Consider the following 144,179-nt stretch of genomic DNA (forward strand, 5'->3'; position numbering starts at 1 on the left):
TGTTTTTCATTTATCTGTTCATTCTATTGTCATTTTTTATTTATTTATTTGCACAGTTAAAGTTACATAAAAAAAAATAGCAAAGATAACAAATAATGTAAAGTGCAGGGAGAGGCAGAAAACCCAAATGGGCTGATTTGAAGCCTCCGCCTTCAAATTTCAAATTACATAATTATAAGGAATAGAAAATTAACATATAAAGAATATTATAACTACATAAAGTAATAACAAATTGATAATAGAAAAAAACAAAAACATATGTATAACATCAACAACAAGTTATAACAACAATAGCAATGTAAAACAAGAAATATAAACATGATATAAAAGTGTGTTCCATGTATGACATAGAATTTAACAACAGTTAAATTGGTTTTTAAACATCTTTTGAAACATTTGATAGATAAGCAGTTCTTTGCCAGGTGGGAAAAGCCATTCCATCATTTAGAACCCCTATATTTGATAGCAAATTGACCTCTGCACGTAAGAAATTTTGGAGGATGAAGATCTAAAGATTGTCTGGTTGAATAAGAATGGATCTGTGAATTCAATTTAAAATAAGTCTTAAAATACACTGGAAAGTTTTCATGACTTGAATATACCTTATAAATAAAAACACATATTTGAGATATATTGATATCATGAATAGTAAGTATCTGCAGTTTCTGAAAAGAGGTACAGATGAGGCATGTGACTCAGTTCGGGTTGCCATCCTAACAAAACATTTCTGTAGGACTAAAATTCTGTGGAGTGTAGTAGGAAAAGTACTTGCCCAAACTATATTACAATATGAAGGATTTGGATCAATTAAACTATAATAAAGTGTAAGAAGATAATTTATGGTAACAAGATTACTAATCCTCCTAATTATACCGATAGATTTATGTATCTTTTTGCTAACCCAGTCAATTTGTGCTTTCCAACTCAAACTCTCATCAACAAAAATTCCCAGGAATCTTGTTGTTGAGACTTGAGGCATCTCAACAGACTGAATTGTAACATTACAAATGATCCTTAGAATAAGATTTTTTTAACCACAAAAAAAAAAAATCACATGGTTAGATTTTTGTATATTCAGAGATAACTTATTTAATCTGAACCAAGCACAGAACCCTGAGGACTTACTCTGGTGTGTGAGGAAGATTCTTCATTTACAATAACAAACTGGAATCTATGTTAGAAAAATTAACTAACAGACAACGGTATGAAACCAAGAAATCCCTCAGAGGCCTCAGAATTTTACTTGCAAGGGGAGAACAACACACGAACCTTCTCTCTGCAGATTCACAAGAGTTCTCCATTGAGTGGTTGCCTCCCTTGCTCTTTTATTAGGTGACACACACACACATTCATACAATCCTCTATATGCCCAGGTCTGGTATATCTCCTTAGTTTGGAGGAATCTCCTTATTTGGGGAGCTATAAAGATAACGATCAGTGGGGAGACAACATTCCTTCTTCGAACACAGTTCTCTTTGTCTCCCAACTTCTCCTTGTGAAGTTTTGATATGAAATGGCCTCTTTGGCTGTGACTTTTATTTAATGATAATAAGCAAACTTTTCTGACATTTCCCTCCTGTTTATCATTAATAAATGTCAACCTTCACATCAGTATCTTACAAGTCCTTTTAGCTTTCTGTAAGAACTTAATTTGTATTACAACCTTATCAATTTACACTCAAAAGGTTCTTCATTTTATTTCATCTAAACACAATTGTTGTCAGCTTCTTGGACAATGTGCGACATTGGATATAGGTCCGGATGATATTCTTCATCTTCTTCGTCCTCCTGGAGAAGCAACGCTCTGAACTCAGAAGGGTGTCCCTCTATGGTCTGGACCACCAACCTGGTACATAGAGAACGGAGACAAGGCACACAACAACACCCGCACAATACCAATATTGCAGTAAATACTGCTGCAGTCATCATAAGTGATAGAATCATGGCACGATATCTTCCAAACATATTCATCATGTTAGACCATATAGAAGTGTCAACTCCTGAATGCTCCTTCAATTCTTCAGATAGGACACTTTCGTTAAAGATCCGCCTGGTACTGTGTTCTTAGGTATCAGACGTTAGAACACGCTCCTCCTTTTTCAGCCAGGAAAGAAGGACTCAGACAGTTGAAAAGTTATATATTCTCCTGATTCTCCTGATGACACACATTCCATTTAGTTCCGAAGGTATGCACCTTCCCTGCTTCAGCAATATCCTTTGCTGCTTAACAGTGCCCTGATGGACCTGTTTTGTTTTCCCATTTCCCATAAGTCTCCCAACCTAAAATAGGTAGAACCACAAAGAGACTTATGACCAGTCCTGTTACCAACAACCACTTTGAACCTTTCTTTTTTTCTTCTTTTCCTCTCTTCTCTGGTGCTCTCTGCCTCTTGCCCTGCTAAGTGCTAGAGAGATGTCCCTGCTTCACCAGCGTTGAGTTTACCAGGATCTATACACCTGGTCCACTTTGTAGCTGGACTTCCCTCTCTAGCAGTCAGGGGAAGGCAAAGAGTACCTCTTGTGTATCCAAGTATCACGTCTCTCGACCTTGACAGCGGTTGAGGTGTTTGGATCTGGAATGGACCTTCCCAGCTCGGTTTGTTCCACACCTTCCTCTTTATCACCTTCGTGAAGACCCAGTCTCCGATATTAAGCTCTGCTCCAACCTGTAATGGCAAAGTCTCATTCGGAACATTATTATATTGACTTATATCTTCCGTTTCAAACATCCTTTTCAGATAACTTGCTAGAGTGTTGTTGGGGAAATTTAGTAATGCAGAGAGTCAGTTTATTCTCTTCTGAGGAGATAAGAGGCTTTTATAATAATATCTTGCAAAAGAGAACAACACAGTACAAAATACAGAGTTGCTCTGATTACTGAGGCAAAAACACAGTTATATTGCCCTCTTATCACGTCGTCTCTCTTTGGGTATAGTTGATTGTTCTTCTATCTTCCCTCCCCAACCATCAGTTGAGGTTACCCAGACACAGTCGTAAATACCAGCCTAACCCTGTCCCCCCTAAAGTGCAGCTATGCCATGATAACAAGCCCACCATTGTAAAGAGACATTTAAGAAAAACAAGGCAGGGTGGTACCTTGTAACTCGGTCATTTGCAGTTCATGCACAGTAACACTCAATACAATGCATATAAGAACTAATTTTCCATTGCAGTGTCATCATCCTCCTACTGGTGGCATGCAATTTAGCTAGGTATGGGATATAATATGGTCTTCCATACATTATTTCGAGTTAAAGATTGACCTTGTGTGGGAGTTATCCGCATGCTTAGCTGAACTAAGTCTATGCAATCAGTCCAGTTTCTCCCTGTTTCTTCCATTGCTTTCCTCAGTTTCAGCTTAATTGTTCCATTAGTTCTTTCCACTAGCCCTGATAACCACAATGGGTTTTTAAATTCATGCAGAAGTGATCCCCTAACTTTTGTATCACCGTATTCACAAAATGACTTCCATTATCACTCCTGATCCTTTGTGGAATCCCAAAAGTAGGTATTATTCTTTTGCATAAGGCTTTTGCTACTGTCAGGGCATCTGCTGAATAACATGGAAATATTTCTACCCATTTAGAAAATGCATCAATTATTACCAAACAGTACTTCTGGTTGTTACATTTGTTTAGTTCGATAAAATCCACGTGTATTTGTTGGAAAGGATACTCTGGTTTAGGGAATCGACCTCTTCGTGGTCTCATGTTTCCCTGTGTATTATGTTTCATGCAAATCTGACATTGTGCACAAAAGTTTTTTTGAATAAGTAGTAAAACCATTATGAGTATAATATTGTTCTATTATACTGTTCATCCCTCCTGTTGACACATGGCAAGGCCCATGTGCCACAATTGCTGCCCATTTATACATGGATTTTAGCAAGATTGGTTTTCCATCAACGGTCAGGTGTAGATGTCATCTTTCAAAATTGCTCCTTCATTGCACCACAGAGTTCTTTTGCTGTCTGGTGCTTGTTGTTGCATGTCTTTTAAAACATAATTTTCCATAGTCATAGTTAAAACGTCATTGCAGCTTCTTTTGCAGCTTTATCTACAAAATCATTTCCTTTGCTTATAAAGTCTGTTCCTTTTGCATGTGTTGCACATTTGCAAACCACAATAGCTTTTGGTAGTAATATTGCGTCCAGCAAATCTTGCAGCAGTTCTTTATGAGTTACTGGCTTTCAAGTGGAGCTTTGGTAGCCTCTGCTTCTGCTTGTACGCAGTGGGGTGTGGCCACCGGATCCAGTCTTTTAGAGAAATAAGCTATCGGCTTACTTTTGCTCACTTTATTTCCTGTGTCTGCTACATAATGTAATCTTGTTTGCATTTCTGTTGTGACTTTCCTGCCACTAGGTTGTCATCCACATACGCCAGTATCTAGCTACCTTGGGAGAGGAACAAATTCGGCTTAACAATTTGCTATAGCCTCTGCAAAGATAGTTGGTAAGTCCAAGGACCAGTGATAGTGTGGTTCCCCAGAGCCTTGTATAACAAGGGTCTCTGCATATTGACGTGCCAACATCTGCTGGGTATATGGCAATTTTCATTTTTGCCATAAAATCTCGTCCCAGTAGATTAAAGGGGCAGGCTGGGGAAAGCACCACTTGTCCCCAGGAACTTCCACCTTTTTCTGGAAAGTCTAACTTTATTTTGGTGGACATAGGTTTCTTTTGCACCGCTCCACCTGCTGATCTTACTAAAATGCTATCTTTAGATGTGGGGAACTAGTGGCAATCATCTCTCATCACAGTGCGGCATGCTCCTGAATTACATAAAAACACATATGATTTCCCTTGTACAAGTAAAGTAATTTGAGGCATGCTATCAGCCATTGTGCAGATATCCACTAAATCCAACATCTCATCCACCACTAGTGGTTCTTCCTTTCCATTTTCTGCACTCGGCTGCCCTCTGTCTAGTCATTGTTGTTTCTTTTTTTTCTTTTTTTATTAGGACAATCTCTGCTAAGATGTCCTAGCTTGCCACACAACCAACACTCTATATCTGAAAACCTTCCTCTTCCCCTTCCTCTGGTGAAACCTCGACCTCTTCCTCTTTCTCTGTCGTCCCAGCTTGGACCTTCCATATAAATGACATCTGCATCTCCTCCCAAATAATTATCACAGCTGTCTGCCACAAACACATCAGCTTTCTTTTCTCTATTCTTCTGCCCACTGCTCCAGTGTATATCTCCATGCATTTGTCTCTATGAGTGTGTGTGCATGTTAATGTGTGTGTTCATCCAGGTTGGCACCTGTTGAACATGCGGTTAATTGTGGAGGAGAGATTTCATGTATTTCCCTATACATGACAATAAATAAATCTAAATCTGGTCCTTTGACACCGACTCAGTTCATAAACTTTACAGACAGGATTTGTAGGCACAGGCAATAATCTGAGGGTTTCCAGTTTGGTAGATTTAGGAATATGTTTTCTTTTCTTTCTTGTTGGCTCAATCAAGCAAAATCCTCCAGCAGGTCCTGTAGTGGTTTGCAGCAGAGTGTAAAGCAGCGGGATAAGAATTAGAATCTCATCGCCTGAATTAGCATCTCATGGTCCTCAGTCGGAAAAGGGTAGATTTCCCATTCCTTGTTGGGAATGAGTCGCTGCTTCCTCTAAAGAGTGGCTGGGCTTAATCTTAGGGATAGTGTGAGGAGGTCTTTCGGGGAGCAGTAAAGGGGTTTCAGAAATGTCTTACTGGGATGAAGCATAAGGATAGAACCTGGCTATGCTTGATTATATATTTCATCTGATTTGGGAACATCTCTGTGTCTCCCCAAAGGAATTGGAGGAGATGGCTTGGGGGACCTCAGTAGACTGAGGACCTTGTGACTCGGACTCTGATAAGTGTCATATGGCTGAAAGGATTAAATGTTAAAGGCTACCAAGATGCAACTCAAAATCTGACTTCTTAGGAGCAGTGCAGGAGCAGTCATCGTATCCATTTAAATAAATAGCTGAATATTAGACTATAAAGCACCATTACCCTGATCACAGACGCAGTACTACAAAGGTGATGTCAAGAGGTAAAACAACGCTCTAAATTTATTACAAATCAAGCTTGACCAACACCTCTCCTAATGATTTTGAACAACAATATCTCAATATCTGAGAACACTTGGAAATTCAGAATATGGGTTCTGTCAGTAAAAAAACCCAATGAAAACTGTTAAACATGGATTAAACTTTTCCAACAGTTTTTACTCTGCATTTACCATCAACTGGGGATGTAACGTAAATAAAAAAATGCAAAGCTAAATTTGGAAATTTCCTATAATATTTAGGCTCAACGAAGAAAATGTGTTTGTATATTGTAGAACTAGAAGAGCAATTGGAGAGTGCAACCTTTGTTAAGATAATTGATGTGTCCTGCAGTTTTAATTCATGTCTGCAAAAGATTAATGCAATGAGTGCTTCACTAAACACTAATGTGAAGTCTTGAGCATACACATTTTGTAGTGCAATCAACAACTGTAATTTCAAGCTGTCCATGTGAAAATATATTTTTTCTTCTTTGCTCCAAAATAAAACATCAATTCAACCACCTGCTAAACACAATTTTCTTCACACATTGTTTCTCCTACTTTCCACCATTATTGTATTTGACATGCTGCTATGCTATTGATCTGATGAGATATTAATCCTTCTCACATTCAGCTCTGCAGCAAATCCTCTTGCCTTCTGGTAAAAAAAGAGGGAGAGCTCCCGATCTTTGAAGAAGTTGTGGTAAATGGTGGCAAGGCGAGTGCATAGCAGCAGCTGAGACCTCTTGTTGCCAAGATCCATGGCTGCAGCTAGAGCTAGGTGGTAGTATCCAGCAGCATCGAATGGGTCCTGTCGAGAACAACGCAAAATGTACTCTCCCTTCAAAAGACATTTTCTTCAGTCACTTTACATTGTATTGGAAGATTATTTTTACTATAATGATTGCATTTATGTTTCTGTTTGTGGTGTGTGTTGCTACTCACCACCATAAACACAAGATTTCAGTTATTTGAAACATAGAAAATAAAAATCCCTGTCTGTCATCTAATTCCTTACCTTCAGATCACAGAATACGATGTCTCCCAGTGTTTGGTACACCCTCAAATAGTACACTGTTTCCTCATCAAACTCCATAGGAGCTGGACAGTGGCTCAAAGTCTTCAGGTAATAATGCTCAGCCAGTTCATACCGTTCCATACAATGGTACAGCAAGGCCAGGCGGTGGTAGGCAACTCGTTCATTCAGATGCTCACCTGTATGTACAAACAAACACAAAAGTATTTCAAGCTGTCACTGGATCAGTAAGTTTCAGATTCAGTACAACATTAAGTAATTTTTCTATTTTTAGGGAAGACTGGCACATGTGTTTGTCTATTTTGGACATTAGTCCACATGTTTACAACGTTGGCTCACTGCAGCATCTACTGCTGGATTTAATATAAAGGAAAACATTAAAAGCATGTGATCATACTCATGTATCTAAAAAAAACAAGTAAATGAGTAAAAGTTTTAATTTGCTTTGCTGAACACATTCATGATTCCCTGAGCATGAAATTTCCTCTTGAAGAAAAAATGTCAGGGATATAAGGCTATTTCCTGGGGAACAACAAGAGAGATAAAGAGAGAGAGAGAGACAGAATGACATGAGAGAGGGGTGGGAGTCTTCAGGAAAGAAGAAGCTATTTCTGAGCCTGGTGGTCTTGCTCTGAATGCTCCTGAGCCGCCTGCCTGAGGGGAGGGGCTAAAACAGTCTGTGTGTGGGATGGGTGGAGTCCTTCACAATGCGGAGGGCCCTCCCCCTGCATCGTGATGTGTAGAGGTCCGAGGTGGTGGGAAGGCTGCTCCCCACACTCCTCTGTACAGCCTTTACCACCTTCTGCAGAGCCTTCCTCTCAGCAGCAATGCAGCTGCCGTGCCACACAGTGATGCAGGTGCAGAAGACACTTTCCACCACAAAGTGGTAGAAGCTCCTCAGAACTGAGCTCCCAAGTCCAGCCCTCTGCCGCTTCCTGAGGAAGTAGAGACGCTGGGCCTTCCTGACCAGACGGGAAGTGTTGACACTCCAGGTGACATCGCTGGATATATACACACCAAGGTACCTGAAGCTGGAGACCACTTTCACAGCTGCTCCTCCGATGCGCAGGGGAGGGAGAGGGTGCTTGTCCCTTCTGAAATCCACCACCATCTCCTTGGTCCTCTTCACATTGTTGCAGAGGTTGCTTTCTCTGCACCACTGCACCAGGTGTTCCACCTCCTCTCTTGGACTCATCATTGTTCATGATGCGTCCCACTACTGCTGTGTCATCCGCAAACTTCACAATATGACAGCTGGGATGTGTGAACAGGAGGGTGCTCAACACACAGCCCTGGGGCAAGCCAGTGCTGAGGGTGATGGAGGAGGAGATGGTGTTGTGGATCCTGACAGTCTGAGGTCTGTTGGTGAGGAAGTCCAGGACCCAGTTCCCCAGAGCTTCTGCACCAAGGTCCGTGGGATGATGGTGTTGAAGGCTGAGGAGAAATCCAGGAAGAGCAGGCGAACATAGGAGTTTCTGCTCTCCAGATGGGTGAGGGCTGTGTGGACCACCGATGAGATGGCATCATCAGTGGAGCGGTTCTTCCTGTAGGTGCAGTGATAGGGTCCACAGTGACGTCAATGGAGTCCTTGATGTGGGTCATGACCAGCCTCTCGAAGCACTTCATGACTACCAGGGTTAGGGCTACAGATCGGTAGTCATTTAGGCCTGTCACTGTGGAGCTCATGGGGACAGGGACAATACAATTGTGGCAGTCTTTAAGGAGGTGGGGACAGATGCCAGTGACAGTGAGGTGTTAAAGATGTCCGCCAACACCTCAGACAGCTGGTGTGCACAGTCCCTCAGTACCTGCCCTGGGATATTGTCGGGGCCTGGAGCTTTGTGGGGGTTGATTCCCTGGAGGGTCTTCCTCACATCTGCTGTGGTCACACTGAGGGGTGTGTCATGTAGCTCCTTCAATGCTTCGTTAGCATTAACACCCAGCAGGATGTAAAAAATGGTGACAATCACAGCGGTAAACTCCCGTGGCCGACATTTCACAGTCATAAGTTCTATTGCCTCAGAGCAGTTGCTTTTAACCAGTCCACAGTTTGTACACCAACTCTTATTCACGTACACACAGAGTCCTCCTCCCCGTGTTTTACACGACCAGTGGTCACGGTCCGCTCGGAAAAGTTGTAGTCCTTCATGCTTATGAATATGTTTTTCTCAGTTTTCAGTGTGTCTGTCAGGCTGTTTGTGTTTTGATATTTTCTTGTCTTGTGAACAAATGCAGTTTAATTAAGCTATATTTTGCATAGCATTTGAACACTTCCCAATAAGGTAGTAGAATAAGAGTGATCAGATTAAATAAAATATACATAAATAAAGGGGTTTGGCTGCCCTCTCGGTCTATATCCCATACCCCTCTCCCTTCTGGCTCCTGTACACAGCACACACTCACACATGAAGGGTTTTGGGGGCGTGTGTGTTCTGTGGGGTGTAGTGGATGGGGCCACGTAGGTGGTCTCATTGGCTTCACTCTGCAGTCCCCCGCCCCTGTTTTAATTACACCTTAGACATAACTACTTATCAAACACACACACACACACATTAGGTCTTGGGGGGTGGTTGCATGGAGTGGCATCTGGCGGGCGGGGCTCTTTGGCCCCAGAGGGCCGCGCTCCCAGTTCTACAAGGTTGGCAGCCCCTCAATTTTAATCGCTCACTATTAGAAAATATTGAAGAGCCGGAAGGGTGAGGTGGGGGGGGGGGTCTTCCCACACCACTGTTTCCTGGTTGCTGCCCAGGGCAGGAGGAGCCAGGAGGATGAATTATTCTGCTGGTTCGGGGTCTGTGGTGACTGGGGGCTGCTAGCCTCCTGGTGTGCCCGCTGCGCCACACCCCAGCGGAGTCGAGGGAGGGAGGACGTATGGATGTATGGGACGTGAAAGTGTGTGTGGTGATGACTGGGCCTGGGTCTGGGACTTGCTGCCATCTGGCCTGCTTGTGCTTCTCCCGATGGGGGGGCCGCGTTGCTTCTCCCCGCTGCTCGCGACTTCACCCACCTGTGGGCACGTCTTGACTCCCGGGACACTTGGCCAGGGGCGCTGGGGCAGGTGCTGGCCGACTGTGTGGCTGTCTGGGGCGCTTGGCCCTCCCTGGTATTGGGTGGGGCCTCTGCCGGGGGGTTTGGGGGCGCTCGGGCTCCTGGGGCCCGGGTCCGGTGCACGGCCCATGTCTGGGCGGCTGGGGCCTGGCGGGGTCGGTGGTCCTCTGCAGTCTTCTGGGTGGATGCGTGGTCGTCCCTGCGGTGGGCTTCCTGGGTTCTGTGCTCCATGGGGGCTGCTGGTGGCCTGGGTCTTGTGGCCCTCTCTGCCTGCTTCTGATTGCTGGTGGGGGGTGGGGGGCTGTGGATTGTGGCCCTGTACACTTATACACTCATAACTAAGCAGGGTTATCATGTAGGTCCTGTGCCATGGGTGTTGCATGTTCTCACACACACACACGCACACACACACACACACACACACACAACACACATTCATTAGCCCAGTAGCGTGCTCGCTAAGCAGTTGATGTCTTATACTGTGGTTTCAGGTCATCTATATCCACAGTTGTGTTGTATGTGATTGCTGCTACTTGTGCTTGTTTTTGTTTGTTTGTGTGTTTGTTTTTTCTCTGCTTGTCTGCTTTCAGGTGCTCCTGCAGGCTCTAAGGCTGGATTCCCAACAGAGGCTGTAAGAGCAGGTTGTCTGGTTTTTGTTTCTATTTTTGTCCTGTTTCCTCTTCTTTCCTCTTCTTCTTTCCTTGTCCCCCGGTCCGGTTCAGTTCTATTACATGTTATATATTGTATACAAAAATAAATAAATGGGCATCAAGGGGAGCTTTACATTTATTAAACTTCCCTTGGCAAAGCAAATCTGTTTGGCATAAAAGGTATTCAGACTACAATTCTGCTGCCATAATGCTGGACAGGACAAGGGGGAAAATATATATATATATTTTTAAATAATCTAAAAAAAACAATTAAAAAAATAAAGGGGTTTGTGTAATTTCATAGAATTTTACTGTAAAATAGTAGTGGTTTACCCAGAAAAAGTAACCAAATGACAAGAATGCGCAAAGCGTAGCAGAATTGCATACCCAGAGAGACACTGATGTCCACTGCAGTCTGAGCAAACTCTACCGCTTCTGCATACAACTTGAGACAGAGCATCACTTCAGTCAGCTTATTACACAACCTTAGCCTGGTACGAGTACTGTTGCTCTTCACCGCAATTGGCAGAGCACGGTCCTGCATGATGAAAAACAGAGATAAAAAGCACAATACATATTATTATTACAACACATTATAGAATTATTGCAACTCAGTTTACTTCACAGTTAAAAACAATAATATTCATTTTAACAAAACTGTCAGCAAATAGAGTCTCAGAGTCTTATTTTGGTCAGACAACCCTGTAGAAGGTGATAGCCTTGTCTCGGTCCTGGCAGCTGTTGAAGAATATGTCTCCTGCAGCTTCCAGAAGCTTTAGAATGAAGCTGGTATCTCCAGTGCTGAGAGCAACATCCTGGGCTGCCTAAAACACAAAACAGACTTTCAATGTAAATATTTGAATAAAAATGGGTTTTGGTTGGCTGCACGGTGGTTAGCACCGTCGTCTCACAGCAAGAGGGTTCCGGGTTCGAATCCCAGCTGGGAACTTACTGTGTGGAGTCTGCATGTTTTCCCTGTGTATGCGTGGGTGTCCAGGTAGTCCAGCTTCCTCCCACCACCCAAAAACATGCATGTAAGGTTAATTAGTGACTCTAAATTGTCCCTAGGAGTGAGTATGGATGGTTGTGTGTCTCGTTTGTCTCTGTGTGGTCCTGTGATGTTCTGGTGACCTGTCCAGGGTGTACCCTGCCTCTCGCCCATTGACAGCTGGGATAGGCTCCAGGCCCCCCGCGACCCTAAATTGGATTAAGCGGGTATAGAAAATGGATGGTTTTTGGTTGGTAATATTAGGTAGAATAAGTGACCACTGCTGTATGTTTGTCCATTAGAAAATTATGTAAAAAAAAGAAACATCCCAGATCAAGACAAGTGCAAACAAAATAAAACTGTGCATTACTGCATTACGTTTGGATGATAGAGGAGGCTTAACATGCAGCGTGGTCTGGGTGTATCTGAGGGATCCTGCTTTTGTTGTTGGCGAGTGCGCCTGCAGTTATAAAACGAATAAACGATTATTAGACTAAAATATTTAAATATATTTAATATGATATTAATAGCCTATAACATTGAAATATTACCGTTTGTAGATGATACGCCATGTTTGTAGTCGAGCTGTGATATGCAAACTGTTGTTTGCAAATTTTGCATTCGACTTTTTTCCCGCCATCTATTTCAATTAAAATTAAAATTCTGCCACACTGCCGATGTTTTTGACATGGATGGTAGAGGAGGACTCACTGTAAATGCTCAAAATAAAAATAACCACCGGATGTTGAAGAACTACCTGTCTCCAGTGGGTTGGGCTAATCCAAAATAGTGAAAACAAGGGGGGTGTTCTCTGAAGACAGACTGTTACCTTTGAAACAGAGGTGCTCTGAAAACACCCCCATTAGCACTTGGTACTTTCCTCCTGATGAAATTAACCATAGACTGTATGAAATTAACATGGCAAAAAATTGACCAATCAGAATTGTGGTCAACCCAGAATGTATCGACCAATAAGTTGACCAGACGACTAGGACTTTACAGCCCTAGATGAAAGGCAGGGTGAAAACTGAGGGAGTTAGCTAGTTTTGAAGGGGGGTTCCATGTCTCCATGAATAACTATCAAAAAGTGAGATCAAGTGAGAATCTGAACTTTTAAGGTTTCAGATTACAAAGAATAACCTCTATTCAATGGACATTAGTTAGGAGACAGCGAGATCATTTTCTGGGCTAGCAGAGTTGTGAAAGCTAAATCCTGCCAAGCTGCAACAAGTTAACATAAGGGGGCGGTCAAAAATATCTAAAAACAAATTGGGAAGAATGTTGACAACTGGGTGTAGGAACAAAACTAATGACTGGTAAGAGACTGAATTAATTCATTGCTGGTATTACTAACCATAAGTTCAATTCGGGCTAGATCTTGCATTCATATTGTGAATTCTGGCAGCTCTCTGCATTGACTTAAGCTATGGCATGTAGAGAACAAATTCATCTAATTTAAGTCCGTTATCGATTGCAAACTAAGTTTTTTTTCATGTTCAGGTCACATTTCCATGTTGTCTTTATGAGCGTGAGAGATACATATAAAACTGGTTTCTAGGACTGCCTTCTTGCACCTTCATAATATTGTTAAAATCAGGAACATCCTGTCTCAGGGTGATGCAGAGAAACTAGTTCATGCATTTGTTACTTCAAGATTGGACTACTGTAATTCCTTATTATTGGGCTGTCCCACATATTCTCTGAAAAGCCTCCAGCTGATCCAAAATGCTGCAGCCAGAGTTCTGATGAGAACTAACAGGAGAGATCATGTTTCTCCAGTTTTAGCTTCTCTTCATTGGCTCCCTGTTAAATTCAGAATTCTTCTCCTCACATATAAAGCTCTTAATGACCGAGCTCCATCATATCTTAAAGATCTCATTGTAAGATATTTTCCTAACAGAGCACTTCGCTCCCAAACTGCAGGTTTACTTGTTGTTCCCAGAGTTTCTAAAAGTAGAATGGGAGGCAGAGCCTTCAGTTATCAGGCCCCTCTCTTGTGGAACAAACTGCCAGTAAATGTCCAGGAAGCAGACACACTTTCCACTTTTAAGATTAGGCTTAAAACTTTCCTTTTTAATAAAGCTTATAGTTAGGGATGGCTCAGATGATCCTGAAACATCCCATAGTTAAGCTGCTATAGGCTTAGACTGCTGGGGGACCTCGTCTGTCACACCTTTCCTCACTTTGCTCTCTTTTTCCCCCTGTTTAATTTCTCAAATGATATTATGTATATGTGACATTATTGTGGTGTTTCCCTGTTCCAACAGGTATCCTTTGAATGGTGTTCCAGTGTTTGTCGTCCTCTCTTTTTTGTCCTCTCAACCCCCAGCTGGTCGAGGCGGACAGCCAACCTTCCTGAGTCTGGTTCTGCCAGAGGTTTCTTCCTGTTAAAAGGGAGTAATTTCTCTCCACAGTCGCCTTCGGCACGCTCAGGATGTGAGATTGGATTGAAGATAAGTTTCTGCTGGTTTCCTTAGCTCAGATATTGTTTTTGAATTGGCTCTATATGAATGAATTGGACTGTTTTGAAATTAATTAATTGGATTTGATTGGATTATGATTACAATGAATTGAACTCCAATTGGCTTGAATAGGACTATATTATTTAAGTGCCGTGAGATGGCATTTGTCATAAAACTGAATTTAATTGAATATCAGATATTTATCTGTTGAAACATCCAGGCATCAGAAAGTCAGAGAGAATAAAAAAAGAGAATCTTGACTAACAGAATCAGCAGATAAATCTGCTTTGCTTTTAACAAGTGGTGCTGTAATCCAGGACGTTGGCTTATTAGCTGTAAATTTACGTCTAAATCATCTACAGAGAGAGTTCACCTGTGTTATTCTTTTTTTAATATTATCTGACACTGTCTGCGATGGCATTGCAGACACATCCCAACTCATTCATGGTAATTTCTAGAGATTTCAACAACCTTTCCTCTCTGTTACACTTTCAACATTTCAAGAGTTTGTCCACTGCTCCACCAGAGAAAAAAAATCTATGCAAATGTAAGAGATGGATACCACCACTTTGCCCATCATCTATTAAGAAATTCAGACCACAATCTGATTACACCCCCCCGGACATTTTTAGAGACCACGTGGATTCCAATTCGATTCATACACAGAAGTACAGATTCGTAGGATCCCACACAGAGGACCCCACCTGGTCAGCCAATACAACAGTCGTAGTAAAGAAGGCCCAGCAGTGACTCCACTTCGAGAGTGTGCCGGCATACTCTTAATACAGTAAGTATACCAGCTGCTCTTCTGGTGACAGGAAAAAGCTGAAAAGAGGGGCAAGTTTAGCAGCCTTTCTTGTATGACAACAACAGCTATCGATGCCTTTCTAGAGCAAAAAAGATCATCAATGACCATCCTAGACACCAGTTCAGCTTGCTGCCCTATGATAGGGAGGATATAGAAGTATTCAAGCAAGAACTAAGAGACTAAATAGCATCTTGTTGCCGTGGGCTATCAGATCCCTCAATCCCCACACAAGACAATAAAAACCTGACACAATCACTCAGTGCAATATTATAATGTGCAATATCCTGTTGTTGTATTGTCCATATTGTTCTACTGTTGATGTTTACAACCACTCCATATTCGTTTTGTTTTTACTGATTATTTATTAAATCTGTTTTACACATTGATGATGCCAGATGATGGTGAAATCAATGCCATGGCTAAGTGTGTGACAGACTACCTAAGCTTCAGTGTAGACAATATTATCCTCACAAGGACAGTCATGTGCTTCCCCAATAACAAACCCTGGATCACCATACATCAATTATCTTCTGCTTATCTGAGGTTGGGTCGCAGATGCAACAGGTTGAGGAAGGTTACATTCTCCAGCTCCTATTGGGGGATCCCAAGGTGTTCTGAGGGCAGATGGGCTAAATAATCTCGTCAGCGTATTCTGAGTTTACCCAAGGACCCTCTTGGGTGGATGTGCCCAAAAAAACCTCCAAAGAGGCGAATCGGGAGGCATCCTAATCAGATGCCTGCTGACTCAGCTGACTCCTTTCAATGCAGAGGAGCATCTTGGAGTTCTACTCCTAGGCTACCTCCAGATGGTCACACTCATCACCCTATCTCTAAGGTTAAGCCCAGCCACCCTCCGAAGGAAGCTCGAATTACGTTATAAATATACAAGTGGCGAGCCTGCTGAGGTCTCTTCTACGTTGTGCTCTCCAGTCACCTCACCACCTCCTTGTCTCCTCGTTGCCTTCATTAAAGCCATCATCTCGGAAAAGACACTCCAGAGGCAAGGTTTCCAAAGCTGTCCAATCTCCTGTCCCTCCAGCCTACAGATCTTCAATCTCCTGTCCTCCCGGCCTACATATTTCCAATCTCTTGTGCCACGGCCTACAGAGCTCTAATCTTCAGATCACCAAATTCTGCCACGTTCTTCTCCTGGGTACCAGTCCTTAGCGCTTCAGTCTCCAGATTACCTGTCTTTAGAACTTCAGTCTCTGTGTGTGGCCGCCCTCAGAGCTTCAGTCCATGCTGCCTGTATTGGCAGATGCTGCGTCTCTACCGTATTAGTCCCAGCTTCTCCATCGTTGGACGTCTTGCAGTCCCTGAGAGGTGGCCTGCCCTTTCACTGATTCCGCCTGTCCTGGTGGTTTTGCCTTCCCTTTTATTTGGTCTTGTCTGTTCTGCCGGCCACCACCTCTCCGGTTCTGTCTCCCCAGTCCCCACGGAGGCTCTCTGTCTCACTGGTTCTTCCGGCCTACTGACTTTGACCTGAGTACCTGTTTATGTTTATGTATTTAGCGTCTGCTAAGGGGTCTTGCCTAAGGACCCCTACTGGAGATAGTACCTTTCATACAGGGGATTTGAACCCAGATCTCCCACAGGAAAGGTGGCAATCATACCACTACACAAACTTTTGTTAACCCTTTAAGCGCCACGGTCGATTTAAGTCGACAAGGTGGCGCCTTGAATAAAATGGCCCATTGTGGCAAAAATAACGTCATATTTTGTTCCTACTCTCCACTTCTGGTTATCAGACATGTCACGCTTCACCTCTAACGCAAAAAACGTCATCCTTCTATCTAAAATTTTTGCGCTACAACAAGTTGAATCAGTACGAGTTCTTCACCAAGCGAGTACACCATTGAGCAACAGCAGCAGAGCAATATAGTCAGCATATAGTCAGTATTTATTTCCAATAATCGCACAATGTCCACAAAAAAGTTTACCTGCAAATAAGCGCTGGATCTTCTATTCGTTAATCCTGATTCTGAAAGGAAAATCTACCTTCAGAAGATGACAGTCAGCTGTTATCTAGTCCCGGCGCTAGTTCCCGCCCCGCGTCCCTGCCTCATCAGCAGTCGAACAAAGTGTTTCCCTACACCAAACACTAACTTCAGATCCTTTGCCCAACAATGTTGAAGTGGTCGAAGTGTCAGTGGGAGAGCTGTGGGAAAACGTAGCGGTGCAGTTCATGCAGACGCAGCCATGCTGTCTGTTCACTGACCAGAGCGTGTTGGCGCACTTGGTGGAGACATGACAGGAGCGCATTTAGAGGCAGACGCGCTGTCTCACAGTGCAGAGCCAAGTCAGCCAACATGCGTCTCACTAAGCCAGGTTATGGACATGCAGGCTTTGAGTATTTGACTGATGGGGTGGGGTACCAAAATTGGATAAGGCCATTTGATGAAACAGTTGGATATCAGGGGGACAGAGAATTATCCAATGCTGATTCGACCCTAGATTTTTTGTCACTTTTTCTCAATAATGATTTCTGGAATTTGACTGTAGAAACAAATCGGTTTTCAGCCTCCCATGAAATCAAGCCACATTCAATCAGGCCAAAACACACTACCAGTGGATACAGATGAATAAATACACCTGTGTGTGTTGATGATTATAATTCATTCATGGGGTGCGTTGACACTGCAGATCAAAGAATGAAGATCTAACTCTTTCCCCACAGATCAAGAAAGTGGTATAACAGAATTTTCCATGCTATTCCTAGCATAAGTATGGTGAATGCTCACATAATTTACTGAAGCTGTATTCCGGCTCCTCACAAGTCTCTGAAGGTCTTTGTGCAAGACGTGGTAACTGGTTTACTGGAAGGCTACTCCAGGAAAGAGAGCCATAAAAGGAGGAAGAAGTCATCTGGAGAAATTCCACAGAGACTCACAGAACATCACTTTCTGTATCAGGCTGATGACCACCCAGATTGTGTCGTATGTTCTGATCAAACCCGGCCTAAAGGCCGCCGTCAGACAAAATACAGGTGTAGGCAGTGTGGGGTGAGTCTTTGTGTGGTACCATACAATGAGAGGTATCACACCATAAAAAACTACAAACAGTGTCACCTGGATGGATAAGCATAGGCCAATGTTGACCTCTGCAGGCAAACGTGAGGTTATCGCTCATGTGCATCTTTTCAGCCATTTATTAGAAAAAAATTACAGTTTTGGTTAGACTCTTTGCTATTTCCCTGAACATTTTGCATTGTTTAGCACATTGAATATAGAATATTGACTATAGCACAGAGATTAATAGGGACATATTTGGGGAAAAAGGCTGCATTTCATCATTGAAACATGAAAATTTCATAAAAATTCTATAATCCAAGATGGTCGCCACCCCGTGACGTCATAATATTCAAAATAGATGTGTAAATTTGCTTCCTACATAACCTTTGGGTCGTCCTTAACATTTATCTAATTTACAGAAAGTCTCTATCTCCTATCAGTTTTAAGATATAGCCTTTTGAAATGTATTTGTCAAAATCAAGGATTTTAGAAAAAAAAACTCTGGCGCCTAAAGGGTTCAAGTCCTAGCTCAAAAAGATCAAAAAGACTTCCCTCATATTTAAAGATGAAACTGATAAAACTGGTCTCTGACCTGAACATAGATATCCACAAGTTCAGTTTGGCCGAGTAGATGGTAGATCTTCCCCGCTTTGAGCCAGCCGTATGCTTCCTTTTCTTTGCAGCCCAGGTCAATGAAGATACCTAGACTACACTTTGTGAAGTCAAGAGCAGCCCGGTATGCCCTAAAAAAACATTTAGACACTTTATGACTGTAGCTTGTTAAATAATCTCTGCACAGAAAAACACAAGAGGTCAAAGCTAAAGCTGTAAATTATTATTATATTCGAGTCAGTTGGGTCAAAAACTGCTTTTTTTCCTCATTGATTACTGTGCCTTATGTGGTTTGCTTTAATATTTGTCTAAACATGTGTTTACTTTTTTATTTCTGTTGGACTCCCTTGGATATCCATTAATCAGTGGATCAGGAGAAAGTTTATACAAAGCTTAGTGAAAAAGAGTTGCCTTTAATGCTTACATTTGTGCCGATTATGCACTGAGACAAATCTAAATATTATTTTGCTAATGTAAATGAAAAGACAATCTAATTGTATATCAAACATATTCCAGCTCCACATGCACACACCTTTGTGTGCTCAGACTAAGGTAGAGCTGGCTGATGGCTTCCAGTGTGTCTCCCTCCTGCCTTCTGTCTCCTGTGCATCTCAACAAGTGAACCTGGTGCTGGCTGTAAATGATGCACTGTGCCTGGTCTGGACTCTCATGCCCATATAGATGACACAGGTGTCTGGTTGCACTAAGCTGGCCTGGACGAAAATCACATAGCAAAAACAAAAACACTATGTTAATACTGAATGTAAGGGCAAACACAAGCAACAGCTTGACTTACACACTTACTATCTAACAGGTTTGCTTTGGTAGCTAGCAGCAGAGCCCACTCGTAGCATCCTTTCCCATAGTCCAACTGCTGCTGCTTCACATAGTGCTGTCCCAGCTTTAGCAGCACTGTGATGAAGTTTGCCTCATGGCCTTCTTCACTGATCGCAGAGAAGAGCTGCACAGCCTGAAGCAGGTGCCTCTGTGCCTCTAATCTTTTAGCTCCAGCCTTCAGACACAGCAGCCCTTTGTAAAGATGAAAAGCCATAGTCGCATCACAATATTTCAACTAAACAATGCCGTAGTGAAGGATATATAATCTTACCAAGGTTAGCTTGAGCTACAGCCCTGTTTGGCATGTCTTCATAATCTTGGCAAATGTCAGCAGCAGCCTGGTAGCTCTCTGCTGCCCCCTGGTGGTCACCCATGCATCGAAGCGCCACACCGCGCATGTTGAGTACCACCCCTTTGTATTAAATTCAACACATTTACTTCAAAAGTGAAAGTGAAATCACTTCATCTTAACTTAGGTGTCCGTTTATATCTATGAAATAAGTCAGCTTTGTGGTTTCAAGAGTTCAAACATACAACTACAGCCCTCATTAATACCAAGTTGTTGTCACAGTCTTAACACTAGCTTTGTTGTTTAATTAACTAGCTGCTGTCTGCAAATACACAGATAGATAGATAGATACATATATAGATAGAGAGATGGATACCCACTAACCTTCCTGAACGGATGTGCAGTGCTTCAGCATGGAAGCTTGGACTGTGTCCAGTATATCCAAAGCAGTATGGGGCTGGTTGTTGTAAATGTTGAGCCATGCCAACCAGATGAGTGCACTGTTTTTTTCTGGAACTGAGACAGGTACTTGCTCTGAAGATGAATTGTTGCTGATGAGAGAATACATATAGTGGATGGCATGTTTAACCATTTTGTACTTGTAAAAGAGTTGGCATAGACTAAGTGTGAGCTGATGCCTCAACACAGGGTAACGGGCACCTCCTTCTCCTTGGACCTTGGTAAAAGACAGGGCTTGCTGTAAATATGGAGCAACTACAGGCAGAATAGAGGTCTCCTCATCTGTGCTCCCATCATGTTTGTTGACATTGTCCAAAACTAAGAGCATACTGCCAAGGCTGTCAGACAGAGTGGCAGATGGCTGCAGAGAAGCTCTCTTAGCAGAACTTACACTGAGATGGGGAAGTTGGAGTTTGCTGTAAAGCTCTCCCAAAGTCAGGTATACATAACTGGGAGAGATGCTCCATCTTCTTTGTGCCTCTTCACAAACAACAAGTAGTCTTTCAAGATAAGGAACAACTAGACCCCTCTCTGCACGGATCCAGTGGTGTTTTGCCAATAGGTAACAAGCCCGGGCCTCTGCTCTTTTGTTGTGTGAGAGAACAGCTTTCTTGAGGATGTATTTAAGAACAGAGTTGTCCTCCAAGCTTTTAAAGCAATCTGGAATTCCAAGTAGCAAGGCAACAAGCCGATCTCTAATATTAAAGAAACTTTCTTTGTTTTTCTGCAAAACGTATATGGCTGCCAGGTTGGAGTAGATACTGGCCAACAACCTGAGATCTGTGAAGCCCTCCCGTGGAACGCAGAGGGACTCTTCAAAGTAAACTCGGGCTTGGCTGAACTTTGACTTTCCAGCACAGAGTTTACCCAACAAGAAGCACAAACGAGTCTGTGTCCAAAAGAGACGTCTTTTCCTAGCTGTTTCCCTGGCAGCGCTAAGAAAGGCAATCAGCTCATCCTCATCAGAGTGACCTGCAAACATGGGGCAGGTGAGTAGTTCAGAACTCTGTCCGTACAGAATGCCAAAGTCTGCATTGTAGTCTTGTCCTTCGAAGAAAGAGAGGAGGGGAATGAAATTCTCTGAGCTGTCCTTTCCCTCGACAAGTGGTCGGACAGTGAAACAGGGCAAACTTTGACATTTTGAGTCCTCAGAAGTCTCATTCTTGGTCACGATGGAATTAGGTGATGTATATTTTTCTTGAGCAAGAATCCTCTGGATATTTTTTTTCAGTTCAGTCTGATGAGCATCGCTAGAAGAGCTGACTGCAAAAGAAAAATGAGAGAATAAATATATGCTGACATACAGAGGGGACAAGATACACTCACACACTCATAAAACAACGGACATGATACATCGGGAGCAAATACTTACCCATAGCTGATGTATTCTTTTCAGAGTCCTGGCACGCAATCATATCTAATATTAGACAGGAAAAGGTACAAGAGAGTAAAATGAGACATCATTTAGTAAGCTCATTAAATCTGTGAAGAGAAAACTCCAATCCAATGGCTCCTATGAAATATCATGAAACACATTTTACAGCTATAGAGTATTATGTAGTTAAAGCTAATAGCTATAACCTGAAGAATAACACGCAGGCTTTATTGCTTCCCCTTGGTGGCAAATCACAAGGGGGAATATTCCCTGAGAAGTGATATGAATAGACCCATCAAAACACAAAATCAACTACTGTGCCTGGAATTTGAGTCTTACAATGATGGAAACAGTTTTTGCTTTGTTAAAGTGAAGTGACTTTGTCAGGTAGGATAGTTATCCCAACAACTTGCACTGCAGTAGACTTCGGTGGGTCGTACAATACTTTGTAACTGTTTTGGATGGCACTGGCCAACAATGTTCCCAGAACACTGTTCCAATGCTCTGGAACTCCCCCCACCCACACATAAGACAGTCAGACTCCATCACATAGTTCAAGCCTCAACTCAAACTCACCCGTTCAAACTGGAATACTCTCTGTAACTGGACCCAGTGCACTTTACTTGTTTTTATGTTGATGATCTCTTTTAATGTTGTTTCTATCGTTCATGCTTTTATCTTTTATCTTTTTTGTAAGGTGACCTTGGGTGACTTGAAAGGCACCTCCAAATAAAATGTATCATTAATGATACATTTTATAAAATGGGAGGTAGAGCCTTCAGTTATCAGGCCCCTCTCTTGTGGAATAAGCTGCCAGTAAATGTCCGGGAAGCAGACACCCTTTCCACTTTTAAGATTAGGCTTAAAACTTTCCTTTTTGATAAAGCTTATAGTTATGGATGGCTCAAGGTGATCCTGAAACATCCCATAGTTAAGCTGCTATAGGCTTAGACTGCTGGGGGACCTCATCTGTCACACCTTTCCTCACTTTTCTCTTTTTTTCCCCCTGTTTAATTTCTCAAATGATTTTATGTACATGTGACATAATTGTGGTCATTAACTTGTGTTTCCCTGTTCCAACAGATATCCTTTGAATGGCGTTATGGTGGTTTTCCCCCCTCTTTTCTGTCTTCTCAAACCCCAGCTGGTGGAGGCGGATGGCCACCCTTCCTGAGTCTGGTTCTGCCAGAGGTTTCTTCCTGTTAAATGGGAGTCGTTCCTTTCCACAGTCGCCACAGGCTCGCTCAGGACGGGAGATTGGACTGAAGACAAGTTTCAGTGCAATCTGTTGGTTTCCTTAGCTAGGATATTAATTTTTGAATTGGCTCTATATGAATTAATTGGATTATGATTACAATGAATTGAATTCCAATTGGTTTGAATTGGACTATATTACTTAAGTGCCTTGAGATGACAATTGTTGTAATCTGGCGCTATATAAATAAAATTGAATTGAATGATATTATCTCTCTAATATGAACGAGAATCTTCTGTTTTCAAATCAATGACACACAACATATTTTGTCATTTAGTATGGATAGCTTGCCAAATGTATTTGTATATGTAATCTCAAGTTTAATTATCTGTCAGAAAACATAATTCAATTCAATTCAGTTCAATGCAATTACACTCAATTCAACTTTATCAGTCACTGAAGGCAAATTATAACTATCATCATTGCTGCTGTATCAATAATTGTTCTCAATATGTTGTTATAGATAGATAAGAAATGCAATTTTTTTTAACTTTCGGAAAGTTGAAGTGTAGCAGAGAGAAGTGTGGTTGACGTTTTCAGACAACATCACGGATGGATTGGGGTGTCGTTTTTGCAGCTTGGCAACTACTTAGCTGATGATGTCACACAGTGTTTTCTTGTAACACAGGTTAAATTTCATACAGAATACAGAAACACAGTCAACAGCCATCACTCCAGCAGAAATAAAAAAAATCTGTTTTTCACAGAAAAAAAGGCTCATTAAAAATTCTCAAGAAGATACAAAGAAAAACACAGACTGCACTAGTGCAGTGCATGTCATTTCAACTTGTAATAAAATAACTTGTAGACTAAATGAAGATGGAAAATCTCCATCTATATAGTAACTATGTGACCAGTGAGACATCGTGCCTGTCTGTCTTACCCAGTTTGTAGTTATGACCGACATCAATTTGCGATTTCTTCTTCAACTTATCAATTGATTCTTCGATGAATTTGTCTTCTTGACAGATGGAGAACATCCATTCCTCTTCATCCAAAATGATATCTGTTGAGCTAGAACGATGGCAGAGAATAAAACATTTTTAAAAAATCAATTCATGCTTAATTTGTTAAAATGGCTAACAATGTACTTGGTGATATACTCACTCCCAAATTTCAGCAGATGGTTTTACCAAGCTTGTTTTAACAAGACCCACTTCTCCTGTTGTCTCCTTCTGCCCAGTGAACCAATCAAAACAAGGCACCAGAAGTCCCATAATAATGATGCGATCACCAGTTGCCACACTCAGCTCATCTGGGCCCTCAGCATCGTACTCCACTGTGGCCAGACAGATTCCTCTGGCTGAACATAGGAGGAGATCAAATGAATGCAGATATTCCTTAAACTTTCACAGAGGCTTCAAATATTCTGTATCTGATCACCAGAACTTTGCCCAAGGTCAAGGCTCTTTTTCGTGGTCCAAGTCCTTGAACATATGCATTTTGGTGGCAAAAATCATAGGCTGCCAAAAGTTTTCACCACCGAAATTGGTGCTGATTGATAGGTAGACACCGGTCAGCGCTGCCCTTATGTAGTTAATTTCCCGTCTATTTTATCATCCAATAATACAAAATATATTGTGGAACGCCATGGTTCTACTTGTATAGTGGTAATCTGAAGATTGGCAGTTTCATCCCCAGCACCCTCCTGCACCCAGATATCCTTGCTCAAGGTGTTGAACCCCACCCCCAATGTGTTTGTGTACATTGAATAAGTGCTGTATGAATGGTAAATGGACTGTACTTGTATAGCACTTTTCTAGTCTAGTCTGACCACTCAAAGCACTTCTAACACTCACTCACTCACACCCATTCACTCACACTCATACAGCACATCTTTACATCTATACATAACTAAATGCTTTCTAACCATTCATACACTGATGGATTCAGTGTCGGGGAAGCTTTGGGGAAGCCGGAGTCGAACCACCGACCTTCCGATTGATGGGCTCTTCCTTCTGAGCTACAGCCGCCCCTGAATGTATGTGTGTATGAGTGAAAAACCAAGCCAAGGTGATATATAAGAAAACGTTTGATTAAAATGGGCCTACTCATAGCGGTCAAATGGACAACAGTTGCAGTAGTGACCTCCAGCCTCTGCTGAAAGACAGTGACATTTTAAAATATTACTGCAAAGACAGGACTCGTTACAGGTGCTTACCAAACTGCAGAGGGAAATCACAAGCAGGTTTCCCATCGCCAATTAAAATGCTCTCTGGACAGGATTTGAGAAACCATCTGTGGAAACATGGGGTCATGTGACAACAGTGAAAACAGTTTGAGCTTTATTCAAGTCCACAGAGACCTTTGTGTATGGGACTCACTGATGAAAGGGGATGAGTGGATCCAGAACAGGTTTAGGTGCAGTGCCCCGGGCCCCATTAGCAAGGCAGAGGACAGTCCACCCTGAGCCAAGGAAGGGAGGCTCAAACTGGGCTATGTCTCCCTGCTCTAGGTACAGGTCTCCTCCAGATGTTGAGCTATCAAACATCTGGTTGGCACTACAACTTGCAAACAATGAACCTGAGGACAGAGACAAATGTGCATATGAAATGCCTCTGTACAAGTTTTTTAGCTTTTATCAATATGCATTTTAATTTAATTTTTAGAACAACAAAATAGCAAAAATAAATATAATGATTAGTTGATCTTTGGTGGAAAAGATCTGAATAAATTAACCCTGGCATATGTGACTAAATATCTCAGTGCCTTAGAACTAACATTTGAACATTTAACATACACCTTCTCTCTTTGTTTTCACTGAGGAAGATAAACTTCTCTCACTTCACTGTGTCTCCCGTGTTTGAACTATTCACCATTTACCTTCCTGCATGAGAATGCCTTTGTAGAAAAAGTTAAGAGTTTCCTCCTGAATGGAGACCTCCACAGTGATGTCCTCCTCCAAAAAACTCAGCCAAACTGTCGGGTCTAACAACATATTCTCCATACAGTGACCGAGGAAACCTGGAGAGAAGAAGGATGAGCAGAGAAATTATGTGAAGCATGAATATTTCTATTCTAAGACAGTCTAAGACAGGCCAGGTTGCTTTTCTTTAACATATATAGATATAGAGTTAATGTAAGTTAACTCAGATATTCTGTGCACCACTGTACCAATGTTTAAGGTCCATCCAGTCTTAAGATTCTATACTTCCCACAGATCAATAATCTCAACTGTGATCTTTCTGTTTGTTTGTTTTTGTCTTTTTTTTTTAAGTCAAACTAACTGACATATACTATTCATGCCATTATTTTTAAATAACCTTTATAACCAATTTACTGCCACTACCAAGAACATTTGAGCAGTACTCTATATAATGTTATGCACATCTGGACAAATATACAATACAAGTAGAGATCACTACCTCATACAGATTATCTGAGCTAGAAGCACACGTCAGCTAAACTGTTGATTTGTTATGGAACATTTGCGAGGTTGTATTGACTTAATTAACTCCATACCTATCATATAATATGTGGTGAATTTCCATATTTCCTCAAATGTTTTGAATGTCACATGAATGGCTTTTTCTTCACTATTGATAGACACAAGATGAGTGGACAACTCCTACAGAAAGAGAGAAAGGTTTCAGTTTTGTGTGGTTACATGCAAATGTTCTTCTCATTCATTTACATACCACAGTGTGTTGTTGCCTTCCATCAATAGATAAATGGTAAATGGACTGTTCTAGTCCAGCTAACCACTCAAAATGCTTTTACACTACAAGCCACATTACACACACTCATACAGCACGTTCTCATCTATCCAGTCCAACAGGCTACACAGTGCTTTTTTCTCGGATGCGTCGGCAGGTAAGATGGGGAGCTGGGAGCTGGGAGTTGGGAAACCACCGACCCTCTGATTTCCTTCTGTGCTGCCTGTAGAACTTTTCCATCTCTTTTTCCAGCAGAAAAATGAGTGAAAGAAGGCTAAGCATATTTTTGTATCATGGATAAGATAATTAGGCTTCTTGTAGATATTTGTACAGCAATATTTTGTCTTTTAAAGCCTGACAATCAGGGCTTTTGTGTAGAATTCAAGATAATACTAATTAAACTAGAACTGCTTTACTTTACTCTGATATTCATTCATGGAGCTAACTTAAAGATGAAGTGGATGTTTTTACAGTTTGAAATCTCTGATATATAGATCTGGCCAAGTGTGTGTGCACGTGTCAAAAACGATACCATGAACAGATTGTTGACTTCAGTGCTGTCAGCCTGTAGAAGGCGCAGCTTCCCTTTCAACATTTCCTGTAACTCCTCATCAGCAGGAAGGCGATCGGGACCCGTGACCACATTCAGCAGCACAGGCAGAACTAAACACACAAAATACTTTGAGGTTAGTGACAGGATCCCTTGTCAGTCTGTGTTTAAGGATTCTCATTCATTATTTTTGTACTGATCGAAGAAAAAAATCCATTTATTTTGCTATCATCAGAAAATAAATTGGAAGTAAAAAAAAAAAACACCATGCAGTATGTAGTATTTAATAGGGAACTTTTTTCTGTGAAATGTACTTCAGTAGCAGTAATGGGATGTTTTTGTGATCTTACTTGTGTCTGCCTCTCTTGTTAATGTTTCCTGTAAAAGCTGACTTCAGCAGGTTCTGCTGCAGAAGTCCTAACAAGTATAATAAAGGTTGGTTTTCAGACATGTCCCTTACATAGAAAGGTTTCCTTCTCTGAAAAATGTAATTGATTAAATTTTCTATTTGTGATTTTTATACTGACAAATGTTAAATTCATGCATTGATTTTATTCTGGTTGTCTCCACAGTTTTTACCTCTGAAAGACTAATGAATCTATTTAGTTGTGATGTGTTTAAGCTGTTTTCAGCATTATACAACACACTCGCTAACAAACCAAGATTTGCTTTTGAGGTTGATCCTTTTCTAATGATATATAAAGGATCTCTAAATAAATCTCAGGTGCACATCTCTAAATAACTTTAGAATCCCAATCAAGTTTTTGCTTATTTTGAATGTGTAAAGTCACTTGCATGCACCCTGCCTTACTGACAACTGTTGCTGTCATGATATACTGTAACAATTGGAAAACCCCTTTGTAAGTTGACTTACATTTTGAAAGGCATTTGTAACAATAGATAGATAGAACACTACATAGCAAGACTTGCACTTGGTAAAATGTTTTGCTCATCCGTTTCAGGAAACATTGACAAGGAAGGCAGTCTCAAGTATCTGACTTTGAGGTAACAAAAATATTTTATTGGAAGAAATGGAGCAAAGAGCAAAAGCAGCATCCAGCCTGCTGTCAGCAACCAGTCCCTGCAGCCAGGCTCTGTGATGGTATGGGGTTGGATCAGGGCCCTCGGCAAAGCTCATTTCCACTTCTGTGATGGCAGCATTAATGCAGAAAAGTTCACTGAGATTTTACAGCAACATATGCTGCCTTCAAGGCCACATCTTTTCCAGGGACGTCCAAGCATTGTTCAAGCAGAAAACCACATTCTGACACATTCCAAAGGCCTGGCTGAGGAAGAAGAGGGTACGGGTGCTGGACTGGCTGCCTGCAGTCCTGACCTGTCCCCAACAGAGAAACCCCCCCCCCGCACTGCTGCACACCTTAAGACGTGTTTGCAGGAAGAATGGAACAAAATAACAGCTGGAACTCTTCATCACTTGGTTTCCTCAGAGTCAGAATGTCTTTAAGTGTTGGCAGAAGGAAACGTTACAAAGTTTGTAATTGGTGTAAGGCAGTTAAATGGAGCGAAAGTGTCAACATATATATATATATATATATTTGGTTCATACAGTCAGCAATGATATAAGAGTCATTGCATATTTAATTAAATTTGCATTTTTTCATACCGTCTCAGCTGTTTCTGATTTTGCGTTATACATTCATTTGTTGAACAGGCACATATTACAATATGAGACCATTAAAAAATATCTGGAGTCAGAACATAGCTGAAAAACTCTTTTGGGGGGGTTATCTGAATGTCAATGCATGAAAAACAACCAAGCAGATGTGTCACAAGAAAATTGGGTCACGAATTTCAGGGTTAACTCGGTTTTGTCTGCATATATCAATACAAGCCTATGTTGAATGAGCAGAAACCGTCAAATTAAACGGAGGCCATAGTTTATAAAAGTGACTCAGTGAGAGATGCTGACCAGCCATATGGAATCATCAACTTTTAACATCAAGTTTCACCTGTGCTAACATCGAGATCACATACTTTAACATTTGACCTCAAAGTTAAGACCGTATCCCTACCAGTCACTTTGTGACTGACTGTGACAAACTGTGTCATGGTTTAATAGGTGACTTCAAGAATTTATGGGTTCAAGGTATAAACTCCATTAAGTTCTCTCACATGATTTTCTTATGACTATCTGTGCTTGTCAGATGTTTGTTTGCTGACGCTTTGCAGTAAGACGTATTGCATCACTTCCTGTTACCTTGATTGTGTTCTGTGGAATATCTTGCTCCTCTTGGACTATTAAATATCACCAAATTTCTCCTTTTAAGTTACACAGTTTTGCATTGTTAACTCTATTGCATACTTGTTCTATTCTAACACTCATTCCTTTGGTGTTTATTTTCACTTTTTAACGGTGTGTCTAGTTCTGTAGCTAGCTACCAGTTCTCTTCCTCCATCTCTTACTTTCACCTGCTGTAGTTTGGGAGGCGAGGTTATCTGAATCAGAAACGTGGCATTAGCGACACCAGCGACCATAGTCAAATGTATTCCAGGGGCCAGAGCGGGCGACATAGAATACTATTTAAAACTGCTGGCTAAGGATAAGCGTAAATACGATAAAATAGTTATTCACGTCAGTGTTAATGACACCCGGTTACGCCAATCGGAGGTCACTAAAATTAATATTGCATCGGTGTGCCAATGTTTGCCAAAACAATGTGGGACTCCGTAGTTTTCTCTGGACCCCTGCCAAATCTGACCAGTGATGACATGTTTAGCCGTATGTCCTCATTCAATCGCTGGTTGTCTAGATGGTGTCCAGCAAACAACGTGGATACATAGATAATTGGCAATCTTTCTGGAGAAAACCTGGTCTGATGAGGAGAGACGGCATCCATCCCACTTTTGAAATATTCTAGAAATATGGACGAATTTATTAGTCATCCAAAAACATGACAACCCAGGGTTGAGACCAGGATGCAGAATCTCTGATTCTCAGTTTTTCCCAAAGTGGAAATCCCAAAAAACTCTTCTATTTGTTGTTGTGTATAGTCCACCTGGCTCTTATTCTGAGTTTCTGTCGGATTCTGATTTTTCTCAAAGTGTTCACAGACCTACTCACTGCCTTAATCATACCCTTGACCTTGTGCTGACTTATGGTATTGAGAGTGAACAGTTAACAGTGTTCCCTCATAACCCTGTCTTGTCTGACCATTTTCTAATAACTTTTGAATTTACATTACTTGACTACACGGTTTCTGAGAAGAATTCTACATATAGAAGGTGTCTATCAGAGAATGCTGTAACCAGATTTAAAGAGTTGATTTCATCATCCTTTTCTTCACTGCCATGTGCAAATATGACAAGAGGACGGCTACCTAAATTTTACTCCAGTAGAACTTGACTCTCTTGTTGACAGCACTATAGTTTCAATGCGTACAACACTGGACAATGTTGCCCCTCTGAAAAGGAAGGTAATCAGTCAGAAGAGGTTGGCTCCTTGGTATAATTCACAGCTGCATGCGTTAAAGCAGACTGCAAGAAAGCTGGAGAGACAGTGGCGTTTCTCTAATTTAGAAGAGTCTCAATTAGTCTGGAAAGATAGTTTAATAACGTATAAGAAAGCACTTCGTAAAGCTAGAACTGCTTATTATTCATTATTGATAGAAGAGAATAAGAATAATCCCAGGTTTCTTTTCAGCACTGTAGCCGGCTGACAAAGAGTCCAAGCCCTTTTGAGCCCAGTGTTGTTTTCGTCAACGATGACGAAATCATTTCGTTGATGCCACTTTTTTTCATGACGATAACGAGACGATGACAAGATAAACATGGCTCTTTGATGACCAAAACATGATGAGACTGAGTTTTTGTTGACTAGACGAAAATGAACGTAAATGTTAGTGGGTTGTCTGTCAGACGTTTAAATGCATGAAATTTCTGCTTATTATGCGTGTAATCTGTCAATCAAAACATAAATAGTATCTGCTGCTGCATCCTTTCTTTGTTTGGCCACGCCCACCGCCTGGCATGCAGCGCACAATGTGTTCAAAGCGTCACACTGTTGTCACTCATCACAGACACTGGACCATGATGGCAGCAGTTTCAACATAGGGGCTAGGTGGTCGCAAACGTAGAGATGACATATGGGTGTATTTTAAATATAACCCAGCAGATAATAAAACAGAGTGTATTGTGACAGGAGACGGTGGCAAATGTGCTCACAAAGTAGGTGGAAAAAATAAGACCAAATACGATATTAAGTAGTAAGCTTATAAATGTTTTCCACATACTCCTGGCACAAATGGGTTGCTAACTTCAGGCTAAGATTAGCTTTGTTATGCTAACATCAATTCATTAGCTTATGTGTGTGTTACTTTAGCAGCATGTTTAGCCATGTTTACATTCAGTGACAGTGACAGTGACAGTCAGCGTGGTCATCTCTTTGTGTGTTTATCTTCTGTCAGCACGTAACTTGCATTATGTTAAACAGGTCAAGTTATTGTATTGTCGTACAGTCTACTAGCTTTATCCATAAAGCCACAACTGCCGAAGTAGAATGTTTTTGTTTTTGGCTTTTTTGGAGTAATGAACATTGAATCCACTGTTACCACTTTATCTGTGTGTAATGCACAATCCTTAGATTAGAAAGTATTTGCCGTTGGGTGGAAACCTAATATGTCTAAAACTATTCCTTTATTATTGTAAATTGTTGAAAATAGCCCATCTGTGTTGCAATGTGTTGAACTTATAGATCTGCTATTTTCACAACTTATGTGTGACACTGGCCAACAGCAATCTCCAATACTTACTGACCTAAATAAATTTGTAAAAAGACTATACTTCTTCTTTTTTTTTTTTTTACTAAAACTGACTAAAACCTTTTTGACTTTTCTTCGACTAAAACTAGAATAAAAAGTGACTAAAACTGACAAGTATTTTAGTCCAAAAGACTAAGACTAAATCTAAGATGGTTGTCAAAAACAACACTGGTTGAGCCATGTATTCCTTTAACTGTCAGCAGTGATGATTTCATGAGTTTCTTTATCAATAAAATTATTAGAAGTATCTTTAGAACCTGATTTGTATTTAGACGGCTTCTGTCCAGCTGATCTCTCTGAACTAACAACAGCAATAGTCTCTTCTAAACCATCAAGATTCCCCCCTTAATCAATACTTCCATATTGGATTTGATCAATCAGTCTTTGTTGACAGGATATGTACCTCAGACTTTTAAGGTTGCTGTAATTAAACTTTGTGATCATTTACATAGATCATTTACATAGAAATAATCTGTTTGAAGAGTTTCAGTCAGGATTCAGAGTGCATCATAGCACAGAAACAGCACTGGTGAAAGTTACCAATGACCTCCTCTTAGCCTCTGATAGCGGACTTGTTTCTGTACTTGTCCTGTTGGATCTCAGTGCTGCATTTGATACGATCGATCACAGCATTCTGTTACAGAGACTTGAACATGTTATTGGGATTAAAGGAACTGCATTAGGCCGGTTTAAGTCATATTTATCTGATAGATTCCAGTTTGTTCTTGTAAATGAAGAATGTTCCTCACACACTAGAGTAAGTCATGGAGTTCCTCAGGGTTCTGTGCTTGGACCAATTCTTTTTACTTTATACATGCTTCCATTAAGTAACATTATTAGACAGCATGGCATAAATTTTCATTGTTATGCTGATGATACTCAGCTGTACTTATCTATGAAACCAGATGAAACCAATAGGTTGGTCAGACTACAAGCCTGTCTTAAAGACATAAAGACCTGGATGACTCAGAACTGTCTGCTTTAAATTCAGACAAAACTGAAGTTGTTCTCTTTGGACCTGAGCGCTTCAGGGAGAAATTGTCTAGTTATATAGTTACTCTAGATGGTATTTCCTTGGCTTCTAGTTCTACAGTGAGGAACCTTGGAGTTATTTTTGACCAGAATTTATCATTTGACGCACATATAAAAGTGGTTTCTAGGACTGCCTTCTTTCACCTTCGTAATATTGCTAAAAATCAGGAACATTCTGTCAGGGTGATGCAGAGAAACTAGTTCATGCATTTGTTACTTCAAGATTGGACTACTGTAATTCCTTATTATTGGGCTGTCCCACATATTCTCTGAAAAGCCTCCAGCTGATCCAAAATGCTGCAGCCAGAGTTCTGATGAGAACTAACAGGAGAGATCATGTTTCTCCAGTTTTAGCTTCTCTTCATTGGCTCCCTGTTAAATTCAGAATAGAATTTAAGATTCTTCTCCTCACATATAAAGCTCTTAATGACGGAGCTCCATCATATCTTAAAGATGTCATCGTTAGATATTTTCGCAACAGAGCACTTTGCTCTCAGACTGTCTCTCCTTATATTTAAATAATAACTGATGCTGTTGTCAAAGCAACCCTTTCCAACATCACTAAGGCTCCAGAGTCAGTCAAGAGTCAGTCTGCTGTCAAGTATGAGCGTTTAGGGTAAGTCACCTGTGGCTTACCTGTCACATTTTTATTAAATCAGCCTAATAAAAAATACAAAGTGAAAAAAAAAGATAGCAAATAGCTTAGAAGAACTTCAATATCTATTCAAAGGTAACAGTGATCTGAAGGTGAACTGTGGTTAACAAGCATAACATACAGGAAAAATCAGTACAAATGGATCAAAATGAGGTGAAAATTATTAAAGAAACATCTCAAAGATCTCTTAACATCTTTTATGAATTTTGATACTCATGCAGTTTTACCAGTCCGATCTGGACCTAATTGTATAAAACTTTTACCCATGCTGCTCTGCCAGCTGCTCCGGAGCTGCTGGCCGTCCGCAGACATCTCTCTCCGATAGCCGTGGCTTCCGGCGCCTCGGTAGGACCTGCCTGACATATCCCCACACCACTACATCACATGCCACTGCACGGAGAGTTTATCGAAACTTTCCTTAAGGACCAAAAACAGCAGTTTCCGACAGCTTCTTTCCTTTCAAAGTAAGTGTCTTTGAAAAAGGTTACAGCCTGGAGTGACCCATGAGTTCTTCTTCCACAGCTTACTCTTTGAATCATATCAGTGCCATAGTTGCCAAGTCCGCTTATTATAAGCAACTTAGGGCTTGTTTTTCTGAAAAGTCCTTGTAAATATCGTCAGTCACGGGTTTTTGGGCTTGTTTTCTAAAGTGTAGTGGCTCATTTGGGATTGCTTTGCTGCCTATCTCCCAGCTCTCCAGTCTCCAAAACAACGAGACATGCGACAATGCGATCGGGGTTTGTCCTATTCCATGACCCATCCACAACCAAGAGCATAGACATTATAAAGAGTAGATGCCGCATCGACCACAGGGGCGCGAGAAATACGGCCGCCATCTTGGACCGGTCAACCTACCCATAGACAGCAGAGTATTTAATATGCCAGAGCACTGTATTCTTGTGCAAATCGGCGGACGATTACGATCAGGGGTCGGGAATTACTTTTCACAAGTAAGATTCAACATTATTATTGGTTGTATTTTGTGAATAGAATATTATTGTACTGTATTTATGTCCGCTATCGAAACCGTAGCCAGCAAACGTTAAGCTAGGCTATGTTTATAGCCGGTGTTCACCCGGCTATTAGGCCAACTGAGACTTTATGAATCATATATTCCATAACACAGGCTTAGATTACAACTGACACAAGAATGCAATTGTACAAATAATGCAAATATTGTTTATATAACAGTGAGCAGCAAATTTTACACAGGTGACACAGGCTGTATTATTCTGTATGCTGTATACTTTCATCCTAAAAAAGTAAAATATCTCTCCTGTCTCATACCCACCCACTTACTGAAAAATACAGACAACAGAGCATCTGACTGAAGAATAGTTTGCAACCTAGTTTACTTACAATTTCAGCAGCTTTGGTTTATCATCAACAGATATGCCTCAAAATGGGAGTTTTGTTGACCCGAACCCTCTTAAGAAAGAAGGAAGAAAATAAGAAAAAGAAGGAAGAAAATAAGCTTGACCTCCTTTTTAAAATGTTTTTGTGTTGACTTTCTCGAATCTCCCGTTTTTATTTTTTCTTTGTTTCCCAAAGAAAGATATGAGGAAGAAGTGGGAAGTTGCTCTGAGGAGGGAAGGATTCCCTGTAAGCGAGTCATAAGGCTGCACCACATTGCCAAACTCACCTCTGTTGACCTGCAGAAAGGGAGCACGAGAAAGAAGCTCTGCACACAGTCCTCTTTCAGTGCTTTTAGCTCATTTAAACTTTCATGAGCACGTTGTGTAATTATGGTTTGGTGTCATGTTCTTTTGTTTAACTTGAAAATTTACATTTGATTTCTCCATCTGTCTGTCTTAATTTTTTCTGATATATATAGATTTTCATTTATTTGAGAGAGAGAGACAGATCTAGAGAGAGAGTAATTAAATAATATTTAATGTAAATTATTCAGGGTAATTGTATTATAATTTAATTGTATTTTGGTACGTTTTGCTTTCGGCAACAATGGTTGATACCATTCCTGCCAATAAAGCCAATTTGAATCAATCTTGATATAGATTTTTATTTTTTCCAATATATGTAGATGTAGATTTTCATTTTTTTCTGATATATAACTTCTCTCTATTGTGTTTTATCTTATATATGGATGTATAATGTATTATTTCTTCATTTTTCAACTTATTAAAATAGCTGAGTAGTACACAGTCTGCTTCTGCTTCTCTATCTTATATTAGTATTTTTGTATTTGTGTGTACGCATATTATATTTCGTGTCTTTTGCAAAAAAAATAGCCTACCTATCATACATAACATATCACATACCAGAATATTCTATTACTGTTAAGGCTACTCTGAAAATTAAAATATGCCGAATCATGTGACCGGTATCATGTCTACATATATGACATTTGGAGAAAAAAAAAGTGAAAATTAGTTTTATATTCAGCGAGTTATGATTGATTATATATGCTGACACTTCATTGTGCCTGCCAGACAGATTACACTGAATGGAGCGGGTGACCGGTCCAAGATGGCGGCCCCACAGCTCGTCAGCGCCAATAGGCCACAGCGGTTGATGCAGCGTCTATTGTTTATACTGCATGAGTCTATTGTTTGCCCAAGAGTGATCTCCGGTGTGAGGCTGCTTCCGTGGCAGGCTCCAAGTGTAATCTGTGGATTCAGGGTGTTGAGAGATGCACAAAAAGTTATTTCCAGTCCTGACACTGGAGGTCTGCAGCCAGACCCCTCTCTCCACACCCCTTTTTCCTTGTAACCACCCACACGCACTCTCTCATGCAGACAGAGAGAGTCAGACAGAGACAGAGTGAGTGACGATGAGCAGGAAAAAGTGGGCAAAATATGGAAAGAAATACAGTAAAAAGTGTGAGAAAGAGAGTGGATTGAAAGACTGGATACGACCTCAGGTGGGAGATAGCACAAAGGCGTTCTGTCGATTCTGTAAATGTGAGATACGTGCTCACCAGGCTGATTTAATACTGCTGGCAGAGAAAAGCACAAAAAAATTTTGCCCCTTCCTGTCCATGAGGCTTACAGAGATTGGTTTCACATCCTCAAAACCAAATGAGACAAGACAAGCAAATTAGTTAAAGATAGCCACTTACGTAGCCTGCCACACATCAATCAGTGCTGTGGATCATCTAGGTGAACTAATTGGATCTACCTTGACTGACAAAGAAATCAAAATGCACTGGACCAAATGCTGTGCATTAATATATCATGCCATTGCCCCATGCATGTCATTCAAAGTTTTTATGTTTATTGTCAATTTGCTTTTATTTATGCCTAATACATATGTACTTTTCTTTTTTTTTTATCAAAGTTTAAAAAATGAAGTTATTCAAAGTGTTTATTAGGACTGTGTTTACTGTTAATTCACTGAAAACTAAAATAAATGTTTGTATTTATACAGTTATCAAGAGGTCTCTCTTTACACCTGTTGGCTTGTTTTAGGCTTGTTTTCTTCAAAGATTTTCTTCAAAGGGTTGAAACTTTCATTGCAGTTTTCTATATTTCTTGTATTCATGTATTTTTCTTTTTGTTTATCAGTCACTTCTTTCTTCCATGGTACAATTGATCAATTCTGATATACACCACAGATGGTCATTAACAACATAACTTATATTTGAAGTTAATTTGATTTAGCTACTGTGCTACTCTTGTAAACTTGACTCAAACGAGACAGAACTTGCTTCCTTGACCGCCATAAAAGATTACTACCCTAAAACTATCTGTATTATTCTTCCCTTTTCTTTTTTTGTTATGTTATTCATGTTGCAGGTTTCCTTCCTGCACACCAGTTCAAATTACCTTTGATATAATAAAAGTTATTACAGTCTCTCCTTTAAAGTCAAGTGTATAGTTTTCAGGTTAATAATCATTCACTGAACAAATAAAGCAACTCCGTTTACCAAATCAGTAGATAAGGTGAAGGGTATGAGACACAGTATTTTATTGGTCCTTTTACACGGGGAACAGCCAAGCTCACTTTATTAAATACAGCCAAAGAACACTGCAATTCTTTCAGACACATCATTTTGTGTCTAAAACTTTCCAGCTTATTTTCCCTCTGTGTTTGCATATAGGTAGGTTTGGCTCAGTATACAATCTAAAGTTTTTGCTTTCCCTCAAATAATGCAGGAACAGACTCAGCATTTCCTTTTCTTTGGTCAGTTCCTCTGTGAGCTCAAAGTTCCAGCCAAGCAGCATTGGTGTTGATCTAAAACTGAGCAACACAAAGGAATTTATGACCCAGCCAAATCACGAGATACATGATGACACTACAGTTATACAGATTGTGGAAAAACTACAAGAATATGATACTGAGCACATACAAAGGAAATGTCATTGATAACTTAAAATAACTCAAGACCTTAAAGATGCAAATTTACCACAAAACATGCACAATGATCACGAAGAAAAAGAAAAATACCTCAAAGACATAAAATAACCAAAGCAACATGTCATCACTGTAAAGGCACAAACAGAGTCTATAAACTAATTCATAACTTTTACAAAACAAACAACAGAGGGGTTTTCCAAGGAGAGAAAATGAACATAGACACAGAAAAAGGCCACATACTGCTACAACCATGTTTCCAACTCTTAAAATGTACATAACAACAGAAATGAGTGATTTTAAACAACTTGGAACAGAAATGTATACATCAGAGCTTTTTTCTTCCGCAGAAAGAAAATGTAAACATTTCTCTGGTTTGGACACTGGACAATTTATACTCGTACTTATGTCACTTTTTAAGATGTTATGTTGTGTAAAAATGCCAGTGGGAAAGTTGTTTACATATGGAAGCTGCTGACTGAGCTTTTTTACAGGCTGCATCGTCTAAGCCCCGTTCACTCCGTTATATGGATCTCGAGGGAATCTAAATATCTTCTGAAGAACACCGACTTTCACCAAACTGTTCTCGGTGAGTAGATGAACGTATTTCATGCCAGAAATAAGGTCTAGGTTTAAAAATACTGGAGTTCCCCTTTAAGACTGTTATGTTAAAATGCGCTATGACCTATGGATCAGTAATCCATTGCTTTTGGGTCAAAGAGGCTAAAAAGATTAGAAGGATAAAAAGACGATCTGTGTTTAGAACGCTATCTTCTTTAACTTCTATAAAGTTTTGGGGAAATGCACCTTAAATTAAAATATGCCATGTTTGTTTGTTTACACGCTTTTGACGTAAGGTTTGAGTACCAATTCACCAGTTTGTGATCGGAGGATCTGTTCATGATTGCTAATGCCTCGTGCATGTACGGAACAAGTTTTGAGTACCAATTCACCAGTTTGTGATCAGAGGATCTGTTCATGATTGCTAATGCCTTGTTCAGCATGTACGGAACATGTGGCTTACGTTTGTCCATTACAACAATGGACTTGTCTAAAGTGTCGTATTTTCTATTACCCATTTTACAGGTAAGAATGAGGGTTGTATTATGTTCGAATTATTTATATATGTGTTTAACACTATAAGGAACGTGTAGGGAGTAAATATTAATGACTGTAGTCATTTCTGTATGCGTGTTAAGCGGGCTAAATGTGACATTTTGCTCCAGTGTAGCCTGTATGCTAACTGTGTCATGCGGACCCAGGTTAAAGCGTGGTTGTCATGTGATGCCGCCGCCATTTTCTCTGTGTATTCGTTTCACATAATAGGGATAAGCTAAAAGTGCTATTGTTGCAGGTTAAGAAAAAATAGTTTTTAAAGATACTTTATATGTTTAAGTGCAACACCACTACTGAGGTTAAAATGTTAAGTGTATTCTGAATTAATAATAACTATAAAATAGCAGTATTTAGCATTACAGAATATTTCCTAATCGTGCAGTTTCTTAGAGGGACATTATCATGTAGTGCAAAGGGAAAATGACATGTTTAATTGTGATATTATATAAACATGTTATTATGCTGTTGTTGGTAAATACATTACAACATTGGACTTGACTGAAGCTATGTTGAGTCGTATTTTCTATTTCCCCTTTTACAGGGGCGTAACACTGGCGCCGGGAGCCGCTGCTGGCTGTCATCGGAGCTTCTGGGCTCGTGCCGGGAGCAGCTTCTGGCTGACACCGGGAGCTACTGGGCTAGCGCTGGGACCTGCTGCTTCTGGTTGCCATCTGGACCTACCCCTTGGCTGCAGTCATGGTGTTTTTATTCCTTGGCTCTTTGCCTTGCCATGGCATGGCATTTTGGCGGCTCTGTGGTCGGGAATGCAGACGCTTTATGCCAGCGGCTGATCATCAAAAGCTCTCAACGAAGGCAGACACATCTCTCTTCTCTCCCCTATCTTCCTTGCTTGTTTCTCACATCTTGTCCTGTCTTGTCTCAAACTTTTGCTGCCTCTCTCCATATTCCTCTCAAAATTTAAATCATGGAATTGGTCAACTGGTCTCTCAACACAACTGACAGAATTTTCTCGACGTGTTCGGGGGAACCTGCCTGCCCCGATGGAACGTTCACTGCTGGTTACATGAGGGACTCCTGGGAGAAGTGGAGGGAAGTGCGCCTGGCAATTCTTTCCATTGAGGACATCGAGAATCTTTACATATTCGGAACCATGATAACGGGCTATCTGCTGGATGGATTAGGCATTGCCCTGGTGTATCGGAAAATTCGGAAGATGGAGACAGCTGTCCAAAGCCCCATTAAGCTGCCCGACATTGAAGCAGACTGTGGTCATTAACCGCAACATGGAAACATCTTGGAGAAGCTTTTGGCTTTGCAAAAGCGATTGGATCGATTTAGTGACCAGCATGGAGAAACAGAGTGTTGCTAAAATAATTTACCCCTGGAGATTAATAAAGTGATTCTTATTCTGAACTTCCTCACTAAGATCTGAGCCAGATGATTGGTTACTGTACGTAAATATAGCTCAATCTGATTCGTTCTCCTGTCCGTGTGAGTTGAATATTTGCTGTTTCCCTAATGTGTTCTCTCTGGTGACCCACACAGGCGCCATACGAGGAAATACTAATATTAATTTTTGTAAGGGTTCGACTGTTTTGAGCATTAAGCAGAAATGTTCTGTTTTTATGCTTCTTCTGCTGACTGGTATTCACCCAAATCCTGGTCCCCTAGTTACATGTAGCATGTCATCTGATTTTAAGAATATGTCTGGTTTGCATATCATACATGTAAATGCTCGCAGTCTGCTTTCTAACATGAAAATGGATATGCTGAAAATTTGGGTTGAGTCAGCCGGTGCAGATGTGACAAACAAAGTTTGATTTTGATGTGGTCTCTATGTCTTCTAGTAGTTATGTTACTGTTTTCAAAGGAAAACCACTGCAAGGGGTTGCCTATTTTAAAAGCTACTATCAAAAAGGCAAAAGCTTATCTAAAGTGTAGATAAGAGTGACGTGCACAGGGCACAAAGCTAACATGTAAGCTAACATTCACATGATGACATTTTACCATTAGATGGAAAGCCATAGACGCACGTTAGCATTTATCTGAAGTCACCTGACAAAATATAGTTCTAAAACTCAAGTATAATAAATTAGTTAGATAGGTACTTACATTAATCTACAGCTATTTGCAACACAGCACTTTGGCGCAATTTTTTTTTCATGCACGCACCAACTTGGATGTGAGCCAGTGACAGGCAAACAGACAATGAAATGATATAGCAGGCTGGGGCTTGGCGGCAGGCTGGGGCTTGGCGGGAGGCTGTGGGGACGGCGGCGATCGTGGAGACGGCAACACTGGAGACGATGAAACTGGGGAGGCAAAAGGAGAGATGAGGGTACAGAGGAGAGCAGCCGATACCTCAGCAGAGTCTGTGCCAAAAATGTCCACCATTGCCGCATGGTGGACCCTTCTCGCCGCCTCCCAGATCTCCCTGAATCCTGGCATCTCCGGAACCAGCCTCCACCGTCAGACATCCAGGACGTGGCCAGAGGCTCCCAGTCTGTCCCACGAGTCGGCTCCCTCAGCCAAGCAGGGAGGCTGCGAATCGGCTCTGGAGCGCCTTTAGCTCCGCTGGGTCCATGCTGGCAGAATCCTTCTGTCAAGAACAGTGGTGTGGCAGGGAGGACCCAGATGCAGAACTCAAGGCAATAGTTGATTTATTAACAAAAGACAAAAGGCAGGAACAAAAAGTGCGGCTGAGCCGGCTATCAAAATTTTTTAACTGTGACAAAAATAACAAGACAAGACTATGACTATGAAATAATGAAACAAGACTAGGACTATGACTATGAGGCAAAACCTGACATGACAAAACGTGAGCAAGAACCATGGAAAGTGAGGTGAGGATTCTGCATTGAACAGAGGGAAACCTGGAAACTAAATGTTGTGGGGAGGTAATTGGTGATGGAGTGCAGCTGTGAACAACAACAGGTGACGTGAGTGAACCTAATGTGACAGGGGAAAAAACATGACTAGAACCTAAAACCTGAAAACAAGACAAAACAAAACAGAACTCAAAACGTGACCTGACAGAGTTCCCATTTAATGACAGGGCAAGGGAAACCAAAGGAAAACATAACAAAACTGATGACTAAACCAAGAGCTAAAAACATTACAAAACCAACAGATGTGTCAAAGGCTAGGAGTCAAGTGCAGCAGACAGCAAGAAGATGTGCTAATGAATATTGGCAGAAGCTCAGTGATGACATCCAGACTGCATGCCATAACAGGCAACACCAGAAGGATGTACAAGGGTATCAAGAAAAATATGCAATCAAATGTATATATTATAGTTGCTATATATATATATATATTTAAGACTCTGCTTATATCTATATACATATATATCAATCAATCAATCAATTTATTTATATAGCACCTTACAACAACCAGAGATTGACCAAAGTGCTTCACAATTCCAGAAGTAGAAGTAGTGTCAGGGTCCAACAGGAGATAGAGGACACAGATGCAGGATTGTTCAGGTAAGGTAGTTTATTCAAAAACTACTTATCAGGAAACAGAAAAAAGGGCTTGAAACGTTACAACTAAAAATCACTCCTGAAACAGAGGAGACAAAACAGGTTATAAACACTAAGAATTATGAATGATGGCTATAGGATAAAAAAACTTTAACAAAACAAAACTCTGAAGGAGGAACGCTCACTTCAGTGGACACAGGGAATAAATACTCGGAATGGTTCACATGGCTAGAATGACGGACAGACGACACGACGAACTGGCACTGGACACAGGGAAACGAAGACTGTTTAAACACATGAGGATCCCAGGGGAACAGGTGGAAACACTTAGGGAATCAGGGAAGACAATCAGACACTAGACACGGGTGGAAGGGCAAGTTGTCTGAAACGAGAGGAGATGTCAACATTTCAAAATAAAACAGGAAGTGACAAGACAATACATGAAACAAAGACCTAAATCCTGACCAGTAGATTACATATAACACAAGACAACAACAAAAAGGTGAGCCACGGTTTCAGTGACAAGCCAGTTTAAATAAATATGTTTTTAATTTGGCTTTGAACTGAGGTAGGTCAGTGGTGGTACTTAAATCAGAGGGCAGTGTATTCCAAGATTTCGGACCTGCCACTGCGAAAGATCGGTCATCCCACTGCTTACACCTGGACCGGGGAACCTCCAGTAGATGTTGACCAGCAGAGAAGAGAGCTCTGCCAGATTGGTGAAACCTCAGGGTTTCACTTATGTAGGGGGTTGCAAGGCCATTAACTGCGTTGAAAACAAATAACAATGTTTTAAACTGGATCCTAAATTTTACAGGTAGCCAGTGGAGGGAGCAAAGTACAGGTGTGATGTGGTCATGTTTACGGGTGTTAGTTAGGAGCCTGGCAGCAGCATTTTGTATCAGTTGTAGGTGGTGGAGAGATGTTTGACTAAGTCCAATGTATAGTGTATTGCAGTAATCTAACCTTGAGCTAATAAAGGCATGGATGGCTGTTTCCAGGTCACAGCCTTCACTACTGCATTAATTTGTGGGTCAAATTTAAGACTGGAGTCAAATTTCACTCCCAGATTTTTAACAACATTATTACAGTAGGGGGCCAGTGGACCAGGACCAGGTATAGTACTAGGCGGGTTTGATGAGCCAAACAAAATACATTCTGTCTTGTTTTCATTTAGGGAGAGAAAATTTTGTGATAGCCAGATTTTAATGTCACTCAGACATTTGTGGATGGACTCCATGGCATCTGGAGAGTTTGACACGATGGGCAGTTGTAGATCATCTACATACAGATGAAAGGAGACGTTGTGCTTTAGAATTATTTAACCTAATGGCAGGAGATATAATGAGAACAAAACAGGGCCCAAAATGGACCCCTGTGGAATTCCAGAAAACAGAGGAGCTGATGAGGAGGAGAGGTCGCCAATCATCACAGAGAAAGTTCTTCCCGTGAGGTAGGACCTAAACCACTGCAGCACCGAACCTTGCAGCCCTACATGTTGGGCCAGATGTGCCAGGAGGATGGAGTGGTCCACAGTATCAAATGCTACAGTCAGGTGCAATAACACAAGCAGCACAGGTTTTTTGGCATCGAGGGAAGTGAGAATGTCATTATGCACTTTGAGTAGTGCTGATTCAGTACTGTGGCAAGTTCTGAAACCGGATTGAAGATTCTCAAGAATGTTATTATCTTCCACAAACGATTGGAGCTGGAGGAAAACCACTTTTTCTAAAACTTTTGACAAAAATGATAGATTGGACACGGGTTTGAAATTTGACAGAACTGCAGAATCGAGGTTGTTTTTTTTAGGTGAGGTCTGACCACAGCATGCTTGAACACTTTTGGAACAGACCCTGAGCTGAGGCAACTATTGATAAATATGAGGAGACTTGGACCCACTGTGCTAAAAACCTGTTTAAGTATTTGAGATGGTATAATGTGCAGTCGGCAGTTAGTGGATCTTATTCCCTGGACCACTTCAAGCAGAAGGGACAGCAGAAAGACATATGTCAGTGGCAATAGCTGCATTACCAATAGTCTGTCTAACAGAGGCTACTATACATATATAAATAAACATATATATTTACAGTATAAGTAGAATGTTCTTGTTCCTTCATTGTCCATTATAGCTGGATGTAAGTCATCTTTACAAAGATCCACACTGCTTTCACTCTGAATCCGCAGTATTCTTTGGGCACATTCATTTCATGCAAACTTTCTGTCAACTCAAGTAATAAACGGGCACTTTGCTTTACTGCTTTGTTTCTCTATTTCCTGACTGTCATTTCCTGAGAAGAGTTTTTCCCTCATCTCGCATTGTGAGGGCGTAGTGCCTTTTGCAGCTGTCCAGATGGAATAGCTCAATGACAGTCCTTTTTTTCCCAAGAAGCAGCAAGAAACTCCATCAACTTAGCTGCCTTCACCACAGATGAAGGATTGTGTTTCTGAATCCAAACCTAAAGTTAAGGTGATAGCTTATGCTGATCATGCTCCAAGATGATCATTTCACCAACAGTTTGATAAACAGTTTGATCCCTTGGTAAATTTCCATGCAGCTCTTTTGTGATATTACATTGTAGTCTTGAGATAACAATTGTTGTAATTTGGCGCTATATAAATCAAATTGAATAGTCTTCCCTGGTTCAACAGCTGTGGACTGAAATATCTTCCTAAAAGTTTCTGGGCTGATATGAATTTTTTTTGAGAATAGTCTCCCTAACACATTCATCATCATGAATGTCATTTCATATCCATATGCACATAGGGGCTTCTAGCTTTACCAGTAAGCACTTGTATGAGGCAGAAAACCCAGTTAAACGTTGGCCTCACGTGATGCTGCAATCCTTTGAAAAGTTTAGAGAAAGTGTTCAGTGTCATCAGTCTTATCTTGGCTAATGGATAAATTGAGACTGACCTGATGAAGAGATATCTGGAGAAATATCTGGTGGCTTTTCTTCAGCTTGTGCTTTCTGATAGGCAATATAACTATTCAAATTATGAGTCCTTATTTTTACAGTCTTTACAAGCTTCCTTATTTTTTTTCATTACTTTTACTATTTTGTTTTTCATTTTACCATTCTCAAGTACATCATGGCACAGCTTTCCCTGTCATTCTTCCAATATTTTTTGGTATAGATTGCAACCTCAGGTATTCTTGTAGAATAGAAGAATAGAATATGCCTTTATAAATCCCAATAAGGGGAAATTCACTCATTACAGCAGATACTCTAAAAAATAAAAATAAAACATATATAAAAAACAACAATAAATACACACACAGTATAAGATAAAGAAAAACATCAGAAATTATGAGACAGTCTATATCCCCCATACATGGTCTAGAGTCCAGTGGCGATGTGCTGTACACCACTGCATCCAACACTTTGCATTGCACTTGATGATGTAAGGCTTGGATGCAGCTGCCATGGAAACCCATTCCACGAAGCTCTCTACACACTGTTCTTGAGTTAATCTGAAGGCCACATGAAGTTTGCAGGTCAATAGCGATGGATTCTGCAGAAAGTTGGTGACCTCTGCGCACTATGCGCCTCAGTATCCGCTGACCCCGCTCTGTCATTTTAAGTGGCCGACCACTTTGTGGCTGAGTTGCTGTCATTCCCAACCGCTTCCACTTTGTTTTAATACCACTGACAGCTGACTGTGGAATATTTAGTAGTGAGGAAATTTCACGACTGGACTTGTTGCATAGGTGGCATCCTATCACGGTACCACGCTGGAATCCACTGAGCTCCTGAGAGCGACCCGTTCTTTCACAGATGTTTGTAGAAGCAGTCTGTATGCCGAGGTGCTTCAATTTATACACCTGTGGCCATGGAAGGGACTGTAACACCTGAATTTAATTATTTGGATGGGTGAGCGAATACCTTTGACAATATAGTGTATCAAGCATTAAGGAGGACGTTGAAAAGTTGTGGGCAGTGAAGGCAATAGCGGTACCAGTGGTAATTAGTGGGACAGTGGCTTCAAGCAGGTGGAACCCTGTGTATATATAGTTTATATAGTTATACAGTTTGCATATAAGTCTAATAGATCTATGGATAATGCAATCATGATAGCGTTTCTCACAATTCTCAAACATCTGGATCATAACAAATGTTTAAGGCTGTTTGTTGAATTTTGCTCTGCATATAATACCATCATTCCACACAAACTAATAAAAAACTGAGCAACCTGGGCTTAGGCAGCTTACTGTGTACATGGGTGAGCTGCCCAACCCTCTCAGGAACAGACCACAGACGTTAGGATGGTGGACCACTCGGACCTGAACAAGGTGAAGAAATTCAACATCTGACAGTGGTTTTCCCATAATGAACAAGACTTAAAAACAACCAAAACCAAAGAAAACTTCAGGAAATCAAAGCAGGGGGAGCACTCTGCCCACTGCATCAGTGGAGAGGAGTTACAGAGGGTGCACTGCTTTAAATACCTGGGAGTTTACATGTTAACTAATCTAGCCTGAGTCGGAAAAATCTGACATCAGGTGGGATAAGCTCAGCAGAGACTACTTTCTGAAGCAGGCTCACCTTTCTAAACATTTTCTGATCAACTTCTACTGGGCCACCATCAAGATCCTCCTGTCCTACAGCTGTGGGGGTTGCTAGCTGAACAGCAGGGACAGGAAGAATCTACAGCATATGTTGAGAACATTGGAAAGCGTGACATTAAAGACGCCACTCTCCCTGGATATGGACTGTTTATTTCTCTTTAGAGCAATTTGAACACAAATGAAAAAACTTTGAACTATTCACAGACAGTAAACATGTGTGGTACCCAGGGATGTAACTGTATCCGTTGTGGACTATGAATGGTTGGCTAAAACTTTTTAGATAAAGGTCACACCATCCTCACTTCAGGCTGACACTGCTGTGCTATCTTCACTTGAATATTTATTATGCCTTTACACTGCTTTGCTTGGAAAAGTACATAAGCAATGATTTCATGGTGCATTCAAGTTCTCCCCAATATTCTACACTGATATAGCAGCTAAAGTGGTCCATAGGTGAAGGTCATCAGCAAGCTCCACCACAGCCCTGTCTCAAATAACCTTTGAGACTGTTTTCAGGCACGTTTACAGTTGCATGTTGAAACAACTAAATTCTGATATCGTAAATGTATCCATTTGTTTTAAAATGGTGCTGAATTTATGACTGCCTGCTGCAGACATATTGTGTTTTTCTTTTCATCCTACTTAGAATTTTCAGTCAGCTTTCCTTCTGTGAAAAGAAATGCATTTAAAACTTTTTTTTGTTTGTTTGTTTGCAAGACCCCAAATCCATTTTAATTAAGAGAGGCGATATCTAGGATGCATGGGGAGGCCAAAGGGGAGGACAGAGTTTAAACCATCTCCTCCCTTGATCATTAATTAAATAAATCATATGAAATGAAAAAATATTAGTTGATCCAAAAGGGAAATTATATTATTGCAGGTTTCATGAAAAGTTTGAGATTACTTGCAGGTAAAATGGACAAGCTTGGAGCCGTGAGAGAGAGAGCTCATCTGTATTACCTGCTGACACTTTGTGGATGCAAATGATTTATTCCCTTGATTATCATGGGAAGTGTAAGATCACTGGTGGATAAAATAGACACACCTTGACCCCTGACAGGGACGTAACAGGAATATCAAGAAGTCAATATAATTTTTTTCTCTCCAAGACATGGCTGTGGGAACAGTTTTAACACCTCTCTACTCAGTTTTAGCACATACGGGCAGACAGCGCCTGCAGACAGAGCGGTAACTGTAAAGGGGGAGGATTACAGAGCTGGTTAACAACAGATGGTGTAATCCTGGACATGTCACTGAGATGGAGCGTCTCTGAACCACAGATGTGGAACTGCTGGCTGTGAGTTTCTGTCCATGTGTCTACAGAGAGAGTTCACCTGTGATACCCGCTGATGCTGTGTGTAAACTCATGAACTAAGTTGTTATCAATCTACAAAAACAACATCCCCGTCCATTGATGGCAATCTCTGAAGATTTCTACAACACTTTCCTCTCTGCTACACTTCAACTTCAAAAATATGTGTCAGTTTATTTTTGTTTTATTTCAATTGTTAATATGAAATATTTACGTACCATAATTTCCATGGTTGGTTCCAAGGTTAATAAAGTATTAATGGATTGAAATAGATGCCAATTCATAAAAAGCTAAGATGTTAATTTGAATGGAAATCCAACAGATCACATCAAATCGTCATCCATGGCACACCACTTTGTACCAAACTTAATCAGAAAAATCGTAGATTCAATCAATTTTCAATGCTAAACTGGAAAATACCTTGTTTCACCAAATTCAAGCCCACAGTTGGCACTGCATGGGAAACCATGGGCACCACGATCAATACAACCACATGAGCTCAGAAGTACATAGAAAAACTACTGTCATTTACTACAGTCCACTGCTGTATCCAGAACCTGAAACTGTATAATGCAAGTAAGAAGTAATTTATGATCTCTGTACAGAAACAGTGTTGAGTGTTCTGGACATGTGCTCATCTCACATTGGACAGTGTCCATGGCATGTATGACTTCATATGTGTGAAGGTAACACTGATACAAGATCTCATTCTGCACGACTTCCGAAAGTATGGCTTGACCGGCCTGCCTGCAGTCCACATCTGTCTCTTACTGAAAATGTATGGAGCATCAAGAAGAGGAGAATCAGACAACAACCATGAACTGTTGAGCAGCTGAAATCTTGCATTCAACAAGAATGGACACAGAATCCTCAGTAAAACTACAATTAGTATCCTCAATTCCAACTTTTTCCCCATTTTTTGTTTTTTGTTGCTTTCATCAAATTTTACAAGTGTTTATATTTTCTAAATCAAATTAATTTGGGAATCAAAGACATTAATTTATTCACTTTTCAGACCTGCTATCCCATTCAGGTTGTGGGGGGCTGGAGCCTTCATCAGGTGGGAGGCAGGGTATTCCCTTGATATGTTTGCCAGTCTGACATCAGACAGAATTTTTTTTCTTATGGACTTCGGTCTGTTAAATGAACTTTTTTTAATTTGAGTTTCAAACTAATCATAATTCCATTGAAAAAATATTTTGAAGTTTTCTGGAAAGGAGCCCCCGTTCACTAAGGTAACAGGAAAACAGTAAGGGCTGGTTTGACTGCAGTGCTGTTAGCAAGCATACTTCTGTCTTTTGAGTTACTATTGTTTATAACTATTTCTTGCTATGTATTACTCTTAATACTCTTACTATTTGCTTTCATTCCAATATGAACATCTATTTCTACTGGTAACAAGTAGAAATCTGCTTCATGTCAAATTAACCTATAATGATTTGTGAACAGTTTGCTGCCATGGACTTAGAGGGCTTAGAACTCTGACAGCTGATGCAGAGAGATGCCTCAGTTAGTAGAAATGACACCTCTGCCACTGCTTTCTAAATAAAAGTCTGATTGCTTAACAGACGTCCACACGTTTGTTTGAAACAAAAGTACTTTTGTTTTGAAGATTATGTCACATCCGGTGTCACTCCTTTCAACGTCTCAGCATCGTCCAAACATTAGCTCACCGAGTAGCTTTCAGCTAGCTAATCAAATTGGGTAAGGGTTATGAGTCGCAAAAGAAATCGCAGTTTCGCTGAAACGAGACTGTCCTCGCAACTCCACGGCGCCTTCATGGAACTTCCCAGGTCAGCAAGTCGAGCTGACGATGATTTCCTAGAGCTGGAACCCGACGAAGAGCTCCTCTGCTCGGTCAGCGACATCACCGAGCACCTCGGCAGAAACATCACTGTCGTGCTGGAGACAGCGCTGTCTGAGATCCGCAAAATGGTCAGCCTCCGGATACGAGTCCTAAAGATGGAACTGCGTGAGAAAACTGAAGAAATTGAGGCGTTAAAGGCCAGGCTACACACAGTTCAGAAGGATGGTGGAGACCCTTTCCCCGGCTTAACGACCGTGGAGCCATCAGTAGAGGCTGGTGTGAAGAAACAAGACTTCAGTTCAGTATCCAAGCACAATGACTCCGAACCTAGGAGAGCCAAAACTGTCATTCCTGGCGTGAAGAAGGAGAATATAGATGCTATTTGTCACTATCTCATGAAAGATAAGAATTCAAAGGGTTGTGTTGAAATGGACGGAGACCAGATTAGCCATCCTGGCGTTGAAAAAGATGCTCCTCATGCACCAGAGCCGCATTCTCTCAACCTGTGGTCGGACAGTGGGATGGCCGGCTGCGGGCCTGCTCACGGAGACTCGGAGGCCCCCGCAGATGACATCTTTAGCTTGCTCCCATCTGGCAGCAAACGGATGTATGACTACGAGTGGATAACACCAATGGAATATTCATCAGAGCTGAAAGGTAAACCAACACAGCCATTCTTGTCACAAGTGTTGCTTCACCGCAGCTTACATTGTGATTTGTCACTAAAAGAGTGACAGTGCAGTGATGGAAAATAAAACCTGGAACTATCCAATTCCGTGGGGTTCAGTTGAAAACAACACAGCAGTTTAGAACGAAAAGTTTACACTGAGTTGATGAAGCTGATCCATACTGCAGCCTTTCCACACGTAATACAGCTTCTTCCTTGTTATTTCAACCCTCATTCATTTTGTTTTTTCATTCATTGATTAAATCTTTTTAACCACACTAAACTGGCCTCACCTTACCTGATGGCCTCACCTTACCTACACATGACCCTATAAACAACAACTTCAGCACTCAGTATCAATGCACATACTGAGTTTAAGACATGCTGCTACACTTTTGGACCCTTTAAGTGACCATGAAGTGAGCTTGCCTGTAAGGTTTGGATCTGCAAAGACCCGGTTGCTCCACCTGACAGCACATATGTGCAGAATTAAACAAAGTTAAGCATCATTCGACTATAACAATATCCACATTTCCATCCATCCATCTATCCATATTCTATACCCGCTTAACCCAATTCATGGTTGTGGGAGTCTGGAGCCACTGGCCCAGAGACAGATCAGTAGTCCATTACAGGGCAGCCGACTCTGTTTCCTAAAAAGTTGGGTTAAAGTTGTCTTAAATTTCAATAAAACTATGTAATGCAAGTAATTTGCGAATAGTTTAAATCATTTCTTGATTGAAGGTAGTGCAAAGACATCATAAGACATGTTAAAACTGAGAAATATCACAGTGTTTTTTAAAACATAGTTTTGAGTTTGGTGCCACCAAAAAGTTGGGCCTGAGACACGTTTTTGGTTGTATGGTTACAGTACAGCTTTTAACACCACGGTAGGTAGAACTGAGAAGACCAGATAAATGTGTACCTGGTGCATGTTTTCCATCCTCCATCATCGCTGTTTGCTCTTAATGTGTCAAACGTTTTTAATGGGTGACAGGGGCAGCCTGCAGTTAAACACCCGACTCTTTCATTCAATTCAATTCAGTTTAATTTATATAGCGCCAAATTACAACAAATGTCATATTAAGGCACTTCAAAGATGCAGTACAATTAAAGTCAGTTGGAATCCAATTCATTGTAATACAATCATAATCAAATCCTGTTCATTAAATTCCGTATTAGTCCAATTCATACAGAGCTAATTTTAAAAAAGTAGCCTGGCTAAGGAAACCAACTGAAACTTCTCTTTGATCAAATCTCCTGTACTGAGTGTGCATGAGGTGACTGTGGAGAGAAAAAAAAACCTTTCAACAGGAAGAAACAGAACCAGAACCATCAGAACCAGGAAGGGTCCATCTGCCTGGACCAGCTGGGGTTGAGAGGACAGAAAAGACTGAATAGAAGTTTTGCTGTAATCTGTTGGTTTCCTTAGCTAGAAAATTGTTTTTGAATTGGCTCTGTATGTATTAATTGGATTAATTTTGAATTCAATTCATTGGATTTGATTGGATGATGATTACAATGACTTGAACTCCAATTGGCTTGAATTTTACTGTATTATTGAAGTGCCTTGAGATGACATTTGTTGTAATTTGGCACTATATGAATAAAACTGAATTAAGTTGAACTAATAATAGTGGGAATGATTCTATTAATCTTAAAAAAAAAAAAAATTTAAAACTTTATTTACTAAATTTCAGAACTTCAAGGTAAATAACAACCTTCAACCCTTCTTCCAAGGAGAAAGCTGTACTCTATAATGACAGTTTCTGTGGCCATCCACGACAGTAATGCAATTATACTAAAACAATTCCATGCAAATAAATATTCAAACACAGTCAGGACATTGAGGGATCATGAGGGTCCTCTCTGCAGCGCAATATGATCAAAAAATGGTTGCCATATCTGAAGGAATCTGTCTGATGTCCCTGATAATGCAAATCGATTTTTTTTTTTCCATAATGTACTAGAGAGCTCTGTGAGCCAAGCTTCAAAACTTGGAGATATGTCTTTGTTCCAGACTTTAAGAATAATTTTCTTAACAATAGCCATCCCATACTGGATTGACAGAGCCATCCAGGGACTAAGAGTCTCGAGCTGGTGAGACCAGCCAAGGATGTCTGTCTCTGGGTCTGGAAGGAGATCATATCCATAAACCTTGGAGTAGAAGTTGGAAACCTCGCGCCAAAATCTACAAAGTGTGTTGCAAAGTAGGGGTGGGCGATATGATGATATTAAATCGTGAACGATTGCAACGTGCAGACAATCCGTAACGACCTGTCAAACTGCAGAGATCGTGGGATTGTCTTGGGCACATTCTATAAATTGCAGTTCTATGCTGATGCACTGACGCACCAAACGTATTACGTCATCAACCTGACCGACTAATCACAGCGAATTACGGGCAGTGACGCACTCTCTTACTCTCCTTGTTTGTGTGTGTAGCCGCATGGAGAGCCATGGCTGAAAGCCAAACGGAGGAGTTGGTCGCTAAAACAAATTCCACCTCCATTATATGGAATTGGTTTGGATTTTCCGCAACTGATCAAGTGCAAGCAAATGTAATTTGCAGAATCGGTTCGGGTGTCAACACAACGAACCTGTTCAATCACTTAAAGAGGAAGCATCCCAAACAGTATGCTGAGAGCCAAACAGCGAGGGGCCCGGCGGCACCAGCACCGCAGGGGAGGCAGCAGCTAGCGTAAGCAGCAGCTAGCTAAGACCAAAACAGACAACATTAACACAGGCATTTGACAAAGGCACTCCGTATGACAAGTCAAGCAAGCGATAGAAAGAGGTAACAGAAGCAGTTACCTTTTATCTTGCAAAAGATACGGTAACGTTCAAGATGGTATTAAAGGAGGGGTTCGAACGTCTGCTTCAAGAAGTTGACCCGCGGTATGAGCTGCCCAGCCGAAAATACTTCTGCAACACGGTCTGTTTTTCACTTTTCAATTTAAGATTGTGATAAAATCGAAATCGTGATTTTATTTTTGCCATATCGCCCACCCCTATTGCAAAGCCAGAACATATGTGCAAGTGTACCATCGGACTGTTTGCATTTTACACATAGGGTGAAGTGGATGAAAAGAGTGAATGCAGTTTAACACGTGAGTAATGGAGTCTGTGTATAACCTTATATTGAATTAGCTGGTGTCTTGAGTTAGTTGAACATGTGTGTATGCTATAAAGACATTTATATGGGGGGGGGCGCTGTTTGAACAGAGAGTCGGCACAGCTATGGGTGACACTGCTCTCTCAGGGGTGGTGGGTGTGGGAGTGTGGGTGACTCTGATTACCCCCAAGGTAAAATACCTGTATTTGTGTAACTCACAACAAATGTGTTCACACAGTGACCTTCACACAGTGCAGAAGTGCGCCGGGGAAAAGGTGAGGCTGATTATGACATTTCACACTTTATGCACGGGGTTATTAACATTTGCACACAGAGACGATCAGGGGCTTGTTAGAAAGATCTTAAGCTGTTGTTTAACCAGCAAAAAACAGCAAGTTACTAACTTTAACCACCAACTATGATGCTGTGAAGAAGGGATAGAAATTGGGGGGGCACATGCTCAATGCATGTCACGGGGAATAATATTGCGGCAATTACACAAATAAAGTTAACCCCCCCAAATGCAGTTGGACCCCCCCCCCCCCCCCAAAGCATTTTGCTGAGATGCAGATAATTTCGTTCCACTCGGCTGGCATCACTCGGCTCAGGGTCGACTGGCACAGTCCCAATCGGTTGTCCAGCTCCCTCTGGAATGCCCCGGTTGCTTAAACCACAGTTCCAGGAGGATTGCCCTCAAAACAGCTGATGTGCCAGCAAATCCTGTCTGTCTCTTAACACACGCTCTCTGACAATTGCACCATTACAATGTCTTCCAATATCGCTAAAGCAGCCATTGTTTTTAATAGTATGCACTGCAACACTGCGCATGCTTTTATATCCACTCGTGTAACTGCAGACACATGGGTGTGTTAATTGTTAATCAGTGTTAATTGTCTCATGTCTAATGTGTCTCAAATGTGCACATCACTCAGTCTGAGGACTAATTGTGTTCACATTTATGTATTATAACAGTTTCCCAACATCACCTCTAAGTGTCGCCAAAGAATCGACAGCTGTAGAAAAGTGCGTACGCCAGCCTTGAAGTTGGCGTGAGGCACCGCACATTTCCACGGTCATTTCACTCTTCATACATCTAATCGTTGACGTGAAAAAGTGGCATACGCACCCTTTGTACATGATAGAGAAAACAGGATGGAATGCATGATTGTGAACAAATGGGGGGAAAAAATAGAAGTGTTTGTTAGATTGAACGTTTTTTTAAAATTTGGTACCACACCTCTAATGAGTGTTCTACTATAAGACCTATAAGACCAATCCCTTTAAATGGTCCAGGACTTCTCTTTGTTGTACCGAGTAGTGCCAGGAGGGAGATACCAGTGATGCCCTGTTCTATGGCCAGCCATGAGGTTCTGTCATTAGGTTCTATAGGATAAGCTTGCTGCCAATATACAAGCGTTCGTGCATTAGCTGCCCAATAATGTTGGAACAGAGGGAGCACTAGTTTGCCCAACTCTTTTGACTTGCAAAGGTTTTTTTTTACATATGTGATGTGGCTTATGTCCCCAAATGAAAGGCATAATGATTGAGTCCAATGTTTTAAAAAACTTTTTAAACAGAAAAATGGGTATATTCTGAAATATGTACAAAAATCTGGGTAAGGTCACCATTTTTGTTGCATTAATTCTGCCAATCATTGACATGGGGAATGTTCGCCAGAGCTATATATAACTTTTAAGTTTATCAATCAGAGCTTTGTAGTTGAGTGCATAAAGCTGATCAGATTGTTGGGAATTGTAGTTCCAAGATATTTAACATGGGTGGTCACTTTTACCAGTAGATTCCTGTTGAAAGCCCGCTCAGAGGCATAAATTCACATTTTTGCCAGTTTATGGTATATCCTGATAGCTTTCCAAAAATTTTTATTTGGTCCAACAGTGGTGGGAATAGATTTTTCAGGCTACGACAAAAACAGCATTACATCATCAGCATACAATGCTATATAAAGATCCATTTTGCTCAGACTTATAGGGATAATTTTTGGGTTACATCTAATGCTTAATGCAAGGGGCTCAATACACAAAGCAAACAACAGAGGGCTCAAAGGGCAGCCCTGTCTAACACCAAGGTACAGATTGAAAGGGTGAGATCTATCTGAGTTGGTGAGGACTGATGCAGTTGGGTGTGCATAAAGCATTTCTACCCATGAGCTAAAGCTTTCACCCAGGCCAAATTCTCTGATTGTTAGCAGCATATATTTATAATCAACCTGATCAAATGCTCTGTGTGCATCAAGTGTAAGTACTGCAGATTTTGACTTGTTGTTTGCTATATACAATATTTAGTAATCTACGCACATTAAAAAAAGGAAAATCTCCTGGGAATAAACCTCACCTGGTCTGGGTGTATTATAGTTGCAACATGTTTATTCAATCTATTTGCTAAGATTTTGGTGAACATTTTAAGGTCACTACCGAGAAGGGCAGTAGGCTGGTAAAGGGCCCAGTATGGTTGTTGTGATGGCTCGCGCAAGCGGTGTTGATGACGTCCTGGTGTCGTGCCGCGCATATATAGTGGCGTGAGTCAATGCTCCGTCAAGAGCAGGAAGAGTAACACTGTCATCGATGATCAGCATTCTCACCTCTGCTTACATAATAGCTGATGAGCCTACAGAAGTTAAAAATTTCAATAGGCATGATGACGCCCATCTCACCTCCAAATACCTGAGCATTCTCACCTCTACTTACATAATAGCCGATGAGCCTGCAGAAGTTGAAATTTCAATAGGTGTGTTATCACGATTATAGTCCGATATAGTACTTTGAATATTGTTATAGGACTTTTAAGTGTATTGTGTTACCTTTTCTTTGTTTGTTTGTCCCAATTATAGTCGGGTTTTTTCCACCCAAAGTCCATACCTATAGAAACTGGGCTGTGGTCTGAGATTAAGATGTTGTGATATTTAGAAGACTTAAAGATTAGAAAATTAGAAAATAGTCAATCCTTGTGTATGTATTATGAACTTGTGAGAAAAAAAGAATATTTTTTCTCTGTAAGATTTTTAATCCTCCAAATTTCAACCAGTTTAACGGACTACATCGGATTGTTTAGCACACTAACTGGGCAGGGTAAAGACCTGTCTAAAAAAGTATCTAAAATGCAATTGAGTTGATGAGCAATCAAGTTGGTTGATTATTCTGTTTTAGTTGAGATGTGTTGGAAGTGAATATTCTTTTTAATTCAAATTGTCACACCACATGCTTTGGCTGAAAAAGTTGACTGAAAAATTTTTCCTATCCAACTACACCTCAGTTTTAAGGCCTCCGTGTGCTTAATATGCGTTTCTTGCAAAAACAAGATATCAGCATGCAAATCAAATAAGTGAGAGAATATCTTGGCTCTCTTGGATGGGTTATTTAAACCTCTGACGTTCCAAGAAGTTATATTAATGAAGTTATTCACCATATGATTATTCTTTGGGCCGCTCACCCATACAACATAGAAATGCAAGACGCCATTGTATACAAACAAAATATGATGAGTACAGCAGTGGGACTGGATAGTGTAGTGGTATGATTGCCACCTTCCATGTGGGAGACTTGAGTTCATCTTTCTGCATGAAAGATACTACCTCCAGTAGGGGTCCTTAGGCAAGACCCCCTTACCTGACATGCCTACCTGTAAGTCGCTTTGGATAAAAGCGTCTGCTAAATGCATAAACATAAACATAAACATGAACTAAACTGAAAGGAAATACCCCCCAAACCTCCTGCTTTCCCTTCCCTATAGAAAATGTAAACTCCACGTAGCAGCAGAGCTGCTGAGAAAAGAGTAAAGAAGCACAAAAGCAAAAAAAAACAAACTAACACCTTATCCCCTGTCCCAGCCCCTTACCACCCTCATATAAGTTAATTGTTAATACTGTTTTGAATCAAGCAATTAGCAGTCCAGAACCTAATTTTAAGTTTCCAAAAGAATCAAAAATAACATTAAGAGTCTTTTTTTCCTTTTTTCTTTACCATCAGGGTCAAATAATGTCTTTGGAACGTGTGAGCCAATCATAGTGACAACAATCCTAAGCAGGCAACAGTGATGTTACAGAGACGTCGTAACTTTAAGGCAAGATAACTGAACATAAACTCTCAGTTCTATAATTATTGCAAAAACATGTCAGCTTTTGCCTCACTGTTCATTTTGGTCCATTTGTACAAAAAAAATGTATACAGGTGCAGGCAAGCCTGAATCAGTGTGAATCAGACCATATCTCGTAGCATTTGCGGGACCCACATCATTCGGTTCCCGGATCATTCGGTGCCTTCAGCTGCAGGAGGCTGTATGTTTGTCAGCATAGGCGGCTGCCTCTTTTGGTGATTCAAATATTTTGCTTTGATCAGCATGAGTAAAAAGCAGACATGCAGGAAATGGAAACCCATGCTGTATACCAGCCTCCTTAAGTTTCAGTCGAACTGCATCACCTCTGCTGTAAGGTCCGGAAAGAAGCTGACGCGCTGGCCATCGTAGTTTAGCGGACCTTCGTTGCGAACCACCCAGATTATCTTTTCTTTCACGGCGTTGTAGTGTATCCTGGCGATCATGAACATGATTCGTGGTCAGTTGCTTGGTGCGCCGATGCAGTGGGGACGGTCCACTTCAATTCCCCGGGGAAAATGCTCAGCTCTCAGGAGTTTAGGTAATAAGTCGGACACAAATGTAGTTGGAGAGCCCATTCCAATTTTCTCTGCTAGACAATTTTAGTATTTTGTCTACTCGAGCGGCCCTCTAAGTTGTTCACTTTGGCTTTCAGAAGTTTATTTTGTACACGCAGGTCATTGTAACTTTTTTCCAGCTTGGCCAGGCGTCCTTCAAACTCTCCATGCCATTCCTCTAGGTTCATAATGCGGGAGGTATTGGAGGCGACGGGATTTATAACCCCTGCGAGAGTTGTCTCCAAGTTGTCAAACCTCACGAGTTTTCTTCGATCTCTGAAGGAGACTCGAGGGATTTCTGGGTCGGTTTCTTAGGCTTACCCATTCTCTGAGGTTTGATAAACGAATTTCACCGTCAAAAGTGCAAAAAAGGAGTGTTAAATACTTACATTAAGCTGGAGTGGAGGAGCTGGTAAAACACTTAACCTACTATATCGCTGGCTCTCTGAGAATTCAGACAGAAACTCAGAATAAGGGCCAGGTGGACGATATACAACAACAAACACAAGAGGTTTTTGTGATTTCCACTTTGGTTGGGAAAAACTGAGAATCAGAGATTCAAAAGAGCTAAAACTAATCTTGGGTCTAGGACTGATTAGTAACCCTGATCTGAAGATAGGGAGTTGATTCATTAATGCTAACATGATCCTCCTGCTGCAGCCAGGTTTCTGTAAGACAAAATACACTGCCTGGCCAAAAAAAAGTCACCACCTGGATTTAACTAAGCAAATAGGTAAGAGCCTCCTATTGCACAATTACTGCATGGGCGATTATCTTTCAGCTGGCAACAAATTTAACCCCAACTGATGCAATGGGTCGCTCCTCATTTCTTAAACAACCATGTTGAAAGACACATCCTGTGGTCGTGGAAAAGATGTTAGTCTGTTTTAGAAGGTCAAATCATTGGCATGCATCAAGCAGAGAAAACCTCTAAGGAGATTGCAGCAACTACTAAAATTGGATTAAGAATGTTAGTAAAAACCGGAAGGATAGTGGGGATAGAGGGAGAAATGGGAGAAACTGATCGTGATCTGTGATCACTTAAACTTTTGTTGAAATCATATCGCAGAAAAACAACAGTATAAGTCAGGGCTATGTTTAATAGTGAAAGAAAGAGCATTTCAACATGCACAATGCGAAGGGATTGGGACTGAACAGCTGTGTAGCCCTAAGAAAACCACTTATCAGTGAGCCTAATAAAAAAAAAAAGGCTTATATTTGCTAGGGAGAATAAAGATTGGTGTCTGGAGCAATAGAAGAAGGTTTCTGATTAGTCCAGATTTACTCTGTTCCAGAGGGATGGGAGCATTAGGGTAAGAAGAGAGGCAGATGAAGTGATGCACCCATCATGCCTAGTGCCGACTGTACAAACCTGTGCGGGCAGTGCTATGATCTGGGGTTGCTGCAGTTGGTCAGGTTGAGGTTCAGCAACGTTATGAGTCAGCTGACTACCTGAATATATGACCAGATTATTCCATCAATGGATTTTGTCTTCCCTGATGGCACCAGCATATTGCAAGATGACAATGCCAGGGTTAATGGGGCTCAAATTGTGAAAGACATAATTTTCACACATGGATTGGTCCAGACCCCATTGGTCCAGACCCCATTGACCCTCATTGAGCTTTCGAAGTTCTGCGTCGAGGGAAAACTTTGCTCTCCAATTCACCATGCCAGTAGGGAGGTGTGGCTGTGTGGTTTCAGGGTTATAGCCGAATCCTTGCTTTTTCTTCCAGTCATAGTTAACAACAGTAAACAATGGCAACCGAGGTGCAGCAGCTGTATTTGCAGTTGGAGCTTATCAGTATTGAAGAACAAATGTTTAAATTGCAAATGTTGAAGCACAAGCGACAGAGAGGACGCTCTCCCCCGGGTGGTCTGTACGACTGGCCAAGGCTGGGAATGGGAGAATTTACAACCTGGATGAACAAATTCACTTTATATCATTTCGAATGTCAACGAGCTTCTTTGCCGTATACAGCCATTTAGACCAGAAAAGGCAACTACCGGAAATTACGTTCTGAGAGGACCAATCACAGCCCTTACGGCCTGCATCTACGCAACGTGTAATTAGAAGGAGGACATGCGACTAAACATGTCATCACTGGTCAGATTTGGCAGGGGTCCAGAGAAAACTACGGAGTCTGACATTATTTTGGCAAAATTACACACCGATGCAACATTAATTTTATTGACCTCTGACTGGCGTAACCGGGTGTCATTACTGCCAACGTGAATAACTATTTTACTGTATTTACGCTTATCCTTAGCCAGCAGTTTTAAATAGGATTCTATGTCGCCCGCTCTGGCCCCTGGAATACATTTGACTATGGTCGCTGGTGTCGCTAATGCCACGTTTCTGACTATAGAGCTGCCAATTACCAGGGTTTTGTCCTTAGCGGGTGTGTCGCTGAGTGGGGAAAATCTATTTGAAACATGGACAGGTTAATGGTGAACCGGGCTTATCTTTAGGGCTATGACTCCTCTTCCTAATCATCACCCAGCAAGTCTGGAGTACTGGCTGTTCGGGTTCTGCTAAGCGGACCGCTAACAGGATTAGCTACACTAAGTGGCTCCACATAGGCTAAAGGGACCTGGTTAGCTATCGGGTGGTTTACAACGGTGCAGAGCTAAGCGTCCAATTCAGATAACCTCCTCTCCAAAACTACATAACGATTACATTTGTTCAGTTTAATAATCCAAGAGAAGCGAGAAGTTCCACAGAACACATGGCGAAATATCAGCACGACGCATCAGCATCAAGGGCCACCATGAACATCTTAACTATGGAACCAGTCCAACGCCCAATCCATCCATTCATTTTCTATACCTGCTTAATCCAATTTAGGGTCATTTAGGCTGGAGCATATCCTAGCTGTCATTGGTCATGAGGCAGGGTACACCCTGGACAGGTCGCCAGTCCATCACAGGCCCACACAGAGACAAATGAGACAACCATACATGCTAACACTCACTCCTAGGGACAATTTAGAGTCACCAATGAAGCCGGAATACCTGGAGAGAACCCCTACACGGGGAGAACATGCCTAATATCCAATGTTGTTGAGAAATGTCGATTGGCACAACCTTTTTTTCTTGTTTCCTTTGTTTTGCAAGGTAAGTCTTTTGAGATGTAAAATCTCTTTTTGAAGGGCTACCTGCTCTGAATTGAATCGGAATGAGCATCTCTTTATTCGCCAAATGTACAACATACACAGGAATTTGACCTGGTGTAACAGCGCCACAGAACATTAAATAAAAGTTTACATAGCAGGACAAGTAAAAAAATAAGTTGTTTACAGTTAAATAAAATATTTACAGTTGAGGTTGGATATGCACAGCATGTTATGACCGAAAATTAAGATGGCAGGAATAAATATTGTAAAAGAGATGGGGGGTCTTTGTGCTAGGATGGTTTGTTTAGGAGGGTGATGGCCTGGGGGAAGAAACTGTTCAGGTGTCTGGTGGTTTTGGTCTTGATAGACCTGAACCTACGGCCTGATGGGAGGGTTGTAAACAAGGAATGGGCTGGGTGTGATGGGTCACCCACTATCCTCCTAGCCCTCTGCCTTGATCTTCTGTCGTACAGAACACACACAGGCTTCTGTTCAAGACCCGTTCGACCTCTGGCTGTTCACGCGATGTGCTCCAGTCTGTCCTTGGTGTGGGCAGAAGATGCAGGGTACCACACAGTCATGGAGGAGGTGAAGACAGTTTCAATGGTGACTCTGTAGAATTATATGCGCACCTTGGGGGAGACGTTCATCTGGCGAAGCAGCCTGAGGAAAAACATCCTCTGGAGCGCCAGCTTGATGACCTTAGATGAGTGTGTCTCCCATTTCAGGTCGCTGGTGATGGTGGTGCCCAGAAACTTCACAGAGTCCACCATCTGTACTGCGATGTTGTTGATGAGAAGTGGGAGGTGCGAGGGGGAGTGTCTGCGGAAGTCCATGACCAACTCCACCATCTTGTCGATGTTGAGCTCCAGGTTGTTATGTGTACACCACGCTTCCAGCTGTGACACTGTGTTCCTGTAAGCTGACTCATCATTGATGAAGTAGTCCCAGTACAGTGCCTGTGTAGAAATCCCTCCGTTAGCTCTCCTATAGCTGCAAGTAGCCGCATAACAGTAGCTATGTGCTAACAGAGCTATAGTACACGTTCATTCATTCATTCATTCTTCTTAAAGTATTGGTGAAATAAAGACAGATAATGCCTTATTTAGAGGCTGCATCGTCCCTGCCCCATTAACTCCGTTATATGGATATACGCTGATCGCGAGTTTTCTAAATAGCTTTTGAAGGACGCCGACTTTCGCCAAACTGTTCTCGGTGAGTAGATAAACGTATTTCATGCCAGAAATAAGGTCTAGGTTTAAAAATACCGGAGTTCCCCTTTAAGACGTGCTGTATGAGTGTGTGTGTGTGAACGGGTGAATGTGGTGTGTAGTGTTAGCAGCGCTTTGAGTGGTCAGCTAGACTAGAAAAGCTATAGAAGTACAGTCCATTTACCATAATAATGCCAAACCTGACAGGAAGATAGGGTAAGAGGGAGAGCAAAGAACAAATAGGGAAACGATGCCAAATATATAGTTTTATATGAATTGTGCTTGGTTTTCAAATCAAATTGTATTTATGTGGCACCTTTCATACTTTAAAAGCAACACAAAGTGCCTCACAGAGGCTAAAAACAACAATGATATACAACATACCAACCCACCCACCCCCATAATTACCCAGAGAGACACTGAGACAAACAGACACACACACCCACACACACAAGCTCAGACCCACTGCACCTATCAGACAGAGACATGGCCGGGCAACCAGACCTAAGGCTGGGGGCCAACCACACTGAGACAGTCCCGACCCGGGCAGACAAGAGGCCCCACACCAAGGTGCAGAGTCCTCCAGCCACCCGGGCCAGAGCAGTCCACAGGACAGCACTATTTCAGCTCATATAGTTAAAACGTCTAACTAAAACATGGAGTTTAAAACGTATCATTAAAATAATATAGAACAAAAATTAAATATGATAAAAAGTTTGATTAAAAGGAATTGAAAAAAATCTGATTAAAGCCTGATTAAAAAGGTGAGTCTTGAGCGTCTTTTTAAATGCATCAACAGTCTCTGCGGCCCTGAGGTTCTCCGGCAGGCTGTTCCACAGTCGGGGGCCATAATAACTAAAAGCCGCCTCCCCGTGTGTTTTAGGTCAAACACGTGTTGTGGTTAAAAGGCCAGTGCCTGAAGACCTCAGAGTCCGTGAGGGTTGATATGGTAAAAGTAAGTCAGATAAATAAGAAGGCCCAAGACTGTTAAGATCTAAAAACGAATAAAAGAACCTTGAAATTGATCCTGAAGCGTACGGGGAGCCAATGGAGCGATTTTAAAAGTGGTGTAACGTGCTCCCGCCCTCTGGTCCTCATCAGCACTCGTGCGGCTGAATTCTGCAGTAGCTGAACATTAAAGATACTCTTTTTTTGGAAAACCAGAGAGCAGGGCATTACAGTAATCTAAACGACAAGAGATAAAAGCATGCATCAGCACCTCCGTGCTGGCCTGAGAGAGTTTTAAATTTTGACTATTTGATAAAGCACATTGATGTCAAACTGGCCTGCAGTGTAATTATATTTGGCCTGCGAGATAATACCAAATGTCAGCTCAAGCTGGTTGACAGCGAATGCACCGCCAACACTACAAAACTACTATTTATGAGAGAAGTTCCAACGGAAGCTTGAAACCTTTGCGGAGGCATAGATTTAATTTAGGGCTCCAGTTTCTTCTGGTTAATGACTGCCACTTTGATGGTGTGCCTCCATGCCATCTTCCGGATTTGAATTGGTACTTGTAGAGTGCAGAGTGCATTTTCAGTTTTTGATCACTTTCCATTGGGCCAGTTCCAACAAAAGAGGTCCACAGCTTTGTTGTCACACCACCTTCCAATGATGATGTTGCTCTGATTTACTCTGAAATCAGTTGACCCTCTTCCTCCTTTCCCCCCCAACTCCTTTTCATCTATCATGTTGCAGTCTTTTAACCTGTTTATTCAGACTGCCAAGGCTTTTCAGCCATTGGACCTGATGTTAAGTAGTTGTGTAACAAAATCTTGTGAAGGGTCGATGTTACAGGAAAACTTCTCCAGATATCCCCACGTTAGATTTCTCTTTGTCTGGATCTTCTGCACATGTCAAAGTCACACAGAAAGCCACTCTGATTTGCACCTTCGGACACTGAGGTTGTCCTGAAAGTTAATTGGTGTCAGCAGTTTCAGAAAAATCACACCACAAATGTGGGAGCTGCGTCTCCTTTTCCCAATATGCTCGTGCACTGGGCATTTGTACTGAGCCCATGTGTTTTGCAGTTGAGTTCACTGACTTTCCCTGTTTCAGAGTTTGTCTGCTCTGCAACTTTCTGCAGCATTTCATTAGCAACAAAGTTTTTGAAATCCATGTCTTTGAGCATTCCTGTAGTAAGCAGCGGGAGGATCAGATTTCATTCTTTTCTTTTCACTTTGCCTCTTGTGGTCTGACGTGTTTGCTTTTCAAGCTCTTTCTAGATGAGCACCATCTTGTCTACATTTTCATCTTCCTCATCACTGTCATCTGAGCTTTCCTGTATTTGGAGTCCACTCATCATCACTTCCCGCTAATTGCTCGTTGTCACTTGAATTGCCATTCATAATCTTGCTGATGACATCTTGAACATTGTATTTTTTTTACAAAAATAAATAATTTGTGCTCTAAATTTCTTCTCGGAATAAGTTTTATCTTCTAGTGAAATTTGAATGATAATTTGTCTCAGTCGAAACTGCTTATGACCAGAAAAAAAGCAAATGAAGCTCTAACATTAGTTACATCTACAAAAATATCAAACAAATTCTAACATTATAAATTGTTTTAATATTATTGTTATTCGTTAATTACTCAATCAATTAATCAATGAATTCATCATATTCGTTAATAGATTTAAATGAATAACTAAAGAAATGTCCTTGGCAGACATATTGAAGATTGATTCCAAATGTATCACATTTTCTACATGATTTTACTGTGACATAAACAATAAGAACAGAAATAACTGTAGTTTGTTCTAATAAAAACCAGTCAATAACGTGAGTGCTGACTTCCTCTGAGATTTAAAACAGTCAGCTGGCTCCTACAGAACAATGGCTGACAGTGCTGGTGTTACCGGCTTCATGTTGAGTTTTACAGCTATAATGTTTACGTCATAGGATAACTGCTGCATGTTTAATGGAACATGTCATTCATAAAGAATGACAGAAATCCTCATTTTTCTGAACTTTCCAGTGTGTGTCTCCCAGTGTTCCTCCACAGCATGCGTGCACTGTGAGAGCTGCTCAGCTCCCAGCAGCCTCTGCTGCAGCCAGGTCACTCTGCCTCTGCTGGAAAAAGCATATTCTTACTTACCCAACTTACAGTTTTCTCTGTTGTACAGTATGTTCTGTAAAATGTGTTTGCATACAGACTAGAAACACCAAGGTAATATTTCTGTTTAAGTTAAAAGTCAGCGGCTTTTAACAGCCAACCAAGTAAGCAATCGAACTCTTCAATCAGTTAAAGACAGCTACAGTGAAGCTTTCCAAAAGGATAATTATTAACCCATCATTTAGGCCACGTGTGCATCACTGACTCACCTGACCGTTATGTGGGTGCTTTAACTTATTCTCACCTGGGAGTTGTTTAGCTGTCTGAACAACATGCTTTGGTCACAGCATCCACGGTGTGAAGGGTTGTGAAACTGCCTGGGGAGGAGGTGATACCTGAGACCACCTCATCTGTTCCAAGATGCTTTTTCCAGTTTTCCTTGACTCCTCTCTCAGACCACCATTACTGTCCTCAAATCAGGTGAATCCCATCAGATTGGTATCTGAAGAGTTTAGAGGTTGAAATGGTTTTTAGCCCTTCCTAAGATGACAGTGCTTTTAATGTTACATGTACAATGTGCATTATGTTGCCACATTCGGATGTTTCACAGATAAACACAGATAAACGGTTTGTTCATCAGATATATCACGTGCAGTCATGTTCTTGTTGGGTCCTGTAACATAACTCTACCCTGTCTTTTAACAGCATGGAAATAGAGCATCTGTGCAGTTGACACCCCCCCCCCCCCCCCCCCCCCCCCAAACTCCTTTTCATCTATCATGTTGCAGTCTTATAACCTGTTTATTCAGACTGCCAAGGCTTTTCAGCCATTGGACCTGATGTTAAGTAGTTGTGTAACAAAATCTTGTGAAGGGTCGATGTTACAGGAAAACTTCTCCAGATATCCCCACGTTAGATTTCTCTTTGTCTCGATCTGCATGTACAGACTTCAGATGGATGTTTGCTTTTCCAACAGTGGCGTTCCATCCTGTACTGTAACTGTTCAGGGAGCCAAAAAAACAAGAAAGTGCCACATTCTCCTGTGATGTTTTCAAGCATTTCCAGACTCACTCTGCTCTAATGAAATCCTGATGTTAGAACCGCTGCCTCATCTGACAAAACCTCCATTAAAGTAACTTAAAGACAGCGTCTGTGTATATAAGCTGTGCTTACATGTGCCGTGATCTTCAACAGAGATGTCTTGAATGTTTTCTCATCAGGCAATAACTTGAGTCCCTTCCTGTTCACATATACATGGACAGGGACAGTGGCCCGTTTAAATATCCAGGTCAAATTGTCACCGTAGGTTTACTAAGCTGTACATGTAACCATACTGACTATTATATGATCATTTTCCCCTACTACCCTGTCTATAGACCTGAAGGAGCCTGACAGTGAAAACACCCAGCCCAGTGAGATAAAGGACAATAAGGATGAAGACGAGTCATCCAGGAGGGATGGGACTGGACTGGAGCAGATTCAGGCTTCGCTCTCACGTGCCCAGCCTTCCGAGTTCGCCACAGAGCCCCAGAGTTCTCCAGGGGAGGAAGGGAGCCCCCTGGGGGGCAATACAGACACACCTGAGGCAGGTGCGGGAAGTTCTAGTTAAATACAAGATCCAACAGAAATCAGTGCTTTACTTAGGAAGCACGCATCTCTGTTGTATGTTGGCCTAAATGTGAAATATTTCAGAACTGTATCACCTCTCTGACTTTGGCCCACAGTAGGAACCGCTCCTCCTCGCTTTAACTGCTTGGACCATGCAGTCTGTCTCACGGTCCTGGAAGGTTTCACTGCACACCCCCTTTGAGTTCGTTTTTCTGGTATCATCTGATCAAAACATGTGCTACCACTAATCACCAGGCTTGTGTGTAAAGTTGACTTCACAACAAAACATCATTTTAGGGCTTTTTGTGTGTGTCATGTGTAATTGTGATATTGTTACAGCCAAAGAGCGAGTAAGGGTGTTTTTCTGGAACGCTGGATGTAGGTTCTAGCTTTCCATCATGCAGAGTGCTTCCTTGCTTTCACAGAATTGCTAGAGATTTTTCCGATTACCCCGGTTCTTCTTCATTCTTGTCCTTATTTTCTGCACTGAGCACATAAGGGGCAGATTAATGAGGTCCTGTCTTTGACAGGAAAATAGTTGTATGTTTTCATGGTGCAGAGGTCATACTTCAATACTGTTGCATACTGTGATGCCAGTCCAGCATCTTTGTTAAACAGTTTGAAGGTCTATGCTATATTAACATACTTGAATGTAAAATTTCATGTACACTTCTCAAAAGCAAACAAAAAACCCTCAAATAAATTAAGTCAGTATTGAAACTACAGATCAGTATGTGAAAACTAGGTGGATGTTGTTCTGGTTGTTGATATGATGGCTAAATGTGCCTCTTTGTCCATTCTGGTCTTTAGTTGGAGGAGGATTCTCATCATCCACTACTTTCCTCTGTTGGTGAGGCGTGCGCCTTGAACCCACTGTAACGTGGTTCACCAAAAGCAGGAGAATAGAGGTGGTGTGCAGGTTAATTTAGCATTATGCTCTCTACTTAAGACCAGAATGGACACTTCTACATTGTCAGACATTATTTGAAGCATTACATTACATAGCTGAACATCCAACCTGTCTTGAAAGTACTATATACTTACCTGAAATCACTAAGCATCTTAAGATATGGTACATGGTCAAGGCAGAGAATAATATTCATCTGATATGAGAAATCATCGTAAGCTTGGAAACTACTATTTACAATGTTCATGTTGAACTGTGACCTGTGCAGGGTGTACCCTGCCCCTCACCCAATGATGTGGGATAACACACACACACACACACACTTGACGATTTGGGGTATTTAAATAACTAGTTCTAATCTAAACCTAGTTTTAAAGGGAAAGCTGTAATTACAGGGGTGTAGCTCTCCAGGAATGAATAAAATGTACCATAAACTAGTCGTAGGCATTTATACAGTCCAAAGTCATCTGACTGCATAACCTGCAGACTCAATGAAAGATTTCCATTTTGACGAGAGAGTAAAGCATGAAGATAACTTTGCATCAGTACTATGTATCAGTGGGCCAACATGCCAGATGTCTTCCTCAGATAAAGCTAACCACCAGCATTGCTTGCTATGTAAAAAGAAGACAACATATCCAACAACCAATGCAGACACATTTACAAAGTACCATGTATACACTGTCTGTATATTTGGATTTCACAAGAAGGAAGCAACATTTAAAGGTACAGTAGTCACAACAAGCGATGTCCCGATCTAGATTTTTTTGCCTCCTGATATGATCTGATTTTTTTAAATTAGTCTTGCCGATACCAAACCGATTACAGATAAACAGCGTGGAATTATGGTAACAAACAGTAAGTTTCATTGTGTGGAAAAGACTGGGATCATTCTTTTGTGCAAGGCAACATCAGACTTGACTTAAACATTTCTTTCCTATTTTTTTAAAAACAAATAAACAGATATAAATATACTGAATTACTCATTTATTTAATAATTGTGCAAACAATCTTAACCATGAAAATATAACAAGTGTAACTGGTTCAGTCAGTGCAATTAGAGATTCCAAATTCAATGTAAAACAAAATATGAAATGATAAAGGAGCTGAAGAAAAAAACAATACCTTCACTAGCTTGGTTGGTAAACTTTCAAAAATAAATAGCAATCAGCTGTTTATATAGTTTAGTACAAATGGGAATTAAACATCCTTTACAAAAGCATCTGAACAAAACAATAGCTTCTCTCGCTTGGTAAAAACTAAAAACAATTAAAAAAAAAATCAAAGGTAGTCCCAACTTAATATTCACCACTAGAGGGGGCAGCAGGCCCTTGAATGAATGGCAATGCTGGACAGGACCAGGGGGAAATTTTTTATTGGAAAAAAAAAAAAATTGGATCAGCCCATTGTAACCGATACCCAATCTCGAATTTTCTTCTATATCAGTACCGATATTCGATCCAAATATCGGATTGGTGCATCCCTGCACATAACAGATCAGAACACTTGATTAGTGAGACATCATGGTGAGTCCTGAGATGCTAATACAGGTTGCACAACAACACACAAGATGAAGATACTGAAGAGATTTCCAGCCACAAGTTAAACTCAACTCAGCCTGGTCAAAGGTCATTACAGTACCTGTTTTCTGATTTTTGGATGTAACCCCACAGTGGGGTTGAGAGTGCAGTTCATGACATAATACTGTACTTCCACTGGAGCTGTGCTAAAAGTTACTGACCAGCCAGTATTTCACCAACAAATGCTTCCTTCCTATGAACTCCAAATACACAGATGAACAGAGTGGAGTCAAACAACAACTAGAAAGTGCATTATTCCTCTACTAAGATGTATCACAAACATTTGTTACTCCCTGGTCATATGTAGCTAACCAATGCCCCAGATTTGACTTGACTTCTCTTATAATGGAAGACGTTGAGAACTGTATGAAATTGTATTGAATCACACTGGACATTTGTTGTTTCAGGGCAGCAGTTTACCAGCCACACCTACATCTGCTCACTGTGTGGAACCTTCTGCCCTGACTCTGTGTTCCTGGAGGAGCATATGAAACTGATACACCCAGACTCTGATGATACCCACGCTCTCAAAGCACTGCAGTCCACCTCTGTAGCACCCAGCATGGGAGATGGAAGCAGTGATTCCAGGAGGGCTGTAAGGGGGCGGAACGAATGTGGTCCAGGACTAGGGTCTGGTGTTGGTATCGGTCGGGGAGAGGGGCCAGAGAAAAAAGAGATTAAAATTGAAGGGGGCTACAAATGTGGGGATTGTGGCCGCCATTTTAACTACCTTGGCAACCTGAGACAGCACCAGCGCATCCACACGGGAGAGAAACCCTTTTTGTGTCCAGAGTGTGGGGAAAGATTCCGCCATGCAGCCCGCTTAAAAAGTCACAGATTGATCCACAGTGGCGCCCAGAGTCCCTTCCCTTGCCCGCAGTGTGGGAAAGGTTTCTCAGTGCTGTCTGGACTCAAAAGACACCAAAGGGTGCATACAGGTGAAAGCCCGTATGCATGCCCCCAGTGTGGTCGGCGCTTTAAAGAGCTGGGGAATCTGTACACCCACCAGAGGATCCACAGTGGGGCCACGCCTTACTGCTGCCAGCAGTGTGGACGCAGCTTCCGCCATCTGGGCACCTACAAGAGTCACCGCTGCAACCCAGCGCAGTAACCAGACTCTGCTTTGTACAGCTGACTCTCAGCTGATAGCATCAAACGGGTCATGTTACTGACTCTGAGCCATTTGTCCTCATTCTTTGACCGTCTGACTCTGTGGGAATGCTTGGCATGTGAAGAACGGGGATCATAACTGCTCCAGGCATCAAAAGACACCTTCTTATTGAGCTTCAGAGTTTACTTTTGACCTCGAAAATTGTTCTCAGGGTCCACTGAGTCACTAATTCTGGAGTTATGTACGGTCAAAAAAATTGACCAAGGTATTTTTTGCATCATGACAGTGCCATTACATCATGGTCTAATTTTCTGATGCATATTGCAAGTTTGAAAATCAACTTGAGCAGATGTGAAACTGGCATCAACCTCTAACACCATGACCAGATTTTGAAAATGTGCAGAATAGTAATTACTATAGCCAGATTCTCATTGTATGATTGAGAAGTGTTTCTAAAATGAATCGGTACATGAAGTTTAGTTTAATAGAGAAATGAAATATAAAACTTATGTCATTTCCCCAAACCATTTGTATACACGACCCATGAACTCTGAGCTTTCTGACCTCATGATCATTAATAAGTACATGAGCTCACATGGACTCCTGTTGTGGACATGGTAAATACAACCTCAGCTGTTTTGCTCTTAGAGTGGATAAGTAGAAAGGAGGAATGCAACCACATCTAAAAACCAGTGCACAAAACTATTAGATCATCTACATTTTTTACAATTGCACAAAGGTTCTGTAAATGATGAACAGTTCAGAGTTGTAGGAACTAATATCTGTGATAAAAAAAAACGAGGTTCCTTTCACCATGAGTTGTCCGTGTTGTTTTCACCTGGTCAAAGCTACAGGGCTCAGCTCACAGTGTTGCTGGCAGCAATACCAACCACAACTTTTTACACCTGCTCATCATTTGAAAAGTACTGTTCTGCAGAAATGTTAAAGAACACCTGGGTTTTGTTCTCAGTTATTGTTCTTCTCAGTGAGGGGAAGCACAGTCAACACAATCCAAATAGACATGGTTGGAAAATGCTTGTCCCCAAATCTGTAACCATTGAAGGTTCCTGTGTAAGCAGAGAGCACAAGTGTTGCCCAAATGGCACTTTAAAGAACAACACACTGTGTATGTTAGCTATGGGATGTTTATACATTCACTCTGGTACAGCAGTTAAGATTTCCATCATAATCCTCACTGTATTTGTCTTCTTGAATATATGTGACATCACATAGGATCTGGTATGTTTGTGTGTATACTGATGGTCTTGCAGGACAAACATCTGTAGAAATGGTATAAACAGAAAGTGCTTTGGGAGTTAATCACATGCTGGCATATGATTTTAAAAAGAAGGGTACAACTAATGAAAGATTTGCCCAATAGGTGTGAATTTACCACCGACAAGTGGACCATGTGTGTAACTGCAACAAAAGGACCAGCTCATCCTGCTGACTTTTCCTTCACAGTCCTGTTTAGTGCAATGTGTACGACACATCATTTATCATCTATTTAAACTGGTGTAATCTAATGTTACAGACTTATATTGGTTGTTGTGTGTTCGTCTTTCTGCTGACAAAAAAAGAACATGTCTTGCAATTGTTCAGTTTTCCAGATTCAGTGAAAGGCCACAAGAAAAGTAACCCTGCTAGAGTTTGCTCTTAAAATGAAAACTTAACTTATGTGAAAACAACTCTTCAAACCTGTAGATGTCACCTATTCACCATTAACAGTCTGTTTTCTAATAAACGGATATCTTAATGTTGTAAAAGTGCTTTCTAACAAATAACACAATGAATGTTCTGCATTCAGAGGAACTACAGTACTTAAGTTAATTATTTCTTCTGAATGAGGCTATTTTCATGTTATGCCTCTCTTCTTTCTGCTGTGTAGAGGGAAACTTCACACCCTTACAATACCAGTCGGAAGTTTGGACATCACCTTTCCTGCTCTCCTTATAACACGTGACACACAGTACATGCTGCTCTCATTTCAGTGAGGATAGATCAAATGTTGAACTGGAAACAGTTTTGTTTGGCAATTAGATTCTCATGTGATGAAGCGGAAACATGAAATATAGAACCCCGTTGCAGTCTATTCACTGATGGTGGATGAGAAGAGATAGGACGAGGCATCCTCTGGAAACAAGAAAAGCTACACAGGGGAGAGTGACAGAGTAGAGAAGATTTTAAAAGAGTAGAGATCACACTGATAAGTGCAAAATGTAGCAGGCCGTTGGACCAGGGTGGTGATGATTGAGAATGATGTGAATCTGACAGTGTGGGAAAGCGTAACAGGATGTAAAGTCCAAAGACCAGAATAAGAGGGGATATATCTTTATTAAAGTTAATGCTAAGCTTAATAACACCACAACCCCAACTCTTATAAAAACTTTGGAAACTGTAAAAACACTGAATTGATTTACACATATCCAATATTTTATTTACAGTGGAGAAAACGTATCAAAAGTAAGATTTGGTCAATTTTATCATTTCATTCAATTCAATTCAATTTTATTTATATAGCGCCAGATTACAACAATTGTCATCTCAAGGCACTTAAATAATATAGTCCAATTCAAGCCAATTGGAATTCAATTAATTGTAATCATAATCCAATTCATTCATATAGAGCCAATTCAAAAATAATATCCAAGCTAAGGAAGCCAACAGATTGCACCGAAACTTGTCTTCAGTCCAATCTCCCGTCCTGAGCGTGCCTGTGGCGACTGTGGAAAGGAACGACTCCCTTTTAACAGGAAGAAACCTCTGGCAGAACCAGACTCAGGAAGGATGGCCATCCGCCTCGACCAGCCGGGGTTTGAGAAGACAGAAAAGAGGGGGGAAAAAACACCATAACACCATTCAAAGGATATCTGTTGGAACAGTGAAAAACATGTTAATGACCACAATGTCATATGAACATGGGGAGCAAAGAGAGCAGAGGGAGGAGAGCTGCATACATGGGAGGTCCCCCTGCAGTATAGGCCTATAGCAGCTCAACTATGGGATGTTTCAGGGTCACCTCAGCCACCCCTAACTATAAGCTTTATCAAAAAGGAAAGTTTCAGCCTGATCTTAAAGGTAGAGAGGGTGTCTGCATCCTGAACCCAAACTGGCAGCTGGTTCCACAGAGAGGGGCCTGATAACTGAAGGCTCTGCCTCCCATTCTACTTTTAGAAACTCTGGGAACAACAATTAAACCTGCAGTTTGGGAATGAAGTGCTCTGTTGGGAAAATATCTTTCAATGAGATCTTTAAGATATGATGGAGCTCGATCATTAAGAGCTTTATATGTGAGAAGAAGAATCTTAAATTCTATTCTGAATTTAACAGGGAGCCAATGAAGAGAAGCTAAAACTGGAGAAACATGATCTCTGCTGTTAGTTCTCATCAGAACTCTGGCTGCAGGGTTTTGGATCAGCTGGAGGCTTTTCAGAGAATATGTGGGACAGCCCAATAATAAGGAATTACAGTAGTCCAATCTTGAAGTAACAAATTCATGAACTAGTTTCTCTGCATCACCCTGAGACAGGATGTTCCTGATTTTAACAATATTACAGAGGTGAAAGAAGGCAGTCCTAGAAACCAGTTTTATATGTGCGTCAAATTATGAATTCTGGTCAAAAATAACTCCAAGGTTCCTAGAAGCCAAGAAAATACCATTGAGAGTAACTATATAACTAGACAATTTCTCCGCTCAGGTCCAAAGAGAACAAGTTTTTGACTGAATTTAAAAGCAGACAGTTCTGAGTCATCCAGGTCTTTATGTCTTTAAGACAGGCTTGTAGTCTGACCAACCTATTGGTTTCATCTGGTTTCATAGATAAGTACAGCTGAGTATCATCAGCATAACAATGGAAATTTATGCCATGCTGTCTAATAATGTTACCTAATGGAATCACGTATAAAGTAAAAAGAATTGGTCCAAGCACAGAACCCTGAGGAACTCCATGACTTACTCCAACGTGTGAGGAAGATTCTTCATTTACAAGAACAAACTGGAATCTATCAGATAAATATGACTTAAACCAGCCTAATGCAGTTCCTTTAATCCCAATTACATGTTCAAGTCTCTGTAACAGAATGCTGTGATCGATCGTATCAAATGCAGCACTGAGATCCAACAGGACAAGCACAGAAACAAGTCCGCTATCAGAGGCTTAGAGGAGATCATTGGTAACTTTCACCAGTGCTGTTTCTGTGCTATGATGCACTCTGAATCCTGACTGAAACTCTTCAAACAGATTATTTCTATATAAATGATCACATAGTTGAGCTGCAACTATTTTTTCAAGAACTTTAGACAAAAAAGGGAGATTGGATATCGGTCGATAATTAGCCAACACTTCTGAATCAAGAGTAGGTTTTTTAAGTAAAGGTTTAATTACAGCAACCTTAAAAGTCTGAGGTACATATCCTGTCAACAAAGACCGATTGATCAAATCCAATATGGAAGTATTGATTGAGGGGGAAATCATGATGGTTTAGAAGAGACTATTGCTGTTGTTAGCTCAGAGAGATCAACTGGGCAGAAGCCGTCTAAATACAAATCAGGTTCTAAAGATACTTCTAAAGCTGCTCTACTTGATGATACATCAGTGATAATAGTGGGAAGGATTCCATTAATCTTCTCTCTGATAGAAACAATTTTATTGATAAAGAATCTCATGAAATCACTGCTGAGAGTTAAAGGAATACATGGCTCAATAGAGCTCGGACTCTTTGTCAGCCTGGCAACAGTGCTGAAAAGAAACCTGGGATTATTCTTATTCTCTTCTATCAATGATGAATAATAAGCAGTTCTAGCTTTATGAAGGGCTTTCTTATACGTTATTAAACTATCTTTCCAGACTAATTCAGACTCTTCTAAATTAGAGGAACGCCACTGTCTCTCCAGCTTTCTTGCAGTCTGCTTTAAAGCAGCTGTGAATTATACCAAGGAGCCAACCTCTTCTGACTGATTACCTTCCTTTTCAGAGGGGCAACATTGTCCAGTGTTGTACGCATTGAAGCTATAGTGCTGTCAACAAGAGAGTCAAGTTCTACTGGAGTAAAATTTAGGTAGCCGTCCTCTGTCATATTTGCACATGGCAGTGAAGAAAAGGATGATGAAATCAACTCTTTAAATCTGGTTACAGCATTCTCTGATAGACACCTTCTATATGTAAAATTCTTCTCAGAAACCGTATAGTCAAGTAATGTAAATTCAAAAGTTATTAAAAAATGGTCAGACAAGACAGGGTTATGAGGGAACACTGTTAACTGTTCACTCTCAATGCCATAAGTCAGCACAAGGTCAAGGGTATGATTAAGGCAGTGAGTAGGTCTGTGAACACTTTGAGAAAATCCAATAGAGTCTAATATAGAATTAAAGTTAATATTTAGGCTGTCATTTTCAACATCTACATGAATATTAAAGTCACCCACTACAATGACTTTATCTGTACTCAGCACTAACTGGGATAAAAACTCTGAGAATTCAGACAGAAACTCAGAATAAGGGCCAGGTGGACGATACACAACAACAAACACAGCATCAGGTGGGAAGCCGCAGAGAAGTGTGTTAGACTACAACTCTGAATCCTGGTCTACGGAGTCCCACATTGTTTTGGCAAAATTACACACCGATGCAACATTAATTTTAGTGACCTCCGATTGGTGTAACCGGGCGTCATTACCGCCGACGTGAACTATTTTACCGTATTTACACTTATCCTTAGCCAGCAGTTTTAAATAGGATTCTATGTCGCCCGCTCTGGCCCCTGGAATACATTTAACTGTGGTCGCTGGTGTCGCTAATGCCACGTTTCTGACTACAGCAATTCACACCATTCTGAGCAGCTGTCAGCTTTGGTACTTACAATTAAATACCGATGAAAATTATATCAACGATTGGGAAAAAAAAAAAAAAGACAGTTGAGTATGATGGATTCGAGGCCTGTGAAAGAAAAAGGGTAATGGGTTTAATAGAATTTAAAGTGAAGAGATGAGTTCAAGAAGTATTAAGCAGAATCCAACCATGGCAAGCAGGAGTAACAATGACTTGGTGAAATGGATAATCCCAGCAGAGACAGAGACTTTTGATTAGTCAGCAGTCAAACCAGGTAAGAGTTGGATCTGAAGGTAAAAGAACTCGCATGTGGGAGTGAAAGATGGGGAACCAGATGGATCATTCAGAAACCTCCAGGGACTAGGTTGTGATGCTGCAGCAGAGGTTGTAAGGAAGCGAGCTGAAGGTGAGCATGCACAAAAGTGAATGGTAATGGTAAATGGACTTGTATAGCGCTTTTCTAGTCTAACTGACCACTCAAAGCGCTTCACTACATGCCACATTCACCCCACTCACACACACTCATACAGCACGTCTTAAGATGCACATAACTACGTGCTTTTTTTCTAATAATTCACACACATTCATACCCCCAATGATACACTGGGGGGGCAACGTGGGGTTCAGTGTCTTGCCCAAGGACGCTTCGACATGTATCCTGGGGAAGCCAGAGTCGAACCACCGACCTTCCGATTGGTGGGTTGCTCTTCCTCCTGAGCTACAGCCGCCCTCGCCTGAATGCGAGAGTTTCTGTGCAATATGTTGGTTTCCTTAGCTAGGAAATTGTTTTTTTCTCTGTATGAATGAATGGGATTAATTTTTAAATGAATTAATTGGATTTGATTGGATTATGATTACAATGAGTTGAATTCCATCCATCCATCCATCCATTCATTTTCTATACCCGCTTAATCCATCTGTCGGGTCCCAGGGGGGCTGGATTTTATCCCAGCAGTCATCGGGCGAGAGGCAGGGTTCACCCTGGACAGGTCGCCAGTCCATCACAGGGCCACACAGAGACAAACGAGACACACAACCACACACACTCACTCCTAGGGACAATTTCAGAGACACTGAATTCAAATTGTACTATATTATTTAAGTGCCTTGAGATGACATTTGTTGTAATTTGGCACCAGATAAATAAAACTGAATTGACTTGAATTGAGAGGGAATTTGCCCAAACGGTGAACAGGTTACTAGGTAGATCTGTGGATCCTGACTTGCATAAAGAAGAGGTGATGACAGGGGAGATGTAGAGGAAGACACAGAGCTCCAAATCCTATTTCCTTCAGAAACAGTCAGGTGAGGCATAGATCCAAACAATAACTGTCAGAACTCACTATACTCCGGGAATGAACAGATACAGGATCAGGTCCAGGATCCAAGTAAGGTTGATCCACTGAACATCCAAGGGTAGACAAGTGACAGAATCCAAAAATACTTTAATCCAGACATCCAAGAAAGATAGTAGTTAAGGAGTCAGGTTTCCATGAACGCACAGACAAGGGGAAATCCAGAAGCAGGGATGAGGGTCAGGCCCAGAACAAGCACAAACTGTAGTCAGGAATTATGCACAGAATGCTGAAGAGTTACTAACTGAGGTCAGAATAGCAGACAATCTGGCAACAAACTGGGTTGGTAGACCTGCTTAAAGCTTGTTTTATAGTTGACACGTCGCTCACGGCACGGACGGTGCGTGATGTCAAAATAACGTATTTCCGCCTGGCACGGCATAAAACGTCATCGCAGCGCATAGTTGTGCAACAGTCACAATTTGTAACTTGGCAAGCGCGGAGAACGACAAATTGGATGGACCAATTCGAAAACAGGTTCAGCGAGGAAGTGCGTCTGCACTAAAACAGCATAAGCAAGTAAAACAGCAAACCGATCTGTTATTATTATCATCCTGAAAGGCAACGATAATTCCCAAGAGTGTCCATTGAAGCACACTATTTCATAACAAACAAACAAAGAAAAGGTAACACAACACACTAAAAAGTCCTATAACAATATTCTAAGTACTATATCAGACCATAATGGTGATAAAACACCTGAAATTATAACTTCTGTAGGCTCATCAGCTATTATGTAAGCAGAGGTGAGAATGCTGAACATTGATGACAGCGTTACTCTTCCTGCTCTTGATGGGGGCATTGTTTTCTTCTCCACTTTCGTCGTTGTAGAATAGTTAGCGGTAACCTTCACGTAGCAGTGACACCTCTGTGATGGAGAAGATTGCAACTATGGCTGGCACGACACCGTGATGTCATCACGGCAACCATACTGGGACCTTGAGAAGGGAGAGAGGGTTCTTCAAGATAGCAACGTGAGGGAAGGTCACGTTTGGGAGAGCTGCTGCGCTTATTAGCTAATTTATTTTCTTAACCCTACAAAAACAACACTCCAACCTCTTACTGGTTCATTTGCCTAACATGAACATTGACAGCTACTTTCTGAGACAATCCGACAGCATGCCACGTAAGAAAATCAAGCTCCCAATGATGCTGGGCACAACCAGCAGGCTGGCGAGGTCCATGCAGTAGCTAGCATCATAGCGGACACCGGAGCTAAGCTTACGGGCAGTGGGCGAAATTACAGCCAACATCTTTAAAATCATCGATGACAAACTCGGCCCACTGTCAGAGCTCTTAAAAATACACAGAGAAGAACTGGACAGCCACGAGAAGCAGAAACAGAGGCTGAAAAGAGGATTTCAGCACTGGAGGATGTCACAGACCCGGTTGACGGGAAGTTGAATGCGCTGGAAAACTTTGTGTGTGAATTAAGTGAGCGGTCCGACGACCTGGAAAACACAGGACGACGCAAAAACATTCGTATCGTCGGACCTCCAGAGGAGATGACCCGACTCAGTTCTTTGAGGCTTGGCTCCCTAAAATCCTTCACATTGAAACGAAGTCGGGTCACGTGACGTTGGAGAGATCACACCACTCGATGGTCCCAAAGCCCCCATCCACCAGAGACCACTACCAGTCAGGTTCCACTATCAGGATAAACAACATGTGATAAATGCGGTGTGGGAGATGGGAAGGAAAAATCAAGCGTTGGAATATGAGGACGTGACAGTGATGCTATTTCAGGACTTTTCAGCTTCAGTTCTCCGCAGAAGAAACAACTGAGAGCGCTTGGTGCTGACTACAGGCAGGTCTACTCCGCGTCAATGAGAGTCACCTGTCGCGGATCCACCAAGATGTTTCACGACCCAGCCACGTTGGAGAAATACATCCAGTCACTGAGGGATGCGTGATAATGATGTGTAAACATGATGTGTTACATTAATCTGTAAGTCTTCATGCTGAGCAGCGGATCTGTCGGGCTTTTAGTAATAATGGATGTGCATTACACTGGATTTGGAGCACAGATGCTGTCTTTTTGCTCTGTAAGATCACTATAAGCAGTACCTCCGGATTTCCCGGATAGATGTCCTTCTTTTGTTGCTACAGAAGCCTTTCGCTCGAGCTCCTCCAAGTTTAGGAGTAGGACAGTGTGCACATTTCATGCCAGTGTTAGGCAGAGGATGCCTTACATGCACTGTTTTTTGTTATAACCTTTAGAATGTTCTGTTTTTGTTCTATTTGGCTCTCTTCATTATGGATTACATTTCAGGGAATGTGTACAGGCAACATTTTAGTTCATAGCCCATAATCACGTCAGCTTTGAAGCTATGCACTGAGAGGAGTTGTCAATTATGGATAATAATCAGCACCCTCGCCATCACACCGTGGTCAGACAGCGGAGCACCTTCTCACACAGGCTGCTTCAGCTCCGCTGTCGAAAGGACAGATACAGGAAATCATTCCTGCCACATGCCATCACACTGTTTAATAAAAGCTGAAAACACTGGTCATTATTTCTCTATATGCACTTTAGATATATTTTCTGTTGAACATACTGCTTATTTGTACATCTGTTCAATAACCGCTACTGGTACACTTTAATACTGCACAAGTGCACATTTTGTATATGTATATATGATATTTTTACTTGAATCTTATTTTGTAATTAAAATCTTAAAGATTGAATTGTATATTTTTATTTATACAACTACTTAAGAGTAGGTGCTTTGTGCTTATATGTTTATTTCACTGTCTCGGGTGTAAATGCTGCTACTGCAAAGAAATTTCCCAGTTCGGAATTGATAAAGTTAGTCTATTCTATTCTATAAATGGTGTTCATATTTAGTCAAACGGAAAAAGATTCTAACTTATGTTAAAAAGGAATACGTTGACAAGAGACACATTTAAGTGAACATCTCCCACATAGCAGAGAGGTCTGGGCCAGATCTGGTATCAAGCCGGCACTTCTGGCCTACCTCCAGCATGGCAAGTGGTAAGTGAACCAGATGTGGACCAGATCTGGCAACGATGGCACAGTTTATGTATGTGTTACGGATCTGGGTACGGTTACCAGGGTTGGTACCACAGTAACAAAACAATTACTCTGTAAAACAGAGGTAAGTGTTAGCAGCAATCAAGACACAGCATGCTCCTTTTGTCGTCCAGGTTGCGTCTGCGTTTATTTTATAGAAAAAATATCTAAACACATATTCCCTGAGTGCTCATGGCTGTTTCAAATCCTTTGATATTCATAAGTACATAATAATGTCCATTAATACAATTATTCATCAATATCTCATATTACGATGTACTCACAGTATGATAACAATTATCATCACGTACACACTCTCCTATATCAGTGCATCAAGGCTACTATAAGCATATAGTGCTATTTACTGTAACACAAACAGTTCTGAAACTAAACAGCTACTAGTCTGTGAAGATTCTGGACTCACACGTCATTTAAAACACAGCTAGTCAAAGGGAAAATGTAAAACCTTCATTTAACAACGTTTAAGACAAAATATTAACAATGCAGTCTCACCATAAACTGCATAAAATAAACTGCTACTTCAGAATTCTCAAAACAAGTGCAGCTCTACCATATCTAACTAATTTTAACCTACAAAGTGCGGGAGCCCAAATAAATCAGTGCAGTCTCGGTAAACTTAAAGAATCTAGTGGTATGCCTGCAAGACACCACGCAGGTAGAAAAACCCATATTCCCGCGATGCAGCGGTGTCTGTGCCTGCCGCAGCATGTCGGAGAGTTCAAAATGTTTTAAAGTCTGCTTGAAACCCTCACCACGATGTTAAAGTCTCTTGATAACACTCATGGACATGAAATGTAATTTACAGAAGCAACATTAGCCAAGTTTAGCAACTACTGAGCAGTAAAACAGAGGTAAGTGTTAGCAGCAATCAAGACACAGCGTGCTCCTTCTGTCGTCCAAGTTGCATCTGAAAGGTGGGCGGAAGCGTCCCCAACCGAACAACCCGGAACCCAGCTGTCTTTGTGTCAAAAGTTCCGCTTGGTGCTGCACACACTCACGTCTTTCCTTGATATGTATGAAATAAAGAAATCACTTGAGTGATTAGGCTAATAAAATTACCATTCAGTAAATAAAATTAAATGCATATAAAAGTTCACAATTGTGTGGTGTACCACATATGGCATGCTAAATGTGGGCCGGTTACTTTTGAGGGTATGTGACCCATAACTGGTATGTGTGATCCTGATCTGGCTTAGATCGATCCCCTTTGTTGCCATTTTGACAGGGCACTCACAATGTAAAGCACACTAGTGTTCTTCATTTTAAAGTAAAGCAAAGCAAAGCACACATAAATTTCAATATTGCTTCCTTTTCAGTGCACTCTATGATCGTTAACTTTCCTTTATACCATGGTCTGGGAAAATAATTGATTCTGATTGGCTGGAGCATGTAGATTAAAAAGTGATAATGGACACCTAGGAAAGACATTCCGGTCAAATTACCTGATGACAGTTCTAAATTATTATTATTGTCGGACAATTCAAGCCTACACGTTGTCCATTAATTTCTGATAATGGACACCTTGGAGGGCATTATCCCGCTTATACCCTGGTCACTTACAAAATAAATAAATATTCAATCAATCATTAATACTTTAATGTGTATTAGAGTTAAAATCACGATTTTAACTCTAATACACATTAAAGTATTAAGTCACAACTGAGCAGACTATTTGATATCTCCCTATGCAGTCGTTGCCAAGCAACGTGGCCAGAGCTACTCGACCGCAGCAGTTGATCAGTGAAGGGAAATGAGATGATGGCTTAAAGTTATGTTACATGATACAAAGTATCATTTCAGAAGGCCAGTGCACTACTTACCGCTTGTGTGTGTCCAGAGGATGATGCAACATTTTGTTTCAAAGAATCAAAGTCCACAGATAGTTTCCTAAATCGTTTTTATTACAGCAAATATTATCAACCATCCACTCAGATCATCAAATGTGTAGAAAGGAAAGCAAATAAGTAGCCTAAGAGTGCAAGACAGAAAGACAGGCAATGGCAGTGTGCCAGAGGCAACTTGACTATTAACGCACTATTTAAAATTAAATGCTACATTTCCATTAATTGTAAAATTTGAAAGCAATATTGGCATGTCCATCATCATGGCATTTGATGGATGGAGATTTAAAGTTTGTGGCTTGCTACGACCACTGCTTGGGACATTGGGAGATGACAAAATGTTGCTCCATTCTCGTCTTTCCTGTACTGACGGAGCCAAGTAACCCTGCAGGCTGCTCTCACAAGAATGCCCCGTCACCCACATGATCTGGCGAGTTTCCAGCCCCGCGTCAGAGAGACAACTGACAGCTGTGCTCCGGAGGCTGTGGTTGGTGTAAACCTGCGACAGACCCACTTGAAAGAAACAATAATAAACACACTTAGGCTATATTTTTGAGGACAGAAGTGGGGTTCTACATTACTATTAGAATGTAGCTATTGTACAGATATCTTCGCTGATTTTTTTCAGCATATTCCCCAGGTAGTGGATAGCCATCAGCTGGAGTACCACACATCAGATGCCACAGTGATGGAGCGCTTCAGGTGGAGATAAAAAGATTTTGCATGGTGGACACTTGGAGATGTACTTTTTAAAACTTTTTACTGGACACAGAGGATCCCCGGGCCTGGCGAACATGAACCCTCTTAGGGTGTTCTGGTGTGGGTCTCCGTTACCAACTAGCGTTTGAGCCAGCACCTGGTTGGTAGAAATGGTGCCGTGAGGATCATTGATCCATCCATTTTCTATACTAGCTTCATCCAGTTTAGGGTTGCGGGAGGCGAGAGGCTGGACAAGTTGCCAGTCTAATTGTGAGGGTCATGTTTTTCATTTCTCCAATGTCTTCAATAACATCCAACCCATTCAGTTGGGTGAGAAGTTGACTGCTCAGGATAGGTGTTAGTGCATCTACCGCCTCCTGGGTTGCTGACTATCAGTCAGACAGGCCCCAGTTTGTTCAGCTGGCGAGCTCTCTGTCGGATGTGGTGGTAAGTAACATATGTGCACTACAGGGGGACTGTCATGTCTTCCTTCCATTTCACTTTGTGCACCTCAGACTTTCAGTACATTTCTGAGTCAAACCACCTGCAGAAGTTCTCTGATGACTATGAGGTGTACTAGAGTTGGACAAGAGTCAGAGTATAGGGGACTGGTGAAAAACTTTGTGGAGTGGTCTTGCAGAAATCCTCTGCTTCTAAATGTCACCAAAACCAGGGAGACGGTGATCAATTTCAGCAGAAACAGTTCTTGGACCAAGCCTATTAACATCATGTGTGAGAAAGTTGAAGCTGTAGAGCACTACAAGTACTTAACTGTGCGCCTGAACAACAGACTGGACTGGAAGACCAACATGGACACTGTATACAAGAAGGGGATGAGTACACTTTATTTCCAGACAATGTTCAGATCATTCAATGTGTGCAGCAAAATGCTGGATATCTTCCACCAGTCTGTGGTAACAAATGCCATCTACTGTGCTGTGGTCAGCTGGGGGAGCAGCATCAGTGCCAGAGATGCCAACAGCCTTAATATAGTCCATAAGGCTGGTAAAATCATGGGACATAAATTGGAGACATTTGACTCAGTAAGAGGCAGGATATCACTGACCAAACAGTTCTCCATCGTGAACAGTACATCACATCTCCATGAAAGAACAGACAATTAAGTTATGCTTGTCACAATGGAAGCTTCAGGAACACATTCCTACCATTCACCATCTCACTATACACAGGGCTCTCATATGCGGTAAGAACACTAAAGTCGTCTGCTTTCCTAGGGATATGGTTAACAATCTGAAGGAGAGAATTCTTGAAATTGCAGATGAATATACAACCGTGACAAACATCGTTTTGCATACAGGGTCTAACAATGTGTCCAAGCAACAATCTGAGGTTCTGAAACGGGACTTTATTGGATTATTAAACACAGTGAGCTCGCTGAATGCAGCTGTCTTCCTCAGTGGACCTGTACCACTCGTCAGAGGAGGAGAAGAAAGATTCAGCAGGTTGTTGGCACTGAATGGCACTAAAAATGTCTCCAGTGTTCACAGACATTTTTAACACCTGTCACGTGCCAACCTGCTTCAAGACCTCCACTATCACTCCTGTTCCCAAGAAGCCAAGGTCCACAAGACTTAATGACTTCACTTGAAAGAGATCACCGACCCCCTCCTAGACCCCTTACAGTTTTCCTAAAGAGCCAACAGGTCTGTAGACGATGCAGTCAACCTGGCCCTTCACTACATCTTCCAGCACCTGGATTCCGCAGGTACCTACGCCAGGATCCTGTTTGTGGATTTCAGCTCTGCCTTCAACACAATCATCCCGGCTCTCCCAGCTGAGTGTACCTGACTCCACCTGCAGGTGGATTACAGACTTCCTGTCTGACAGGAAACAGCATGTGAAGCTCGGAAAACACGTCTCTGAATCACAGCTCATCAGCACTGGTTCCCCCCAGGGTTCTGTTCTTTTTCCTCTGGTCTTCTCCCTGTACACCAACAGCTGCATCTCCAGTCATCAGTCCGTCAAGCTCCTGAAGTTCGTGGACAACACCACTCTCATCGGACTTATCTCTGATGGTGACGTGTCCGCCTACAGGTAGGAGACTGACCATCTGGCAACCTGGTGCAGGGAGAACAACCTAGAGCTCAACCTTCTAAAGACAGTGGAGATGGTTGTGGACTTCAGGAAGAACTCAGCCTCAGCTACCCCATCACCCTCCGTGACTCCACAATTGACACTGTGGAGTCTTTCCGCTTCCTGGGAACTATCATCTCCCACAACCTAAAGCAGGAGCTGAACATCAGCTCCCTCTTCAAGAAAGCCCAGCAGAGGATGTACTTCCTGCGGCAGCTGAAAAAATTCAACCCGCAAAGGACGATGATGGTGCGCTTCTACTCCTCCATCATTGAGTCCATCCTCACCTATTCCATCACCATCTGGTATGCTGCTGCCACCACCAAGGACAAGGGCAGACTGCAGCGTGTCATTCAGTCTGCAGAGAAGGTGATTGGCTGCAATCTTCATCTCTCTAGGACCTGTACACCTCCAGGACTCTGAGGCGTGCAGGGAAGATTGTGGCTGATCCTTCGCACCCCTGTCACAAACTATTTCAGACACTCTCCTCTAGCAGGAGGTTGCTGTCCATCAGGACCAAAACCTCACACCACAAGAACAGCTTCTTCCCATCTGCTGCTAGCCTTATCAACAAGGCCCTTGACACCGACTCTCTCCCTCCCCCGTCAAAACCTTCTGCGTTACATTAACACAGTCTATTGTGTATATATATATCCAGAGTCTGTATATATATATATATATATCCAGAGTCTGTATATATATATATATATATATATATATATATATATATATTGTCTGCACCAACTACACCAAGTCAAATTCCTTTTAAGTGCAAACCTACCTGGCAATAAACTTGTTTCTGATTCTGATTCTGAATAAATGGCTTTTATTGGCATGTGCTGACCATTCAGTGCATTTTATTAATAATCTTCATCATATAATCAATAATAATTTTTGGGGAATGCAGGCTTCTTTTTAAGGCAAATTATTTCATTTTAACAAGTCAGGGATGAAACTTTTCACCTCCAACATATTTTATTTCCTACATCATCCATCTGTGCTCGATGCCAAGGCATAGATAAACAAGGAGTTATCTCATAGAGAGGAACAAACAAATCCCAGCAGAAACCTTGAGGAGGAACTCCATCTGCCCCGACTCGAGAACAGCTTCGGAAAGGAGAGACATCAGAGGCAAGAAGAGGGGTCGTTATTTGCCCCCAACCCTCTCAACAGCACCAATGACCAGGACCAGGGACCAGGACCAGGACTAGGACCTTCCCCAGCCCCCCAAATCTCCCTCCTCCCCTCACCTGAAATTCACTGAGCAGATGATTGAGCAAGTTAACGCTGTGCTCAGATCTACCCCCCAGCCCAATCTCTTCTTGTCCCCCATAAACCCCACACCAGAGCAGTCAAAGGTTTGCCACCGAGCCTCGCCCCCACCAGAGCAGCCGAAGCGACGGCACCCAGCCCCACCTCCTCCTGTCCCTCCACACCGCCATCATGATCTGTCTCTGCAGTCTGATGTGTGATGTGTGGAGGGTCCAGGCTGTGAGAATTATGATAGTTGTGACTTTTCCCAGGACAACAAGTTTTAAAATTTCTGTACTTTTAGGTGACAGAAGGAGAAATGTGGCTCAGTCAAAACACAGAGAGTTGCACTCAAAAAGATCTTTAAATAAAGTAAACATAACTTGTGTGTCACAGACAAGCAAGGTCTGTGGGGGCAGACCCCAAACAAGAGGGGGCAAATAATATCTCTAAAACACTTAAGTTGGCTTTATTAAATGTCAGGTCTTTAGCTGGGAAAACATTCTCAATTAATGATTTTATCACTGAGCACACCCGGGATTTGATATTTTTAACTGAAACTTGGTTAGAACAAAATAACAGTGCTGCTGTTCTCATTGAGTCGACCCCTCCTGGTTACAGTTTTATCAGCGAGGCCAGAGTGAGCAGGAGAGGAGGAGGGGTCGCAGTCTTATTCAATTAATCATTTCAATGTAAGCAGTTATCTCCTGGAAGTGTTCAGTCCTTTGAATATATGACTATACAGCTGAAGGCCTCATTCAGTCCTGTTTCTGAATTTTTACAGGCCCCCCAAATACTGTGCAACAATAGTAAAAAAATGATAAAAAAGCTGTGAACAAGCGCTTTGGAAGTCCTTTCTCTGAGCCGCTTTACTGCTTGGCAACGGTCCTTGACCCCCAGTATAAAGAGCGTTATTTTGACACAGTCACCAAGCAAGCGGCGGTAAATATGTTCCAGAAGCAAGTGGACAAAATGACGCACAGCGACAGAGCTACGGAGACACCGGACACAGAAGAACTGCAATAGAAGAAGATAAGAACAAGTGAGGAGGGTGGAAAGTCGCTGCTTGACATGCATAATGAAATTCTGGAGGAAAACTCGACCATGGAACAGCAGGCAGGCTTGACAAGCCACAAAAATGTGCAGGTATAGTATTATCAGACCCAGTCTTTTATTCAAATAATTAAGTCTGTTAAAATCCTTTGTGCAGTGATTTTCATTTTGTTTAGTGATGTGCTGTACATTCTATAGAGTTAATAAAATAGATGTACTTAAATGAAAAAGCTAATTGTTAGAAAAATATTATTTAGTAATGCTTCTCTGCTGCCTTGAGGTTAACTTTTAGCACTGGTCATCTCCTCAGAGCAAAGTTCAAAGCTCTTAAGGGGAGGAGGACAATGCTGTAATGTCTAGATTGCTGGTAATTTATCAGACATATAGTCTGACTATCAGTATAGTAATACACTTGTCTACTTTCCTGTAGGTGCATGGCTATCTGAGTGAGCCCCTCATCCCCAGAAGTGAGAGCCCACTGCAGTATTGGGCGGAAAGGCCGGCCCAGACGAGGAAGAATCCGGCGGATAGGCCGACTCGGACGAGGAGGAGCCCGGTGGAAAGGCCGGATGTAGCTCGGCGGTGTTAGCGGGCTGTGCCTTGGCGGAGTCAGCGGGCTGTCGAGGCGGCAACACAGGAGACAAAGCTGCGGGGGCAAAAGGAGAGGTTAGAGTCTTGCGGAGAGCACGAGACACTTTGGCCGAGTCAGGGCAGAATACCTCCACCAGCGCCTTATGGTGGACGGCTCTCGCGTTCCCAGACGGCCTGGATTGCGGGTGTCCCTGGAGCAAGTCCCCCCCGGAACACCTCCAGGACCTGACCAGACAGCCACCACCACCACCATAAATATCAACATGTCGCCTCCCTCGGCGAAGCATTTAGACAGGGCCGCGAGTTGGTTCTGGAGATCGCCGAAAACTGCTGGATCCATGTTTGGCAGAATCCTTCTGACACGTATCGGTGGTGAAAAGTAGGACCCAGATGCAGTTCTTTCAAATTCAAAACGGGTTTATTCAAAAGGCAAAAACAGAAAGCGCGGCTGAGCCGAATACTCAAAAATACTTAACTATGGAAAAACAATGAACAAAACAACGCTATTAAAACAAGACTATGAATAAATACTATGAACGAGACTATGAATAAATACTATGACTATGAGGCAAAACCAGACTTAACTTTCCGTGGCATGACATGAAGGGTAGGTGAGGATTCTGCGAGACTAAATACTGAGGAGGGTGACAAGTGAGTGAGTGCAGCTGATGACAATGAAACAGGTGACATAAGTGAAACTAAATGGCAGGGGAAAAACATGACAAGAACACAACAAAGAACCTGAAAACATGAAGATCAAACATAAAACGTGACAAACCTGAACATAACAATAATCAAAACATAAACTGTGACACCTATTGCTTGCTGCTGTGACATAACAATTTCCATTGTGGGATCAATACAGTCTCTGTCCTTTTCTAGCTCTATATATTGTACAAGTACTGTTAGTAGAGTGTTTTTGGTATGGCTGAGGAATAACTTCATTAGGTGACGTTTACTGCATTAAATTACGAATGCCCAGGTTTTGATGACAGATAATCGTCTGACCCGGTTCAAATTGATATAATTCCATGGTTCTGTCAGACACTTTACTTTCTGTTCAGAAAATTCCTTTCAGAGTGAGGTACGGATAAGGGGCTCACTCAGCTGCAGCTCACTCAGACCAGCGAGCCCCAAGCAAGGTGGGGTGGAGGGGAATAACTGGCGCCCTCATAGAAGGGAGGGGTTGAGCACTTGGTCACTCTCTGTCCCTCCAAAGAGTATATTTTTTAGGAGAAATGTTAAAATAGGGCTGGGAGAAAAGCCACTGTACTTAAACCAATGGGTGTTTTGACCAAAACTCATGTCATACATCTCAATAAGACCTCAGAAAATTGTGTCAAATTGTTAAAAAGGGCATACTATGTCAAATTTAAATAAGAATTTAAATATACACCTTGTGTAAAACTTATTTTTGAATACCAAAGTTAAGCAAAATCCACCTTTAAGTCTTATAAGAAGTATTGCTATTGATGAAGCCATAGCATTGCTATTTTGTATTTGTGTATTGTTTGTCGCGGTATTATTTACATTAAGGAGGCTGTCAGCCTTGTAAGCCACATTCAGATTTGGTACAGCCACAATTTTATTTTGTCCACGAAAGTTTTCTATAACAAGGAACTGCCTGGAATGATGCCAGGCTTTGGAGCAGTAAGGGTAATTTTATATGGATAAGAAGCAAAGTCTTTGCTTATATTTTCTGAAAAAAAAGAGATCATTCTATGCTTTTGTCTCATTGACTTTCCCTTTCCTACACCACTATCGCTCTGACCATTCATTCATTCATGCATGTATTCAGTGGCTGCCTTACCTGCTGGGGAAACAAGTTGTGTCAAACTATCAGAGTCTGACTGTCGCCAGTCCATCACAAGGCCACACAGAGACAAATGAGACAAACAACCACACACGTGCTCACACTCACTCCTAAGGACAATTTAGAGTCACCAATTAACCTAACAGGCATGTTTTTGGACGGTGGGAGGAAGTCGGAGTACCAGGAGAGAACCAACGCATACACGGAGAGAACATGCAAACTCCACACAAAAAGGCCCCAGGTGGGGAGTTGAGTGTTTAATGTCAGTTAGCTAAATAACGGTAGAGTTGAAGGCAAAGTAAAGGAAAATCAAATCTATACATGACGATGTTGATAGATGATAAGTAATTGGATTACAAAATTCATTAACATACACTAAATAAAAACCCCCTGAGCTGTCACCTTATCGTGGTGGGGGAGTTTGCGTGCCCCAATGAGTCTGGGAGCTATGTTGCCCGGGGCTTTAAGCCCCTGGTAGGGTCACCCAAGGCAAACAGATCCTAGATGAGGGACCAGACAAAGAACAGCTCAAAAGACTCCCTATGATGAACAAAAAATTTGGACCTCGTGATCCCTTGCCCGGATATGGGACACCGGGGCCTCCCCCCGGAGCCAGGCCCGGAGGTGGGGCCCGGCAGCGGGCGCCTGGTGGCCGGGCCTGTGCCCATGGGGCTCGGTCGGGCATAGCCCGAAACGATGACGTGGGTCCCCCTTCCGACGGGCTCACCACCCGTGGGAGGGGCCAAGGGGGTCGGGTGCTATGTGAGCTGGGTAGCAGCCAAAGGCGGAGGCCTTGGCGGTCTGATCCTCGGCTACTGAAGCTAGCTCTTGGGACGTGGAATGTCACCTCTCTGTTGGGGAAGGAGCCGGAGTTGGTGCGCGAGGCTGAGCGGTTCCGGCTAGATATAGTCGGACTCACCTCGACGCACGGCTTGGGCTCTGGAACCAGTCCTCTTGAGAGGGGTTGGACTCTCTTCCACTCTGGAGTTGCCCGTGGTGAGAGGCGCAGAGCAGGTGTGGGCATACTTATTGCCCCCCGGCTGTGTGCCAGTACATTGGGGTTTACCCCAGTGAACAAGAGGGTAGCCTCCCTCCGCCTTCGGGTGGGGGGACGAGTCCTGACTGTTGTTTGTGCCTATGCGCCAAACAGCAGTTCAGAGTACCCACCCTTTTTGGAGTCTCTGGGGGAGGCGCTGGAGAGTGCTCCTACCGGATACTCCCTCGTTCTGCTGGGGGACTTCAATGCTCACGTGGGCAATGACAGTGAGACCTGGAGGGGTGTGATTGGGAGGAACGGCCCCCCCGATCTGAACCAGAGTGGTGTTATGTTGTTGGACTTCTGTGCCAGTCATGGACTGTCCATAACGAACACCATGTTCAGGCATAAGGGTGTCCATATGTGCACTTGGCACCAGGACACCTTTGGCCGCAGTTCGATGATCGACTTTGTGGTTGTATCATCGGACTTGCGGCCGTATGTCCTGGACACTCGGGTGAAGAGAGGGGCGGAGCTGTCAACTGATCACCACCTGGTGGTGTGTTGGCTCCGCTGGTGGGGGAGGATGCCGATCAGACCTGGCAGGCCCAAACGTATTGTGAGGGTCTGCTGGGAGCGTTTGTCAGAATCCCCCGTCAGAAGGAGCTTTAACTCCCACCTCCGGCAGAGCTTCAACCATATCCCGGGGGAGGTGGGGGACATTGAGTCCGAATGGGCCATGTTCCGTGACTCCATTGCCGAGGCAGCTGATCGGAGTTGTGGCCGTAAGGTGGTCGGTGCCTGTTGTGGCGGCAACCCTCGAACCTGCTGGTGGACACCAGTGGTGAGGGAAGCCGTCAAGCTGAAGAAGGAGTCCTATTGGGCCTTGTTCGGCGGTTGCTGAGGCAAAAACTCGGCCCTGGGAGGAGTTCGGTGAGACCATGGAGAACGATTTCCGTACGGCCTCAAAGAGATTCTGGTCCACCATCCGGCGTCTCAGGGGGGGGAAGCGGCTCACAGTCAACACTGTTTACAGTGGGGACGGGGCTTTGCTGACCTCAACTAGGGTGGAATGCTCTCTCCGGGTCGGGAATGAGATCCTTCCCCAAGTGGAGGAGTTCAAGTATCTCGGGGTCTTGTTCACGATTGAGGGACGAATGGAGTGGGAGATTGACGGGCGGATCGGTGCGGCGTCTGCAGTGTTGCAGGCTCTGCACCGACCCGTCGTTGTGAAGAGGGAGCTGAGCCAGAAGGCGAAGCTCTCTACTTACTGGTCAATCTACGTTCCCATCCTCACCTATGGTCACCACTTGTGGGTAGTGACCGAAAGAACAAGATCGCGAATACAAGCGGCCGAAATGGGTTTCCCCCGCAGGGTGTCTGGGCTCTCCCTTAGAGATAGGGTGAGAAGCTCAGTCATCCGGGAGGGGCTCGGAGTAGAACCGCTGCTCCTCCGCATTGAGAGGAGTCAGATGAGGTGGCTCGGGCATCTGGTTAGGATGCCCCCTGGACGCCTCCCTGGGGAGGTGTTCCGGGCACGTCCCACTGGGAGGAGACCCCGGGGGAGACCCAGGACACGTTGGAGAGACTATGTCTCTCGGCTGGCCTGGGAACGAAGAGCTGGAGGAAGTGGCCGGGGACAGAGACGTCTGGGTTTCTCTGCTCAAGCTGCTGCCCCCGCGACCCGACCCCCGGATAAGCGGCAGATGATGGATGGATGGATGGATGAAAAAAAAATCCAAAAGAATGTAGGCTGAAGCTACATATTGATCGAATGGAGAAGTAACTTTGGGCCCTTTGTCAGCTTGCTGCAGACTGCATCTGCAATCAGTCCTCAATGAAATGACAGCATAAGGGCACAGAGGCCAAGAGAGGAGGCATTAAAACCAGATGTGCGTTCTTTACATTGGGAACTATGCTCCTTACTCAACTTTGTTTCCAGCGTGGGGAGAAAGTGGAGGAGGTAATGCTGGGATCTACACTATAAACTGTTTCTTTCTCTCCTCGTCAAAATTTGCACATCAAACAGGAATGGCAGACATTAAATGGTAATGATAAATTGTCCACACTCATATTGCCTTTGTTTTTATAATGACTTTAAACTGATAGACAAGGAACAAAATGCATTTCTTAAATAAGTCATGAGTTGCAGCTGGTCCTGCAGTTCCTATTGAATATTTTGAGTAACTTTGTATCTGTCCAGAGTTTCTCTAGAAAAGTTTTGTTCTTAACTATTGCCTAAGTTTGCATTTACAGACCAGTGATCTCTTAAACAGAGATCTTATTGCCCTTCTCTTGTTGGAGCTGTTAAAGCAATTACTTGTATCAGGGGACTCTTCTGAAAACTGAATTTTTTTGGGGGGGGGGCTTTTCAATGCCATTATTGATAAGACAGTGGAGAAAGACAGGAAACAGGGCAGAGACAGAATGGGTATGACACACTGCAAATGGCCGTCCAGTTCGGGACTCAAACAGGGACCAACGGCATCGAGGACTAGCTTCTGCATATGGGACATCTGCTTAACCCACTAAGCCAAATGTTAAGTTAATTTATTCAGTGCTGTATCATGTCTACGTTGTCTGTTTATTTTGGTTCCACTTCCTGTCTGTGTCTGTTGTTGTCAGTTTTACTTTCCCCTTTGTCTGTTTTCCCGCCTTTGGAATTACCTGTCTCCACCCTGATTGTTTCCACCTGTGTCCTTACCTTGTGTGTGTATATACAGTCCGTGTCTTCCTTTGTCCTGTGCCAGTTCGTCTTGTCCCATGGCAGTGAACCAGCTTCTTTTGTCCATCGTCAGGTCTTGTTATTTTGATACTTTGTTCAAGAGTGATTTTCTGTTTGTTTCCTTTTCTTATTCCAGCCTCGCAAGAGTAATTTTTTGTTTGTTTCCTTTTCGTAGCACAGCCTCATAAGAGTGATTTTCTGTTTGTTCATTTTATTTTCATACTTTGGTCTTTGGAGTCGTGCATTTGGGTTTGGGTCCATAGTTCGGCCGTGACAGAACGAACTGGCCAGCATGAACCCAGCCGACTCAGTTCCACCTGACAGCAGCCATTCGCTCCAAAGGCGTCTGCCTTAATCAGCAGGAGGACCAGATGTCCACCCTGCACCATGGAGTAAAAGCTCTGGCAGACAGTCAAGAGGAATTCAAGCCTACCATGACAGCCCAAGTGACTCTCTTGACTACCCAGCTTAATAAGATGATGTCTCACCTGATCAAGGACTCCACAGCCATGCCCTCCTCGTCGACCGCTGAAGCACCACCCGCCCCGGTTACCCACGCCATGGCACCCCGTCTCTCTCCACCTGAAAAGTTCTCAGGTGAGTCTGGAGAATACCGTTAGTTCATTGTGGAATGTGAAATACACTATGAACAATTGCCATCAGCCTTTCCCACAGAAAGATCCAAGGTGGCGTTCATGAGCTCCCATCTCAATGGGATAGCACAGGCTTGGGGTACAGAAGAATGGTCCCATGGGTCGCCCATCTGTCAATCCATGGATCAGTTCACTACAGTGCTGAGGAGAGTTTTTGACCCTACCACATCAGACAGAGAAACAGCATGCAAGCTGAGCAGCATCAGGCAAGGCTTGGATTCTGTTTCTGATTATGCCATCCGCTTTCGCACCTTAGCCACAGATAGCGGATGGAATGCCGCAGCACTATGACGCTTTTCTCAAAGGACTCTCTGATCCCATACAAGATTTATTGGTTCCCCTCGATCTGCCTGAGGATCTTGACTCTTTGATCGCACAAGCGGTCAGAACTGACCACCGCTTTAAGGAGCGGAAAAGGGACAGGTCATGAGCTACAGTTCTCCAGGACTACACCAGAGGTCGTCCTTTGCCTGCTCCATGCAGATGGAGGGATTCCCCCCATTTGTCATCGCCAGCCCTGAGGAGAGCAGTGACCTCCAGCGACTCGGAGGAGCTCATGCAGCTAGGAAGGGCCAAGTTGTCTCCAGAGGAGCGACGCCGACGCCTACAGGAAGGGAGATATTTCTGTTGTGGACAACTGGGACATCTGCTGCCAGCATGCCCAGTTAAAGAGGGAGCCCACCAGTTGAAAGAGGGATTCCGGGTGAGTTGCCCCTCTTCCACTAGCAGTCCCTTCCGCTCCCTGACCGACATCCAGGTAAAACATCATGCTATCACAGTCTCTCTGGGAGGGTTAATTGACTCTGGGGCAGATGAAATCTTCATGGATTGGAGCTTGGCTCACAAGCTGGGTGTCAAGATTGAACTGCTATCTCAGCCCTTGGAAACTAGTGCTTTAGATGACAGTTTCATTTTCAAAGTTACCCATGTGACTGATTCGGTTGAAGTGAGCATTGAGGATCACCATGAGCTAATGTCTTTTCACCTGTTTCACTCAGCCCAATACCCTCTGATCCTGGGGTTCCCCTGGCTCAAGAGACATAACCCCCACATTGACTGGTGTACTGGGAAGGTTATGAGATGGGGGTACCCGGGGAAGAGACAGGGCTCGAACTGAATAAAAAGGTGGAAATTGGGGTGGTTGCTGACCTTAACTCTCTGTTCCATCTCACGCAGACTTAAAGGTCGATCAGCCTGACCTGACCTCCATTCCCAGGTGCTACCATGATCTCGGGGAGGTATTCAGTAAAAGTAAGGCCACATCGCTACCACCCCATCGACCTTATGACTGTCCCATCGACCTCATCCCGGGGGACCGATCCCCAAGGGGAGGTTATATTCCATCTCTGGTCCGGATAAGATTGCCATGACTGAGTATATTGAGGCATCCTTAAAAACAGGACTCATCCGCCCCAGCAGGGCCATGGTTTCCTTTGTGGGGAAAAAAGATGGTTCCCTGAGATCCTGAGACCCTGAGATTCCATTGACTATGGACCTCTGAATAACATTACCATTAAGAATCGGTACCCTCTTCCTCTCATTGAGTTCAATTCAATTCAATTCAATTTTATTTATATAGCGCCAGATTACAACAATTGTCATCTCAAGGCACTTAAGTAATATAGTCCAATTCAAGCCAATTGGAATTCAATTCCTTGTAATCATAATCCAATTAATTCATGTAGAGCCAATTCAAAAAATAATATCCTAGCTAAGGAAACCAACAGATTGCACTGAAACTTGTCTTCAGTCCAATCTCCCGTCCTGAGCGTGCCTGTGGCGACTGTGGAAAGGAACTACTCCTTTTTAACAGGAAGAAACCTCTGGCAGAACCAGGCTCAGGAAGGGTGGCCAACCGCCTCGACCAGCTGGGGTTTGAGAAGACAGAAAAGAGGGGGGGGAAAAACCCATAACACCATTCAAAGGATATCTGTTGGAACAGGGAAACACAAGTTAATAACCACAATAATGTCACATGTACATTATATCATTTGAGAAATTAAACAGGGGGAAAAGAGAGCAAAGTGAGGAAAGGTGTGACAGATGAGGTCCCCCAGCAGTCTAAGCCTATAGCAGCTTAACTATGGGATGTTTCAGGATCACATGAGCCATCCCTAACTATAAGCTTTATCAAAAAGGAAAGTTTTAAGCCGAATCTTAAAAGTGGAAAGGGTGTCTGCTTCCTGGACATTTACTGGCAGCTTATTCCACAAGAGAGGGGCCTGATAACTGAAGGCTCTGCCTCCCATTCTACTTTTAGAAACTCTGGGAACAACAAGTAAACCTGCAGTTTGGGAGCGAAGTGCTCTGTTAGGAAAATATCTTACAATGAGATCTTTAAGATATGATGGAGCTCGGTCATTAAGAGCTTTATATGCGAGGAGAAGAATCTTAAATTCTATTCTGAATCTAACAGGGAGCCAATGAAGAGAAGCTAAAACTGGAGAAACATGATCTCTGCTGTTAGTTCTCATCAGATCTCTGGCTGCAGCATTTTGGATCAGCTGGAGGCTTTTCAGAGAATATGTGGGACAGCCCAATAATAAGGAATTACAGTAGTTCAATCTTGAAGTAACAAATGCATGGACTAGTTTCTCTGCATCACCCTGAGACAGAATGTTCCTGATTTCAGCAATGATATATTATAAAAGAAATATTATAGCAATTATAGCTATAATGTAATCATAGCAATATTATAAAACAAACTGTACATTTGCATAGAATAAATCCAACTTTTAATTTTCTTTGGTGGAGCAGTTGGTGGACAAACCGCTGAAAAGTTAGGAGAGTAGCTGAGAGGGAGACATGGTTAAAATCACCTAGCATCTCAATGAATGTAATGGGATGCTGTGTTTGTAGCCTGGTAACAACTGAGCTTATAATGTCAGTTTTGTTGGTGCTCCTGAGTGGTCTGTCTGCTCGTATTATCTAAAAGCCTTGGACACCAGTAAATGCACCTGCAGCCATCTATCAGGGAAATACACAAAACTCTATTCTTAATATTCTCGCTGTCCCCATGAGTGCTTCAAGCTCTCCCATTTTATTTGCTAGTAATCTGACATTCCCCATCATCATCGAGGACACGCTAATTGTTTTAAACTATTTACTTCTTAATTAACACTCAGACAAGATAATTGTTTTAACCTCCTGTTTATCATCAAGACTGCATCCTGCCCCCCTCTGGAGATGTTGTTACACATCTAAAGGTATAAATACTCTGGATTCCTTTTGTTTGTATCTTTTCATACCATTGCTGCTGAATGGTGTGGACTGATCTTTTTCCTTGCAACGAAGAATAAAAACTTAGCCGGCCGGCAGAAAAAGTAAGTTTCTCTATTTCATTGCTCATCAGAGGTATTAGGAAGGAAGCGATTAAAAACTTCCATAACAGTTTGGCGTTGTTGGCTGGACCCCGTGAGCAGCCGTTCAGGATGAGGCACGGAAAGCGACAGGCCATCCTGGAGAAATAGATTATTTCCAGCCTCCAAACCTCAATTAATTTGTGAGACGGGAGGGCTAACCGGTAACACGTCCTGAGTCGCTGCCACCGGGGTTCCAAGAACAGAGTTCAGCGAAGCTCGTCTGGTGAGTTTTGAAATATTGACTTAATACATTGTCTTTCAAATTTGGGTTTTAATTAGGCACATTTGAGTTTTTTCATGGTCTCCACAGTTGGCCAGCTTTTTGCCACTTGTAGCGTTAAGACGAAGTGGCCATGCTCTTTGTTACTTGTAGCAGTTTAAATAAGACGAAGTAATGTTACGGTGCTTGGATAAACAAGTAACGGGGCTTCTTTTTATTTTCTTTATTTCTATTCTTTCTCTTTTAAAACGAACACGTAATAATTCCGTTTGTTGCTTGTATCCTTTGGACAAAGAAAAAGAAGAAAAGAAAACACAAAAGGAAGGGGTTTTTTGCTGTTTGTGGCCAAAATACGAAACAGTTAGCATTTGTGACTTGGCATTTGAAAAAAGCACCCAGTACAGAGACGTCTGGACTGGATTTGTCGTACGGCCTCCCCATCCCCATTCGGCATGGGGAGATTTTCCGTTGAGGTGGTTGAGCCTCCGGAGGGGCCCATCGTGGAAATCATGAAAAAGAGATTTGGGGATAAAAGCTTAAAATATTAAAATTTATGGACAAATGAGCTCAGATTCCCAATAGGGGGGTCCCTTAGTTTAAAAGAAAAAAAAAAACTAAGAAAAACGGAAAAACTAGAAGAGAAACTGATTAAAATAACCTGACAGGCAGGAACTGGATGTGTAAATGATAATCCCAACCCCAGTTGTCTTCCACACCTCGAACATGACATATGCATCTGCAACCACTAACAACCTTCCCTGAGTTTGTTTCAGCAAAAAACATCATTTCAACAGACTTCATGGCCAAAGAGGACCTGCAGTGTACCTCCCATCTGTCACCAGAATCTGACGAATCGTACGAGGAAAGCTGGTTAAGGGAGAGGTTTGACAAACTAACACTGACACACATTTTTTGGACAGAACATAAATGCGCTGTGTCAGTCTCTCTCACACCAGCTCAACGTAACTCAGTCCCACACATCCCACTAGAAAAACACACATCGGATAGCTGGGAAGATTTGAGCCCAGTTATGAAATTGTGTAAGCCTACAGCCGAAAGGCAACAAACATCTGATAGATCTATTATTTTTTCACCTTCACTGACATCTTTTGTGCACACAGAAAGAACAGTCAACAGTAAGTATGATGTTAACCTTGTCAAAAATTGTGAAAATGTTGTCATCATTCTAAAATCAGACTTTAAACCTTGCAAGGCTCAATACTCACTTAAACAAAAAGCCATTGTTAATATACCACCATTCTTTGAGTCTCTTAAGGCAGCAGGAGTAATTGTTCCACGTAACGATTCTCCAATACGCACGCCTTTGTTTCCTGTCATAAAATCAGAGGCAAAGATCAACCAACAGACTGGCGCTATATTCAGGATCTGCAAGCAGGTGATGCAACCAACTAATGCAAAATTCTTTTCAGTGGTCAACCTTTCAGACACCTCCAGTGTTCCAGGTCACCCAGGAAGCTAATTCTGGTTTGCTTTCAAATTCAATAGGAGGGACTACACATTCACACGTCTGTGCCAAGGATACTGTGAAAGTCCCACCATTTGCATTGAAGCTCTCAGACAGTCTTGAACCCTTTGTTCTCTCCCCAGGCACTGCTTTGATGACCTCATGATCTGCAGTCTGACCAATGAGCAGTGTGAAGCCAACACAGTCAAATCCTTGAAACATCTGGCTAAAACTGGTCACAAAGCCAGCTTGTCTAAACTTCAATTTGTCTTCTTAGGTCATGTCATCACTTCTGAAAGGAAGACTCTTTCACCAAAAAGAGTTGATGCAATTCAGAACCTTCCAAAACCCATCACAATTTTCTTGCTATGTGCTCTTACTGTAGACAGTTCATTTCTAACTATGCCATTCTTGAAGCTCCACTCACCTCCCTCATTCATGGCAAAGGCCTGCAAGCAAAACATAAGATCAAATGGACTCCTGAAGCAGAACAATCTTTCACAGAACTAAAACTTGCCTTACAAAGCACTCAAACATTGGGCCTGCCTGACCCTACCAGACCGTTCACTCAATCAGTAGATGGAAAAGATGGATGTATGACTTCTGTTTTGTTGCAGGATCATGGAAATAAGCTGCGGCCTGTAGCTTATTTTTCTTCAAAACTGGACCCCGTGGTTGCAGATCCCAAGATATATTCAGATATGTGGCGGCAGCTGAAAAGGCAGTTATGGCCTCCAGAGACATTGTGGGCTATTCTGATGTGTCCATGATTTTACTTGAACAAAAGACTTCTTACCTCTCCACAGCACGATGGCAACGATACAACAAAACACTTTTAGAAATGTCTAACATCACTGTCTAACACCCTGTGTTAAAACCTGCCACTCTCCTCCCCACACCAGATGACAGAACACAACATAACTGTTGCTGTCCCCCAACCGGTTTGCTTGCCAAGAAACAACATTAACAAACCCTCATTTGGTTCTCTTTGCAGATGGATCAGCTTCACGTGACCCACAAACGGGTCACAACAGAGTTGGTTTTACTGTTGTCACTAATCATGAAATTCTTCTCCCCAGCTCACTCCCTCCTCACCATTCTACACAGGTGGCAGAACTGATAGCTTTGACAGAGGCATGCAGACTAGCTAACAACAAAGCAGTAACCATCTAATCTGATTTCAGACACATGTTTGGGTTGTCCAAGATTTTGACACTCTGTGGAAACACAGACAATTCCTAAAATCTAACGGCAAACCCATTCTCCATCATGACAAAGTCACAGCTCTTCTTGATGCCATTTTATTCCAAAAAGTCAATCTCTGTTTGTAAACGCTTTGCTCACACTAACAACACAGGTCCTGTCTCTCAAGGAAATGCAAGAGTGGATGCTGCTGAAAAAGAAGCTACACTCCTACCCACTAAAAATTGATCCCTGTCACCATTTCCACCTCTTTCACAACGGTGCAATCTTTTGCCACACCACAGGAAGATGTGTGGCGAGGAACCGATAATAAGCCTTGTCTACCTAAACATTTTTTCCCTCATTTCGCGAAATTGACACATGGATTGGACCATGTGTCAAAAGGGGGGATGATGGATGCCATAACCCAGCACTGGTTCACCAAAGAATTTTCAGTTCATACAGCAGAAGATCAGTCAACCGCGTATGGTTTGTGCAACGCATAAAAGGTAAAACCAAAGCAGTCACACACATCGCTCACCCATCACCAGACAGACCATTCGAACACTTAATGATGGATTTCATAGAACTGTCACCAGCAGAAGGAAAGAAACGCTGCTTAGTAATAGTTGACGTGGTCAAAATAGATTGAAGTATTTCCAGCAAAACACCAGAGTAGCCAAGTGGTAGCAAAGGCTCTGCTAACAGAGATTACTCCCCATCTGGGAACTACAACTACACCAAAACTGAGCAGCGATAATGGCTCTCACTTTGTCAATTCTGCAATAAACCAAATTAGTGAATTTCTTATCATTAACCTCAGACAACATTGTGTATAACACCCTGCCAGTAGAGACGTTGTCAAACGAGAAAATGGCACTCTGAAATCAAAATTTCAATTTTGGCAGACCTCCATCTCTGGGAGTAAAACCTGTAACCAGGCCACTCCCCTCCACTGGCCTATGTGAGAATATATGCTAAAATATTGCAAAAACTTATTCTCTCCCTCTCTCTCTCTGCAGACTTCCAACCTGGGTGGTGAGAAACGACTTCAGAAAGGAGCACTGGAATTCCAAACGGTGACGAGATCCATTCTGACAACGCATACCATTGCGAAGATAGCCGAGAGGGCAACGTGGGTTCACGCCATCCACTGCAGGAAGATCCCCGAGCCAACGGAGGAGCCCAGCTGCCAACGTGATCGACGCGAGGACGGACGACACGAGGACGCACAGAGGACGGACGGTGACGGACGACACGAGGACGCACAGAGGACGGACGGTGACGGACGACACGAGGACGCACAGAGGACGGACGGTGACGGACGACACGAGGACGCACAGAGGACGGACGGTGACGGACGACACGAGGACGCACAGAGGACGGACGGTGACGGACGACACGAGGACGCACAGAGGCCAAAGACGACGGACGGTGCAAGGACGCACAGACGCCAAAGAGGACGACCCGTGGAATTGGCCCTGTGGATTCAACAAACACCAACCAGACGTGTTCCACCAAACTCCACCATGCATCACCTGATTCTGATGCTGTCATGTTTGGCACAGCTGATGGAGGCTTACACCTACAAACCTGCCAGGACTGTCACTTTGACAGAAGGTCAAAGTGCAACATTCACCTGCCTCGTTTACCCTGAAATTTGGCGATCAGGACGGGTTCAGGCATATTATGCCAAGTATGACAAATACCTATGCAGAGACCCCTGCGGCCCACACGATTGGCACTTGATCGTTGCCACCACTGACAAAACCATTGCTCCAAACCGCTTCACAATAACAAAACTTCCAAATTCCAACGGAGCCCAGATCACCATCTCTGATGTCAAACCCACTGATGCAGTAACGTATTGGTGTGGAATTGAATATCCAAGCTCGGATATGTACAGACAACTCAGTCATAGTCAATGGGCCACCAGACCCACATGACGCTCTACTTAACATGCTGTCAGATGTGAACATGGTCATGTTGACCTCTGGAATTGAAGACAACCACTCCGACGAATATGAGAACATTACCAACATTATCAAACACATGAAAGATGCCATTCAACTCCCTCCTGTAATAAATGACTCATGGTTCCCTTGGCTGAAATCTTTGGGCCAAGGATGGCCAACATGGTTTTTAACAATAATCCCATATGTAATGATTTTCCTTTTGCTCTGCACCTTAATTCCATGTGTATTGAAAAGGCTGTCTAACGTGCTCATGAAAAAGATGATTCATTCCTCCACATATGTTCAGGTGAACGCCAATAATGCTGATCAAAATTCAACCTCTCCTCATATTCCTTAACCCGATATTTTTTTCATTTTGTTTTTCTTTGGGTTGTTTTTTTTTTTTTTTTTTTTTGCTTTGTTTTGTTAGTCTTTTATCTGCTCTAATCAACTACCACGATGATACATTTTCAAATCTGCTTGAAATAGCATACCGGATACTTAAGTATTCTCTTGCATTTAGTTTTCATCCATTTTATTTTTCTTAAGTTTGTTTTCTGTTAGTGATTAATTAATAATCAAAAGGGAGAATTGTGATGGTAATTTTTATGTCTCAGGACTGACAGACCCTCCAATCCACATTAACCATTTGTATCACCCAGACACGCTAATTGTTTTAAACTATTTACTTCTTAATTAACACTCAGACAAGATAATTGTTTTAACCTCCTGTTTATCATGAAGACTGCATCCTGCCCCCCTCTGGAGATGTTGTTACACATCTAAAGGTATAAATACTCTGGATTCCTTTTGTTTGTATCTTTTCATACCATTGCTGCTGAATGGTGTGGACTGATCTTTTTCCTTGCAACGAAGAATAAAAACTTAGCCGGCCGGCAGAAAAAGTAAGTTTCTCTATTTCATTGCTCATCAGAGGTATTAGGAAGGAAGCGATTAAAAACTTCCATAACAGTGATCAGAGCAGTAACTGAAAACATCAACAGGTGTGGATGGGTTTCAGTCATGTGTAAACAGGCTAATGCAATACTGCAAAGAAAATAAGAACGTGGTATTTTTCATCCAAACAAAACTTATATTTATGAGAGCTTTTTGTTTCCATGTAGTTGTTTACTGTTTGGTTCTTAAAGATTTCTATAGTTTTAAATAAGTACAGTGATTCCCAATGAGAGTGGGACTGAAAGAAAATATACACATGAAAGGAATTTACTGAGTCAATTAACATGCCTTCTTGTAGTATGGTGTCTCCTGGTTAAATTGTTGGAACAGCATAAGTTTTTATAATTAGTTTAATGGAAAACTTGCATTTTTGTGTCAAATTTGTAAAGCAGTTCTCAAAAAAATTAAGACCACAGGCCAGTGTTCTCTGGAATTTTTATTGGACACTGCTATCTCTCCACCTAATCTCAGTCCACCTCTATTGTGGTTCAGCATCTTTGGATAAGAGATGATTACAGAATCTGGCTGCACAGTGTAACAACAATAAGCAGCACATGTCAGGTCTGCCATCTTTGCAACAAAAACAGTACACACAAAATAGCTTCTTCATTTGTAATTTATTCCTTCATGTACTTCTGGTTTTCAGTTGTTCCTCGTTAGATCATTTCATGCCGTTTCTTTTAATGTCCCTGAGTCAATCCCCCTGTTGTTTCTCAGTTTGTTTCCTTGTGGGTTTTTTTCTCAGTTTCAGGATCCACCAGACAATTTTGGCCACAGCCATCAGGCCTCTCCAGAGCCTCTATTCTGTTTGTCTATCCCTTGAGGCCAGGGGGAGAGATGATTTCTTATTTTGAGTTTTTCCACCTGCCAGAGTGGGACCAGCTCCATAGATTTCAACAGGAATTGGCCCCAGCTCAGTGCACGGGGAGAGGTTATAGAAGGACACATTGCTCCAGGCAACCTTGTCTCATCTCCCCACTGCCACTCTCGCCTGTCTCCTCACTCCCAGCTCCTCACAACAGTTTCTCCTTGTTGCCTCCTTGTCACCTGTCTCTTGCCTTCTTGTGTTCTGGTGTGGCGGAGGTTCACTTTGACACCTATCATTCAGCCTTCAAGGGGGTGAACTGTAACACTCTCCCAAAGTTGCTACAAGGGAAAAGAAGGAGGCAAAGCTCCAGGCAACCTCATCTCACCTCCCCCGAAATGCTTGAGCTAGGTGCTCCCCCTGTTCCAGCCCCAGGTGTAGCATTGGCTTCTCCAGCCCCTATTCCATTTGATTTGACCAAAGGAGTTTCAGGTGGAACATAAGACAGTCAAAACTTTTTGTGACACCTGGGAGAGGCTAAAGGTGTCAGTTGAACTCTTAGGGATGCTGCATGCAAGACCATGGCCCCTCTTATCTCCAGCTATGGCAGACCTGGACGTTGAGGCCAATGCAGTGCACAGTGCAGCTTTAGTGGAGCTATTCAACTTACAGCCTTCACCTTCTTCTGAGCCACAGACTTCTGTTCTTGGTCCAGCTCCTGTTTTGCTCTTTCCTGAGTCTTCACTACAGCATTTGCTGCAGCCACTGCCATCGCTAGGTCTCAACCCCCCTCCACCACCTCTTGCCAGCTCTCCATTGTCTACACTTGGGTCCACTTCCTCCACTAATCCTGACACCACCAGCTTCAGCCACTTCAGACACAAAATTCTGTCTTTGTCTGTAAGCTCACTAATGCTGTAGTGATTATGTGCAGAGTAAGAGTCAAATTTGTAATTTCCAGCTGCTGTCTTATTCTAACACAGACACAGCAGAAAAATATTGAGGTCAATGTTGGATAGAAAATGAAGGGGCGAAATGAGATTTACTGCACAGACCAAACTACATAAATGAGAAGGATACAGTTAACGTGTGTAGAGAACAGACGTCCAAGTGTTTGTCTTTTATACATTTGCTAATCACAGAGATTGCTGATGAAACAAAGGAAAATAGAAAAGAAAAAGAGTTTTTTTTTCTTTGTAGTAACAGCAGGCTGCAGAAATACATTTTGTTTGTCCATTATGCATCCTTCCAAGTCATACTGAAATCACAGAGCATCTGTCTTCTGTATGTCTGTATGTGCTGCCATTAGATTAACCTTTGGCACCTTTTTCATTCTGTTTCTGTGGAAGGCATTTCTGACAATACACAGCCGAGGCATGTCAAATGAGAAAACCTGATGCTACTTCTCAAAAACAAAATGTTCCCTGTGTGACTGCTTTTATCATTTACTCAAACTATTGCCATGCATGCAAGGATATATCTCACATCTGAAACTCTGAAAACTAATCAGATGTTCTTTTAAAAATGATTAATTTCCTTGAAGAAATTAAGAGTGCCATTATATCCAGGTTAAGTTTAGCTTAATATGAGTTCTGAATATTTCTAGTGTATACCTTTTATTTTGTACTGTGTTGTCTCACTTCCCTTCTTTGTATGTCCATGTGCTTATCCACTCTGCTTTTATTGTTGCCACATCTTTTTTATCAGCTGGTAGTGAATAAACTAGAGTTGGACAAATATTGCATGGTTTCTTGTGATTAATCGCATGCAAAATCCAATAATTCAAAAGTAGCATATACCGTATTTTTATTGGAACTGTACAGTCATATGATCGAAGTACTCCGGCGATATGACAATTCAACATTGCAGTGCTTCCAAATGGGGGTCATACGTCAGTCCGACGCCCCAAAAGTCCGACCGCCCATCTCTGACCCATTAATCTGACTTTTCTGGGCCCATTGCTCCGACCAAAGTAATCCCTGTACTCCAACCAGGGCTAAATCCGACCATCCAGAATTCCGACTTTGGACCTAACAATAAATAGGTTGAAGGTGTGCCCCCCTAAAAAAATGTAATCCCCCACCCACCCTCTTTAATTTTCTTCTGCAGTCGTCTTGTCTGTGGATTTCGCTGACCAAAATGTCATGTAGAGATTTTTTCTATTTTTGAAAAACTTTTGTTTCTTTTGGGTTTTGTGCGTATTATAGAGTTGTTTTGGTCCGTGTTTGTGAGGCTTTTTTTTTCACGGATAAAATTTTGTAAAGTTGCAACATTTGGGGTCGGTGTGCGTAATTGAAAACCACCACGGTCTTCCCGTTCAAGGCATCTCCTCCTTCCGATGCCGACACTTTGTGTTTATTAATGAAGCTTTCACTGACTGTATCACAGGTCTGTGCACATGTATTAAAACATGAAAGGAACAGGAGCAGGACCCACGTGCTTTTGACTAGACTGTGGTGCCGTCATAATACAAGAGATTAAGTTGGTATCTCAGTCTATATTCTGCTTCTGGGCCGGACTATAATACACTGTTGTAATTACTGGGAGTCGGAACACCGGGCATACTTAAGTCGGGGAAATGGGAGGTCGGACAAATGGATGAAAATATATGTAAATGTATGGTCGGAGAAATGGGAAGTCGAACTTTTGGGTAGTCGCAGAAATAGAGAGTCACACTGATGGATGCAAAAATTAAGAAATGTATGGTTGGAGAAATGGGAAGTCGGACAGACACCATGCGCCCCGGCTCTGATGACTGCGCCGTCTGAAATGAAAACGGCCATGTAAAAGTTCTGTAACCTTCTCCATGTTTGTTTAGCCTGCATCATCTGTTAGAGTTTTTAGTTGTTATCTCATGATATACCCTGTTTTACAATTGTATTCCTGTGCTTTAATTGCACTTATATGCTATACTATAAAAATCATGTGTGATCATGTATGGATCTTATACTGCATTAGTTCTAATCATGTGATGATGAAATGTGTGTGTGTGTGAGTATAAACAAAGGGAGGTGCTTCAGGACAGAGCCTTCCGGAGGTCAACTGAGTTTAACTGAGTTCAAACTACAATGCACAATGTCTGATTCAAACTAGTTTGTAGATGTATCTCTTTGAATGATTATCGTCAAGGTCTCACACTCTGAATTTGCAGATGTGTCTCCATATATAAACATTAGAGTCACACGCTCTGAACTTTCTATGCCACCTTTTGTTTTGTAAAGCTCTTCCCCTTTTCTTATCCTTGAATAAAACCAGGCTGCTGCAGGGAGGGAGTCAGAGATTGCTGGAGGTTGCTTAGACATAACAGCTGAAGCAGTGACGGCTCTCCCCTTTGCAAAAGCTGAACTTGATATTGATCTCTTGTGTGGTTCTTTCTGTTTAAGGTGGGACTTCGTTAATAAGAACGAAAACCCTACCATCATCCGCAAATTTTTTTCTTTTCTGACTGTTTCCTGTGAGCGCCGCAGCAGTAAGCAACATACTAGGCTCGCCCACGATGGACTTTAAAAAAAAAAAAAGCCAGTGAGCAACAGTGTTATTGGGAGACATTGGGAGATAATTGTCAGCGATAATGAATTCATTAGTTAACGCAAAAATAACGCGTTAATGTGCCCAGCCCTAATATATATATGTGTGTGTGTATGAAATTAATTCAATGAAAATATTTATCCCAAAAGGATAAATATTTGGCCGCATTTACAATTTGACAGGCTAAACAACTCTGATGTCAGTAAAAGTAATTTCATTGAGGTCTCTTTAAAATTCTAGAATGTTGGTTCATGTTTCTTTGTTGACTTCTCAGTGTTTGTTTTCTCCTTCACCTTGTTAAGTGTTCTTTTTCTTTGTTGTCAGCCTTGTTTACTTTGTACTTTTTGAGAATTAAATTTGTCCCAGATTCAAACACTGAAAACATTAGTTTAGTTCAATAAATGTGCAAAGGGCATAACCTCGACATGAGTGCAGATCTGCTTACTGGTGACTGGTTTGTGTCTGTGCACTGAGAGGTGAAGTCAAAATGACAGTTTTGAATTAGGTCTGAGAGGGAGAAAGACAGTGAGGGAGAATAAAAAGCATGAGAGAGTGAGATCCCCTTTGAGAGCCCCACACAAAGCCATATCCTGGTTTTGATCGGCATAATGCATTAGTCACTGCAATTACAATCTTTCCTTACTGCCAGTGAGTGTTAAAGGAGGTACCACAATTAGATCAATATGCTCAGAAAGACCAGTGATGTGATGTCATCAAAAATGCAGTGGCAAACACATCAGTGTCATTCATGAAACTCTTTAAACCTTGTGCACTTTCATTTGTGTAATATCAGTATGCTAAGAGCACGGAACGTTGTTAAACTCTTAGATGAAGTTGAGATTTAAGGCTAGTAAAAGGAATATGAGTTGAGAAATAGTTTATTATTTTTTCCAAATAATGTTGTAAAGATCAGTAAATAAATTTCACAAGAAATATCATATCAAATTTTGATTTACTATTTCAGAGAGAATATATCAGATCTTTCTCACAGTTCCATCAACAGCAAAAACAAACAATAGACATGTTCAATGTATAAATTTGGGATGACAGTTTGTTTACCCAGACATATGGAAAGCCATTCATGACTGCCTATTCAAAGGTCCTTGTGTTATTTACAATTTTTGTGATCTAAAATTCTTGAAAGCTGGTGTTGTTTTCAAAATACTTGACATGCAAAGCTACACCAAAAACTGGAGTGGAGAGAGTCTGTACACATCTGGACATAATCCAGCTCTGCTAAAATATATATGTGGAGCATAGAAATTAATTAGAGTTACAAAAGATAACTAATGGCCATTTCACAAACACGGTCAAGCATCAGCCCCTATAAAACATGCTGTGCAGAGTGAAGGTAAGTAAATGATAACAGCTGTAAATATTTTAAATTCAAGTAAGTACAAATGACAGGTGACAAGTCTGAAACAAACAGAAATGTATAACCAGAACATTATCTGTATATACAAAGATTTTTATATCCATCATTCTGCTCCAACACAGATATCTTCAATGATTAATTGGTCAGCATAATCATGTTCTCACTGAATATATTTTTCTCTCATCAGGGCATTTGTTCACAGTTGACAAACTCCACATTTAAATCCCCTTAAAATTGTTATAGTAATAGTTATTTACAGTTATCTGCTATTGAAATTAACAGATCACAAGGATTTTGATAATACAATAGACTTCATAGTCAAGAAAGACAATATTGTATCAATTATTTCATATGCAAGTTATATATACATATGTATATATATATATATATAAATTTAGTTATTCATCCTTTTTGGATAAATAAAGTATTTTCATTTCATTAATTTCAAAGGCTCTTGGCATAATTTATCTCCAGCTGTTTTTATAAACAGATGATGATTATTTAACTAACTTGTGCAATCATGGCACAAGAATATATTGCAATTTGCAGTCAGTGTACAAAAAAGCAGTTTGTATCACTCAAAAACCCAATTTCCAAAAGACGTCAGTGGTTTTTCATGTCCCTACCCCACATCTATCAGTTTATACTTAACAGCAATATCAGATTGTTGTAAGTCCACAGTCAGAAAGAGTAACATTAAGCTTGTCACAAGGTTCATTTTCATTCTTGCTCAACACTAAAATAGTCTGTTCATGTAAATGTAGTTTCTCTCTTCTCTGTTTAAACAGAGGACTTGACCCTTGCTGAGGGGTTAGGTACTCCCTGTTTATCATGTGCCCCTGAGATCCAGTGGTAGCAGTCAGTGGTGTTCTCGTTTCTTGGCTCAACACTACAGCGGGTGCAGTACACAATACCCAGTGCAACCATCACCACAACAAAGATACAGATGGGCACTAGCAGGCCCACTAGGAGCCAGATGCTGCTCTGTCTCTGCTCCCTGTCCTTTTGGACAGGATCCAGGATATCTACATTCCCTCCACCATCACCCAGGGCTTTCTGGGAAGTAGAAAGCTGGGTGGGAACAGTAGGGCCCTGGGAGTGTGTAAAATCCACATTATACTTTTCTGACCCCTCCGATGGGAACTGAGAGCTTTCACTTTTGAAGAGCTGTTCTTCTAGTTCATTTTGGTAGTCTGAATCTGAACGTGCATCATTGTCTGTGACTAACTCTTCTGAATTTTCTAGACTCTGGCTGGAAGTGGTAAGCCCTAGCCACCAATTCCAAGCACCTTCAGAGATTGTAGACGTGGAAAGAAATGGAACAGCTGTAGTAGCCTCATCCTCATCATCTTCATACCAGTCTGACTTTGTGCTAGAACTGGTGGTGGGAGAAACCATGGTGTGGGTGGCTGTTGATAAAACATTTACTTCAGACTGAAATCTCTGCTGCCACTCCAACCAGTCAACTCCTCTTATGGGTTTATTATCTCTCTCAGCCCCCTGTGTCAGAGGGTTCAGTACTGTATCAAAGGAAAGTTCACCCTGTGGAGCACTGGTGACCCAGATTACATCAGACATCAGAACTCTTGGTGGATCAGTAAACCAGTCCTGAGGTTTTTCTTCCTCTGTAGTCCAGCCAGTGTGGCTCTGCTCCTGGTTCCAAACATAGTCCATAGGATTCCATATACGTCCAGGCTTGTGGGTTACCCAAGGAAAGGGAGGGGTGACAGCAGGTTGGTTGTCACCTTCCCCTCTTTTCTGACATGAATAATGATTGGACATGAGTTCATAGCCTTCCTTACAGTGGCATTCAAAACCACCCTCATAATTCACACACATCTGCTCACAGGTCCCAGGGATCCTGCACTCGTTAATATCTTGGCACTGGCTGGAATCCTCAGGAACAAGTGAAAAACCCAGATAGCAGTGGCAGATATGGGATCCTGGAGTGTTCTCACACTCATGTTCACATGGGTCATTTATACACTCATCTATTTCCTCACATTCACCCTCATCGTCTAGAAAATAGCCCTCCCGACATCGACATTCAAATGTCCCAGGAGCATTCTCACAAATCTGTTCACATGGACTTTGAAGACACTCATCTACATCTAGACAGTTGTGTTTATCTGGTGCAAGCATGTATCCAGCAGAACAGGCACAGCGGTAGCCATCTGAAACAGGCAAGCACTCAGACACACAAGGAGCTCCGACGCAAACATCAGATAGCTCACATGTCTGCCCATCGTCTCTTAGTTGATACCCATCAGCACAATCACAGAAGAAGTGACTACCAGTTGGCCTACAGAACTGCTCACAACCACCATTATTCTGTTCACACATGTTGAGTGATTTAGAGAGATCAGAGCAAAGAGGTTGTTCATGTGACCATCCCACTGAGCCATCTTCCCGCTGCATACACAAAACTGATTGTTCTTCCTTGGCACTTGTGGGGCAGGAAATAGTAGCAACAGATCCAAATGGTACATGGGTGAGAAGTGTGCTGAGTAAGCTAAATGGTGTAGTGTAGAGGGCATCGCCTGCACCCTCACTCCATAAGGCAGGGCACATTCCATTGTAAGTATAATGGCAAATATATCCATCAACAGGCACAGAGCACGAACCATCCAGCCACTTAAAGTTATCATTCTGCTCATGAGTGCTGTAGCCCATGACCACACAGCGAGGCACCAAACACATATTAGGAGAATCCTCTTTTTGCCAATTGGTATAGTCTGTATCTTGATCACCAGTAGTCCAGGAGAAACCCCTCAGTGGCGTGTGGGAGTGCACTGTCTAGGTTGGCGCTGCAGTCCAATCCATACATTTACCTTTGTTCGTGACTGCCTCAAATCCAGAGTGGAAAAGAGTGTAGCAATAGTAACAGCATCCTCCTTGCGTTTGACTGTCGCTAGGTCACCACCTTTCTCTTGCAAGCCCTCCATGAGTTCAGAAAGATTTTGCGATGAAAATAAACCACAAAGCAGCCATCTGCATTACAAACTGCATCCCTCTCTCTCAGGTCCTGGCCCAGGACTGCAGAAAATCCAAAGAGCAAAAGAGAAGTTAAGAGAAGAGCAGTAGAAACTGCTCACCTGAAAGCCCATTCTTTTATTTTCTCAGGCTGAAAATAGGGCTGCCTGTCTCCCTGCCTTTGATTCTGCTGGCAATATTTACTTTCTTTTTCTTCTGTTTTTCTATCTGTCCTCTCCTCTCACTTCTTTGATTGTTTCAAAGTTTACAGTCTATCTGTGCACTCAACTATCTTGTGGTAACTAATCTGCACTGGAGCTGAGACAATCCAAACTGTCCCACGATTTCAGAGAGCCGAGAGGGAGGGCAGAGAGGGGAAGGGGGATGGAGGGAGATATAGCAAGAGGGAGTGTGGGCAAAAGAGGAGAGAGGAGGGGAATTTAGGAAAAGAATTGTATGTTTTTGGAAGAAATGGGTGGGTGGGGTGTGTGTGTGTGTGTGGGGGGGGGGGGGGGGGGGGGGGGGGGGGGTTCACTATGCGATGGTTGTGTCGGAGTGGGGGAAGGAAACTGGATTGCTTTCTTTCACAGAGCTTGTCATATGGTTTTCATAAGCTCCGTTCATGGACATAGTTTGTTTCATTGTCATTTGCCAACACACATACACACACACACACACACACATTCATGCAAGTTAAAGTTTAAAAAAAAAGTTTATTACACAAAAATATACTGTAAAGGTAGACTTATAAATAACTAATATTTATATCAATTCAACACCTATCCTATATGCCCTTGTTTACTGAACTCTATTTCCATTTGAGAATTATTCTGTCATTGCAAAAATGCATGCCTCCTTTGGATTCAGTATATCATTATTATGTGCTGTGTCTTCTTTTGATTCCACCGAGTATAATGGGTAATTTTTTCAAGTTTGCTGTTTTTAATGATGACATTTTTTACATATGTCTAAGTGTACATGACACTAGAAAGGGTTTGTTAATCACAACCGAAAGATTGTCTGAATTCTCAATCTTTCAAGGATAAGGATTTTTTCAAAGATAAAAATGGTACTGATATTTGGTATTTGTCCATTTCCACACATCAGTCATCCCACTCTTTCTCTGACCAGAAAGAGTACTCTCCTCTCTGGACCACAAACAGGACTGAAGAAAAAGGCCTGCTGCTGGAGCATTAAAAAGAAATTTTCTCTCCTCAGTGGTAATGACTCTCAGATTGGGGTGAGGAAGGTGAGAAGTTTTTCACAATCAGTGTGGCAGAAGAGAGGTTCAGGGTTTGCTATGAAAAAAAGGAAGGTCAGTAAAATGTAGATTTATGTTTCTATATCAGACAAATCAAAGGAAAGAGGGTCAAAATGTGTGCATCTGTAAGAAAAAGCTAAAGAGTAAGGGGTATGGTTTGGAGCTCTGTAACAGAGTCCTGTGAATCTATAGTTACTGTAATTTAGCTAACTGTTTCAGAGCATGTACTGTGCTATATGCACCTCACTCAGTATACTTACATACACAGTTGAACTTTAGTGAAAGTTTGATCTGGCTATTTAATTGGACAACTTTCCTTGTCCCAGTGTACATGCATGGGGGGTGTCTGCGACACTGTGGATTGTGTGAGAAAACCTTCAAGACATTTTGCTTCTAACTTTCTTTCAAACTAACTTTCATCAAAGTGTAACACTGCACTGAAGTTGTCTTTAGATTACGTGAATGATCAGGATATTAGAGTAGGGCGAAACTTTGGAAATGCTTTAAGCAATCACAAGTTGACACGTAGCTTTAATTAGCAACTTTCCAATCAATCTCTGAAGCATTTAGTTATCTGAGAAAATAAGCCATAAGATACATAAAGGAGAGCTCTATCCAGAATTCAGCTGTATTGGGAATTCACTTACAATTTACTGGTTTTAGAAAAGGATGTAACTAAAGAGCATATAAAGAGCACCTTTCCCTATTTGAAGCTTGTTGGGAATATACATTCAGGAGTGATTCAATCTTCAATTGCATTATCTGAGCATGTTAGTTTAGCTTTGGGAACTTCAGATCTGTACAATTTTGTGACGACTACATGTTTTGTTTTTTCATTCGCATTTTATTGCAAGATTGACTTAATATATATATTTTCTTTTCCCCCTTTGTAGCATAAACAAAAAAGGAAACCGTGAGCACCCAGATGAAATGTACCAGAAAGCTGTAGAAAAAAACTTTAATCAGTTTCACATTCAAAATCTGTGTGAATATTCTGAACATACTGAATGTGAATATTCTGGTGTTATGTTCCATAAGTCTTACATATTAATACATTTGTTTCTGAGTTTATATTAAAATGCACCACAACAAAGTTGGAAACATTGTTCAGTAGTACTGATAGTATTGTGTCTATTTGTGATTTATAAGTGATTTTCAAAGGTTTTTCTGTGCTGGTTTGAAAGTTGTGCTGATTGAGTGGATTTTTCTCATATTTTTGACACATTTGTATTATGATGAGTTGCCATACCAACGCAAGAGTTATTTACAAACAGGAGCAGCAATCTCAGATAATTTGAAGAGGAAACGATGTGGATCCCCAGCAGGAGCAAAATGAAGAAACAGGTGGAGAAAATTCAGGCCAAGTCTTCCCTCGATACCAATGGGGAATGTCAGATCGTAAGCAAACAAAAGGGGACGAATATGGAGCAATAAGGAGGACAGAAAAAGAATATGTAAAATGCAGTAATATGTGTTTCACTGAGTAATGGCTACAGAATCATTTACCAGGCTCAAATCTGTCTCTACCCAGCTTTCAGACAATAAGAGCCAATTGAGACATCAGGGTCAGTGGCAAAAGCAAAGGTGGAGATATTGCAGTGCTTGTTAACAACAGTGTAATCCTGGAAATGTCACCGTGAAGGAGAGGATCTGGACTCGAGACATTGAACTTCCGACTGTGAGTTTACATATGATCTACCAATAGAAAGTTTTGTCAACTGCTCACGCTGAGAAAATACAAGATAAATATCCTCTGCGTTGCCTCCTCTAACCACAGTCTGGTTCTCCTTACTTTCAGCTTTACACCCATTGTTAAGCAACAACCTGTCACAGTGTGGACTTTGAAAAATTGATCTCAGGAGGCTAAAGATTAACTTTGAGATGCAGTGCATAGACTGGAATGCACTTTGTGAGCCACACAAAGATGACATCAATGCCATGACTGAGTATGTTACAGACTACATTAACTTCTGTGTGAAGAATATTCCCATGAGGACAATGAGGTTCTTCCCTCAACATAAAAAAGAAAGTTTTCGTGGAGGGAGAGAAGGAGTTATTGAGGACTGTTCAAAAAGCTGAAAAATAAGACAACAGAGAGAAAGGACATATACAGAAAAAAGCTAGAGAGCAAGCTCAAGCAATTCAATTAAATTCAGTTTTATTTATATAGCACAAAATTACAGCAATTGTCATCTCAAGGCACTTAAAAAACACAGTCTAATTTAAGCCAATTGGAATTCAATTCATTGTAATCATAATCAAATCAAATCCAATTAAATCAATCCAAATTCATTCATATAAAGCCAATTCAAAAACCATTTCCTAGCTAAGGAAACCAACAGATTGCACCATTACTTCTCTTTGGTCCAATCTCTCAGCATGCATGAGGCGACTGTGGAAAGGAACGACTCCCTTTTAACAGGAAGAAACCTCTGGCAGAACCAGACTCAGGAAGGGTGGCCATCCACCTCGACCAGCTGGGGTTTGAGAAGACAGAAAAGAGGGAAAAGAGGGGGGAAAAACACCATAACACCATACAAAGGATACCTGTTGGAACAGGAAAACACAAGTTAATGACCACAATAATGTCACATGTACATAATATCATTTGAGAAATTAAAAATGGGTAAAAGAGAGCAAAGTGAGGAAATGTGTGACAGATGAGGTCCCCAAGCAGTCTAAGCCTATAGCAGCTTAACTATGGCATGTTTCAGGATTACCTGAGCCATCCGTAACTATAAGCTTTATCAAAAAGGAAAGTTTCAGCCTGATCTTAAAGGTAGAGAGGGTGTCTGCATCCTGAACCCAAACTGGCAGCTGGTTCCACAGAGAGGGGCCTGATAATTGAAGGCTCTACCTCCCATTCTACTTTTAGAAACTCTGGGAACAACAAGTAAACCTGCAGTTTGGGAGCGAAGTGCTCTGTTAGGAAAATATCTTACAATGAGATCTTTAAGATGTGATGGAGCTCAGTCATTAAGAGCTTTATGTGAGGAGAAGAATCTTAAATTCTATACTGAATTTAACAGGGAGCCAATGAAGAGAAGCTAAAACTGGATAAACATGATCTCTCCTGTTAGTTCTCATCAGAACTCTGCAGCATTTTGGATCAGCTGGAGGCTTTTCAGAGAATACGTGGGACAGCCCAATAATAAGGAATTACAGTAGTCCAATCTTGAAGTAACAAATGCATGGAGCAGTTTAGGGGTGGGCGATATGGCAAAAATATCATATCACGATTTTTTAGAAATAAAATCACAATTTCGATTTTATCACAATCTTAAATTGAAAAGTGAAAAACAGACAGAACCCATTTTATATGGGTTCGAATGTCTGCGGCTGATTAGATATGGTACCATCTTGAAAGGCAACTGCTTCTGTTACCTCTTTCTATCGCTTGCTTGACTTGTCATACAGAGTGCCTTTGTCAAATGCCTGTGTTAATGTTGTCTGTGTTGGTCTTCGCTAGCTGCTGCCTCCTCTGCGGTGCCGGTGCCGCCGGGCCCCTCGCTGTTTGGCTCTCAGCATACTGTTTGGGATGCTTCCTCTTTAAGTGATTGAACAGGTTCATCGTGTTGACAGCCGACGTGCGAACCGTTTCAGTGCAAACTTTGCAAATTACATTTTCTTGCGTTTGATCAGTTGCGGAAAATCCAAACCAATTCCATATAATGGAGGTGGAATTTGTTTTAGCGACCAACTCCTCCGTTTGGCTTTCAGCCATGGCTCTCCATGCGGCTACTGCTACACACAAACAAGGAGGCGGGTAAGAAAGCATGTCATTGCCCGTAATTCACTGCGATTGGTCGGTCAGGTTGACGACGTAATACGTTTGGTGCGTCGGTGCATCAGCATAGAACTGCAATTTATAGAATGTGCCCAAGAAGATCCCACGATCTCTGCAGTTTGACAGATCGTTACGGATTGTCTTCACGTTGCATATCGTCATATCGCCCACCCCTAGAGCAGTTTCTCTGTATCACTCTGAGACAGGATGTTCCTGATTTTGGCAATATTAATAAGGCAAAAGAAGGCAATCCTAGAAACCCGTTTTAGATGTGAGTCAAAGGAAGGATCCTGGTCAAAAATAATTCCAAGGTTCCTCACTGTAGTACTAGAAGCCAAGGAAATACCATTTAGAGTAACTATATAGCTAGACAGTTTCTAGGTGAAGCGCTCAGGTCCAAAGAGAACAACTTCAGTTTTGTCTGAATTTAGAAGCAGACAGTTCTGAGTCATCCAGGTCTTTATGTCTTTAAGACAGGCTTGTAGTCTGACCAGCCTGTTGGTTTCATCTGGTTTCATAGACAAGTACAGCTGAGTATCATCAGCATAACAATGGAAATGTATGCCATGCTGTCTAATAACGTTACCTAATGGAATCATGTATAAAGTAAAAAGAATCGCTCCAAGCACAGAATCCTGAGGAACTCCATGACTTACTCCAACGTGTGAGGAAGATTCTTCATTTACAAGAACAAACTGGAATCTATCAGATAAATATGACTTAAACCAGCCTAATGCAGTTCCTTTAATCCCAATAACATGTTCAAGTCTCTGTAACAGAATGCTGTGATCGATCGTATCAAATGCAGCACTGAGATCCAACAGGACAAGCACAGAAACAAGTCCGCTATCAGATGCTAAGAGGAGATCATTGGTAACTTTCACCAGTGCTGTTTCTGTGCTATGATGCACTCTGAATCCTGACTGAAACTCTTCAAACAGATTATTTCTATGTAAATGATCACAAAGTTGAACTGCAACTATTTTTTCAAGAACTTTAGAAAAAAAGGTAGATTGGATATAGGCCGATAATTAGCCAACACTTCTGAATCAAGAGTAGGTTTTTTAAGTAAAGGTTTAATTACAGCAACCTTAAAAGTCAACAGTCAGTAGCAAGCTATTGCTGTTGTTAGCTCAGAGAGATCAACTGGTCAGAAGCCGTCTAAATACAAATCAGGTTCTAAAGATACTTCTAAAGCTGCTGCACTTGATGATACATCAGTGATAATAGTGGGAAGGATTCCATTAATCTTCTCTCTGATAGAAACAATTTTATTGATAAAGAATCTCATGAAATCATCACTGCTGAGAGTTAAAGGAATACATGGCTCAACAGAGCTCGGACTCTTTGTCAGCCTGGCAACAGCGCTGAAAAGAAACCTGGGATTATTCTTATTCTCTTCTATCAATGATGAATAATAAGCAGTTCTATCTTCACGAAGGGCTTTCTTATACGTTATTAAACTATATTTCCAATAATTGAGACTTCTAAATTTGAGGAACGCCACTGTCTCTCCAGCTTTCTTGCAGTCTGCTTTAAAGCAGCTGTGAATTATACCAAGGAGCCAACCTCTTCTCACTGATTACCTTCCTTTTCAGAGGGGCAACATTGTCCAGTGTTGTACGCATTGAAGCTATAGTGCTGTCAACAAGAGAGTCAAGTTCTACTGGAGTAAAATTTAGGTAGCCGTCCTCTGTCAAATCTGCACATGGCAGTGAAGAAGAGGATGATGAAATCAACTATTTAAATCTGGTTACAGCATTCTCTGATAGACACCTTCTATATGTAAAATTCTTCTCAGAAGCTGTATAGTCAAGTAATGTAAATTCAAAAGTTATTAAAAAATGGTCAGACAAGATAGGGTTATGAGGGAACACTGTTCACTCTCAATGCCATAAGTCAGCACAAGGTCAAGGGTATGATTAAGGCAGTGAGTAGGTCTGTGAACACTTTGAGAAAATCCAATAGAGTCTAATATAGAATTAAAGTTAATATTTAGGCTGTCATTTTCAACATCTACATGAATATTAAAGTCACCCACAATGACTTTATCTGTACTCAGCACTAACTGGGATAAAAACTCTGAGAATTCAGACAGAAACTCAGAATAAGGGCCAGGTGGACGATACACAACAACAAACACAAGAGGTTTTTGTGATTTCCACTTTGGGTGGGAAAAACTGAGAATCAGAGATTCAAAAGAGCTAAAACTAATCTTGGGCCTCGGACTGATTAGTAACCCTGATCTGAAGATAGCTGCCACTCCTCCTCCTCTGCCTGTGGTTGGAGGAACGTGAACCTTAAGATAGTCAGAGGGAGTTGATTCATTAATGCTAACATGATCCTCCTGCTGCAGCCAGGTTTCTGTAAGACAAAATATATCAATATGATGATCACAGATCAAATCATTCACTGACAGAGACTTCAAAAGGAGAGATCTAATATTCAGCAAACCACATAGTTTGATGTTTTCGTTCAGTTACATTTTTTGTTAAAGCTCCCCTTGATGCCCATTTATTTATTTTTGTTTACAATATATAACATAGCTGAACCGGACCGGGAAAAAAGAAGAGGAAAGAAGAGGAAACAGAACAAAAATAGAAACAAAAACCAGACAACCAGCTGCTACACCTGTAAAAAAGGAAAACAGACAACAACCCATGGTCTCTGTTGCGAATCCAGCCTTAGAGCCTGCAGGAGCACCTGAAAGCAGACAAGCATAGAAAAAACAAACCCACAAACAAACAAAAACAAGCAGAAGTAGCGGCAATCACATACAACACAACTGTGGATATAGATGACCTGAGACGACATGATAATACATCAACTGCTTAGCGTGCATGCTACTAGACTAGTGTGTGTGTGTGTGTGTGTCTGTGTGTGTGAACACACAACACCCATGGTACAGGACCTACATGATAACCCTGCTTAGTTATGAGTGTATAAGTGTACAGGGCCACAATCCACAGCCCCCCCCCCCCCCCCCCCCCCACCCCCCACCAGCAATCAGAAGCAGGCAGAGAGGGCCACAAGACCCAGGCCACCAGCAGCCCCCACGGAGCACAGAACCCAGGAAGCCCACCGCAGGGGCATCCACCCAGAAGACTGCAGAGGAAGCCCCCGGACAGAGCCCCCATAAGCATAGGGCAGAGGCCCCCCGGGAGCCAGGGGCAACAGCCCACCGACCCCGCCAGGCCCCAGCCGCCCAGACATGGGCCGTGCACCGGACCCGGGCCCCAGGAGCCCGAGCGCCCCCCACCCAATACCCGGGAGGGCCAAGCGCCCCAGACAGCCACACAGTGGGCAGCACCTGCCCCAGCTCCCCTGGCCAAGTGTCCCGGGAGTCAAGACGTGCCCACAGGTGGGTGAAGTCACGAGCAGCGGGGAGAAGCAATGCCGCCCCCCCATCGGGAGAAGCACAGGCAGGCCAGATGACAGCAAGTCCCAGACCCAGGCCCAATCATCACCACACACACTTTAACGTCCCATACATCCACACATCCTCCCTCCCTCGACTCCGCTGGGGTGTAGCGCAGTGGGCACACCAGGGGGCCAGCAGCCCCCAGTCACCACAGATCCCGAACCAGCAGAATAATTAATTCCTCCTGGCCCCTCCTGCCCGAGCAGCAACCAGGAAGAAGGGGTGTGAGAAGACCCCTCCCCTCACCCTTCTGGCTCTTCAATATTATCTAATAGTGAGCGATTAAAATTGAGGGGCTGCCAACCTTGTTGAACTGGCAGCGCGGCTCTCTGGGCAGCCTACATACCCAAAGAGCTCCGCCCACCAGATGCCACTCAGTGCAACCACCCCCCAAGACCTAATGTGTGTGTGTGTGTGTTTGATAAGTAGTGATGTCTAAGGTGTAATTAAAACAGGGGCGGGGAACTGCAGAGTGCAACCAAAGGGGACCACCTACGTGGCCCCATCCACGACACCCCACAGAACACACACGCCCCCAAAACCCTGCATGTGTGAGTGTGTGCTGTGTACAGGAGACAGAAGGGAGAGGGGTATGGGGATATACACCGGGGGGAGCTACTCTCCCCCGGAGAGGTGGGTGTTGTGTGGGGTTTTGGCTCAGCTGTAGGGGAATGAAATCTGTGCCAAATTCCATGAGTGTTCTTGCTGGTCTCAAATACAAGTCTTGTGCTGTGTATCTAGATGATGTTGTGATGGCCTCACTGACTTTTGAACAGCTGGGAACTTTCAATCTTCTACCCTACCCTATATTCTACCCTCAGTGACATTAACCTGCAGGTCCACAAGCTGCACCACCAGCTGGACTCGATCACTGGCATGCTGCTTCATCAGCTGAAAAGTGGACAATAAATAATAAAATAGGAACCACAATCTCAACCAACCCAAAACAAAGTGTGGCCTACATCCAGTAAAACAGATTAAACTTTTCGCCCCTATTGCCACGAGTTCTTCTCTGCTCAAGTATTATCATAATCATCCCACAGCTGGACACCTATGCATTGCAAAAGCGTTGGCATGCCTGTCCCTCAGGTTCTTTTGTACAAACATGATCTCTGATGTGAAAAAGTTTGTGGTCTCTTTCACTGCTTGCCAACCTACAAAACCTAGCCATAGACAGCTGGTCCTATGGTTCCCATTCAGCCTCAGAGTTCATGGGAATACACAGATGTTGATTATATTGGACCATTCCCGTGTACATCATGTGGAAATGCCTACGTCTTTGTCTTTATGGATTTATTTCCTAAATGGATTAAAGTGAGTGCAGTAAGGGAGGCTACAGCTTAGGTCACTGCTCACAAGTTCATCAGTAATATTTTTGCCCAGCACAGTTTGCAATCCTACTTAATTTATGACAGAGGGACATCCTCATGTAAGCACGGGTCGTAGTCCCTCTATGATGCTGTATGGACGTGAACTTGAGACTACTCAGTAAACTCGAAAGCTTCACATCAAGATGCACATGATTATGCACATACAGTACTTTCCACAAGTCACAGACGTCAGAAAGAATACCATGACTTGAGATATCATCATGTTTCTTATAGGACTGGAGAGCTTGTCAGAGTAAAATCCCACTCCAGATCGGACTAACAGTCTAACTTCACAGATGAACTGCATCCTCTTTATGCAGATCCCTACAGTTTCTCATAATGGATGTTAGATGTGAACTACTGTCTTAGGACACAGGAGAGGAGGCTGGAGTTTTTCATGTGGCAAATGTGGGACAGCTTTAACCCCTTAACGTTTTTACTTCCCGCTGACAGGTCCGTTGCATACTTCAGGACAAATCTGGGGTTTTCCTCAACCCTCCTTTATATGTACCTAAATATGTTATATACAGCTGGAAAGCTAACGGTCTTGCGATTCCAATGATGTATGGCAATCCAGGATACAATCAGAACTGTGGACACAGTAAACACTTATGTAAAACCAGTCGCAAATACAAAAAAATGTCAAAGTCACCTATAAATCCTCACAGTATTCTAAGAACAGATACAACTCCAATTAAAATGGTCCTGTTACATTGGCAAGGGTCCAGTTAATATACTCCAGTAAAATAGTTAGTCTACAACAAGTCTTACGCCCACAAAGACACATAGCACAGATCTTTATTTACATGAATATATAACTCTAATCAATTCTGTTTTTTGAAAATGTAATCATTTGTGTGCTGGACATATTTTGATACAATTTTTCTTTTTCCAACTGTTTTTTAAGATACATGGGGGGAGGTGACCTATCAAATGACCTGCTAAAATACAAAAAGGTCTTGCACAAAACACAGAAGTAGACTTTCTTCTACCGCTTCATGGACATTGCTTTTGTGAATGCATTTTGCATAAAGAACGTGGCAGAAACAGAGGTGAGATTATTTTGCACCAGAAGGCATTCAGGGGGACCTTAGCCTTGGAGTTGGCAGAGACGGGGTCCACCACCTCAATTGAGCCTGGGCCATTTCTTGCCAGTCATCACAAACCTGTGCACCTGTCAGAACACAGCACAGCTGAGCACTTGAGGTCCAGACTAGAGCGCTGCGTGGGACCGCTTTCTTCATCCCGCCCCCGCCCGCTCCAGCTGAATTTCTTACCATTACCGCCCGCACCCGCAAAGTGTGTGTTACACTTCCGCATGCACCCGCAAAACTTTGTGAATTTATGCCCTCATAAGAATAGAAATGCATTGATTTTGTGTCTTCTCCCGTCCCGCAGGAGAAAACACGTCATTTTATAGGCTTTTAATAAAGAGATTCATGGATAAATGAGAAACTTCTCCAAATGTCAGACTTGCCTTGCTTTTTATTTGTGCTGTAAAGACCTTCTTTGAGCTTCCTTTCCACATCGTTTATTGACATCCTGTCGATAGGCTACATCACGATCCCGCAGCGGGTTTTTTTTTCGCTGCCTGCTCCCGCCCGCAGCAAAGTTCATACCACCCGCTCCCGGCTTTTTCTAGAGCTTGCTCCGGTCAAGCATTCCTAACACACTTGTAACATACAGGTTTTGTAGCTTGTGTTTTGTTCATGTATGATGAGACAGTAGCCATCCAACCGGGCTTTGTAAGGTTGATGAATATATGTATAACAGATGACAAGCCCTGTGGAGCCCTCGTGCCAGTGTAGCCATGACTGTATGACCATTACATTAACATTAACCCTTCTGAGCTATATTAAACTTTAGACACAACCTATATCTGTTACAAACTTAAAGCAAGAAGCCAAAAACGGATTACCTTCTTTTTCAGATGGGCAACATTATCAAGTGTTGTACACACGGAGCCTGTAGCCCTTTTAACAAGATTATTAACTTGTGAAGGAGCAAAGTCAAGGCAGTTGCTCTCTGTTGTACTTTCACATGGCAATGATGAAAATAATAATGGAATTCATTCTTGGAATGGAATTCATTCTACAGTATTCTCTGATAGATTCGTACTATAATAAAATTTCCTCTCAGATGCTTTGTAATCATTGTGTAGTTAACGTGAGGTCAAAGGCAATTGAAAATGGTTGGATAAGACAGGGTTATAAAGAAATGTTGCTTTCAATGCCATAAGTAAAAACAACATCAAATGACAAGAGAAAGAAAGGGAAAAAAAGTAAAGTTTTTTCTGCCTGTGGAAATGTGAACATTGAAATATTGGTTCATTTATGTGCTGATCCACCTGCAGCAGCCAGGTTTATGTAAGACAAAATAAGTCAATATGATGATGACCAATCGTTTACTGCCATTTACTATCAGAGACAATAATAGGTTCCACGAACCACATTTGGTGGTTTTACTGTTCTGTTGCTGTCAAACCCTCCATGTGAAACATAGAGGTCAGTAAAATTTTTCTATCAAGTAAATGTGAGCTGTGCCTTCTCTTGTAGCCCTGACCCTCATTTAAAATAGATAAATATATAAAATCCCTTATAAAAGATAGCTTGTATAAGGGAGACATCATTAATAGTGTGGTTCAACTGGAGAGTTTGCTAAGTTGCTGACTCTCATTAGGGCTAAGCAGTATGATGAATGTTATCTCCTTCAGTGTGTGACATCAATCTTCTTATTGCTCAGAGTTTCCAAGCTGCTGTGCAGTATTGAGTGAAGAGCAAGACATTCTCTACTTTTCCTAATTGTCTTTTTTCTTCATTTGTTACACAACTGCCCTTTTAGTGTTGAGATTTAGATGCAACATTATCAATGTCTCCCTGGAGAGATTGTCTATATTGTTCTGCATTACGCTTGTGTGACATCAATTTGGATGATAGATAGTGTCTCTTTTCTGTACATATTTGGAATCCCAAAGATCCTGGGAATATGAAGCACTTGGGTTCAGATTAAAGTGTGCGTCCGCAAGGGGATTGGCCTTTGTTGGAATTCCTCATCATGTTTTGATAGCTGTTATTGTCATGCATTAATATTTCTTTTTGGATCACATGTAAAATCAGCCCATATTACCTTCGGACATCTGAACTATTCATAATTTATTATTTATAAATTAATGTCGAATATATATATACATACATATGCATACATATACACATATATATATATCATAAAATTTGGAATTCATGGACTATACAGAGCTTTACACACTAATTAATGCCCTCATTGTAAGTATTTCAGTTGAAAATACTTGAATAAATAGGTCTTGTGGCTATCATTGTCCTCTATATCAGCTACACATGGATCAGCAAATGTCCAAATTTGCTGCTGGTGGTTCAGCAGATGCCAGTAAAATTCCACTGAGTGTGGTTTCAAAGCTATTTGGTATGTCGTAAAATTTTCTTTTTGATGTATTTAAAAAAAAGGCACTTCTTTTTTCTTTTGAACTTATTTTTCATTGGGTTTTCAGCTACAACATTCAGTATATACACTTTTCTCTATCCAGCTATAGATGACAACTATACACATTATATCTAAATTAAGATTAGAAGTAAATAAAAAAACAAATATCCACTCCCAATTAGATACATTAAATATATTAATTCAAATATACACATTCAGACATTCATATATACAATTGCCACCTGTCATGTGGGAGCCCTGAGTTCAAATCCCCTGCATGAAAGGTACTACCTCCAGTAGGGGTCCTTAGGCAAGACCCCCTTACCCTACATACCTACCTGTTAGTCGCTTTGGATAAAAGCATCTGCTAAATGCATAAACATAGTAAAGATGGACTTTTGGAGCCTTAATAAAATGTGCTCCATCTGATAGAGGTCCCAAACCTCAGGATCCTGAGGTATAGCCTGTTGGAAAACCTTTATAAATACCTCAAATACCTCTCCTTAGAATGTCTTTAGTTTAAGAAAAAGGGACTTCTGATAGCTTACTTAAGATAAATGACACTCTTGCGATGTTGATTCACACTGAGCTGAACGCATAACATTTTACATTCTTTAATATTTTTACAGAAAGCATTTTGCATTATCTATTTAGCTCATAGTTTAGTCTGCACAAATGACTAGTTTTCCTTTGGCTGTCTATCAGAACCTTTGATGCGCCTCTATTCAACTGTGAACAGACAGGTTTCAAAATGACAACTTGAAGAATTCCAAATTGTTTTGGAACTGAGCATGTGCAAAATACTAATGTAGCAAATTAAAACCCTTGTTGATTCTGAACTATTGTTACAATTCTAATATGATTCTTAATTATTATGAAAAAAATAAATTATGCTTTCTTTGTGGTGGCAATTTAGTTGTATTTGGTTTTCACTGTGAGCTATGAGACTTTTTCCTATGTGCTCTGCCAATGTGGGGTATGTGATGCAGTCTCAAATCCATAATTTTTCTAGTTACAAATTAACCAATTACAGTTGTATAGTTAAAGATGGTGGCTTATCTGAGATATGTATGAGCTGTCCTTTGGTGCTGGTGCAGTAATACACTGCCTGCAGTTAGATTTGACACTAGCAGAAAATTAGAAGCTGTCAATGCAAAATTCAAAATAGGATAAAGGAAGGATAGCGATAGAATGAGTAAGAGACTTTTGGTTTGAAGACCCCGGTGAGACAGTTGAATCTTCTCTATTGCCTTTTTGAGAAAAGATTTGCTATTCATTAATTCGAAGGTAACTAAATGTGTGTGTCAGTTATATGGAGTATGCTACAGAGTTTCAGTGAAATAAGTTATGCAAGATTTGGAAATCTTCACCCAGGATTACATAATAAGCTAACTGTTATCTAGTCAAGCACTCTAGCACTCATGAACAGTGTTGGTCAAGTTACTTGGAAATAGTAATTAGCTACTGATTACTGATTATTTCTCCAAGAAAGTAATCCAAAAGTAATTAGTTACTTTACTGATTACTTTACTTAGTTAGTTTTCAAAAGCATGATGCACAACCTGTGTACACTATAAAGCAATAAAGCTTTCAGCCTAATTCTAATTCTTTCTGCATATTCCATCATATGGAATTGACATAATAGCTTAATGATAAACATAATAACCATTATGTCATATTCTCTCTCAAGGTATCCTGCAAATGACTTTCTCTGCGGTAGCTTGACACCACTTTTGGTTGGTATTTTTTCTACGTAGCGTCGGAATGATTCAGAGTCTACAGTGGAAATGGTCAATATGTCAAAGGGCACAAAGAAGCTTTGTGACTGGGCTGCTGACAATGATGACACACAAACTTATGTTTAGTATAAGACTCCCTGTTGCTAGTGGGTGGTGCTATGACAACGACAATATGTTGACATGTAAATCTGTTCAGGAGCACGATGTGATCATGTGTATGATGATGTTTGTTGTAGATTGGATGTCAAATGTTGTATATGATGTATATCAACTTCCTGTTTCATAGAATAGAATAGTAACAGAATAGAAAAATACTTTATTCATCCCCCAGTGGGGGAAATTCAAACTCATGGTGAAACATCAAAGTTTGATGGACCATCACACCCACAAACATTAATGGCTTTTAATACATTTGAATGACACACATCGTAAGACTATATGGACCAGATTTTAGGCATCTATGATTAAATCTCTATTCATTAGAATTTAACATGTGAGATGTCTCGAGGATTTTTTGTCTGCCTTGAGGTATTTCATAGGATTGCCAAGATTCACAAAATTCCAGGAGCTGCACTTATGGGTCTACAACAGAAAGTGGTGATAATGACTCATTTCCCCCTAAAAAATATGCATTCCTTTGCATCTATGAAATTTGAGTTTTTGAGCATGTTCAGGTCCCCTAAAAAGTAACTGATTTCAGAAAGAAGAATTAAAACTGCAAGCAGTAATAAAGACCCTTGCATGTTGGTGATGCTTTGGCCTGCAATCTGATTGAGAAACCCAGCAAATTTGAGCTGCTACCATGGCCATACCCTTTGACAAGGGATACATTTTTTAGATAACTTTAAATGACAAGGGATTGCTTATACTGAGCAAATTTCAGGGCGATATGATATAATTACTGCCTCAATTCTCCAAAATTCTTGAACAATTATTTAATAATCGACTCGACAAATTCATAGACAAGCACAAATTAATCTCTGAAAGTCAATATGGATTTAGAATAAACAGATCAACAAATTTACTAGACCAAAAAAGTATACATTTGGGATGTTCATAGATTTAACAAAAGCATTTGGCACAATAAACCATGCTATATTATTTAATAATATAGAAAGATATGGCATCAGGGATATAGCGTTAGACTGGGTGAGTACTTATTTGACAATCAGGAAACAGTTTAGTGAAATTGTGTGATCATTGTTCAACATATCTTGTGGTGTTTCTCAGGGGTCGGTGTTGGGTCCTAAATTTTTGCATATTAATGACTTATGCAATGTATCAAAAGTGCTGAGGCTGGTGTTGTTTGCTGAAAACACCAATATTTTTGGTTCTGGCACTGACGTGCAAATTCTGATGAGGGAGGTTAATACAGAATTGAGTAAATTGAAAGTATGGTTGAATAGAAATGAATTATCTTTAAATCTGAAGGAAACAAGACTGATACTTTTTTAGGAAAAAATAGAACTAACACACAAATAGAAATTAAGTTGGATAGGTTTACCATTGAAAGACTTAATAAAATTAAATGTCTTGTGGTGACTATAGACGAACAAATCTGTTAGAAATCACATATTAGGACTTCCGGTTTAGCGATCTATGGAGTAGGACGTGACTTTTGGAGCTCCTGCAACATTTCATGAAAACCTCTTCCAAACGCACTTTTACTTGTGATGGTTCGGTGCAACTTATATCCACGACTTTAATAACGACTTTTTGCCAACTAAAATGCCTTCTAAACCAAAATATGGAAGCTCCTCTTCAACATTGCCACAGCGGCCTGCTCCACCTGCTGCATCCCCGCCACATGGTGACCTTTCCCCTCCAGGCGTAGCTGGACTTACGGTCCCCGCTGCCTTCAAAGAGGAGCTACTAGCCTCGCTCCGTAGCGAGATGGCGGCTATCTTCAAGTCTGAGCTGCAGGCGGCTTTTAGCGAGAATCTCTCATCCATCAAAACAGAGCTGCTGGCAGTAAAATCTGATCTATCTCGCAGTATTACCAACATCCAGTCCGACGTGAATGCTCTGAAGGATACTGTAGGTGAAATGGAAACTTCACTTTCTACCTGCACGGACGACATCATCACTCTCCAGGCTAAAGTGGAACACCTGTCGGCGGAGCCGGCAAGAGTGGTTAATAAATGCAAGGATCTTGAAGCGAGATCACGGCGCAACAATATAAGAATTTTGGGTGTTCCTGAGGACTCACCTAACACTTCCACGTTGGCAGCTATTTCCACTCTGCTCAGGGATGCTCTTAAGCTGGAGAAAGAGCCTCTCCTGGACCGCGCTCACCGCACCCTCCAGCCGAAACCTAAACCCGGTGAACGTCCTCGCCCCATTATTGCTCAACTTCACTACCATGTGGACTGCTTGGATATCATGCGCCGAGCCCGAACTCAACAGCGGATTACGACCGGAGACATGACCATATCCATCTTTCCCGACCACACGCGAAGGTCGCTGCCTTCAACGACATTCGGCGCCAGCTCCGTGAGATACCTGGGATACGTTTTGGACTGCTATACCCGGCACGCCTCCGAGTCACACATAACGGCGCTGAGAAGGAGTTCAAAACACCGGAGGATGCCATGGCTTTCATTAAGACATTGCGCGAGTAAGAACACAGGAAAGAGGTAATTTGGACATTTGCGGATTGACTGAGAACATCTCTCTTGTTTTTCCTTTTCTTTTTTTACACCGACTGATGTGTCTTTAGTGGATCTGTTCATGTGTGCCTTGTTATTAGTAATTGTTAAGTTTGCAGGAGCCTTGGGTTAACTATTGCTTTTGGATCAATAGCTATAAGTTTTCTGTTAGGGATTCAACTCCTTGTGGAGTTAGCACCGGGTTCTCCATCGTTTGGGGATGGGGTCGATGTAGGTGCTATGGGGAGGGGGTGGGAGTTTGTGTGGTGGTTATTTACTTTTTTCACTCATTTTTTTGTGTGCGATTTCTCACTTTCTCTTTATTCTTTTTCTTTTTTTATCTCCTTCTTTCTCTTCTCCTTCTTTTGGGGGTGGCTCATTATGGTCATCATTGCTTTGTACATGAATAGGCTATAAATGGCCACCAATATCTGTAACTCAGGGGCCCCACACGTTGGCTCATCAGTGAGGTTTGTAAGCTGGAATATTAAGGGCATGGGGAGCCCCATTAAGAGATCGAGAGTATTTGCTCACTTAAAACGACTTAAAGCCGACATAGTGTTTCTGCAGGAAACCCACATGCGTAATACAGACCAGTTGAGATTGAAATGTCCATGGGTTTCTGAGGTGTTTCACTCAAATTTCAACTCAAAAGCCAGGGGGGTTGCCATTTTAATAGGTAAATCTGTTCAGTTTTCATTTTCCAAAGTTATATCAGATAAAAATGGTAGATATGTAATCCTATCAGGCACTCTGTCAAATCAAGTGCGAGATATCAAGTGTTGTACACACGGAGCCTGTAGCCCTTTTAACAAGATTATTAACTTGTGAAGGAGCAAAGTCAAGGCAGTTGCTCTCTGTTGTACTTTCACATGGCAATGATGAAAATAATAATGGAATTCATTCTTGGAATGGAATTCATTCTACAGTATTCTCTGATAGATTCGTACTATAATAAAATTTCCTCTCAGATGCTGTGTAATCATTGTGTAGTTAACGTGAGGTCAAAGGCAATTGAAAATGGTTGGATAAGACAGGGTTATAAAGAAATGTTGCTTTCAATGCCATAAGTAAAAACAACATCAAATGACAAGAGAAAGAAAGGGAAAAAAAGTAAAGTTTTTTCTGCCTGTGGAAATGTGAACATTGAAATATTGGTTCATTTATGTGCTGATCCACCTGCAGCAGCCAGGTTTATGTAAGACAAAATAAGTCAATATGATGATGACCAATCGTTTACTGCCATTTACTATCAGAGACAATAATAGGTTCCACGAACCACATTTGGTGGTTTTACTGTTCTGTTGCTGTCAAACCCTCCATGTGAAACATAGAGGTCAGTAAAATTTTTCTATCAAGTAAATGTGAGCTGTGCCTTCTCTTGTAGCCCTGACCCTCATTTAAAATAGATAAATATATAAAATCCCTTATAAAAGATAGCTTGTATAAGGGAGACATCATTAATAGTGTGGTTCAACTGGAGAGTTTGCTAAGTTGCTGACTCTCATTAGGGCTAAGCAGTATGATGAATGTTATCTCCTTCAGTGTGTGACATCAATCTTCTTATTGCTCAGAGTTTCCAAGCTGCTGTGCAGTATTGAGTGAAGAGCAAGACATTCTCTACTTTTCCTAATTGTCTTTTTTCTTCATTTGTTACACAACTGCCCTTTTAGTGTTGAGATTTAGATGCAACATTATCAATGTCTCCCTGGAGAGATTGTCTATATTGTTCTGCATTACGCTTGTGTGACATCAATTTGGATGATAGATAGTGTCTCTTTTCTGTACATATTTGGAATCCCAAAGATCCTGGGAATATGAAGCACTTGGGTTCAGATTAAAGTGTGCGTCCGCAAGGGGATTGGCCTTTGTTGGAATTCCTCATCATGTTTTGATAGCTGTTATTGTCATGCATTAATATTTCTTTTTGGATCACATGTAAAATCAGCCCATATTACCTTCGGACATCTGAACTATTCATAATTTATTATTTATAAATTAATGTCGAATATATATATACATACATATGCATACATATACACATATATATATATCATAAAATTTGGAATTCATGGACTATACAGAGCTTTACACACTAATTAATGCCCTCATTGTAAGTATTTCAGTTGAAAATACTTGAATAAATAGGTCTTGTGGCTATCATTGTCCTCTATATCAGCTACACATGGATCAGCAAATGTCCAAATTTGCTGCTGGTGGTTCAGCAGATGCCAGTAAAATTCCACTGAGTGTGGTTTCAAAGCTATTTGGTATGTCGTAAAATTTTCTTTTTGATGTATTTAAAAAAAAGGCACTTCTTTTTTCTTTTGAACTTATTTTTCATTGGGTTTTCAGCTACAACATTCAGTATATACACTTTTCTCTATCCAGCTATAGATGACAACTATACACATTATATCTAAATTAAGATTAGAAGTAAATAAAAAAACAAATATCCACTCCCAATTAGATACATTAAATATATTAATTCAAATATACACATTCAGACATTCATATATACAATTGCCACCTGTCATGTGGGAGCCCTGAGTTCAAATCCCCTGCATGAAAGGTACTACCTCCAGTAGGGGTCCTTAGGCAAGACCCCCTTACCCTACATACCTACCTGTTAGTCGCTTTGGATAAAAGCATCTGCTAAATGCATAAACATAGTAAAGATGGACTTTTGGAGCCTTAATAAAATGTGCTCCATCTGATAGAGGTCCCAAACCTCAGGATCCTGAGGTATAGCCTGTTGGAAAACCTTTATAAATACCTCAAATACCTCTCCTTAGAATGTCTTTAGTTTAAGAAAAAGGGACTTCTGATAGCTTACTTAAGATAAATGACACTCTTGCGATGTTGATTCACACTGAGCTGAACGCATAACATTTTACATTCTTTAATATTTTTACAGAAAGCATTTTGCATTATCTATTTAGCTCATAGTTTAGTCTGCACAAATGACTAGTTTTCCTTTGGCTGTCTATCAGAACCTTTGATGCGCCTCTATTCAACTGTGAACAGACAGGTTTCAAAATGACAACTTGAAGAATTCCAAATTGTTTTGGAACTGAGCATGTGCAAAATACTAATGTAGCAAATTAAAACCCTTGTTGATTCTGAACTATTGTTACAATTCTAATATGATTCTTAATTATTATGAAAAAAATAAATTATGCTTTCTTTGTGGTGGCAATTTAGTTGTATTTGGTTTTCACTGTGAGCTATGAGACTTTTTCCTATGTGCTCTGCCAATGTGGGGTATGTGATGCAGTCTCAAATCCATAATTTTTCTAGTTACAAATTAACCAATTACAGTTGTATAGTTAAAGATGGTGGCTTATCTGAGATATGTATGAGCTGTCCTTTGGTGCTGGTGCAGTAATACACTGCCTGCAGTTAGATTTGACACTAGCAGAAAATTAGAAGCTGTCAATGCAAAATTCAAAATAGGATAAAGGAAGGATAGCGATAGAATGAGTAAGAGACTTTTGGTTTGAAGACCCCGGTGAGACAGTTGAATCTTCTCTATTGCCTTTTTGAGAAAAGATTTGCTATTCATTAATTCGAAGGTAACTAAATGTGTGTGTCAGTTATATGGAGTATGCTACAGAGTTTCAGTGAAATAAGTTATGCAAGATTTGGAAATCTTCACCCAGGATTACATAATAAGCTAACTGTTATCTAGTCAAGCACTCTAGCACTCATGAACAGTGTTGGTCAAGTTACTTGGAAATAGTAATTAGCTACTGATTACTGATTATTTCTCCAAGAAAGTAATCCAAAAGTAATTAGTTACTTTACTGATTACTTTACTTAGTTAGTTTTCAAAAGCATGATGCACAACCTGTGTACACTATAAAGCAATAAAGCTTTCAGCCTAATTCTAATTCTTTCTGCATATTCCATCATATGGAATTGACATAATAGCTTAATGATAAACATAATAACCATTATGTCATATTCTCTCTCAAGGTATCCTGCAAATGACTTTCTCTGCGGTAGCTTGACACCACTTTTGGTTGGTATTTTTTCTACGTAGCGTCGGAATGATTCAGAGTCTACAGTGGAAATGGTCAATATGTCAAAGGGCACAAAGAAGCTTTGTGACTGGGCTGCTGACAATGATGACACACAAACTTATGTTTAGTATAAGACTCCCTGTTGCTAGTGGGTGGTGCTATGACAACGACAATATGTTGACATGTAAATCTGTTCAGGAGCACGATGTGATCATGTGTATGATGATGTTTGTTGTAGATTGGATGTCAAATGTTGTATATGATGTATATCAACTTCCTGTTTCATAGAATAGAATAGTAACAGAATAGAAAAATACTTTATTCATCCCCCAGTGGGGGAAATTCAAACTCATGGTGAAACATCAAAGTTTGATGGACCATCACACCCACAAACATTAATGGCTTTTAATACATTTGAATGACACACATCGTAAGACTATATGGACCAGATTTTAGGCATCTATGATTAAATCTCTATTCATTAGAATTTAACATGTGAGATGTCTCGAGGATTTTTTGTCTGCCTTGAGGTATTTCATAGGATTGCCAAGATTCACAAAATTCCAGGAGCTGCACTTATGGGTCTACAACAGAAAGTGGTGATAATGACTCATTTCCCCCTAAAAAATATGCATTCCTTTGCATCTATGAAATTTGAGTTTTTGAGCATGTTCAGGTCCCCTAAAAAGTAACTGATTTCAGAAAGAAGAATTAAAACTGCAAGCAGTAATAAAGACCCTTGCATGTTGGTGATGCTTTGGCCTGCAATCTGATTGAGAAACCCAGCAAATTTGAGCTGCTACCATGGCCATACCCTTTGACAAGGGATACATTTTTTAGATAACTTTAAATGACAAGGGATTTCTTATACTGAGCAAATTTCAGGGCGATATGATATAATTACTGCCTCAATTCTCCAAAATTCTTGAACAATTATTTAATAATCGACTCGACAAATTCATAGACAAGCACAAATTAATCTCTGAAAGTCAATATGGATTTAGAATAAACAGATCAACAAATTTACTAGACCAAAAAAGTATACATTTGGGATGTTCATAGATTTAACAAAAGCATTTGGCACAATAAACCATGCTATATTATTTAATAATATAGAAAGATATGGCATCAGGGATATAGCGTTAGACTGGGTGAGTACTTATTTGACAATCAGGAAACAGTTTAGTGAAATTGTGTGATCATTGTTCAACATATCTTGTGGTGTTTCTCAGGGGTCGGTGTTGGGTCCTAAATTTTTGCATATTAATGACTTATGCAATGTATCAAAAGTGCTGAGGCTGGTGTTGTTTGCTGAAAACACCAATATTTTTGGTTCTGGCACTGACGTGCAAATTCTGATGAGGGAGGTTAATACAGAATTGAGTAAATTGAAAGTATGGTTGAATAGAAATGAATTATCTTTAAATCTGAAGGAAACAAGACTGATACTTTTTTAGGAAAAAATAGAACTAACACACAAATAGAAATTAAGTTGGATAGGTTTACCATTGAAAGACTTAATGAAATTAAATGTCTTGTGGTGACTATAGACGAACAAATCTGTTAGAAATCACATATTAGGACTTCCGGTTTAGCGATCTATGGAGTAGGACGTGACTTTTGGAGCTCCTGCAACATTTCATGAAAACCTCTTCCAAACGCACTTTTACTTGTGATGGTTCGGTGCAACTTATATCCACGACTTTAATAACGACTTTTTGCCAACTAAAATGCCTTCTAAACCAAAATATGGAAGCTCCTCTTCAACATTGCCACAGCGGCCTGCTCCACCTGCTGCATCCCCGCCACATGGTGACCTTTCCCCTCCAGGCGTAGCTGGACTTACGGTCCCCGCTGCCTTCAAAGAGGAGCTACTAGCCTCGCTCCGTAGCGAGATGGCGGCTATCTTCAAGTCTGAGCTGCAGGCGGCTTTTAGCGAGAATCTCTCATCCATCAAAACAGAGCTGCTGGCAGTAAAATCTGATCTATCTCGCAGTATTACCAACATCCAGTCCGACGTGAATGCTCTGAAGGATACTGTAGGTGAAATGGAAACTTCACTTTCTACCTGCACGGACGACATCATCACTCTCCAGGCTAAAGTGGAACACCTGTCGGCGGAGCCGGCAAGAGTGGTTAATAAATGCAAGGATCTTGAAGCGAGATCACGGCGCAACAATATAAGAATTTTGGGTGTTCCTGAGGACTCACCTAACACTTCCACGTTGGCAGCTATTTCCACTCTGCTCAGGGATGCTCTTAAGCTGGAGAAAGAGCCTCTCCTGGACCGCGCTCACCGCACCCTCCAGCCGAAACCTAAACCCGGTGAACGTCCTCGCCCCATTATTGCTCAACTTCACTACCATGTGGACTGCTTGGATATCATGCGCCGAGCCCGAACTCAACAGCGGATTACGACCGGAGACATGACCATATCCATCTTTCCCGACCACACGCGAAGGTCGCTGCCTTCAACGACATTCGGCGCCAGCTCCGTGAGATACCTGGGATACGTTTTGGACTGCTATACCCGGCACGCCTCCGAGTCACACATAACGGCGCTGAGAAGGAGTTCAAAACACCGGAGGATGCCATGGCTTTCATTAAGACATTGCGCGAGTAAGAACACAGGAAAGAGGTAATTTGGACATTTGCGGATTGACTGAGAACATCTCTCTTGTTTTTCCTTTTCTTTTTTTACACCGACTGATGTGTCTTTAGTGGATCTGTTCATGTGTGCCTTGTTATTAGTAATTGTTAAGTTTGCAGGAGCCTTGGGTTAACTATTGCTTTTGGATCAATAGCTATAAGTTTTCTGTTAGGGATTCAACTCCTTGTGGAGTTAGCACCGGGTTCTCCATCGTTTGGGGATGGGGTCGATGTAGGTGCTATGGGGAGGGGGTGGGAGTTTGTGTGGTGGTTATTTACTTTTTTCACTCATTTTTTTGTGTGCGATTTCTCACTTTCTCTTTATTCTTTTTCTTTTTTTATCTCCTTCTTTCTCTTCTCCTTCTTTTGGGGGTGGCTCATTATGGTCATCATTGCTTTGTACATGAATAGGCTATAAATGGCCACCAATATCTGTAACTCAGGGGCCCCACACGTTGGCTCATCAGTGAGGTTTGTAAGCTGGAATATTAAGGGCATGGGGAGCCCCATTAAGAGATCGAGAGTATTTGCTCACTTAAAACGACTTAAAGCCGACATAGTGTTTCTGCAGGAAACCCACATGCGTAATACAGACCAGTTGAGATTGAAATGTCCATGGGTTTCTGAGGTGTTTCACTCAAATTTCAACTCAAAAGCCAGGGGGGTTGCCATTTTAATAGGTAAATCTGTTCAGTTTTCATTTTCCAAAGTTATATCAGATAAAAATGGTAGATATGTAATCCTATCAGGCACTCTGTCAAATGTTCCTGTATTGCTGGTTAATATTTATGCCCCCAATTTTGACGACCCACATTTTATGAATATTCTGTATGAACGCCTCCCCTCTTTACACAACAACTTCCTTATATTTGGAGGAGACATGAACTGTGTTACAGATCCCACCTTAGACCACTCAAATCCAAAAACCTTGACTCCATCATTGATGTCAAGATCCCTTTCTGATTTCATGTGTAAAAATGGCTGCATAGATCCCTGGAGGTTCTCTAACCCCTTGATAAAGGAACATTCTGTCTTTTCACAGATGCACAAATCTTTTTCTCGAATTGATTGCTTCTTTGTGGACGCTAAACTCATTTCCAAGGTAACAGCAGTGAATTACCACCCCATTGTTATCTCCGATCACGCCCCTCTCTCCTTGGATATTCAGTTTTCCCCACAACCCCGGTATTCAGCATTATGGAGGTTTAATACTTTGCTTTTGTCAGACAATAAATTTATCGACTTCATTTCAGCCTCAATAGATGAGTTTATTGCTATTAATCAGAATGAGACAGACCCAATCTCTTGCTCACTGTTGTGGGAAACACTAAAAGCGCACCTGAGAGGCCAAATAATTTCTTATTCAGCACATTTGAATAAAATCCGTAAAGCTAAAATACGAGTGCTCTCTATTGATATTAATAAATTGGATGAACAATTAGCTGCCTGCTCCTCTCCCAATCTACTCAAACGTCGTGTTGAGCTCCAGACCGAATTCGATCTCATTACTACTGCTGATGCTGAGCGCCTTCTTTTACGTTCACGCTCTTCATATTACGAGCACGGCGATACGGCAAGCCGGCTCCTGACTCACCAATTGCGCCGCCAGGCTGCCTCACGCTTCATCCCTCAGATACAGAACTCATCAGGCAGTTTGCATACGAACCCTTCCACTATTAATGCTGTCTCTTCCTCATTTTATTCTTCTCTATATGAGTGTGAATCTCCATCTGATACAACAGATATGAATTCTTTTCTAGATAGTCTTGATTTCCCTGTCATAAACCCAGAAGTGGCTAAACAACTGGATTCACTACTAAGTGTAGAGGAAATCATGCTCGCAATAAAAAGCATGCAGAATAATAAAGCCCCCGGCCCCGATGGCTTTCCAATTGAATTTTTAAAAATATTCCAGGCCAAATTGGCCCCGCTATTACACTCTGTATACAGTGAATCTCTGCGCCATGGCTCTCTACCTCCCACTTTAAGACCAGCTTCCATAAGTCTGCTACTAAAGAAAGACAAAGATCCAAAGCTCTGCAGCTCTTATAGGCCTCTCTCTCTAATAAATGTGGATGCTAAAATTCTTGCCAAAGGTCTTGCCCATCATTTGGAAAACATTCTTCCAGCTATAATCTCTGATGAACAAACTGGATTCATTAAAGGGCACCAGCTATTCTATAACATTCGTACCCTCCTAAACGTTATCTACTCTAAATCGTCTGCAACAACTCCCGAAGTGGTAATCTCTGTTGACGCCGAAAAAGCGTTCGACAGAGTTGAATGGGATTATTTCCTCACAGTACTGGGTAGATTCGGGCTGGGAAAGGTATTTATTTCATGGATAAACCTCCTTTATACATCCCCACAAGCCAGTATCTCCACCAACGGTATTCAGTCTGGATTTTTCACTCTGTCGCGTGGCACCCGGCAGGGATGTCCCTTGTCCCCCCTACTGTTTGCATTAGCAATTGAGCCCTTGTCAATCTATCTAAGATCCTCTCCCATTTTTGCTGGCATATCACGCTTAAATATGGAGTTTAAATTATCACTGTATGCTGATGATTTACTTTTGTATGTCTCAGATCCAACTCTTTCTATATAAGCAATTATATCTTTCTTGCAACGATTCGGCTCCTTCTCGGCTATACGGTGAATGTTTCTAAGAGCAAATGTTTTCCCATCAACACTTTAGCATGGCAACTTAATCAGTCTGATATCCCCTTCAAATTGAGCCCCTCTGGCTTTAAGTACTTGGGGATCAATGTAACTAGAGAGCTAACTAACCTCTTCTCTGCCAGTTTTACCCCCTTACAGTCTAAAATTAAGTCTGACCTTCAAAGATGGAGAAACCTATATCTTGCCCTAATTTCTGTTCTTATTCAATTGTCTCCTTCTATTCCTGCCAAACCGTTTTATATGGTGCGGAAAGGCACCCAGAATTCGTTACTCTGTACTTCAAAGATGTAAATTCAATAGTGGACTATCGCTACCAAATTTCCAACGGTATTACTGGGTGGCACACATCCACAAAATTTCATTTTGGCTCAAATCAGCATGGTGCAAATTAGAGGCACAGTCATGCATCTCATCCTCCTTATTAGCTTTACTTACCTCTTCTATTCCAACCAACCCCTCTGGCTTTACAAAAAACCTAGTGGTATGTTCCACTCTCAAAATCTGGTACCAGTTTAGAAGACATTTTAAATTTAATTCTGCATCTACCTTAGCCCCTCTACTTAGTAATCATCTATTTCAGCCTGCAATATCAGGCTCCACATTTTCAATATGGCATAACAAAGGCTTTACAATGTTTAAAGACTTGTATAAGGACGGGACTTTTTGTAGCTTTGCAGAACTATCAAATAAATTTCAGCTTCCACTGTTGCATTTCTTTCGATACCTTCAAATTAGACACTGTGTTAGAACTCTGTTTCCAGCTTTTCCCTCTTTACCACCAATGCAACTATAGGATGAGTTTCTCAATCTTAATTCCCTCCAGAAGCCATTTATCTCCAAGGTTTATGACAAACTCCTGTCCTATGACAGTTCACCAGCCATCAAAATCAAGGTTAATTGGGAATGTGAACTAGGGCTGAATCTGGAGGACAACTGGTGGGACGTTGCTCTTAACAAAATATACACAAGCTCAACCTGTGCTCACCTCACACTCATACAATTTAAGGTACTGTTCAGGATTCACTTTTCCAAAGCCCAGTTCTCACAAATCTATCCCACTGTCACTGACAGCTGTGACAGATGTCATGCTTCATCTTGCAATCTAACACATATGTTTTACTCCTGTCCTTTATTGCTTAACTTTTGGCAGAACTATTTTAACAATATGTCAAAAATACTTTCGATTACTTTAAATGTCTCTCCCCATATTGCCATATTTGCGTGCCCAGAAGATTACCACCGATACACCTCCGAGCAACTAGATGTTCTAGCTTTCACTTCTTTATTGGCAAGACGTCGTCTCCTTCTCCAGTGGAAGTCCACTAAAGCTCCTTCCAGTTCTCAGTGGCTCAAGGATGTAATGTCATTCCTAAAGCTGGAGAAGATTAGACATTCAATGAGCAGTAATTCTGAGAAGTTTTACACTAAGTGGCAATCTTTTGTAACTTTTTTCAACTCCCTTAAATCTCTGTCTCCCGACTGAGCCACCCCCCCCCTCTCTCTCTTCCACTTCTTTCTTTCCTATCTGTCTATTTTTTATATTTTATTCTAATTATCTATTTATTTTTTCTTCTTGTTATTTTCCCTTGTGTTATTTCTTAAAAAATTACTTAATAAAAAAAAAAAATGCGGAAACACAAAGTCAGAAAACACGTCCTGTTTCCTTTTGGTTTGCTCTATTGAGATACACAAATCTTTGATTTTGCTGTTTGGACACTATTATGGTTGTTTTGGTTGTGACTCCTATAGTTAAGTGGACATTGTTTTCTTCTGCATGAGAGTGTCTCTCTTGTATGTCATATTGTCTCAATAAAAATATAAAAAAATAAAAAATAAAAAAATCACATATTAACTATGTCCAAACTAAAGTCTCAAGAAGTATTGCAGTATTAAACCTAAATCTTATTTCTGGCATGAAATACGTTTATCTACTCACCGAGAGCACTTTGGTGAAAGTCGGCGTCCTTCGGAAGATATTTAGATTCCTCCAGATACATATAACGGAGTGAACGGGGCATAGACGATGCAGCCTCTACATAAGGCATTATCTGTCTTTATTTCACCAATACTTTAAGACAAATGAATGAATGAACGCGTACTATTGCACTGTTAGCTCATAGCTGCTGTGTTGTTGTTATTGGCGGCTATCGGGGGCTTATAGAGGACTTTCTACACACTCGTCTCCGGACGTCATCAACCAGACGGAAGGATGGAAACCAGATGAAAGACTGATATTGATGTTAAGAAATTTACAAAAGTCACCCCAGAAGCATGAGACAAACTGAGGTCCTCGGTCCAAAACTGTCAGATGGGACACCATGGAGGCATAAGACTTCTTGGGGGAGAACCTCCCTCAGTTCCTTAGCAGATGGTAGTTTCTTCAGGCGTATCAGGTGAGTAATTTTGGAAAACCTGTCAACAATGGTTAGTGTAGGAGCCATATAGGGTACTGAGCTAGGTCTCACTGGGTAATCACCGGTCATGGCTATATAAGGTAGGAACCTTCTTTGTCTAGGCAGGTGTTTCACCCGGAAGGGGAAAACAGTTTTTGAACGCTGAAGCAATTGTTGGATGCAACAGATGCGGAGATTTCAATATGAACAAGAAGGAAGAGGAAAAAAAATGGACAACATGTTCAAGTGACAATTCTGACTCAAACTTTAATGACTCAAACAGGGTAAAAATTCAGCGCGTCAATATTACCCATGGTGCATCACCTCAGTGGCTTAAAGCTTTGGCTTGGGCTTGGCTTGGTAAAAATTCAGCGCGTCAATATTACCCATGGTGCATCACCTCAGTGGCTTAAAGCTTTGGCTTGGACTCTACAGTGAGCATGAGAGAATGATTATTAGAGACAGGTAAACCTGTGATGGTCCCACCTAGAGAGGTGGGACCAAGGATGATGAGGAATTGGTAGGAGGCCAGCAGCGATGTGACATGAAGACTTGACCTGGGCACAAGTCTGGCAGGCAGCAATGTACTGCTTGACATCTTTCAATAAAATAGGCCACCAGAAGCATCCCTTGATTACTGACAGTGTCTTAGTAATACCTGGGTGGCAGAACAGTTTTGAATCATGGCAAAAGTTCTTTACCTTGGGAATAAGGTGGTCCGGAGCAAAAAGTCAATTGTGAGGATGATCGGCAGGTGGTGGATGGCTATTATGACTGCCCATAATCTCCTTCTCTAATCCCAGTTGAGTGATTGCTAGCCTGATGTTGGAGGGAAGAATAAAATCCTCCGAACAGGGGTCAATTTTGTCCTTATCCACGGTGTGAAGACGAGAGAGGGCGTCGGGCTTGGTATTCTTGGCCTATAAGCAAGAGTGAAGTTAAACCGTCTATAAAATAGTGCCCATCTGTCTTGTTAAGGGGTAAGTCTCTGGGCAGTCGTGAAGTTTTTGTGATCTGTCCAAACTATAAACGGATGTTCAGCCCCTCAAGCCAATGCCTCCACTCCTTTAGTGTTAACTTGACAGCTCATAGTTCTTAATTACCTATGTCATAGTTGCGTTTGGCGGAAGATAAACGCTGTGAAAGAAAATCACAAGGATGTAGTCTGGTATCAGTGAGGCCTCGTAGAGAGAGAATGGCCCCAACACCTGTGTCGGAGGCGTCAACCTCAACAAACTGACAACATGGATCTGGTGAGTGAAGGATGGGAACTGAAGTAAATGATTGCTTGAGTAGTTAAAAAGCCTGACCTGCCTTGTCGTTTCAGATGAAAGGGACTTTGGGGGATGTAAGGTGATTGAGAGGTGTAGCCACAGAGCTGTAATTGCGGATGAATCTGCGGTAGAAGTTGGCAAAACCTAGTGTAGTCCACTTCTCCTCGTAACAGCAGAGAGGGGCCTTGAGTTCGTAAAGCAAACTATGTTTTACAGGAAATAATAAGTTTAAAATACTGTCTTTCCCTTTAAGATAATGATTCTGAATGTTTTGCACAGCTTTAAAGTTCAAAATACTCTAAATAATAATATTTCTCTGGGTGGTATGGCAAAGGAATAACACAAACCGTTTTAGAAAATAATTAATCAATTATTTATTACAGCTACACATGTAACCACAAATAATACCCTTAAACTAAAATTAAATTCTTCTAGTCTCTTTTGTCTTTTAATCACAACCATCAGGTAACAAAATTCTGTTAAGTTTCATCAAAAATATCTTTAAGTTTCAGCACAGAAAACCTTTTAAGTTTCAGCACAGAAATCCTTTTAAATTTCAGCACAGAAAACCTTTTAAATTTCAGCACAGAAAACC

General features: G+C 41.6%; 3 protein-coding genes across 4 annotated transcripts; 1 reads left to right on the forward strand and 2 right to left on the reverse strand.

Moving 5' to 3' along the window:
• Window positions 1–339: 339 nt before the first annotated feature.
• LOC140281932 (SH3 domain and tetratricopeptide repeat-containing protein 1) lies at window positions 340–34,006 on the reverse strand. The gene is made up of 18 exons (XM_072376446.1): window positions 33,796–34,006; window positions 27,050–27,180; window positions 26,324–26,429; window positions 25,685–25,825; window positions 25,186–25,384; window positions 25,023–25,099; window positions 23,969–24,164; window positions 23,745–23,875; window positions 21,604–21,648; window positions 20,157–21,494; window positions 19,755–19,895; window positions 19,451–19,675; window positions 19,179–19,359; window positions 18,627–18,777; window positions 11,467–11,589; window positions 11,153–11,303; window positions 7,050–7,246; window positions 340–6,842 (listed from the first exon to the last, which is right to left on the reverse strand). The coding sequence occupies exons 1-18, from the start codon at window positions 33,893–33,895 to the stop codon at window positions 6,627–6,629; spliced, it is 3,849 nt and encodes a 1,282-aa protein (XP_072232547.1). The 5' UTR covers window positions 33,896–34,006; the 3' UTR covers window positions 340–6,626.
• Window positions 34,007–49,923: 15,917 nt separating this feature from the next.
• On the forward strand, window positions 49,924–72,847 carry znf16l (zinc finger protein 16 like). Of its 2 annotated transcripts, XM_072376964.1 has the most exons (3): window positions 49,924–50,748; window positions 67,298–67,510; window positions 70,424–72,847. In XM_072376964.1, exons 1-3 carry the CDS (start codon window positions 49,998–50,000, stop codon window positions 71,125–71,127), a joined length of 1,668 nt encoding a protein of 555 aa, XP_072233065.1. In that variant the 5' UTR covers window positions 49,924–49,997; the 3' UTR covers window positions 71,128–72,847. The 2 variants fall into 2 exon arrangements, with proteins under 2 accessions (XP_072233065.1, XP_072233066.1); XM_072376965.1 differs by lacking the exon at window positions 67,298–67,510.
• Window positions 72,848–109,501: 36,654 nt separating this feature from the next.
• Window positions 109,502–113,235, reverse strand: cd248a (CD248 molecule, endosialin a). The gene has a single exon (XM_072376635.1). The coding sequence runs from the start codon at window positions 112,607–112,609 to the stop codon at window positions 110,690–110,692; it is 1,920 nt and encodes a 639-aa protein (XP_072232736.1). The 5' UTR covers window positions 112,610–113,235; the 3' UTR covers window positions 109,502–110,689.
• Window positions 113,236–144,179: the final 30,944 nt, after the last annotated feature.

Source organism: Leuresthes tenuis, unplaced genomic scaffold, assembly GCF_036924035.1.
Source record: "Leuresthes tenuis unplaced genomic scaffold, fLeuTen1.0.hap1 SCAF_22, whole genome shotgun sequence".
Lineage (NCBI taxonomy): Eukaryota > Metazoa > Chordata > Actinopteri > Atheriniformes > Atherinopsidae > Leuresthes > Leuresthes tenuis.

Coding starts and splice junctions, on each gene's coding strand:
- LOC140281932 (XM_072376446.1), bottom strand. CDS start 33,895: ATGTCAGGCAGGTCCTACCGAGGCGCCGGAAGCCACGGCTATCGGAGA. Junction 27,181..33,795: donor CAGCTGGCAGAGCAGCATGG/GTAAAAGTTTTA, acceptor TTGTGTGTTTAG/TTCTGCCTGTGCTGCTGAAT. Junction 11,590..18,626: donor TTGTGGATATCTATGTTCAG/GTCAGAGACCAG, acceptor TTTGTGTTTTAG/GCAGCCCAGGATGTTGCTCT.
- cd248a (XM_072376635.1), bottom strand. CDS start 112,609: ATGTGTTTGGTGCCTCGCTGTGTGGTCATGGGCTACAGCACTCATGAG.
- znf16l (XM_072376964.1), top strand. CDS start 49,998: ATGAGTCGCAAAAGAAATCGCAGTTTCGCTGAAACGAGACTGTCCTCG. Junction 50,749..67,297: donor ATATTCATCAGAGCTGAAAG/GTAAACCAACAC, acceptor CCCTGTCTATAG/ACCTGAAGGAGCCTGACAGT. Junction 67,511..70,423: donor TACAGACACACCTGAGGCAG/GTGCGGGAAGTT, acceptor TTGTTGTTTCAG/GGCAGCAGTTTACCAGCCAC.